At 56.6% G+C, this 120,176-nt stretch overlaps 10 protein-coding genes and 1 long non-coding RNA gene across 23 annotated transcripts in view; 4 read left to right on the plus strand and 7 right to left on the minus strand.

Annotated features, from left to right (window-relative positions):
• Mark4 (microtubule affinity regulating kinase 4) overlaps positions 1-7,604 on the minus strand; it is a 21,483-nt gene extending 13,879 nt beyond the window's left edge. For both annotated transcript variants that reach the window (XM_090322690.1, XM_090322691.1), the window contains exons 1-4: positions 7,301-7,604; positions 3,012-3,212; positions 1,045-1,098; positions 165-213 (exon numbers count right to left, since the gene is read on the minus strand). In XM_090322690.1, the coding sequence (XP_090178816.1) occupies positions 165-213; positions 1,045-1,098; positions 3,012-3,212; positions 7,301-7,351 (355 nt within the window). In that variant the 5' untranslated portion in view covers positions 7,352-7,604. The remainder of the gene's footprint in view (positions 1-164; positions 214-1,044; positions 1,099-3,011; positions 3,213-7,300) is intronic.
• A 5,257-nt stretch (positions 7,605-12,861) lies between these two features.
• Positions 12,862-30,444, plus strand: Exoc3l2 (exocyst complex component 3 like 2). The gene is made up of 12 exons (XM_090322281.1): positions 12,862-12,915; positions 17,042-17,577; positions 18,849-19,485; positions 20,978-21,089; positions 22,826-22,927; positions 23,025-23,125; positions 23,220-23,330; positions 24,144-24,279; positions 26,265-26,387; positions 26,639-26,794; positions 28,510-28,631; positions 29,926-30,444. The coding sequence occupies exons 2-12, from the start codon at positions 17,058-17,060 to the stop codon at positions 30,209-30,211; spliced, it is 2,406 nt and encodes an 801-aa protein (XP_090178407.1). The 5' UTR covers positions 12,862-12,915; positions 17,042-17,057; the 3' UTR covers positions 30,212-30,444.
• On the minus strand, positions 19,769-20,793 carry LOC150043717 (uncharacterized). Its single transcript, XR_016533394.1, has 3 exons — positions 20,694-20,793; positions 20,300-20,377; positions 19,769-19,860 (listed from the first exon to the last, which is right to left on the minus strand). It is a non-coding gene; the product is annotated as an uncharacterized LOC150043717 (long non-coding RNA).
• An 8,568-nt stretch (positions 30,445-39,012) lies between the features above and the next one.
• On the minus strand, positions 39,013-40,494 carry Bloc1s3 (biogenesis of lysosomal organelles complex 1 subunit 3). The gene has a single exon (XM_090321874.1). The coding sequence runs from the start codon at positions 40,292-40,294 to the stop codon at positions 39,701-39,703; it is 594 nt and encodes a 197-aa protein (XP_090178000.1). The 5' UTR covers positions 40,295-40,494; the 3' UTR covers positions 39,013-39,700.
• Positions 40,495-41,260: 766 nt separating this feature from the next.
• Trappc6a (trafficking protein particle complex subunit 6A) lies at positions 41,261-45,424 on the plus strand. 3 transcript variants are annotated; one of them, XM_090323061.1, is made up of 7 exons: positions 41,261-41,347; positions 43,857-43,924; positions 44,012-44,129; positions 44,369-44,452; positions 44,575-44,668; positions 44,918-45,048; positions 45,226-45,424. In XM_090323061.1, the coding sequence occupies exons 1-7, from the start codon at positions 41,264-41,266 to the stop codon at positions 45,241-45,243; spliced, it is 597 nt and encodes a 198-aa protein (XP_090179187.1). In that variant the 5' UTR covers positions 41,261-41,263; the 3' UTR covers positions 45,244-45,424. The 3 variants fall into 3 exon arrangements, with proteins under 3 accessions (XP_090179187.1, XP_090179188.1, XP_090179190.1); XM_090323062.1 differs by having other exon boundaries at positions 44,387-44,452; XM_090323064.1 differs by lacking the exon at positions 44,918-45,048.
• Positions 45,425-47,110: 1,686 nt separating this feature from the next.
• Nkpd1 (NTPase KAP family P-loop domain containing 1) lies at positions 47,111-54,108 on the plus strand. The gene is made up of 4 exons (XM_090322516.1): positions 47,111-47,201; positions 48,351-48,788; positions 50,390-50,521; positions 52,358-54,108. The coding sequence occupies exons 1-4, from the start codon at positions 47,111-47,113 to the stop codon at positions 54,106-54,108; spliced, it is 2,412 nt and encodes an 803-aa protein (XP_090178642.1).
• Positions 54,109-56,872: 2,764 nt separating this feature from the next.
• On the minus strand, positions 56,873-75,703 carry Ppp1r37 (protein phosphatase 1 regulatory subunit 37). Of its 6 annotated transcripts, none has more exons than XM_090322739.1 (13): positions 75,121-75,703; positions 62,103-62,200; positions 61,131-61,176; positions 60,877-60,977; positions 60,593-60,712; positions 60,359-60,509; positions 60,117-60,272; positions 59,368-59,480; positions 58,824-58,965; positions 58,559-58,725; positions 57,720-58,467; positions 57,503-57,576; positions 56,873-57,383 (listed from the first exon to the last, which is right to left on the minus strand). In XM_090322739.1, exons 1-12 carry the CDS (start codon positions 75,344-75,346, stop codon positions 57,503-57,505), a joined length of 2,142 nt encoding a protein of 713 aa, XP_090178865.1. In that variant the 5' UTR covers positions 75,347-75,703; the 3' UTR covers positions 56,873-57,383. The 6 variants fall into 6 exon arrangements, with proteins under 6 accessions (XP_090178865.1, XP_090178863.1, XP_090178861.1 ...); XM_090322737.1 differs by having other exon boundaries at positions 56,873-57,420; XM_090322735.1 differs by having other exon boundaries at positions 57,503-57,593; positions 75,121-75,701.
• A 1,170-nt stretch (positions 75,704-76,873) lies between these two features.
• On the minus strand, positions 76,874-80,925 carry Gemin7 (gem nuclear organelle associated protein 7). 2 transcript variants are annotated; one of them, XM_090322740.1, is made up of 2 exons: positions 80,834-80,925; positions 76,874-77,892 (listed from the first exon to the last, which is right to left on the minus strand). In XM_090322740.1, exon 2 carries the CDS (start codon positions 77,879-77,881, stop codon positions 77,480-77,482), a length of 402 nt encoding a protein of 133 aa, XP_090178866.1. In that variant the 5' UTR covers positions 77,882-77,892; positions 80,834-80,925; the 3' UTR covers positions 76,874-77,479. The 2 variants fall into 2 exon arrangements, with proteins under 2 accessions (XP_090178866.1, XP_090178867.1); XM_090322741.1 differs by having other exon boundaries at positions 76,874-77,889; positions 80,834-80,915.
• A 2,486-nt stretch (positions 80,926-83,411) lies between these two features.
• Positions 83,412-86,107, plus strand: Znf296 (zinc finger protein 296). The gene is made up of 3 exons (XM_090322250.1): positions 83,412-83,736; positions 83,971-84,117; positions 85,100-86,107. Exons 1-3 carry the CDS (start codon positions 83,436-83,438, stop codon positions 86,062-86,064), a joined length of 1,413 nt encoding a protein of 470 aa, XP_090178376.1. The 5' UTR covers positions 83,412-83,435; the 3' UTR covers positions 86,065-86,107.
• Positions 86,108-86,467: 360 nt separating this feature from the next.
• Positions 86,468-100,217, minus strand: Clasrp (CLK4 associating serine/arginine rich protein). 4 transcript variants are annotated; one of them, XM_090322912.1, is made up of 21 exons: positions 100,137-100,217; positions 99,200-99,337; positions 95,656-95,753; positions 95,184-95,285; positions 94,991-95,070; positions 94,518-94,602; positions 93,730-93,878; positions 92,952-93,048; positions 92,235-92,313; positions 92,083-92,156; positions 91,299-91,340; positions 90,700-90,909; positions 90,302-90,586; positions 89,857-90,114; positions 89,666-89,705; positions 89,293-89,353; positions 89,111-89,169; positions 88,988-89,036; positions 88,346-88,450; positions 86,755-86,779; positions 86,468-86,584 (listed from the first exon to the last, which is right to left on the minus strand). In XM_090322912.1, the coding sequence occupies exons 2-21, from the start codon at positions 99,296-99,298 to the stop codon at positions 86,542-86,544; spliced, it is 2,040 nt and encodes a 679-aa protein (XP_090179038.1). In that variant the 5' UTR covers positions 99,299-99,337; positions 100,137-100,217; the 3' UTR covers positions 86,468-86,541. The 4 variants fall into 4 exon arrangements, with proteins under 4 accessions (XP_090179038.1, XP_090179037.1, XP_090179039.1 ...); XM_090322911.1 differs by lacking the exon at positions 100,137-100,217 and adding an exon at positions 99,930-100,121; XM_090322913.1 differs by lacking the exon at positions 100,137-100,217 and adding an exon at positions 99,930-100,120 and having other exon boundaries at positions 88,346-88,428; positions 88,990-89,036.
• Positions 100,218-100,456: 239 nt separating this feature from the next.
• Relb (RELB proto-oncogene, NF-kB subunit) lies at positions 100,457-118,115 on the minus strand. Its single transcript, XM_090322004.1, has 12 exons — positions 117,981-118,115; positions 117,129-117,179; positions 114,535-114,543; positions 113,153-113,472; positions 109,569-109,726; positions 107,452-107,543; positions 107,217-107,348; positions 106,120-106,224; positions 104,823-105,038; positions 104,293-104,361; positions 104,086-104,163; positions 100,457-101,156 (listed from the first exon to the last, which is right to left on the minus strand). Exons 1-12 carry the CDS (start codon positions 118,033-118,035, stop codon positions 100,774-100,776), a joined length of 1,668 nt encoding a protein of 555 aa, XP_090178130.1. The 5' UTR covers positions 118,036-118,115; the 3' UTR covers positions 100,457-100,773.
• Between the last annotated feature and the right edge of the window lie 2,061 nt (positions 118,116-120,176).

Genomic DNA, 120,176 nt, shown 5'->3' on the forward strand with positions numbered 1-120,176 from the left:
GCAGACAGGGCCTCTGGCTTAGCCCCGAGCCCGGTGCTCTGGGTTCAGAGCAGGAAGCAAGGGCTCAGAGGTCACGGTGGCCGCCTTCAGGTCATCAGCAGTGGAGAGGCCAGTCTCAGGGTCCCCTACCTGACCCCCCACGCACCCCTCCCGCCCCTGCTCACCGATGTTGGGGTGGTTCAGGCCCTTCATGATTCGGACTTCTCGGAACAGCTAAGCGAGGACAGAAAGCAAGGCAGGAGCGAGGGTGAGCGCTGCATTTTAAAAGCAGAGCTCTGGGCAGCTGCTCACACCTGTAATCCCAGGTGCTCAGGAGATCAACATGGGAGGCCATCCACAGTTTGAGGCCAGCCCAGTCAGAATGTCAGGGAGACCCTATCTCAACCAATGAGCAAGGTATGGTGGCATGCACCTGCCACCCCCCCCCCTCCATGCAGGAAACACGAGCAGAAGGCTCCAGATCCCGCCAGACCTACGCAATCGTTTGCAATCCCATTCAAAAAGTCAAGCAAGTACAAAGGGGCAGGGGGTGGTGGGAGGGAAAGGGAGACAAAAACATAAGAAGGGGTATCATGGGGCTGGGAGTTTGGCCTAGTGGTAGAATGCTTGTCTAGCATGCATGAAGACCCCGGTTCGATTCCTGGGTACCACATACATAGAAAAAACAACAAAAAAAAAAGCCAGAAATGGTGCTGAGGCTCAAGTGGTAGAGCTCTAGCCTTGAGAAAGTCCAAGGACAGTGCTCAGGCTCTGAGCTCAAGCCCAGGACTGGCAAAAAAAAAAAAGGGGGGGGGGCATCAATGTCGAGAAGTAAGGTACCCACTACCTGACGAATGTAACTGTAACCCCTCTATACATCACCCCGACAATAAAAGAAAATAAAACAAAAAAGAGTACAAAGGGACAATATCTGTCTAGCAAGCACAAGGCCCTGAATTTAACCTCAGAACTGCCACAGAGAAAGGGGAGGGGTGAATGGTTTGGGGGATCCCCTTCCCAAGCAGTGGCACCTTCTCCCACCCTATCCTCTTCCTTAGGTCTCACCTTCTGCAGGCTGCTGGGGTTCAGCTGGGTTTTATCAATGATCTTGATAGCCACCTAGAGGGGAGAAAGGAGAAGAAAGAGATCAAGACTCTCCCTGAACAGGGGGAGATTCCCAACTCAGACCACCAGGAACATCCTTGCTTTGTCTCTGCTCTTGGGAGAGCCTTTCCACTGCACCACTGCTACTTGTTGGCCTCAGGACCTTTGCACAGGCTTTTCATCTCCGCTGCTGCCTTTCTTTCTTCAGGGAAGTATCTGCAGGGCCTGGACAAAGCTGTTCCTGGGGCTGTGGGTGCGTGAGCGCCCCTGAGATCTGGAGGGATCTCAGCATGAGGGCAGCACAGGGCATCTGTCCCTCTGGCTTTCACCCACCACTCCCTAAATGCCAGCTATGGCTCTGGGTTTGCGGAGGGGACAGCAGCCTATGGCATGAGGGCATACGTTCCCCCAGTTTACAGGAGAGGAAATGGGAGCTGGCTGACACCTGTCATCCCAGCTACTCAGGAGGCTGAGGGTCGCGGTTCAAAGCCAGCCTGGGCAGAAAAGTTTCTATGAGACTCTTATCTCCAGTGAACCACTCAAAAACCAGAAGTGGCGCTGTGGCTCAAACAGGAAGAGCCCTAGCCCTTAGCAAAAGAGCTCAGGGACAGTGCCCAGGCCACAAGTTCAAGTCCCATGACAGGCGTGAGGCCCAGACTGCTGCCATGCACTGGGTGAAAGACTCCGGCTGGGACCCCTGTTTCCTTCTGCTCAGGGCTCGTGGGTACCTCTGGAACGGTGTACGATCTGCAGACGGCGAACCCCACACTCGCTCTGTGGGGAGGGCCCCTCGCTCCCCACATCTCACCAATGGATTTCTTCCATTTTGGCAAACACTGTGTGTGCCAGCATGGAGGATCATATGGTTCCTCTCCCGGAATCTGTGAACGTGGCATGGTGCAGGGATACATCTACTGTCAGAGGGAAGAAGGTGGCAAGCCACGCCTGGGAGAAGCCAGCTCTGGCGCCTGCCCCCCACGGAAACGTGACATTTGAATGTCCGGGTGAATCCATCGGGCCTGGGGTCTCTGCTCAGAGGACGGCTGGTGTACAGGGTACAGGAGGGTCCTCAAGCTATGGGGGCGCCCTCCATGTGTCTGCTCCCCATCAGTATGAATGAGGGGCCCTGCCATTCAGGCTCCACAAAGGATGCTGGGAGAGCACGAACACACTGGCCTCCCCACAACCAACAAAGCTACCATGTCCACAGGTCCAGGAGCGGGGACCTGGAGCAACCAAAGTTCATCGTTATGATGGAGAGGGGGAAGCCAGGCGCTGGCGGCTACTCAAGAGGCTGAAATCTGAAGATCAGGGTTCGAAGCCAGTGGAGGCAGAAAAGTCACTGTGAGACTCTTATCTCCAGTGCACCACAAAAACAGGAAATGGTGCTGAGGCTCAAGTGGTAGAGCTCTAGCCTTGAGAAAGCCCAAGGACAGTGCTCAAGCCCTGAGCTCAAGCCCAGGACTGGCAACATAAAAATGGGGAAGGGAGAGCTGAGGGCATGGCTCAGACGTAAAGCACCAGCCCAGCGTGAACAAAGCCCTGGGCTCCTCCTCTAGCGCCAAAGGAAACATGGGAGCAAGGAGGTGTGGGAGCAGGCAGGAGGCACACTGCACACACCGGCCGGGGTGAGCAGCCTGCCATCCAGGCACTCAGGAGGCAGAGGCAGGAGATCAGGCATTCGAGGCCTGCGCTGCATAATAAGCCTTTGTCTCATCATCAACAACGAACAGTCGCGCTGATCAGCCACTCAGAAGGCAGGGGAGGCATGATACCTATCTGAAAAATAACCAACGCAAGGACAGGGCAGGGGACGTGGCTCAAGTGGTAAAACACCTGGAGACCTGGGTTGGTTTCTCCCCAGGCTGGACTTGCTGGAAGAATCCAAAGACCCCCCCCACCCCCCGACCCACCCTGAACCCCCTTACCTCTCGGCCAGTGAGGATGTGCCGGGCCAGCTTGACCTTGGCAAAGTTGCCTTTCCCGATGGTTCTCAGCAGGCGGTAGTTGCCCACGTGGGGTTGCTCATCGGGACAGGAGGCGATGGAGTTCCGGCAGCGGGCGCCCAGGGAGCGGCTGGACCACGATGGCCCCTTGTCTGAAGACCGTCCACTGCCCAGGGTGCCATGCTGGATGGGGATATAAGCATCAGCTGCCTTGGTCCCACCTCCGCGGGCACCGGGAGGCCAAGACGGCACCTCGATCTAACCCTGGCCACCCCAAAAGTCCGCCCTTTCTGGCCCTTTTCAAACTAGAACTGCAAGAGAACCACACCATTTTCCAGTACCTATCATCCCGAAGTTCAAGGCCAACCTGGGCCAAAAAAAAAAAAAAAAAAAGTGATCAAGACCTCATCCCAAAACGTAAGTCTGGTGCAGCAGGACACGCCTGCGGTCCCAGTTACTCGGGAGGTAGAAATAGGGAGGATCATAATCCAAGGTTGGTGCTGAGCAGAAGGATAAAAAATAACTCAAGCAAACAAGTCTTGGGGGTAAGGTTTACGTGGTAGAGTAAGAAGAAAGTCCCAGGATCCCCAAGGAAAAATAGATAAAGTCCAGCCTCAATTCTACTCGGAACCCAGACACCATGGCTACCACTTCTGGGCTTTAACTGGTCTAGAGACAGCAGCTGGAGCTGGGAGCCAGTGGCTCACGCCTGTCTTAGCTACCAGGAAGCTGAGACCTGAGGATCAAGGTTCAAAGCTAGCTGGGGCAAGAAAGTCCGTGACACTCTTATGTCCAACCAACCACCAGAAAACTGGTCACTGTGGTAGAGCACTGGCCTTGAATGAAAAAAACTCAGGGCCAGCACCCACACCCTGAGTTCAAGCCCTACATCCAACCACAACGAAGACAGCATCTGGAAAATTCCAGCCAGAAACTTGGAAGTTTCACAGGGTCCCCTGATCACAGCATCTCGTTGGGAGATTTCTACTTTACAATGGTTGCCAACCTCTGCCGGAACCCAGTGTATAATTAAGCTTTATCACAAGCATACAACTAAGAGAACACGCCGAGTCTGGCACACACAGGGCTCCAGGTAGTGTGTGTGGGGGGGCTGTGACTCCCACATCTACTACATGGGCCAGAACAAAGTCTCAGGTCCTTGGCTTGGATAACAGTTACCATCTTCCACAAGAAACATTGTCTCACCCCTGGCCACCCTCGCCCCAGTCTCCCCCTGTGCTATCCCAGCGCTCTGTCCTGTCCTGTCCCTCCGGGCCTTCTCCCCCGCAGGTCACCGCCTGCTCCTCGCTGCCCTGTCCTCAATTGTACGCCCGGGGGACTGAGTGTCCCTTTCAAGGCTGGGGCCCAGGGCACCAGGGAGCAGCCAAAGCGGCTCAGCTCCGAGGGCGCCTCCCATGCCCTCCTCAGGGCTGAAGATGAGGGATGGAGGAGGATGAAGGACCCAGAGGAGAGGTGGCCAGGGAGGGGGGAGCGGGGCTGCTTCAGAGCCATGATAACCAAATCAGTGCGCATGCATGCCAGGTCAGCTACCCCACAGGCCGACGGGGAGACTGAGGCCCAGAGCTGGGGGATGGGAGCATGGCCAGTGCAGCAAGCTGGCCTTTCCCATGGCCACCAGCTCAGACCTGACCCCCGTCTCAAGCCTAATCCTGTGGGGATGGGAGAAGCGCCTCCCCTGAACTTAGTTCTCACCGGGCCCCATGAGGGAGCCCCCCCCATCCAGAGTGCAGAGGGGAAACTGAGGCTTGGAGGAGGAGGGTTCCTGGCCAGGGCCAGCTGATTCATGCACTGGAAGCAAGGCATGGCACTGCTCCCATCAAGGCTGGCCTCACTGGGTGTCCCCATCGCACTTAGGTCACTGAATCCCAAAAGTTCCTCAAAGCTCAGCCAGGCTGAGTACCTCGCCCAGGGCCAGAGGCAGATGATGGGTTCCAGGGACTCGAACCTGGCACCGGCTCTCAAGTGCGAATCCCTTCCCCAACCCCCAACCCCAGCCAGCACCCAGGGCAGCCATGGTCCCCAAGAGAAAAGGGCTGGGAGAATCTGCATCAGATGTCACTGGCAGACTCCCTGCTGGAGGTAGGATGGTACCCACCGCAGCCAGCCTGCCTGCGTCCCCCACGAAGGGCAACGGGGGGGGGGACACTGGGGAGACAAAATCCCCAAGGAGCTGAGGATGAGAGCTAAAATTGGTCAGGACCATCAATTGGCCTGGATCCCTCTGCCAGGCTGGCACCCCAACCCCAAACCCGTTACTAGGGAACCTCAGAGATGGGGGGTCTAGATCCTGAGGCGGGAGGGCATTCCATGGCTGTTACCAGGGGAACCAGGGCTTCCAGCATCAGATTCCGGGGGAGACAGGTGACTCCCAGCCAGGAAAGACAAGCAGGCCATCGGAGGGAGGGCCGCTCCCCCACCACCCTCCCAACAGGAGTTCCAGGATCATCACCCCATTTCACAGACACACAAACACTGGGGCTCAGAGAGGTGCACTGACTGGCCTGTGGTCACACAGCACGGGAACTGAACACTGACTTGAACTCAACGGTATGGAAATAATTTACAGTCACCCTAGGAAAGAAGCTTTGGCGGGGAGGGGCCTCCACCCACTGATCTAGAGAAACTGAGGCCAGCTCCACCAAACTCCTGCCATACTTATGACAGCACTGGTTGGGCAAGCTCAGCCTTCTCAGTCCTACCCACAGCTCTGCCACCACTCAGGAGCGCTGCCCAGGTGCCAGGCTGCACCCACAGGGTCTTGAGTAATGCTCAGGAACCCATCATCATCACCCCATTTTCCAGGGCAGGAAACTGAGGCACAGAGAGGGGAAACCCACGCGGCCTGGGACAGGATGTGAGCTAACACAGGAGCAGTGATGGAGTCCAGGGCCTCGGGCTGGGCACCTCCTTGTCCTGACTGGGGAAGGGAGGCCAGGGGCAGGGACAGGGCACCTTGTGAGAGAGGGTCCTGGAAGATGGGGTGGGGGCTGAGATGAAGGAGGGTGAGGAAAAAAGCCAGCTGAAGGGGATTCTGGGACTTTGGGGCCTCTGAAAGTGATCAGACCCCTGGGGGACCCTTGAAGGGTGGGGTGTCTCTGGGCTGCATGTAGGAATCTGGGGAGGGGGTGTCTAGCTGGGTGAACCCCCACTCCCCCCAGAAGACAGTTTAGAGCCAGGGTTGGTTGAAGCCAGATCTGCAAGCTGATGTCGAGTTCTTGGAAAGCTAGATCCCCCCAAGCAGGGAAAAGAGGAGGCCCTGGGCCAGGAGGAAAGATGGGCCTGGAAATGGAGGGGAAAGGGGAATGAGGCCAGGAGGACAGAGCCCTAAGCTGGCCCCGGGGGAGGGAGGGGAGGTGAGAAGGCTGGGGAGCTTGGGAAGGGGGCTGAGTAGCAGACACAGGAAGGCTCAGGCCTGGACTAACACTGGCTCAGGGCCTTGACACCCCAGCCTGGATGGGAGGGGGTTGGGGGGAGGCCTGAAGGTCGGAGGCCAAGGTTTCCTGCGAGAGGAAGAGCGGGCAGGAGGTCTGGGTGTATCAGTGGAAGACCAGGGGGGCCGAGGATCCAAGGACAGGACGGCTTGGCAGAGGACCAGGCCTGGGAGTGGAGAGACCTTGAAGAAGCCAGGCAGGGCCCTGGGCCCAGGAAAGGTGGCACCTGGCTTCCCGGTGACACCGGCTTCCTGTCGGGGTGGGGTGGGGGCTTGCAGGGGCAAAGGGCTGGGGGCAGCGGGAGGGGATGGGAAGGAAGCAGATCCAGAGATCCAGGGAGGGAGCCTGGACCCCGAGGCAGAGCTGGGCCAGGCCTTGCGGGGAGAGGGCCAGGGCTGGGGCTCGGTGGTGGGGGAGGGGGTCCGGGGCCCCCCAATCCTGCCGGGGTGAGTGGTGGCCGGGGACAGCCAGGAGGGGCGGCAGTGCTGGCTCTAAGACCCGGAGAGGGAGGGAGGGAGGGAGGGAGGGAGGGGCGGCTGGCCGGCCGCGGCTTCCTGGAGGAAGAGACCCGGGCGGAAGCGACGGGCTGGGGGACGAGTGAGGGGTCCCGGAGCGGGGCGCCCCGAGGGTCGGGCGGGGAGGGGGGCAGGGCCAGAGGCCTGGGAATCCGGGGGGGCTCAGGGACGGGCCAGCCGGATCAGAGCCAGGAAATGGGGGCGAGGGGCTCCGGGGCGGGGTGGCGGGGTGGCGGGGTGGCGGGGGGCAGCGGGGGCTCGGCGGCTGCCCCCGCCCGGCTCCCCACGGGGACCCCCCACTCACCGTGTCCGAGTTCCGATCGTTGCCCGGGGCCAGCGCCGTCCGCGAAGACATCTTCTCCGGGGGTGCCGGGGGTCCGGGGCGGCCGGGTGGGGGGGGCGGGGGTCTCGGGGTCCCCGCTCGTCCCCTCCCCCCCCGCCGGCCTGGGGGCGCGCGCTCGAGGGCCGGGGCGCCGCGGACGCCCGAGTCCCCGCCGCCCGCGGGGAAGGGGGGCCGGCGGGGCGGGGCGGGCCGCGGGGCTCCTCAGTGACCCCGCGCCCAGGCGGGCCGGGGGTCCATGGGGGCAGCCGCGCGGGCGGGGGCCGGGGCTGGGGGCGCGGAGCCGGCCGGGGCGGCGGCGGAGGGCGGCGGCGGCGGGGCCCGGGAGGAAGGGACGTCAGGGGGCGGGGCCGCGGGGCGGGGCCGAGCCCGGCCACGCCCCCGACGCCGGCTCTTAAAGGCGCAGCCCCCCCTTCCTCCCCCAGCTGGGGGTGGGGTGAGGGGGGTCCGGGGGCGGAGGCAGGTCAGGACGCGCCGCCGCCCCACCAGTTCTCACGGGAGCTCGGAGACTCCTCGGGAAAGGACGGGGCCGGGCTGGGGCGGGGGGAGGAGGGAGGGGGGGGGAGGGAGGGGAGAGGGAGGGGAGGGGGAGGGGGATCCGGCAGAGCGCCAGAGACGCGGAGAAAGATGTCCAAGAGATGGACAGATAGACCTAGAGAAGGAGAGAGACACAAAGAAACCCGGGGGGGGGGGGGGACAGAAAACACAAAGAGACAGAACGACCGAGACAGACAGACAGACAGACAGACCCCGAGATGATAGGACGAAAGTAACAGAAGGACAAAGAGAGTCAGAGACGAGGAGAGAAGAAAGGGGGGGGAGCCCCACGCAGAGACAGCACAGACACAAACGGGGGGGGGGAGACAGACAGACAGACAGATCCCTGGGGACAATGGAGACAAAGGAATCAGAGAGACCCCAGCCCCTGCCCCATACTCCTCACCCCCAAGCTGATCTTGGGGCCCAGGCTTCTGTCCCCACCTCCAGATCGCTAAGAAATGACCCGGACGATGGAAGCGGAGCGCAGGGTGCAGCCTCAGCAAAGCACTGACTTCTCCACGGGAAGAGTTCCAGGCACCGAAAGTTGGGGGCACAGTGGCTGGGGCGTCCTCCCTAGAAGTCACCTGCCCTTTCCTTCCTTCCTTCCTTCCTTCCTTCCTTCCTTCCTTCCTTCCTTCCTTCCTTCCTCACTCGCTGTCTGTCTGTCTGTCTGTCTGTCTGTCTGTCTCTGTCTCTCTCCCTTCCTCTCTCTTCAGTCATGGGGCTTGAACTCATGGCTTGAGCTCTGTCCTTGGACTTTTTTTTTTCTCTCAAGGCTTGTGCTCTACGGATGGAGCCACAGCTTGACTTACCAGTTCTTGGTGGTTGGTTGATGATGAGTTTCTGACTTTCCTGCCAGGGTTAGCTTTGAACCACAGTCTTCAGATCCCAGCCTCTTGAGTAGCTAGGATTGCAGGTGTGAGCCACTGGCACCTGGCTCACTGGAAATGTCTAAGCCTCACTCTGCCACGATCTCCCTGACAGGGCAGAAGCAGGCACAGAGATACAGGTGGGGGACTGCACAGCAAGCCAGTTAAACCAGAGAAGAAAGGGCTTTGCAGAAGCCACACAGCCAGGGGATACGGAACTGTCCCATGGAACGAGAACTCCATCACCCTCGGTCTAAAGCTTTACCCTGCCTGTCTGACAGTCTGCTGCTTGTTTTCTTGAGCCTCAGTTTCCCTTTCTGAAAAAATGGATATGGACCATAGAAGTGCATTGAGTTAGTGCATGGGGAGTCAGTTGTAATAGTTCCAGGAAATTTAGAGCTCCTTGTTAACCATTGCCATGATTAAAAAATTAAATTATGCAGAAAAAAATAAATTATGCCAACATGCAATTAAGTCAATTGTATGAAAAACAAAGGTAATAGACGCTCGTCTCCTCCTAATTATTTTGCTTCATTTCTCTGTTAGAGAACTTCCAGCTAGGATCTACTCGGTGGAAGTGCTGGGTACACCGGGCTACTCTGTTCTCAAAACTGTGTGCAGGTCAGCCGGGCGCCATGGCTCACACCTGTAATCCCAGCTACTCAGAAGGCTGAGCCTGAGGAACACAGTTTGAAACCAGTCTGGGCAGGAAAGTCCATGAGACCCCCCCATCTCCAATGAAGCAGCAAAAAAGGCAGAAGTGGAGCTGTGGCTCAAATGGTGGAATGCCAACTTTTGGCAAAAAGGCTTGGGAAAAGCACCCAGATCCTGAGTTCAAGCCTCAGTACTGGCTCACGCACACACACACATGCACGCACATGCTGTCTGTGATGTTACTTTGATGGCTTGAAGTTAGCCCAGGTGAGTATGTTTGCATCATACATACATATTGAGAAATGCTACCCACACACGTTCTCACCCCCCATCCCCCAGACAGGCTGGTTGTTAAAAATTTATGGGCTGCTAGGATGGTTCAAGCCTGTAATCCTAGCTACTTGGGAGGCAAAGATCGGAGGACACTGGTTGGAGGCCAGCTTGGGCATCAAATTTCACTGGATCCCCAGTAGCTGAGTGGCTGAGTGTAGTGGTGGATACCTGTCATCCTGGCAACAGGGGGAGCAGAAACAGGAGGATCACAGTCCAGGCTAGCCTGGGCAGAAAAGGGAGACCCCACCCATAAAATGCCATGAAATGGGACTGGCCAAATGACTTAAGTTGTAGAGGGTCTTGTTTACCAAACATGAGGCCCTGGGCCAGGAACATGGCCTAGTGGTAGCATGTTTACCTAGCATGCAGAAAGCCCTGGGTTTGATTCTGAAACTACATACACAGAAAAAGCTGGAAGTGACACTGTGGCTCAAGGGCACAGTGCTAGCCTTGAGCAAAAAGTGTCCAAGGATAGTGCTCAGGCCCTGAGTTCAAGCCCCAGGATTGGCCAAAAAAAAAAAAAAAGAGATCCTGAGTTCCAAACCCAAGCTAAACCAAGATAAACATTGTTTGTAGACATACCTGACACAGATATACTGAACCCACTGTCGTCCTACTTGAGCTCTTAACACATGTTTTCCTGCCGTGTGTGTGTGTGTGTGTGTGTGTGTGTGTGTGTGTGTGTGCTTGCACGTTCATGTCAGTACTGGGGATTGAATTCACGGCTTGGACACTGTCCCTGAGCTTTTCTACTTAAGGCTGGCATTCTACCACTTGGGCCCCAGCTCCACTTTCAGCATTATTGTGGTAAACAGAGTCTCCCAGATCCTCAGATCTCAGCCTCCTGACTAGCCGGGATTACAGGCGTGAGCCACCACACCCGCTCATTTTCCTGCTTTTGAATCATTACTAGCATACTTAATAGAGAACAAATTATCCCGAATAGATCAATGCAGCCCTTCGCTGGGGTCAGTTTGATCCTCTGGAGGGCTTAGCAGGTGAGGCCTGATGATATTAAGGCCCGAAAGGGCAAGGAAGGAGTTCAGGATGGGATTCCAGGAGCTCTGTGATACAAAGGCTCTGCAGGGCTCGTGGGAGCTTCTGGGAGTGGGATGGAAGCCAGGCCTTCCCGCCCCCTCCCCAGCAGTCACCTTCCCAGCTCCTGCAGCTGCCGTTCTCCATCCCACCACGAGGAGGCAGCACACGGCCTCCATGCACGCTAAGGAGAGTCATCAGGGAGCCCTGCCAGGCTCTCTATTTCTCCACACCATCCCCGCCCCATTTCCCAGATGAGGGAGACAGAGGCTCAGAGAGGAGGAGACTCACATTGCGGGTGAGCCTGAAACACAGTGGGTCTTCCTCTGTGTTTGTGTATGACAGTACAGGGAGCCTGCACTCAAGGCCTGGAGCTCTCCCTTGGCATTTTCCCTCTCAACGCTGGTGCTTTACCATTTGAGTCACAGTTCTACTTCTGAGTTTTTGGCGCATCACTGGAAATCAGAAAGTCTCATAGGCTTTCCTGCCCAGGCTGGCCTTGAGCCACAATCCTTAGATGTCAGCCTCAGATCTCAGTAGCCAGGTAGACAGGGGTGAGCCACCAACACCCAGCCAAGGTCTGACTTCTCTCAGTCAGGGGTTTGGTAGGGCAATGCCAATTTTCTGGCATCAGATCCCCAGTGATGCTTGCTGTGGCCTTGGGAATATCCCTAAACCCTCTGAACCATGGGCTTTCAAAGGGTACATTTCATAGTATGAAGATGATATCTCAACTAAACAAAATTCCCTTAGCCACATGCGGCTAAACATGTGCCATCTCAAAGCACTCCAGGGGAAGGTGAGGTAGGAGACTTACAGTTCAAAACCAGCCTTGCCCAGGTAGGAAAGTCAGTTGCGATATCCTCTCCAATTAGCTTAGCAAAATGCTGGGCTGAAGGCGTGGCTCAAGTGGTAGAGCACCAGTGGGGAGCAAGAAAGCCCTGGAGCTTTCAGGAGCAATGGGCCCTGAGTGCAAGCCCCAGTACTAGTTAAATAAATAAAGGGGACGAGCTCACAGTGGTCACAGCCTATGACAGACTGCTAGTGACCATGGCTCTGCCTGAAAATGCTGACCCAGGAGCCAGGCTGGCTCCTTCCCCTTCCTGGTGACCCAGAAGACCCTTCCCCACAGACTACTGTCCTGAAGACTTAACCCAAAAGTGTCACTGTCCAGCTTTCAAAGTGCTCCAGGCCTGGAAATGAGGCTCATTGTGGAAGCTCAGGCTTAGTGAGTTCAAGACCCTGGTTCCATTCTCAACACTGGGAAGAAAAACAAAAACTGCACTAAGTCTGTGACGGTGCAGTTTGAGTCAGCGGATCTGAAAAGGAGACAGACGATCTGATTATTTCAGACCCTGGCAGGCACTGGGAAATCTAAGCACATTCCTGGGGAACGGGGGGTGGAAGGGGCTGCAGAGGGGGCTGTGGAGCTTGAGAACAGGATGAGGAAGGCAGGGGTGAGCTGGGCAGAGTAGCACCCGCCTGTAATCTCAGCGCTCAGGAATATCACTGTTCAAGGTCAGCCTGTTTTACAAAAGTGAAGAAGGCGGGCGAGGGTCCTGCAGGGTCCCAGACTGGGTCTCTTTGGCACAGAAAACTACAATTCCAAAGCCAGGCCTAGTGCCACCCCCCAGAGGGTCCCCAAACCCAGCCCCTGTGGCCTACAGGGTTTCCTTCTAAGTCCTCCATAGCTGGGCATGGAAGTAAGCAAAGGACCCGGCTCAGCAGACCCCACCCTGTTCTCCCTCCAAGGCCTGGGCTGTGCCCCGGCTGGAAAGCAGCTCTGGGCTCCCGTCCAGGGAAGGGCGTCTCCCTGGGGTGCCCAGGATGGAATTGTCACCTTGGAAGGCGTGAAGAGCAGGCAGGGGGGTGTGGAGGGAGTTCCGGGCCGGGGCGCAGAGGGTGGGGGGTGAGAGTGGGGACTGGGCTGGGGCCCTGGTCCTGCCCACGACAACCGCAGGCTCTCCTAAAAGGACAGACAGATAATGAGTCCTTCCCGCCCCTGGCCCCAGAGAGGGAGGGGCTTCCTGGCAGGAAATTGTCCTCCTCTGAGTCCCCCCCTCCCCAGATCAAGCCCTTAGCAGTCCTGGCTGCAGCAGCCTGGGGGACAGGACAGAAGGGACAGAGGGACTGGCACGGAGGACCGAGGTGAGTGGACTGAGACGGGGACAGGACAGCCCCCCCATCCCTTCCACAAAGTTGGCTGGACCAGGACTCACATGAACCTGTTGCATGAACCCCAAAGGGGCAGGAAGCCAAAGGAGGCAGGAGGGGCCCTGGCAAGGGAGCAGATAGAAACAGGATTGGGAAGACGGGTGCATAAGACTTTGGGGACCCTGGGGAGCCAGAGAGGTGAAGAGAGAATCTTGAGGACTTTGACACCATCAGACGTCCCAGGGGAGTGACATTGGTGCAATGCACGCCAAGCACAGGGGAAAGATGGAGTTCCGGCGGTGGGGAACGGGGTGCTTGCTTCCTTCTAAAGGTGGGGTTCTCCCAGATACCAGAGGACAAGGCTGGGATTGGACAGGAGCTGGAGTTTGGAGCAATCTGGGAAGCTCCTTCTCCAACCACAGTGGTAGCGCACGCCTGTAATCCCAGCACCCGGGAGGCAGGGGAGGGAGGACTGAGAGGCGGAGGCCCGCAGGACGACCTGCTTCCAAGCAAAACCCCCGAACAAGCCTTCGTGAAGGGCAACCCTGGGTCTGGGAGGGGCTGAAGGGTGCCCACGGGCCTGGCTGGTGCGGAGGGTCCGGGGCTTGCGGGGGGGAAAGGCTGGCAGTGAGGAAGAGGGGCCGGAGGGGGAAGCTCTGGGGCTGAGACATCCTGCAAGAACCGGGGGCTGGGGGCTTCGCAGGCGTGGGAAGTGAGTCAGGGCACAGGAGGCTGACGGGGTGTCGGGAGCGGGGCAGGATGTCGGAGCCAGCCTGCCAGGGGGTGTCCGATCCAGGAAGGGGAGTGAGGCCTGGGTCAGGTCTGGGTAACAGTGATTGCCAAGAGTGGGGGGGCCATTGAGAGTACTTGGCGGGGTACTGGGAGGGAGGAGGGAGGATCAGCGTCAGACCACGTCAGCCTGGTTCTTGGGTGGGATGTGGAGACTTTGCGGGGAGGGGGATCCTGGAACCCGTGGAGGGGTCACGATGGAGACACTTGGGGGTGAACGAGACATGAGAGGAGGACGCCATGTTGTCATGGTGGCGGGGACCATGGAGGCGGGGGGGGGGGGGGGGGGGCTGCTGTGGTCTGGAAACAAGGAGATTGAGAAACAAGGGCTGAAATCTAGAAGCCGACAGGAGCTGGGCACCAGTGACTCCTACCCGTGAGGCTGAGCTCTGAGGATGGCAGTTCAAAGTCAGCCTGGCCAGGAAAGTACGTGAGAGTCTGATCTCCAGTGAACCACCAGAAACCCAGAAATGGGGCTGTGGCTCAAGTGACAGAGCACTAGCCTTGAGGGACAGTGCCCAGGCCCAGAGTTCAAGCCTCAGGACTGACAAAAGAAAAGATAAATCAATCAATCAAGGCTGAAAGGTCGATGCGAGGAGGGACACTTCACCCCAGAAAGAGGGAACCCCAGCTCCTGCCAGGCTTCTTACTGACCTACAAACACCTCAGGATCCTAACCTGCCCTCCATCCAACTCGGGACAAATAAACTATGGGTTCAGCCATAGGAGAAAGCCTGAGACATTTTGTGAAATCCCTTGTGAGAAGGCGAGTGGAATATTATGCAGCCGTTAATATAACCTAGCAGGAACACAGGCCCCAGCTAAATCTCCCAAGAGGAGAAAGGTGACATCGGGTCAGGATACAGACTCGCATGACCCAATTTTATCAAGAGAGCTTGAAACATGGGTACAACACTATACAAGCACAGTGTTCAAATGTGCTTGGGGCTGGGTGCTGATAGCTCATCCTAGCTACTCAGGGAGCTGAAATCTAAGGATTGTGGTTCAAAGCCAGTCCAGGGAGGAAAGTTTGTGAGACCTTTAGTGCCAATTAACTACCAAAAAGCCAGAAGTGGAGGAATGACAGGCGTGGTAGAGTGCTAGATTTGAGTGAAAAAGCCAAATGAGATCACAAAGTCCTGAGTTCAAGTCCCAGTATCAGCATTAAAAAAAAATAGTGCTTGGACAGAGAGACATGCTCCATGCAAGTGTCTTTGGAGACTCTGAAGCAGCAGGAGCTGTCCTGCATGAAACTACGATTCTCCTGAATGCTGGGATCACACGTGCGTCTCTGTGCCTGGCTTTCTGACGCTGCCGAAACCTCTTGGGAAGAGGAGGAAAGGAAGGTCAGATACACATGGCATTAGCTGCTGATAGGATTCAGGCATAGGAGTGGTTAACAACTTTGCTTTCTATCTTTTCTGGGAAATATTTGAAGTATTTCATTGTTATTTGGTTTGGGGTTTGGGTTTTGGTTTGCTTGCTTGCTTATTTTTGTTTGGTTTTGTTAGTGGTGGGTCACACATAAGGTGTTTATTGTTCCTGAGCTTTTGCATTCAGGTCTAGCACTTTACCATGTTGAACCGACAGCACCACGCCTGGTTTTCTGGTAGTTCATTGAAGATGAGTCTCAAAGATTTTCCTGCCCCAGCTGGCTTCCAACTTCGATTCTCAGGTCTCAGCCTCCTGAGTAGCTAGAATTGCAGGCATAAGCCACTGCCAGCTGACTTGTTTTGTGTTTCTTATTATTTTTCAGTGCGGGGAGTAGAATCTAGGTCCTTGTGCTTGACAGGCAAGCATTCTTCCACTGAGCCACATTCCTAACTCTGGAAAAGTGCTTTTAATTTAAGTTTGTTTTTGTTTTTATGCTTTTGGTAGGACTGGTATTGGAACTCAGGGCCTTGAGCTCTAACTCTGACCCTACTCTGTGTGTGTGTGTGTGTGTGTGTGTGTATTGTGGGGACTCAAATTTAGGGTCTGGGTGATACCCCTGAACTTTTGTGCTCAAGGCTGGTACTCTACCACATTGAGCCACAGCTCTACTTCTGAGTTTCTGGTGGTTCACTGGAGATAAAAGTCTCACAGATTTTTTTTCCTGCTCAGGCTGGCTTTGAACTACAATCCTTAGATTTTCCCTTCCTGAGTTGCTAGGATTCCAGATGTGACCTACTTGTACCAAGCATTATTTGTGTTTTGGTGATTTGGTTTTATTTATGTATGTTTGAAACAACATCTCCTTATGTAGCTCAGACTCAAACTCAAGATCTTCCTGCCTCAATCTCCCTAGTGCTGGTATTACAGGGGTGGGCCATCATACTCATTGCACCCCAAAAGGTTAACTGCAAGGAGAGGGAGAGAAGAGGAGAAAAATTACACTGGGGTGGCTTGAGGTGTGGCTTAATGGTAGAATGCCTGTCTAGAATGCAGGAAGCCCTCGGATTCCTCAGTGCCACAGAAACAGAGAAGGCTAGAAGTAACGCTGTGACTTAAGTAGTAGAGTGTCAACCTTGAGCAAAAGAAGCTCAGGGACAGTGCCCAGTTCCTGAGTTCAAGACCTGGGACTGGCAAAAAAGAAAGAAAAAAAAAAAAAGAAATTGTGAATATTCCAATTACCTTGAGGGGGGTTTTCATTTTTTGTCAGTGCTGGGATTTGAACTCAGGGGCCTTGTGTGTTTGTCAAGCAAAGGCTGTATTACTGACCTTCAAGCTTTGAGCCCCCAGAGCCACACCCCCTTAAGTCACAGACCAATCAGAGTCCTTCCCCAGCATCTTAGACCACACCCACACCTTCTTAAACCACACTCAGTCCCTTTAGCCAGGACCTCACCACCCCTTGAGCCTCTCCCCTCGGCCAGGCTAGAATCTTTTTGTTGTTGCTGTTGGTTGTGGGTCTTGAACGCTGCCCCTGAGCGTCTCTGTGCTCAAGGGTAGCATCTACCACTTGAGCCATAGCTCCACTTCTGGGTTCTGACCAGGCTGGCTTCGGCCGTGATCCTCGATCTCCTCCATCTCAGCCTCCTCATGGCTAGGATGGCAGGCCTGAGCCACCTGCGCCCAGGGACTTAAACCTTCAAGGCCAGGCCGCAGAAGCCTGTGTGGACCGATGGTCAGTTGGGAGCCTCCAGGCCCTGAAATCAGACACGGTGGCTTCATCCCCTGGCTTTGCTCCTCAAGCCCTCTGGGACTTAAGCCAGTGCCTCTGCCCCTCTGAGCCTCAGTTTCCCCATCTGCTAGAGAAGCGGACAGTAACCTCCCTCCCTCGAGAAGCTCTCAGGGCTGGGCGGGCGGGGTCCCTGCCCCTGCACCCCGCTGACCTGCCGTCCTTCCCCAGGTGTCCGCCTGTCAAGATGCCCATTCTGAAGAATCTGGGGGTGGCAGACCCCAAGATGCCCCGGGCGGGGACTCTGCCCCTCAGATCCTCCCGCAACCCCTTCGAGGAAGTTCCAGGGCTGGAGGCAGAGGCCGGGGACCTGGGGCCGCTGCCCAACGGGACCTCGTGTCGCCGGAGAGCCACCCTGGAAAAGCTGGCGGGCCTGGCCCCCTTCCGCCTGGGTTGGTCGCCGGGCCGCCGGGCGGGCAGCCCCGGGGACGGGCAGCCACGCTCTTTCTTGGGCCGGGTGCTGGGCCCGGGGATCCGGAGGAGCTCGGCAGATTTTGGCCTCCTGGCTCGGCTTCAGGGGAGCCGAGGCCACGGCGAGGAGGAGGCCACGGGGGAGGCCGCGCGGAGGCTGGCGTTCCTGCGCCTGGGGCGCGGGCCCAAACCCCGGAGGGCCTCCCTGGCCGAGAGGGTGGTGCCTGCTGGGGAGGCCGCCCCGGAGCCCCCGCCCAAGATCCGCGAGCCCCCCAAGATGAAGGAGCCCTTGTCAGGTAAGCTCTCTCCTCCTCCACCTCCCAGTCCATCTTTCCCACCATCTCCACCATCATGCTATGGTCAAATTAGAAGCATGGCCTAGCATGCACCAAGACGTGGGTTCGATTCTTCCCTACCACATACACAGAAAAAAGCCAGAAGGGGTGCTGTGGCTCAAGAGGTGGAGCTCCAACCTTGAGCACAAAGGGTCCAAGGACAGTGCTCAGGCCCTGGGTTCAAGCATCAGGACTGGCAAAAAATAAATAAAATAAAAGGAGCCAGGGGCCTGTGGCTCAGCCGGTCAACTCCAGAGGCTGAGGTCTGGAGGACTGAAATTCCAGGCCCTGTGCCCCCTCGCCCCGTCCTCCGGTGCCCTCTACATCCTGGCTATTTCAGCCCTGGCTCCCTGGGGATTGGGAGGGCACGACAGGGAGGTGAGGAGGGGGTGACTGGAGCCCCCGCCTTCTGGAAACGGATGGGCAGAAATAGCCCTGGCCAGGAAATAGTTTCTCTGCCAGGGAGGAAGCAGAGGGGGAGGGGGGGAGGGTAACTCCAGGCTCCCCTCTGCCGATGCTCCAGGCTTCCAAGCCCAGCTTCTCCTGGCTGGAGCCAGGAGGGCCTTCCAGAGAGTGGGCTCTGACCAACAGCCATCCCTGCTCCAAGCCTCCAGATCCCCCTGCCTGTCACCTGCCTGCCCCGGGCTCCGTCCCCACCTGGCTCTGACCCCCAGTGCCCCTATCATGTATACACACATAAACACGTACACGTATATGTGTATGTATATACATATGGACGCGTATTTTGTTTTGTGCCAGTCCTGGGGATTGAACCCAGGCCCCAGGCGCTGGCTCTAAGCGTTTTCCATTCAAGGCTGGTGCTCTACCGCTCCAGCCACCCCTCCACTTCTGCCGCTTTTGATGGTTAATTGAAGATAAGAGTCTCAGAGACTTTCCTTCTCCCGCTGACTTCAGCCACAATCTTCAGAGCTCAGCCTCCTGAGTAGCTAGGATGCCAGGCCTGATCAAGGGGCGCTGTATTTTGTCTTCAAGACAGGGTTGCCCCAGACTTCGTTGAGACTGGCTTTGAACTCGGGATCCTCGGAGTAGCTTGGGGATTACAGTGCGGTCACCACCACGCCAGGCGCATGAGCCTTGGCTTTTTCTCTTCTCCACCCCCCCCCCAGCCTTCTCTCCTCATCTCCCCCCCTCCCCACTCACCCACGCGTCCCCTTCTCCACAGCGCTGGGGATGCTGAGCCGGGACCCCACCCTGCGCCTTTGTCCCCACAGTGCTAGAGATCCTCAGCCTGATCCAGCGGCGCGAGCTGGCGCGCGCGGACGAGCACATCTTGGAGCTGGAAGCGGAGGAGCTGGCGTCGTCGGGGGGCGGCGCGCCGGGCCCACCCCCGGCCCCGGGCGCGGGCGGAGGCCGCCGGGCGCGGGACGTGGCGCTGCTCTACGAGGCCCTGCAGCGCGAGCTCTGGGCGCTGGTGCGGGAGACGCTGGCGGGGCCCGGGCTGGGCGCGGGCGTCGGGGCGGGCGCCGTGGCCCAGCTGGGCCAGGTGCTGGTGCAGGAGGAGGCGGCCGATGGGCGTCGGGGCCCCGGCGCCGCCCGCAGGCTGCGCGCCCGCTGGGCCGAGGCGGTGGCTAGAGCGGCCCGCGAGCGCCTGGAGGCGGCGGCCCCCGGGGCCACGAGCGGAGGCCTGGCCGGGCAGCTGGAGGCGCTGCGGGCGCGGCTGCTGGAGGACTTGGCCGTGGTGCGGGGCCGCCTGGCGCCCGCCTACCCCGCCGGCCTGGGCGCCTTCGGGGTCTACCTGCGCGGCTACCACGGCGCGCTGGCCGAGTGGCTGGGCGGCGCCGCGCGCAGGAGGCTCCCGCTGGCCGACCGCTACGCGCTCCTCCACTGGCACAACCACGTGTACCCCAGGTGAGCTGGGGAAGGGCACCCCAAGCCGGCCGGGACCCCCAGCCCAGTCCCCGTCCAGCCCCTGAGACAGAGCGGTCCACCTTCCCGCCCGCCATCCATCCCACATCCATCCCCACACCCTAACCCTTCCTCACCTGGAACTGAGGGCTCCCCCCACCCCCCAGAAAAAGTCTCAGGCTCCCGGAACCTTCCAGACTTTGGTTTCCCATCGACCTAACTTGTTCAGCCCCCTGCCCCTCCCCCCCCCAAAACAACCCTCAGTCCTGGGGCTTGAACTCATGTCCTGGGCACTGTCCCGGAGCTGCTTTTGCTCAAGGCTGGCGCTCTACCACTTGAGCCATCGCACCATTTCCGGCTTCTTCTGTTAAGGTGGTGCTGAAGAATCGAACCCAGGGCTTCATGCATGTAGGCAAACCCTCTACCACTAGGCCATGATCTCTTAAGATGCCCAACTCCGGTTCTCAACCCTCGGCCCCAGACCCACACAAGTTCTCCCAGCTCAGTCAGTAAAGCTCATGCCTGTTTGAAGCTAAGCCTGGGCTAAAGTAATCGGCACCTTCCCTCCACCCCATCAATGAACAAGTCTGGGTTGGTGGACAAGCATGATGTCCCGGCGCTCGGGAGACTGAGGAAGGATTGTGAGTTCTAGGTCAGCTTGGGCCACAGAATAAGATGCTGTCTTACGAACGAAAAAAGAGCCAGAAATTCCGGGTGCTTGGTAGCTCATTCCTGTCATCCCAGCTACTCAGGAAGCTGAGATCTGAGGATCCCAGTTCAAAGCTAACCCAGGCAGGCAAGTGTGTAAGACTCTTACCTCCAGTGAACCACCAGAAAACAGGAAGTGGCACTGTGGCTCAAACTGGTACCAAGGTCCCAAGTTCAATCCCTACCACTGACGAAGAGAAAGAAAAAGAACATGGGTCAGGAAAGTCTGTGAGACTCTCATCTCTAATTAACTAGTAAAAAGCTGGAATGGAGGCATGGCTCAAGTGGTAGAGTGCTAGCCTTGAGTGAAAAAGCCAAGGGCTGGGATTACAGCTGTGGGCTCTTCCATGCCTGGCTTGGGAGATGAATGGAGGCCCTGAGCAAAAGGCTGATGGGAGGGTGGATGGTGGGGATTGTTGGGGGGCACTGATGCCCTGGCTCAACCTAGCCACGCCCAGTGGGTGTGGGGGGCCCGGATGGGGTCAGGGTGGCACGGGGCCTACCTAGGAATGGAAGTGGAAAGCAGCTGATGATGGGCGAGGGCTTGCGTGTCAGATCCTCAGGTCTCCACTTGACCTCTGTGTCTTGTGCAGACACCATCCATCAGGGAGCTGACTCAGAGCTGGAGACAGGCGAGACACAATCGCAGCGATGTCCCTAGACAGATGAGCAAAGCCAGGCCCCAAGGGAGGAAGGGAGAGGCCGGGGTCACACAGGCGGCCCTGGTGTGGGGTGGCTCGGCCTCACCCCTCACAGGCCTCCCGCTTTCTGTTCCCCTCTCCCCCAGGGAGGTCCTGGGGCTGGTGGACATGGTCGCCCTGGAGAATGGAGAGCTGGGGCCCCTTCTGTCCCCTGGCACCCTGCTGGGCTTGGAGGATGAATGTGTCACGGACGTCAAGGTATCTAAACCCCACATTGGTCTTGATGGGGTCACGGTGGGCTTGGGGGGAGCTCACCGCGTCTATCTCCCTTTTGTTTGAGGATTTCTGAGCTCTGGCATCTCTGCTGTCAGTGTTCCCCATCTGTCCCTCATCTGCTGCCCTGTAGCTCCCTAGCACGCATGCGGGGAGTGGGGACAGAGATGCTCAGAGAAGGTTGCTTCAAGCCAGGCACAGTGGCTCACATCTGTCATCCTGCTGCTCGGGAGGCTGAGATCTGAAGATCGCAGTTCAAAGCCAGCCTGGGCAATAAAGTCTGTGAGACTGTGGCACTATGGCTCCAGGGGTAGAAGGGTTGCCTTGAGCTGAAGAGCTCGGGAACAGCACCCAGGCCCAGAGCCATGACCAAGAAAGAGAAAAAAAAAATACGTGTGTCAAATCAAATCCTTGGAATCCTAGAGCAGGAGAATGCCAGCCAATGCCCTTTGGCATGCAGGTGGCCCTGAGCAGAGTGGCTCCAAACACCTCCAGAGGGGTGTTCTGGGGTCTCTTGTGTAGACCCTCACTCAGCCTCAGGACCTCGAACCTTGAGATTCTGGAGCCCTGTCGACTCCCACTTGGCTAGCTCCTGCAGCTGGCGTGGTTGAGAACAAACCTGATAGGCCAGGAATCCGGAGCTGAGCCACCTTTTGGAATTCTTGAATCACAGAATCTTCCTCCTCCTCCTCCTCCTCCTCCTGCTCCTCCTCCTCTTCCTCCTCCTCCTCCTCCTCTTCTTCCTCTTCTTCTTCTTCTTCTTCTTCTTCTTCTTCTTCTTCTTCTTCTTCTTCTTCTTCCTCTTCTTCTTCTTCTTCTTCTCCTTCTCCTTCTTCTCCTTCTCCTCCTTCTTCTTTTCCTCTGGGCCAGTCCTGGGACTTGAACTCAAGACCTGGGCTCTGTCCCTGAGCCTCTCTGTGCTCAAGGCTAGAGCTCTACTACTTGAGACACAGCACAACTTCTGGCCTTTTCCGTGTGTGTGATACCAGGGAATCAAACTCAGGACTTCATGTATGCTAGGCAAGCACTCCAGCACTGGGTCACACCCTTAGCTTGGCTTTTCTTTGGGGGGAGGGGTTCATTTGAGGTGAGGCTCATAGACTTTCCTGACCAGGTTGGCTTTGAACTGTAACCTTCAGCTCTCAGCTTCCTGAGTAGCTAGAAAGACAGGCATGAGCCAGAAGGGTCCAAACAGAACCTGAGAATTTTAAACTGTTTGGTGGGATAAGAGCCAGTAAAATAAAGATCCTTAACACTCTTTTGGCTTTGAGCTCAAAGCCACAGGCGGCTTTCATGGCCTCCCTTATTCAGAATGGAGGCAAGGCCAGGGTGGGCACATCTCCAGCTCAGCCCCTGACCCAGTAGACTTGCACTTGGAGATCTCTCCAGTGGGATCTAAAAGGACTTGCCTGGCTCATGCCTGGCATCCTAGCTACTCAGGAGGCTGAGATCTAAGGGGCAGCAGTTCAAAGTCAGCCCAAGGCAGGAAAGTCTGGGAGATTCATATCTCCAGTGAACCAGCAGAAACACCGGAAGTGGTGCTGTGGCTCTGAGGGGTAGAGCACTAACTAGTCTTGAGCAAAAGAGCTCAGGCCTAGAGTTCAAGCCCCATGATCGACAATAAATAAATGAAAGGACTTGAAGCTATGGCATGGGGGAGGATGATGGTTGGAGGGAAAAGAAAGACCCTCACCCCAGACAGCCCCCGACTCCTCCGGCAGGCTCAGACGCGGGCAGCCCTTCTTCGAGTGCTGCAGGAGGAAGAGGAGCGCTGGGGGTGCCTGGAGGACCAGCCAAGCAGCCTGGCACAGGACGTGTGTGAGGTAGGGTGCCCCTGGAGGCTGGGAATCAGCTGGACCCGCAGGAGGGGCGGGAGGACGGCCGCCCGCCCCAACTCTTCTCTTCCCCATGCTGGCGCAGCTGCTGGAAGAGCACACGGAGAGAGCACCCCGCATCAGCAAGGAATTTGGGGAGCGCATGGCACACTGCTGCCTGGGGGGGCTGGCAGAGTTCCTGCAAAGGTGAGGAGGGCAGGGAGCAGGGCTGGGGATGGGATCTCACAGAGAGACGAAAGATGGGGCCCGGACCCCAGCCTGGTACCCTCCTTCCCTCTAGTTTCCAGCAGCGCGTGGAACGCTTCCACGAAAACCCAGGGATCCAGGAGCTGCCCACGGATGTCTACATCAGCAGGACCATCGCCCTGGTCAACTGCGGGCCCCCCCTGAGGTGAGACCCCCCACTGCATGGGGAATCCCAGCCCAGACCCCGAGGGACATCCACATCGGAGCTGAAAGTTCTAGAAATATATATGCTTACCACTCCCATCCCCTCAGGACTGGGATTTGAACTCAGGGCTTCGTGTTCTATGGGCTTGCTTGCTGAGCTGGCGCTCTAGTATCTGAGCCAGGTCTCCAATTTGGCATTTTGCTGGTTAATTGGAGATAAAAAATATTCTACAGATCTGTCTTCCTCCAGCTGGCTTTAAACTAACCTCAGGGCCTGAGCACTGTCCTTGGGCTTTCTCAAGGCTAGAGCTCTACCACTTGAGCCACAGCACCACTTCTAGCTTTTCTATGTATGTGGTACTGAAGAATTGAACCCAGGACTTTGTACATGCTAGGCAAGCACTCTACCAATAGGCAAAACTCCCAGCCCGATTTTTTTTTAAACCATCATGGGGCTTGAACTCAGGGGTTTGAATTCTACAACTCTGAGCCACAGTTCTACATCTAGCTTTTCAGTGGTTAAATGGAGATAAGACTCTCATGGGGACTTTTCTGCCCAGGTTGGCTTTCAACCAGGATCCTCAGATCTCAGCCTCCTGAGTAGCTAGGAAGACAGGAGTGAGCCACCAGTGCCTGGATGAATTACTTGTTTTAAAATGCATTTTACCTTCTCTTCCTCTCTGTTAGAGGAAGGGATGGAAGCCTGCCTGCTGGCTATGCTAAACATACATTGTCTCACTTAGTTACAGTCCCTTCCCTCCCAGCCTTCAATCATATCTTAAAAATCGACTTCTGGTTCCCTTGGTCCCTGCAGGGCGCTGGCTGAGCATCTGGCTAGGGTGGGGCCCCCTGAAAGTGAGCCAGCCCGGGAAGCCTCGGCCGGGGCCCTGGACCGCGTGACCCGGCTCTGCCACCGAGTCCTCATCGACCTGCTGTTCCAGGAGCTGCAGGTGAGTGGGGTGGGGGCCAGGACAAGAGACCTCGGCAAGCAAGGTTGGGGGGGGGGGGATGGCCCTGCTTGGCGGGGAGGGGGAACCAGGAATGGGGAGGTGAGGGCAGAACGATCAGGATGAGGAGTGGAGCCTGGGTGGGTTCCCTATATCCACGCCCAGCTCTGCTTGTAGCCTCGAGGCTGGACAGCGTGTCTCTGCTCAGAACAACCCCAGGGTTCGAGCTCTGGCTCACCAGATCCTAGTCCCCAGGCCCCTCCCTTCTCAGACCTCATCTCCATCTCCCCACTGAGTCACTCATTCGCTTTACTCAGCACCCCTTTGCTGCCCTGAAACACAGGCAGGGCTGTCCTGCCTTAGTACCTTGGTACCTGCCATTTCTCTCTGCCTAGAATGCTCCCCCGAAGGCCCCATAGCCCCCTCTCCCTCTGTTCCACCAGGCTTTTCTCCTGTGGTTCTGCAACCTGGTGACCCAACACAGTGCACGTTCCTGTAGTCTCAGCCCAGCCTCCTGGGTGGCGTCAGCCACCAGTAGTTAGCTGCTTATTTTTGGTGGATATTAATTGTGACAAAAGGCTTCACTACAGTGTTTTGCATGCTTATATCTGACTTTTTTTTGGGGGGGTGGATCAATTGTGGGGTTTGAACTTGAGGTTTGGGCACTGTCTCTGAGCTCTTCTGCTCAAGGTTAGTGCTCTACCACTTAAACCACAGTGCCATTTCTGGTTTCCTATTTTGTTTTTGTTTGTTTTTTTGTCATTCATGGGACTTGAACTCTGGGCCTGGGCGCTGTCTCTGAGCTCTTCAGCTCAAGGCTATCACCTTACCCCTTGAGCCACAGCCCCACTTAGGTTTTCTAATAGTTAATTGGAGATAAGAGCCTCCCAGTCTTTAGTGCCCAGGCTGGCTTTGAACCAAGATCCTCAGATCTCAGCCTCCTGAGTAGCTAGGATGACGGGCGTGAGCACCCAGCTTGTTCATATATATATATATATATATATATATATATATATATATATATGAATCAGTCCTAGGGACTGAACTCAGGGACTAGTACCACTGTGGGCTTTCAAGGCTAGAGCTCTACTACTTGAGCCACAGCACCATTTCTGCCTTTTTTTCTACATATGTGGGACCAAGGAATCCAACCCAGGTCCTTATGCATGCTAGGCAAGCACTCTACCACTAAGCCAAACTCCCAGCCCTCCCCCTCTTCCTCCTCCTCTTCCTCTTCTTGCTCTTCTTCTTGTAACCCAAGACTGGCACTCTACCACGTAAGCCACAGCTCCACTTCCAGCTTTTTTTTTGGTGGTTAACTAGAGATAAGAGTCTCACAGACTTCCATGCCAGGTTGGCTTCAAACCACAATTCTCAGACCTCAGCCCCCTGAGTAGCTGGGAGGACAGACCTGAGCCTCCCGCTCCAGCTGCAGTTTGTTCTGTGCCAGGGCCTAGACTGGCCCTGAATCTCCATCCCTCCACCTCCATCTTCCAGTGTAGCTGGGAGGACAGGTGTGGCTCAGCATATCTGGCTGAAGTTCCCAGTGTCTGAATGAGGTTCCTCTTGTGTATTGTGTGCAACTCTGGAGAATTTTGTAGATGGCTCTGCCAAAGCCACTGGGCTCTGTTCCTGCCCATGCGATCTCTGCCCCTGCCCTAGCTCTTTCCTCTAGTGGAGCCTTCAGGACTCACCTGGCTAAGGAGAATCGCCCTCAGTGCCTCCACCCTTCCTCCAGGAAGCCCTCCTTGATTCTCCTCGCCACTTAGGCATCCTTTCTGGGCTTCCTGCGTTCCTGGGTCTCTGGGCATTGGGTTCGGGGCCCCATCTGTCTTCTCCTCTGGACTGGAGGCCCGCGGAGGACATGCAGGACAGGATGGACGGTGGGGCCGGCCGTTTCCCTGATGCCGCAGGCCTGGCTCAGTCCCCAGGCAGGGGGAGGGGAGGGGAGGGGAGCTGACTCCCCCACACCCCGTCCCCCCCTCCAGCCGCACTTCAGCAAGCTGATGCGCAGAAAGTGGCTGAGCAGCTCCGAGGCTCTGGATGGCATCGTGGGCACGCTGGGCGCCCAGGCGCTGGCCCTGCGCCGCATGCAGGACGAGCCTTACCAGGTGCGCGCTTGGGGCCTTGTGGGGGGGGCGCAGGGGGCTGGGGCGAGGCGGAAAACAGGGCACACAGGGTGGGAGCGCACCTGCTAAGTCTGAAGGGAGAAACGTTGCTGTGGGTTGGGGCGCCCCCGGGGGCCCACTGGGGGTTCAGGAGGGGAAGGAGCCCGTTTGGAGCCAGGCGGAGTTCGGGGGTCCAGGGCGCAGGGGTCCGGGGCGCTGGGGTGACGCTCTCCCCCCCCCCCCCCCGTCCCCAGGCGCTCGTGGCGGAGCTGCACCGGCGGGCGCTGGTGGAGTACGTGCGGCTCCTGCTGCGGGGCCGCCTGCGCTGCCGCTCGGCCCGAACCCGCAGCCGCGTGGCCGGGAGGCTGCGCGAGGACGCGGCGCAGCTCCAGCGTCTCTTCCGGCGGCTGGTGAGTGCGGCCTGGGGGCGCCCCGAAAGGTGGGCTGGAAAGCGGGGCGGCGGTGGAGGGCGGGGTGGACAGGGGCAGGACTGGGACCCCTCAACTCAACCAGGCCTGTCCGCCCAGGTGTATGGGAGGCTTCAATAAGGACGTGGACCCCAAGCTGCCTGGGCAAAAAGGGAACCATTCCTACCAGATAATACACATGCAATACATTTAAATACTGTAATAGTTCAAATACAGAGGTAAACGAAAGCTAGGCTCCAGAAGAGCCCAGAGTCTCCAGACCACCCAATCTTCCCCGCCCCTCCTTGTCATGGGGCTCCGCCCCACCCCCCACTTTCCCAGCTTCTAGCCGGGGAGTCCTTGAAACTTTGTACACACTTTTTCTAAGATTAGTTCCTGGATTCACTGAGTGCTGAGAAAACAAACACACAGGGCTTCTGTGTCCACTATCTTGATTTCCCCTCAAGTAACATTTTGCAAACTTGCAAAAGGGTTCCCTGCCCCCTCCACCACCACTACCATCCCTCCCCTCCTCCCTCCAGGAGCCCTTGGCAGCCCTTTGGAATGTTCTCTTTCTGTGCCAGAACTAGGACTTGAACTCAGGGTCTGAGCACTGTCCTTGGACTTTCTCAAGGCTAGAGCTCTACCACTTGAGCCATAGCACCACTTCTGGCTTTTTCTTTTTTCTATGTATGTGGTACTGAGGAATCGAACCCAGGTCTTCATGCATGCTAGGCAAGCACGCTACCACTTAGTCAAACTCCCAGCCCCCTTTTTTTTTTGCCAGTCCTGGACTTGAGCTTAGGGCCTAAGCACTGTCCTTGGACTTTCTCAAGGCTAGGGCTCTACCACTTGAGCCTCAGCACCACTTCGGCTTTTTGCTATGTATGTGGGGTACCGGGGAATGGAACCCGGGTCTTCCTGCATGCTAGGCAAGCACTCTACCACTAGGCCAAACTGCCGGCCCCTATTTTTACTTTTTTCTGTTGGTTGTGGGACTTGAACTCTGGGCTTGGGCGTTATCCCTGAGCTCTTCAGCTCAAGGCTGCCGCCCTTCCCCTTGAGCTCCAGTGCCATGAGCTGTTTTCTCTTTATATTTCATTTTGTGCTCAAAGCATTCCTGGGGCATTAACTCAGGGCTTAAGCACTGTCCTTGAGTTTTCTCAAGGCTAGCACTCTACCACTTGAGCCATAACACCACTGCCGGCTTTTTCTGGTTATGTGGTACTGAGCACTCGAACCCAGGTCTTTGTTCAGCCTAGGCAAGCACTCTACCACTAGGCCAAACTCCGGGCCCCCCACTTCTGCTTTTTGAGTGGTTACTGGAGATGAGTCTCACAGGTAGTTTTCTGCCAAGGCTGGCTCTGAACCATGATCCTCAGACCTCAGCCCTGCTGAGTAGCTAGGATGACAGGAGCGAGCCACCTGTGTCTGGCTTCTCTGTCTCTCTTTTGAGAGAGGGTTTCACTGTGGAGCTCAGGCTGGCCTGTAACTCTGGTCCTCTTAGCTCCGTTTTCAGGCGCGGGGATTACAGGCACGCCCCACAACACGCTGCCTGGGTTAGGTTTGAAAGACTGTTGCCTAGTGGAGAGAGATCGGATGGATTTTCCTTCAACAAGCCCCTGCCCGCAGCCTGCTTGCTGTCTCCTTCCACAGATGGGGGGAAGGGATGGGTCTGCTGGGCAAGGGTGACCCCTGGGCTCCCCCTGCCCCTCCAGGAGTCGCAGGCCTCTTGGCTGGACGCGGTGGTACCCCACCTGGCGGAGGTGCTGCAGCTGGAAGACACGCCCAGCATCCAGGTGGAGGTGGGGGTGCTGGTGCGGGACTACCCAGACATCAGGTGAGCCCCCTCCCCCCAAGACTTGGCATCCGTCCCCCCATTTCCTGCCCCCCCCAGGCACGGAGGGAGGTGGCGAGCGTGTCTGTGCCTGTTTCCTGCTGGAACCGGGCAATATTAAAACGATTTCCCTCCTCCTGCCGCCACCAATGCCGCCGCCACCACCGGCTCGCAAACAAACAGGCGGCCACAGGAAGTCCCTGCAGGGGGGTGAGGGGCAGGGGCCAGAGCAGAGGAAGGGCTGGCCCTGCGGGGGGCGCCGGGCAGCAAGGCGGGCACGGGGCGCCCCAGTCCCGAGGGCCACTTGCTTCTGGCCTCCAGAAGTACGGGAAGGCCGGACACGGGTGGCGGCTCACGCCTGTCATCCCAGCTACTCAGGAGGCTGGGACCCGAGGATCCCGGTTCGAAGGCAGCCTGGGCAGGAAAGTCCGTGAGACTCCAATCTCCCAATTAGTCAGCAAAAAGTAGGAAGTAAAGCTGTGGTCCAAGTAGTAAAGCTTCAGCCTTGAGTGAAAACAACACTCAGGGACAGCGCCTAGATGCTGAGGTCAAACCCTACTTTTGGCATCAAAATAAAACACAACCCAAAGCTGGGCTGGAGGTGTGGTTCACGTGGTAAAATGCTAGCCACACAAGCCATCCACAAGCTTGAGGATCAAACTTTGGTACAGTCAAAAGAAGAGAGAGGGGCTGGGAGTTTGGCCTAGTGGTTAAAGTGCTTGCCTAGCATGCATGAAGACCTGGGTTTGAATCCTTGGTACCACATACATAGAATAAAGTCAGCAGTGGTGCTGAGGCTCAAGTGGTAGAGCTCTAGCCTTGAGAAAGCCCAAGGACAGTGCTCAGGTCCTGAGCTCAAGCCCAGGACTGGCAAAAAAAAAAAAAGGAGAAGAAAAAGAAAAGGAAAAAAGAGAGCGAGAGAGCATGCAAACGTGCATTTCTCCAGGACCGCTGGGAGGAAGGGGTGAGAAGGGGTGACCCGGGGACTCGAACCCAGGGAGCATCCGGCTGACTCCAGCCCTCTGTGCCACCCTGCTGTGGTGCTGGGCGTGTGTGGGGTCGGGAGCTGCGCTGAGCTGGGCGCGGAAGGAAGCGTCCCGCGTGGGGAGGGGTGGGGGTGCCGGGCAGGGCAGGGCGCGTGGCGGTGGTGGATCTGGGATTTGAACTCGGAGCCTCACCGCCAGTCCCCTGGGGTCATCTCGGGGGGGGGGGGCCTGGGGTGGGGGCTCCAGGGGGCGGGTCCGTCTGAAGCCGCCCCCCCACCCCGGGACTGGACGGCCCTTCCTCCCCCCCGCAGGCGCAAGCACGTGGCGGCCCTGCTGGACATCCGCGGGCTCCCCCACGCCGCCGGCCGCCAGGAGATCCTGGCGGTGGCCCGGGACCTGGAGCTGTCGGAGGGCGTCGCCGCGCCGCCCGCCCGCGCCCGCGCCTTCTTCTCCGACATCCCCGTGCCCCGCCCGTCCTTCTGCCTCAGTTTCCCTCTGCTCCTCGGTCGCCTCCCGGTGTCCAGGCTGGCGCGGCCCCGTCTGGCCGGCCTGTCCGTGCGGCCTCGGCCTCGGACCCCGGCCCGCGCCCAGCGCTGAGGCCCCGCGCGCCCCGCGCCGCGCCGCCGCGCCCCCCGCGCCCCGGGACGCCCTGCCGGGGACCCAGCCGCGGAGTCCGTGAGCCCTCCCCGCTCCCCCCGCCCGGCCTGGCCGTTCTACCCGCAGCCACCTCCCGGGGCTCCCCCCCTTCCCCTCCCCTCAAGGTCGGGCCCCGATCCAACGTCCGAAGGAATGTTGGATGCTTAGAATAAAGAGGTTTCTATTTAACGCGAGGAAGGGCTGAGTCCCGAGTGCTGGGGGGGAGGAAGAGGGGGGGCCGGGGTGCAGGGCCCCGGGCCAAGGGCCGGTCCCCCGCCCAGGACCGGGCGAGCCGCTCGCTGTCATCGGGTGGGACAGAGGCGCCCGTCCTCCTCCTCCTCCTCCTCGGGTCTCACCCTGGCACGGCTGCCCCGTCCATCCTTGGCGGGAAGCAGTGTCCCCGCCGAGTCCGGAGAGGAAGGAGGTTGGGGGCAGGGCGGCGGCATCCAGGGCGCCCTCCTGGGTTGACACAGGAAGATCTCGGGGTGGGAAAGTTTCCAGCCTCTCACCCCCAGCCCCAGGACCACGAGGGCATCGGGCTGCTGACCCCCTGCGCCTCCGGCCGGCCAGGACAGCCTTGTGATGGATGCTTCCTGGCCTGGCCTGGCCTGGCCTGACAACTGTCAAGTGGAGGCGGGAGCCTGGGGTCAGCCCGGGGCTGGGGTTGGGACCTCACGTAGATCGGAGCTGGGCAGGAAGGGGCCAGCCTTCTGGCCGTGGTCCTTGGTCTTCTCTTCCTCCTGCCTTGACCGTCTCTGGGGGGAAAAAAACCCAAAAAATAACAATAAATGACAATTTTAAGCTGGGCATCAAAATGGCTCAGGCTTGCAGTCCTAAGTGGTTCAAAGCCAGCCCAGGCAAGGAATGCTCGTGAGACTCATGTCCAATTAACCAGCAAAAGCCAGAAGAGGAGGAGTGGTTCAAGTGGTAGAGCAGCAGCCATGAGTGAAAAAGCCGGCCTAGCAAGCTCAGGTCTGAACTCAGACTCCAAACAATGTGGCAAAGACGGATCAGGGAACTGAGTCCGCTGGCTCGGAACCCCCTGCCCCATGTCTGCAGGCTAGCAGGTGTCCGTGGGAGTAGATAAGTTTGTAGGCCAGGAGCCCAGAGTGTGACCTAGTGGTAGAGTGCTGGCGGGGTTTGGTTCCTTGGTACCACATACATAGAAAAAGCTGGAAGTGGTGCTGTGGCTCTAACCTGGAGAAAGCCCAAGGACAGTGCTCAGGCCCTGAGTTCAAGGTCAGGACTGGGAAAAAAAACCCAAAACAAACAAACAAAAATCAGTTTGTAGGCCAGCTCTTGGCCTTCTGATGTTCCAGGCTCTACATTGCCCAGTGAAAAGCGGGGATCCCTACAGACATCTTCAGTTCCATTAGCCCTACAGGGACACCCCTTGACTTGGGGCCAGAGGGAGATGGGAAGTTCCCCCTTCAAACCCAGAAATTACGTTGTTAATAACAACAGTAACGGGTGCGGGGGGAGGCAGTGGTGGCTCACACCTGAAACCCCAGCTACCCAGGAGGCTGAGATCTGAGGATTGTGGTTCAAAGCCAGCCCAGTTAAGAAGGGCTGTAAGACTCTTATCTTCAATTAAACACCTGAAAAGTGGGAGTGGTGCTGTGGATCAAGTGGTAGAGTGCTAGCTTGGAGACAGTGCCCAGGCCCAGAGTTCAAGCCCCACGGAGGGAGTAGGGGGGGCTCCTACAGTCAGGATACACAGAAAGGCCCATGAGTCACAAGCACAAAACTTCTGGTATTCTGTCAGAGTGTGTGGGCCACTACTTCAGCCAGGCGTGGTGGTCAACATCGGTCATTTCAGCACTCAAGGAGACCACGACAGAAGGATCTCAAGTTCAAGGCCAGTCGGGCTACACAGTGACTTTGAGGCTAATCTGGCCTACAGTGAAAGGTACTCAGGAGGCTGAGATCTGGAGGACCGCGGTTCAAAGCCATCATGGGAAGGAAAGTTCTTTGCACTATTTCCATTTAACTAGCAAAAGGCTGGCCTGGAGGTGTGGCTCAAGTGGCAGATAGCTAGCTGAACAAGCCATCCCAGCACATACAGTGTCCTGAGTTCAAACCCCAGTACATCCAAGACAGTGTTTTATTTGCCAGAACTGGGGCTTGGACTCAGGGCCTGGGCACTGTTCTTGGACACATTTTGCTCAAGGCTAGAGCTCTACCACTTGAGCCACAGCACCACTTCCCGCTTTTTCTATGTATGTGATACTGAGGAATCGAACCCAAGGCTTCATGTGTGCTAGATGAGTACTCTACTGCTAGGCCATGTACCTGGTCCCCCCATGCCAATTTTTTTTCCAGCTGTGAGGCTTGAACTCTGGGCCTGGGTGCTGTCCCTGAGCTCTTCAGTTCAAGGCTACCACCCTATCTCACCTCGCCCGGCTCAAGACAATTTTTTTTTGTCCAGTCCTGGACTTGAACTCAGGTCCTGAGCACTGTCCTTGGGCTTTCTCAAGGCTTAGCGCTCTACCATTTGAGCCCCAGCACCACTTCTGGCTTTTTTCTATGTATGTGGTACCGAGGAATCAAACCCGGGTTTTCCTGCATGCATTCTACCAATAGGCCAAACTCCAGGCCCTCATGACAATTTTTTTTTTTGCCAGTCCTGGGCTTGAGCTCAGGGCCTGAACACTGTCCTTGGACTTTCTCAAGGCTAAAACTCTACCACTTGAGCCTCAGCACCACTTCCAGCTTCTTTTTTTCTATGTATGTGGCACTGAGGAATCGAACCTGGGTCTTTGTGCATGGTAGGCAAGCACTCTGCCAACTAGGCCAAACTCCCAGCCCCCTCATGACAATTTTTAACAGCACTAAAATCTAAGTAAAATCTACCCCATCAACAAGAATTAAGGGAGAAATGCTCTGATTACCATAAAAGATGCAGACAGAGCATTTGACAAAATTGTCAGGCTCAGCTGCAAGCAAGATTTTGCCTATTTTCTGACGTTTTCGGTGATCACACATGCCTTGGATGCTTCGTAAACATGATATATAAATAAAAACACAGTAAGTTCCTGAAAGGATGTCAGCATTCTTCAGCGTGGAAAAATTCAAAGGGAACCATACGATGATTCAACAGGCAGACAAGATCAAGTATTTGGACAGCCAAGAACATTATCTGCAGGATCCAAACCTCTGAGAAATGGAGAGAGACAGCATTGGGGGCGTGGCTTGGCTGGGCCACTCCCCCCAGCCTGCAGGAAGCCCCCAATTCAATACTCAGTATCTGAACAAGGACAACTAATAATAACCCAAATGTCCACACGCCTGTCCCCGAGAGAATTGGTAAATAACTGCTGGCATGTTAACAAATTCCTGACTTGCACGAGACCCGGGCTGAGGCCGACTTTTTTTGTTGTTGTTGTCGACTTTGTTTTAAATTGGCAGGACTATAGGGATGAGACCCACCATTACCCAGCTTGTTTCTTTTTTCATTTAGTTTTATACCATTTCTACTTTCTCTTTTATTGCTTTTTTGACCTCTGGGTTATTTACTTTGCAAATACTTGTGGGTTTTTGAGCCATCTTCCTGTTATTGATTTCCGTCAGGACAGAGAAAATATTTTGTAATATCTCATTTTTGTAAACAGCATGGAGCTGGGTCTTTTTTTTTTTTTTTTTTTGGTGGGTGATGGGGCTTGAACTAGGCCTGCGTGCTGTCCCTGAGCTCTTCAGCTCTAGGCTACCACCATACCCTTGAGCCAAGCCCCACTTCCCATTTTCTTCTAGAGGTTAATTGGAGATGAGAGTCTCAGTTTCTTTTGTGCCCGGGCTGCTTTAAACCTTGATCCTCAGATCTCAGCCTCCTGAGTAGCTAGGATTCCATTTTTTCCCCAGTCCTGGGGCTTGAACTCAGGGTCTGGGCACTACCCCTGACCTTCTTTTGCTCAAGGCTAGCACTCTACCACTTGAGCCACAGCACCACGTCTGGCTTTTTCTGTGTCTATGGTACTGAGGAATCAAACCCAAGGATTCATCATGCATGTTAGGCTCTCTACCACAAAACACATTCCCAGCCCTTCTGTCCTATTTTTAAAGTTTGCCTCCCCCCACACACACCAGATAGGATCTCAGAACCGCTTGTTCCATATTGGTAGCTCATCTTCTGCTCTATCATTTGGGCCACACCTCCAGCCCAGCTTTTTGGCTAATTGGAAAGAGTCCCAAAGAATTTTCTATCCAGGCTACCCTTGATCTTGGATCCTTCAGATCTCAGACTGCTGAGTAGCTAGAATTACAGATGTGAGTCTCCATATCCAACAAAAATTTTTCTTTCTTTCTTTCCTTCCTTCTTTCTTTCCTGTCGGTCATAGGGCTTGAACTCAGAGCTTCGGTACTGTCCCTGAGATTTGGCGCTCAAAACTACCACTTTGGGCCACAGTGATACTTCCCAACTGAAACTTTTCTATTTAAACAAAAGTAATTCTAATGCACTATGGGTTTGAGGCAGATGAAAGGCCAGCTATAGGAAAGGAACCGGCATAGAGCCATTCAGGGAAGAAGGGAAGAGGGGCATTGTGAGATTTGCATGCCAGTGTGATCGGGTGCCTCCCTCCCGAAGGGCATCTGTGACCAGTCACAGATGTTCTCTCACCAGCCAAAAAAGCTTCTAGAATAACAAAGCCAAGAGTCAGAACTAATAAATCCACAAAGAAAATAAAATGGGATCATGAAAAATATCATGAATCCAAAAGAATGTGAAAACAGTACAACAAAGTGGACAAAATAAATTTAAAATATATAAGACCAGATGGGAGGAGCTGGGAGTTTGGCCTACTGGTAAGAGTGCTTGCTTAGCATGCCTGAAGAGCCAGGTTCAGTTCTTCCATACCACATACATAGGGGGGAAAAAAAAAAGGCCAGATGGGAGAGAGACATAGGGGAAAAAAAGTAAAGACAAAGAAATTTACACTGATTTGTACAGATTACCACACTGGACCCAAACTATGTAAATACCTAATTAAGAGACAAAGATTGTCAGTCTGCATAAAGTCCAAACACATGCAGCCCCCCAACAACTGCGTGTTAGCCAGACATGGTGGTATACACCTGTAATTCCCAGCACTAGGGAGATGGACAGAAAAGGATCAACAAACAGTAAAAAAAATAAATTTCTTTAAACACAGCTACCTATACATTTTAAGGTAACTCAAATGGATTATAGCTCTAAACATAAAATCAAAAAATCTAAAAACTCCTAAAAGAGTCAGGTGTCACTGGTTCATGTATGTCATCCTAGCTACGCAGAAGGTTGAGACCTAAGGATCAAGGTTCAAAGCCAGTGAGGATAAGAAAGTGGTAGTGTGCTAGCCTTGAGCAGGAAAAAAAAAGGAGCAGAAACAGCTTCCAGCTCCTGAGTTCAAGTCCTAGGGACGGGCACAAAATAAAATTTTTCAAGCGCAGCTCCCTGAAGTTACACACACCAACCACACGGTGGCGGCTTTGGGCTCTCAGGCACCAACCCTAGGAAACCGGAAACGCCCGCACATCTATGCGGCTTACCTGTAATAAACACCTCGGAAAGACAAACAACCCAAATGTCCACTCACGTGCGAGTGGACAACTGAGTCATGAGACGCCCATAAAACACCTGGATCTGCCGTGAAAAAGGACCAATTTTTCTTTTTGTACTGGGAATTAAACCCAAGTCTTCCATCTCCCTCTACGGGCACTAGGGCCACGCCCCCAGTCAAGCAGGACCAATCAGAAAAGGGGGCGTGGTCGCAGGGGGCGTGGCTCAACTCGCAGATCTCTAGCCTTAACAGGATCACAAGCCCTGAGTTCAAACCTCAGTACAGCTAAAAGAAAACGAGTTTTTCGGGAGTCTGGTCTAGTGGTAGAGTGTTTGTCTAGCATGCACGAATGAATACCTGGGTTCGATTCCTTGGTACCACATACATAGAAAAAGCCGGAAGTGGTGCTGTAGCTCCACTGGTGCTAGAGCTCTAGCTCTTAACCAAGGGTAAGTGTTCAGATCCTGATCTGAGGCCCAGGATTGGCAAAAAAAAAAAGTTTTTCAGGTCGGGATTTTGGCCTAGTAGTAGAGTGCTTGCCTAGCATGCATGAAAACCCAGGTTCAATTCCTTGGTACTACATACATATAAAAAGCCAGAAGTGGTGCTGAGGCTCAACTGGTAGAGCTCTAGCCTTGAGAAAGTCCAAGGACAGTGCTCAGACCCTGAGCTCAAGGACCCCCCCCCAAAAAAGTGTTTCTTTTTGGTTGGTTGTGGGGCTTGAACCCTGGGCCTAAGCACTGTCCCTAAGCTCTTTAGCTCAAAGCTAGTGCTCTACCACTTTCAGCCACAGCTCCACTTCCAGTTCTCTGGTGGTTAACTGGAGATAGTCTCAGTATTTTCGTGCCTGACACCCGGTGAAAATCCTATTTTTGAAGGGTTCTGTTTGTTTTTTCAGATGGTCTCACAGTGTTGCACAAACTATCCTAGAACTCTGAATCCTCCAACCTCTTCCTCCTGAGTGCTCAAAATATAGGCATATGCTGCCACGCCTGGCACTATTTCAGAATTCTAAATAATGTGTGGTGGAGTGGTGGCTTCCTGCTGTAATCTGTGTTGTTTTTGAATCTGACATTACAAGGTCAACATTTTTTTTTCCCCTCTAAGGAGTCTCATGTTTGCGTGCCAGGCAGAACTCTTTTAACATGTGGGCCACACCTCTTGCCCGGCTTTTTCTGGTTAACTGGAGATGGAATCTCAAGGACTTTTCTGCCCACCCTGGTCAAAAACACTGTGTTTTCACATGTTATTCTAGCACTAAGAAAGCAGGAAAAAAAAGAAGAGTCCATTTTTAAACTTTTGTTCATGGAGTTTTATTTCTTTAATACTGGAAAAGCTTTAGGAAAATATGACCCTGTGTTTTTTCCCTGTGGAATGGTTACATTTCCTAGGAGGACTAATTCTGAGTTAGCACAACAGTTAGGAAAAGAAAACTATATGAAGCCAGGTCCTGGTGGTTTGTACGTGTAATGCCAGCTATTCAGGAGGCTAGATCTAGAGAATCGAGGTCCAAAGCCAGCTTGGGCAGAAAAGTCCATATGGCTCTTATCTCCAGTTGAACCATATGAGGCTCCATTGGCAGAGCACCAGCTAAGAAAGCTTAGTGAGAGCATGAGTTCAAATTCTGGTATCATAATACCAAATAGGCCAGAAAATGTGGCTCAGTTAGGACATTTGCCTACCATGCCCCAAACCCTGGGTTCAATGCACAGAAAAAGAAAATAACGGGGCCAGGAGTTTGGCCTAGTGGTAAAGTGCTTGACTAGCATGCAGGAAGACCCGGGTTGGATTCCTCGGTACCCCACATACATAGCAAAAAGCTAGAAGTGGTGCTGAGGCTCAAGTGGTAGAGCTCTAGCCTTGAGAAAGTCCAAGGACAGTGCTCAAGCCCTGAGCCCAAGCCCAGGACTGGCAAAAAAAAAAAAAAAGAAAAAGAAAACGATGACAACAAAATGTAAACAATCCACAGTGCTACTATGTCCTTAAAGTTAGTATGAAGGGAAAAATGGAAGGTCAGAACCAGGCTCAACTTTAACTTTTGTGGGGTTGTGCACTGCAAAAGACGCCTCATGGGTGCTGATGCCCAGACAATGAAGTTGTTGTTTTCCCACAGGGCAGCTGTGCTAAGGAGGCTGTTGTGTTCTGTGGGATTTCCAACAGAGGGCAGTAGAGAGTCAGAGAAAAGAGTTGCAGGGTAGTAGGCTAGCTAGTGTGATTGGGCTATCAAGGCTTTTCCCTGGGCCTTGAAGGTCCCTGCAGGGAGCTGGGTGTACAGGTGTCAGCTCATCAGCTCAGAGGGCAGCACGGACCCCAGCAGACTTCTGATCCAAGTGGCCAGTGGTGTAGGAACCAGGTGATGCCTCAGTAGAGCCTTACTTCTCTTCCCAGAAAATTCATCATGTGATTCTGCCATTCATTCTTTCAAAATTTGTCCGCTGAGCCCTTGTTCCTTCTGCTCAATGCATTGAAGACCTGCTGTTGCTTTTCATTCTCTTCTCTCCTACCTCAGCCTCTGGAGTGCTGGGAATATAGGGATGAGCTTCTGGGTCCCACAGCACTGGGCTGAGGCCATGCTAGGCCCTCAGCTGAGTCTCCAAGTGGGACTTCTTCCAGTGTGGACCAGGGGCTGGGCTTTGAGCAGAAGGAACTAGGGATCCATGAGTTCCAGGCTGGGTCCCCAACCTGTGGCACAATTGGGATGCACTGGCACCTTTAGAGAAGGGGCCTAATCCCTTCTTTTCATCACCATGAGGAGCTGCCTGGCTAAAGACCCAAAGACAACACAGCCACGTGACCATGGACTGAGCCCTCTGAAACCACTGGCCAAATAAATCTTTCTGTGCTGTAGACTGATTACCTCAGGCATTATGTCACAGTACATGAGGAACTAACATGTTAGCATTACAGCCTGGCTGACCCAGGGCCTTCCAAGTACTATTGAGGTTAGTTTCCTCCAGCCACTTCCCCTCACCTGTTGAGCAGGGCTCAGGGAAGTCACGTGATCACCCCCTCCCCAGGCCAAGTCAGAGTCTATCCCATTTCTTCCTTTGGGACTCTAATCATAGTGCCAGAGGAAATACATCTATGCCATACATTATAAATCCTCAAGCTATTTATAGAATGTTCCATTGAGGTCTATTCCTCTCTCACTGGACCGTGAGTTCTGTGAGGGCAGAGAATGACAGCAGGATCCTCTGCCACCAAGCATAGGCCAGGGGACCTCAGAAATGCGTGTTGAATTAATTTAATACAAACAAATGCACAACCAGGGCATACAACCAGGAGCTTCACCTTCAACAAGTCAGGACTAGAGATCTGAGGGAAAATCACCAGCTCACACGACTCCTGGGTCCAGTGGGAAGCAAGAGGCACTGACCAGGAGGAGGAGAGGTTTGAGGTTTCATGTGTCTGTCCGCTGGCCTCTTCCTCACCTTCTATCCTGAGGCTGAGATGAAGACCTTGGCGAGCCAGGAGGATGCTGGTGGCTCACATTTGTAATTGCAGCTACACAGGAGGCTAAGCTCCAAGGATTGAAGTTTGAAGCTAACTGAGGCAGGAAAATTAGTGAGACTCATATATCCATGTAACAACCAAAACAAACAAACAAACAAAACTGGAAGTGGAGCTGTGGCTCAAGTGGTAGAGCACCAGCCTTGAGCAAAAAAAAAAGCTCAGGGATAGCACCCAGGCCCTGAGTTCAAGCCCCAGCACTGGTACAAAATAAAACTAAAGGGAAAGAGGGCAGGGGTGGTGAGGCCCAAGGACAGAAACCAGGGCACTATCCACAGGATCCAGGTCGGCCCTCGAATCCCAGCATGACCGGGGAGGGGTCGTGACGGTGGCACAGGGACAGAGCCAGGCTCTAGAGGCAGCAATTAGGTGTTCAGGGGACACACACACACACGCACGCACAGGGCTAGGCCCGCGGCCCCGGGTCTGGTTCGGGTTCGGTGCCCGGCACACCGCGGATGTCCGGCAGCAGACGACAACCAGCCACGATGTCCAGGCGCTCGGCCAGTGCGCTGAGGTCCCCGCGCACCAGGCGCACGCTGTGGGCGGCCGCCAGCCCCGCCGCCTGGGCGGCCGCCAGCCTCCCCGCCAGGGCGGCCACGTCGCGGCCCGCTCGACGGTACACGCCGCTCACGGCGGCCGCCACGTCGTGGTCCAGCCGCGCCTGGCTCTCGGCCAGCCGGAGCTGCAGCAACGAGCGCGCGGGCGCGGCGGCCGGGCTCTCCTCCGCCGCCCAGGCCTCGCCCGCCGCGCCGCGCTGCACCACGAGCGGAGGCAGGTCGTCGGGCAACGCCGCCGGCTCCGGCTCCGCCTCGGCCTCCGAGTCGGTCTCCGCCGCCTCCCCCGCTACTCGCAGCCCCGTGGGGCGGCCACGCGTAGGCCCTGCGGGGCCCAGGTACAGCTCCTCCTCCGAGGACGACGCCGACTGTTCCGAGTCCGTCTCGGCCGCCTCCCCCTGCACCACCGTGCCCGGCCTCCGCCGACGGCCCCGGGACGCCATGGCGCGCGGCTGCGGGGAGACCAGAGGAGCGAGGAGTCGGCGGGAAACCCGGACGCCGGGCTCCCAGGCTGGGCTTTGCTTCCCTATGTGAACACAGTGACAACAGGGCGGGAAGGGGGAGGGCCCTACGGCTGGGGAAACTGAGGCGCGCGGACCCAGCCCAGACTCCCGGGCCCGGCTCCCAGGCTCTCCCACCCGAGTTCGTTCCACATTTGCCTGCCGCCACAGGCCACGCCCTCCGCACCGCAGACCCGGAAGCCCGCGAGGGACCGAGCGCAGCCCCGGGGACAAGGGCTGGTCTCGGGAAGGGCGGCCGCGTCCGGAGGGAGGACGCACTGCCTTGGGGTCGCGGGGGTCCACCGCACCCACCCCCCGCGCCCAGGCCGTACCGGGCTCCGCAGCTCAGACCACCGGAGAAAGGCACAGCTTGGCGGAAGTGAGGCGGCTTCGCTGTGGGAGATGGGCGGGCTGCAATACTAGCCAGTAGGAGACCGGCAGGCTGGGTAGGCGGGGACGACCAGGGCATGACGGACAGCTCGGTTACCAATCACAGTGGCAAGCTCTCAGTAATTGGCTACGGGCTGAGTCACGTGGTCGCAACCGTGACCAATCGAGACAGGGTCGGGCGGATGTTTCCGTGTAGTGCTTCCAGGAAGGTGCTGAAGCGGACGAATGGGATTCGGGTAAACCCGCGAACCTCACGCGTCAGTCCGGGTGCAGCCAATGGGAATGCTCGAGGACTCGGAAACAGCGAGGCAATCCTTTTACGGGCGGAAGGAGTTACGACGTTTGGCCCATGAAAGAACAGATTCAGTCTGAGTGCTGGCTCCCACGCTCACGCGTCCGCCGCGTGAGCCCACGGAGGAGGGCGGGGCTGCTTAAAATCACCAATAGGAGCTGGAGGGGAGGTTCGAAGAGGCGGGGCGTTCGTAACCAGACCAATAGGAGCAGGCGCATGGCGTCTGGCGCATGGCGGACACGGTTTTGTTTGAGTTTCTGCACACCGAGATGGTAGCGGAGCTATGGGCTCCGGACCTCAACCCTGGCCCGGGGGTGAGCGCCGGGTCCTGGGTGGGTAGGGTGAGGAGGCGCTTAGGAGGACGACGTGACGCCCGGGGTGTGCGGGCTCGATCCCTCGGCCCCGGCGCCGCTCGCGGGGTTGGGGTCCTCGGCGGGCACGGTCTCCGGTAGTTCCCCGGGTCGCGTGACGTGACTCAGGGTGAAGCCCCGACTGTGGGTGATTACGGTACTTGTTAATTCCGGGGCGCGAGGAGGGCTCGCCTCCGCCACGCACCCGACGACTTCGCCTTCGTGTTTTAATTTCCTCGGAAAGCTTGGCCGCCAGGGCAGCCCCGAACTCTGAGTGGGAGCCCCTGCCACCCTCTCCGGGGTGTTTCTCTTCCCTTCATGAATTCATTGGACGAACTTTTGCAAAGACCTACATGCAGGGCCGGTACTAGAGTGAAGGAGGAGCATGAAGGACCGAGGCCAGACGGGGCAAAATTGCCCGGATCGGAAAACAAGCAGTTTCTCAGTGTCGTCTGTCAGGGACACCTATGAGGTTGTCAGTCACTTTTGAGGGGGGTCAATAGTAGGGCTTGAACTCAAGGCCTGGTTGCTCTCTCTGAGCTTTTTTTCCACCCGAGGCTAGTGCTCTTATCACTTTGCCATAGCACCACTTCCAGTTTTCTGGTGATTAATTAGAGATAAATCTCATCCACTTTTCTGCCTGGGCTGGCTTTGACTCACAATCTTCAGATCTCAGCCTTCTGAATGGCTGGGATTACAAGTGTGAGCCACCAGCACCCAACGTTAAAAAAAAATAAAAAATGAACTTTACTCTTTACTTGTTTAGGCAGGTGTTCTATCATTTGAGCCATAAATCCTAGTCATTTTGCTCATAGTTGGGTTTTCAGATAGGGTCTCATACTTTTGCCCTGGCTAGCCTTCAACCAAGATCTTCTGCCTCTTGGTAGCTGAGACCACAGGTTGTGACAATATTCTTGACTTGCTGTAGAGATAGGATCTCACTAACTTTTTTTTTTTTTTTTGGCCTTAGCTGGCCTCTAGTGATGATCTGGATCTCTGCCTGACAAGTCATTGGAATTACAGGCATGAATGAGCAACCCAGCCGTTTCCTAAACAATACAGTATAACAACTGTATACATATAATTTGCCTTGTAAATGTCTTAGTACTTGATGCTATGCAAATGCTATGCAATATGCAATCTCACCAGGTATTTGCATTATAATCATGTAGATCTGATTTACAGTCTTTGGAAGATTGGATGTTGGCTCTGTGTTAGAGAGTTTGCCTAGTAGGTGCTAAAGTCCTGCATTCCAACCCCAGCACTGCAAAAATTAAAATGTCCACTCTATGGGAAGTCCTGTAGTTTCTGGGCACACATTACTTCCTATAAAGGGCCTGAGCCTCTTGGATTTTTATCCTCGGGGTCCTCAAGGCGAAAGGTTTTATCTGAGTCCTTAAAACACGCCTCCAAGATGGGTATCATCGTTCTGGGCTTTGTTTTGTAACAGGCTTGCCTGAAACTCAATAATCCTACCTCTACCTCCCAGGTGTTGGGATTACAGGCACCATCATGCCTGGGTTTTATGGAGGTAGACTGGAGCTAGGAAGAGGAAGGGTCTTTTCTGAGGCCACACACAATTGATAGTCAAGCAAAATGAGAATCTCAGTTGCCTGGGTGACTGGAGACCTGTCACCCCTTACTGGGTGCCTTAAGTTTAGATGGCTACCACTGGTCCCCAACTGCATCCTGTCCTTGAGGCGGTCCCCTCTCCACCATTATGTCCTTTTCTTTCCCTTGGGAAGCAGGTGTGGCGGGCCCCAGAAAAGCCTTTGGCTCTGAGCTGAGCTCTAGCCTATTCATGGGAATAAGAGAGTCTTTACCTTGTACTTTCTCCAGTCCCTAAGAGCTCTGCAAAGACTTGTCAGGAAGTGCTAGTTTCCTTTCTGTGAGCTTCCAGGGGTAGGGAGGTGACTGGGGTGGAGGCAGGGAGGAGGCCCTCCCCCCTTCCTTCTGTCTCTGCCCTTGCCCATCATTCCCCTACCTCTCATGCCCCCATAGCAGTGATGATGGCACACCATCACCACAGGTAGTGAGCCCCATTGCATGTGGGGAAACTGAGGCATGGGACTACAAGATAAGCCATCACACAAGCCAAGATCCAAACCAAGGCAGTGTGAAGTTCACCTGTCTGGACAGCTTTGCCCTGTATCCTTAGCCACATTGTGGGCATTTCTGGGGGGCGCCTGGCACCCTATTAAGACCTAACAACCAAGCCCCTGGAGGATATAGAAATGTGCTGGGTGAGGGATGGAATGCTGAATTGTCTGTGGCACGCTGGGACAAAGATGTATGAGAGCCTCTCTTCAGGGGGTGGCACGGGGAGACACAGCCTGTGGCTAGCACATCTGGATTGTGCTAGGTGGTGGGATACAGGGTCCCAAAACTCAACCTCCTCCCCAGGGGTGCCCCTACTGGCTGCCTATGGAGGGGTGGCCAGGGGTCCTTGAGTCTCTCCCCACTGGCCTTATAGGAACAAAAGACCAGCCTGTCGGTCTTGGAGGGCATTGGCTTCCCCACGGGCCAGGCTTTGGGTGAGAGGTGAGTGCTCGCTGCCCCCCCCACCGCCTCTGCCCTTCACCCACACCCCAGCATCAGTGAGGCCCACCTGCCCTGCCCCTCTGCCAGGCTGCCCCGGGAGACCCTGGCCTTCCGGGAGGAGCTGGATGTCCTCAAGTTCCTGTGCAAGGACCTGTGGGTGGCTGTGTTCCAAAAGCAGATGGACGGGCTCCGCACCAACCACCAGGTGGGGGGGCACCGGGAGGAGTGGGGTGTGGGACCCCTCCTTTCCTGGGATAGCTCCCTTTCTTCCCTGTGGGCAGCAGCCCCGGGCCTGGGGGCGTGGCCTCAGGGGCGTGGCCCAGGCCCCCCTTGGCCAGCCAATCCCAGGGCACAGCCTTGGGACCTCTTAAGAGCCCAACACAGGGGTGACATGCTGGCGGGAGGTGGGGGGAGGGACTCCCAGGGCCACTTCTCTGCCTCCAGGGGACCTATGTCCTGCAGGACAACAACTTCCTCCTCCTGGTGCCCATGGCTTCGGGCCTTCAGTACCTGGAGGAAGCACCCAAGGTATGGGATGGGAGTGTGCCCTTCCTGTCCCCCACCTGCGCACCCCCCCTGTTAAGCCTCTCCCGGGCCTGGGACCTGGGTGCTGGCCTCTCCTCTTCCCCAGTGTCCTCCTCTCCCCGCAGTTCCTAGCGTTTACCTGCGGCCTTCTGTGCGGCACGCTCCATACCCTGGGCGTCCGAAGCCTGGTCACCGCCTCTGTGACCACCCTGCCTGCGTGTGAGTTGTGGGGGGCTCCTTGAGAGGGTGATGGGGACTGGGAGAACTCAGCTGCCAAGCCCCAAGGGAAAGACCTGAAGTTGAAGCTCAGAGACCTTTTTTCGCCAGCTCAGGCTGGGAACAAGTTGTGTGGCGATTTCTAACATTTCCTCCAGCACAGAACCCAGAGGCCGGAACACCTGCTGGTATGGCTGGTTTCAGAGGAGATGGGTGGGAACCTGCGGCAGCCACCTGGTGAATGTCCTGCAGGCCCCGGAATTGCCAAAGGCAGCCTGAGGAGCCCCCACTTCCAGTCCCCTGGTGGGCGGGGCAGAGCAGTGCAAGCCGCAGAGGCCTCGCCAGGCTCCTTCCTCCTCCTCCTGGCCTCCCACACAGTCCAGGTGCAGGCCAGGTGGGCGGGGGGGCCGCACCCCCCCTTTGATCCACTCACCCATCCTCTTGAGGTGCAGCCTGGGCCACCCAGACTGCCAGGGCAGGGGCAGGGGTGAAGTCTGAGCTGGGTGGTACCCTCTGCCCCTTCCCCCACCTCCAGGTGAAGCAGTCTTTCTCCCTTCCAGGTATGTTCCAGGTGGTGATCCTCAAGTCCTGATACCCCAAGGCTGCCAGCTCCCTGCCCCCCTAGGAGATGGCCATGTCTTGGCCCCATCCCCAGCCCTGGGTTGCTGGGGCGCTGGGGGGGCAGTCTTACCGGCCCACGCAGGCGGAACCCGGGAGCATGACGCTCAATAAAGGTTCTTTGTGTGGAGTTAAAGTGGAGCAGGCTGTCCCAGCCCCCCTATGGTTCTCCCCGCTCCCCACGGTCCCAGCGTCTTCCAGGGTCTCTGCTGGTCACTCAGTGTGGCACTCCCCTTGTGTGATGAGGGGCACTGGACAGAGCCCTCCCTGGGGACCATGCCAGGTACCCATGGGAAAGGGTGGTGACATGACACCCGCATGCCCTGGTCCACCCCCCAAACCTGCTCCCCATCTGCCAAGAGCCCCCTCACCACCTCTGCCCACCCATCACTGCCTGGACCTAAGTGAGGGGCCAACTTCTTCCTCCCCGGGGGCCCAGTGGGAGGGGCCCAGCCTTGGCTGAGCTGGCAGGCACTACCAGCTCCCTTCACCCAGCAGACCATGCCACTCGGGAAGGGGCAGCTTAGCCTGACACGCTAGCCACTATGGGATGACAGGACCCCGGGTATCAACGCCTCCCCCTACTGAGGCAAAAGAACTCTTGCCTTCAAGTCCCCCCTCTGAGGCTCCGGGCAAGGGGTCCCCTGCCTCAGTTTCCTCAGGGGTACAGTGGGCAGGGCTGCAGCCTGGGGGTGGGGACAGGTCACTGGGTGACCAGGCCCCGGAGCTGCTCCACGCATGTGCTGTCGCCGGGGTGATATCCCAAGCATCCCAGATAGCACCTGGTAAATGGGTCAGCGGCTGCCATTGATAAAGGCTGGCCCCTCCTGACAGCCTGGAGAGGCAGGTGCCAAGCTGGCCCATTCAGCAATGAGGAAGCCGAGGCCCAGAGGGGTGAAGTCACTTGTCTGAGGTCACCCAGCCTTAGAGGTGCATCCTCCCCACCAGTGCTGCCTCCCCTGTCTGGCCCCTTGGTCTTTAGCAAGAGTGTTCATATGCTGGCTCTTGCGCAAGTGCAAGGGACCCAGCTCGCTCTGTCTCCATCCCTCTTCTGGGGCACAGCGTGCCCTGTTGGGGTGCCTGGTCCTAGAGAGCGCCAGGCCAGGCGGCTGCCAAGGGGGCGGGGACAGGCTGGCAAACCGGTCGGGCGGGCGGGCGGGCGGCGCGGGCACCTGTTGGGCCTGCGCTGACAGTTGTGGGGCTGGCCCGGCAGCTCAGGGCCACGGGCAGGGAGCTGGGGCCGTGAGGCCGCCACCAGGTATGTAGCACGATGTGGGGCCAGGGGAGGCAGTGGGCAGGGCCCCCCCCCACCTATTCCCCACACCTCTGGCCTCATCTGTCGCTGGAGACCCTCACTACCCCCCCCCCCGCCCCAGCAATGCTTTCCATCTTCTTCTCTTCCACCTTGTCTCCTTGGGTCTGTCGGCTCCCTACAAACGAATCTGCCAGTGTTTCAGGACTCCCATGGATTTGCCTTTGTGCAGCCTTCCACGTGTATGGGGCTCACCCTTAGCTGTTCGCAGGGTTACCCAGCCCCTGCCCCCCCCATTTCCCCAGCTCATGTCTGCTCCATACCCTTCAGTCCCAAAGTTGCTCTGATACCCCAGTTCTTGCCTGCTCTCCTCTGGTGCCAATTCTGTGCCCATCCTGGTGACCGAGAGACTCGGGCCTGGCTCCTCACCTGTTCAGGGTCACACGGGGCCATCCTTGGGCAAGGCAGGGACTCAGACCTCAGCCCTCTGACCCTCACCCCACCACCCCGGGTGGGGCACTCAGCCTGGCCTGTGTGTCCTGGCCTAGGCACAGGCCCCGACGTCAGGGCCCGCCATGCAGAAACACTACACGGCCCAGTTCACGAAGGGCTCCCGGACCCCCAGTGAACGCTGCTTCTTGGATCCTGAGTTGGGGCATCAAAGAGGTAAGAGTTCAGGTTTTGGAGGGGGGAAGCTGGCAAAGAGAGAGGGGCCTACGGGTGCTTAATAGGTGATGGAGAGGCAAAACCTCTGGCTCAGGGATCAAAAGTCAATCTGTAGGGATTGGGAGTGTGGCTTAGTGGTAGAGTGCTCGCCTAGCATGCAGGAAGCCCTGGGTTCCATTCCTCAGTACCACATACACAGAAAAGGCTGGAAGTGGCATGGTGGCTCAAGTGGCAGAGCACTAGTCTTGAGCAAAAGAAACTCAGGGACAGTGCCCAGGCTCTGAATTCAAGCCCCAGGATTGGCCAGAAAAAGTTACCTGTAGAGGCTGTGTGTGTGTGTTTATGTTTGTGTTTGAGAGACAAGGTCTTGCTATGTAGGGCAAGCTGGCTTTGAACTCATGGTCATCCTGCCCCAGTTCCCTGAGTGCTGGATTACAGGCAGGAACCACCATACCAGATTCATTTGTTTGTTTGCCAGTCCTGGGGCTTGAACTCAGGATCTGGGCATTGTCTCTTGAGTTTTTTGCTCAGGGCTAGCACTCTACCATTTGAGCCACAGTGCCAGTTTCGACCTTTTCTGTGTATGTGGTACTGAGGAATTGAACCCAGGGCTTCATGAATGGTAGGTAGGCACGCACTCTACCACTGGGACACATTCCCAGTCGTCGTCGTTGACCTCCCCCCACCAACCGTGTGCTGTGTGTGTGTGCGTGTGTTTTAGATACAGAATCTATGTTTCCCAAGCTGGGCCCAAACTCCCAAGAAACTGGGAAGTGCCTGCCTGCCTCTGTGCTGGGTGCCATGGCAGGGACTAAGATAAGGGGGCAGAGATGGGAGCCTGCTCTGGGAAAGGAAAGCCCCTTCCCACTCCCTGGTCTCCAAGAAGCAGGGCAGGATGTAGGGAGGGCAAGAAGCACATATTTAGGGTGGGGCCTGATGCCCTTTCCCACCCTGACCCCATGCCTGGCGGGATATCCCGCCCCCCTCCCTCCCCAGCCCCCATGGTGGTGTCCCTGACTTCTCAGAGCCTCAGGGACCCCCCACAAATGTACCAACACAATCTCCTTCTGCAGACTCGGCCTGATTGGTGCCAGTGCCCCTCTGGGCTCGGGGGCCCAGGCCCAGTCACCCCCACTTCCTTCCTTCCAGGATGCTGTCACCAGTTACGTCAGGACCGTGTGGCACCTCGAGCCCATGGGCCCTGCCGGGCGTCCCCCCAGTCACACTGGCAACAGGCCTACCACAGCCACCGGGGGGGCAGCAGCTGGCGCCGGGGTCCCCAGCCCCCCATTCTGCAGCAGCAGCGGCAGCAACAGACCCCACCCCCCAGCCCCCTACGACAGCGGTTCTGCCCAGTGCATGGGGTCCAGAAGGGGATGCCCACACTCACCAGCGCTCCCCTGAGATCTGCCAGCGCCCCCCAGCTGCCCCCCAAACCCGCCACCTCACCCAGTGCAGCACTCAGCATGGCCAGCAGCGGCCCAGCAGAGCCCTTGGCAACCGGCGCCCTCCTGGAGCCCCGCGAGCCCACAGAAGCCCGGCCCCTGCCGGCACCCGCAGCCTGCGGCTCCTTCACCTACGGCGCCGGTGCTCAGTCAGGCTTTTGGGGGGCTCCTGCCTCGCTTTGCCTGGGCCTCCTGCTCCCTGGCTAGCGCCTGGGTAGGGCCTGTCCGCATTCCCGCACTCTGGTCCCTTTCAAGGGGGGGGCAGCGCTCCTCGTGGCCCCGGGTCCTAGTGGTCGCCTCTGCCTCCGCTGTCGGGCTCATGGCTCCTGGGCCAGGCCCGGGCCTGTGTCCTGGCTGGACAGCAGGGTCCCCTTCCTGGCCCTCTGCTCTGCTTTCTCTTTTCCCTCCCCTGGCCAGGAGGCCCGGGAGGACACGGGGCAGGGGGTGACCGGACCAGGGGCAGCTTATTGGCCTGCTCAGGTGTGGAGTTCTATTGGGTGCGGGGGTGGGAACAAGTGAAACGACAGTGGGGACACAGGTGACATTCACAGGGAGAGGACAGGACCAGAGAGCTGCAGATGAGAGTGGTCCTTGGGCGGCTGGGGCAGCCAAGGCCCTGAGGTAGCTTCTTCCAGGGCAGCAGTTTGTCCTTTTGCCCCATCTGAGGTAGGGACTCTAGATGGCCCCCAAGCCAAGGAGAGACGTATGCTGACTTGGGTGTCCCAAAAGAGGGGACCCAAGTAGGTGCCTGGCAAGCTGGCAGCCGCTGGGTAGAGCACAGGTGGTGCTGGCAGCCTGGGCAGGGTGGCAGCACGGAGGTGGGGACAGAGTTGTTTTAAGGTCTGGTTTGACAGTATAGCAACATGATGGACGACACAGGTCTAGGTTGGGCATGATTGTTCACGGAGCCCTGAGGCCAGGATGTCCATTTCACGCAGGAGAATAGAAGCTGAGCAAAACCAGGTCACCCATTGATTAGGCCCAACCCTTGTCACCTCAGCTGGCCTCAGTCTCCCTAGCAGCTTTCCAGGTCCCTCACAAAGTGGGTCTTACACCCTCACTCACCATGAGGCTGGCCTGGCCTCCCGGGACTGAGCCCTAACTTTCCCACACCTCCATTCCACACCCAAGGACTAATGCTCAGGGTTTCTGTGGAGGGGATATGGGTGGGTTTGACCCTCTGTCTGGCCTCTTGTCTTCTCCTGGTCTCTCAGAGGTCACTTCCCATATCTCCACAGAGAAAGTGTCGGGGAGAAACTCAAGTCTGCACCTGCTCCTGGCGGGGCAAAGGCCGGGGCCAGGGTTGGGGAGACAGGAAGGTGCACAGGAGGCAGAGAAGAATCTGGATTTTAGGGGCCATGTTAGCAGGGTGGCAGCTGGGAAGAGAGTACCAGTGGGAGCTGGGGGACGGGGGGTGGGACAAGGGGAAAAAGCAATGGCTTAGCATCTGAGGCCTCCAGGGAAGGCCTCCAAGGCCATCTGAATCTCACCACCTCTAAGGCTGGTCTGGCCAGCCTGCCTGCTTCGCTCAGCCCGGGGGATCCAGCGTCAGCATCTCAGGCCACACATGGAGCATGTGTGAGATAAAAATCCTCCATGGTGACCTGAGTCACCTCTGCCTGTCAGGGAGAGGATGCTGCAGCCAGGCGGGGCTGGAGGTGGGGCCAGGGGAGGGCAGATGGGAGGAGGGAGGGTGGCACCCAGCCAGCCTCATTGACTCAGTTTCCCTACCCCGCCCTTCAGACATCCTGACTGAGGATGATGTCTACTGCAGCTGCCTGGCTAAGACTCTGTGCCACGTGCCAGTGCCTGTGACCGTGGGTTTCTATGCCCCCTTCGGCTGCCGCCTGCACATGATGTTAGACAAGATAACCAGTGAGCGTTTCGGGTGCTGAGGGAGGGTGGGGGGCATGAAAGAGAGACCCTGCCCAGCTCCAGGCTGTCTCACGCCCTGCTCTCCCAACCCAAGCAACTGTGACTCAGCAGCCATCAGGTCCTTCCCAGCCACACAGCCTCTGCCTGGTCCCCGGCTTGCTCAACATCCTGGCTTCTTGGCCGCCTCCGAGTGCCAACCTTTCCTTGCTACCTCCATCCTCACTACGTCTACTACTATACTTCAAGGGATCTTCCTAAAATATTGACTGCCCTGTCCCTCTTCTGCTAGCATTCCACAATCCCATGATCCCCAGAGCCCTGGGGACAAAGCCCTCATGCCTGTACTGGCACAGCTCTGCACCTGCATGGTTACAGGAACACACAGGGGCCTGGGAGAAGGAAATGTCTGAAAGGTCCCTCATGGGCTTAGTGACATGAGAGATGACAGACCCGCTCTCTTATTCCCTGGTCTCCTAGATCCGGTCCTGGACTTTTAATTTTGGGGCTTCAACTCTGCCTAAGTGCTGGCCCTGATCTCTTCAGCTCAAGGCTATACCACCCTAGCCTTGAACCAAGCTCCACTTCCCATTTTCTAGAGGTTAATTGGAAATAAGAGGCTCAGGTCAGGCCGGGAGTTTGGCCTGGCGGTAGAGTGCTTATCTAGCATGCACGAAGCCCTGGGTTGGATTCCTTGGTACCATGTACATAGAAAAAAGCCGGAAGTGGTGCTGAGGCTCAAGTGGTAGAGCTCTAGCCTTGAGAAAGTCCAAGGACAGTACTAAGACCTGAGCTCAAGCCCAGGACTGGAGAAAAAAAAGAAAGAAAAGAGTCTCAGGTTCTTTTGTGCCAGGCTGGCTTTGAACTTTGATCCTCAGATCTCAGCCTCCTGAGTAGCTAGGATTACAGGCATGAATCACCATACCCGGCTTATGATCCAAATTTTAAAGGTTTGTTTTAAGCAGGACTTGAACTCAGGGCCTGGTGTTTTTGCTCACAGAATGTTGTTCTACCACTTGAGTCATACCCAGTCCTTGATCCAACTTTTAGACATTCCAAACATCTCCTTGGTGCAGAGGACTCAGTGGTGAGCAAGATTACCAGGGCCTGCCTTATCCTCATCTTATGGTCTAGGTGGGGAGTCAGGCAGTGATGACCTGAAGTGGGAAGGCCTAGGCAATCAGCAGTGGGACTCCAAGGAGGAAGAGAGGGTGGAGCAATCCAGGCTGTGTCTCTGCTGCCTCATTCATTCGTTCGTTCATTCCTTGTGGCCCCACAGCACACACTCTCCCCCCTCCACCCGCCAGCTTACAGCCTTGAGTCCTCTCGAGGAAGAGGGGACACCGGTCCTGACTCTTCCTCCAGCTCCTCTTTCCTCCTTCCATCTACTCTGCTTCTGCTCTTCCTCTCAGCTCTGCCTTCTGACACTTCAGGTGTAAACGGGGTACCACAGACTTCCCACATCCCCCCTGCACCTGCTCTCAGCTCTTCAGGGTGGGTGAAACCTGCTTAGCTTTCAGGTCCTGGCCTTGGCTCTGCCTAACCTGTCTCCTCAGAAGCGCCCCGCCTCTGTCGAGCAAACCAGGGCCCATCTGTCCAATCACGCCTTTCCTCTAGCCACGCCTCCTGTCAGACGAGGCACCTTCAAGTACTGCCCGCCTGCCAGCCACGCCCCTTGACGGCCACGCCCCCACACGCAGGCCACGCCTCCGCACGCAGGCCACGCCCCCGCAGGCCACCTCTTTCCCGAGGATGCCCTTCCTCTGGCCACGCCCCCAGTGCGTCCGCCAATCACGAGGCTTCCCGCGCCCTCAGCCCCTCCCTCCTCTCTCCCCACAGTGCTGATGCAGCAGGAGGCCACACAGCGCGAAACGGAGGAGCTGCAGCGCGTGCAGTGGCGACCGAGACCCGTGCGGGGCTGGGGCGTGCCCCAGCTGCTGTGGTACCTGGTGTTTCTGCAGCCCATCATCACCGAGGTCCACCTTCGACGAAAGAACGTGCAGTTCCTCTTCATTCGCTTCAGCGCCTGGCAGTACGCGGGCACCGACAAGCTGTGGGCCGGGCTGGTGACCACGCTGTGCGAGGGCATCCGCCACCACTACGGCGCGCTGCCCTTCAGCGTGTACTCGGTGCTGGGGAACAAACCCACCACGACGGCCAAGAGCTTCTGCCAGCGCGAGTGGCACTGCCGGATCCGCGTGTGCCTGGCGCTGCTGGCGCTGCTGGCGGCGCTGGGCCTGGGCGTGGGGCTGCTCTACCTGTCCCTGAGCAGCAGCCACGCGGGGGGCCACGCGGCGGGCGGCAGCCTGCTCAAGGTGTTCGGCGGGGCGGCCACCACGCTGTCGGGCTCGGGGCTGCTCATGGCCGTGTACTCGGTGGGCAAGCACCTGTTCGTGAGCCAGCGCAAGAAGATCGAGCGGCTGGTGTCTCGCGAGAAGTTCGGCAGCCAGCTGGGCTTTATGTGCGAGGTGAAGAAGGAGGTGGAGCTGCTGACGGACTTCCTGTGCTTCCTGGAGATCTACCAGCGGCGCCGGCTGCGCGTGGTGCTCGAGGTCACCGGGCTGGACACGTGCTACCCGGAGCGCGTGGTGGGCGTGCTCAACGCCATCAACACGCTGCTGTCCGACAGCCACGCGCCCTTCATCTTCATCCTGGTGGTGGACCCCAGCATCCTGGCCGCCTGCCTGGAGAGCGCGGGGAACATGAAAGGCACGGCGGATAACGGCTACCTCTTCCTCAACCGTACCGTCACGCTGCCCTTCTCGGTGCCCATCATGGGCCGCCGCACCAAGCTGCAGTTCCTGCACGACGCGGTGCAGAGTCGCGACGACCTGCTGTATCGCGAGATTACGCGCAAGCTGCGGCTGCCCGTGGGCGAGCCCGCGGGCGAGGGCGCGCAGCTGCTGGCGGTGGAGACGCAGGCCGCGGGCGCGCGCACGCAGGGCCACATCGACCAGGAGGCCGCGCGCCGTATCCAAGAAGCGCTCCTCTGCCTGCACGACGAGCAGGACTGTCTCTACGAGTACGTGCCCGACAACGTGGTGTCCATGCGGCGCATCGTCAACACGGTGCCCATCACCGTGCGCCTGCTGCAGCAGCAGCAGCAGCAAGCCGACTGCGTGGGGCCCACGCCTCGCCAGGCCGTGGCCTGGGTGGTCCTGGCCAACCAGTGGCCTTGTCGCCTCAGCTGGGTGTTACAATGCCTGGAGGACCGGCAGCAGGCCGGGGGCGCGCCTGATGGCGGCGCGCGCCTCTGGGACGTGTTCTGTGACAATAGTTGCGAGCTGCACACCATGACCAAGGCGCTGCAGAACGTGCTCGACCTGGATGGGGACCCCGAGCTCTTTGAGAGTTTCCTGGGGACCGATTTTCCCTTCACTGTGGCCGAGGCGCAGACACTGCTCCGATGCACGGTCAACCTGGACCACTCCATCCGTCGTCGCATGGGTCTCATCCGGGCGGTCAAGGCCCTCAAGCCACCCACCCCGCCCAGGTCCCCCGCCACCCCAGGTGCCCCCCGTGCAGCCAACAGAGCCAACAATGGGACAGGGGCAGCCCCAGCTGGCCGGATATCAAAGCAGGCTAATTAAGTACACGCATGGGATGGGGCCCATGGGGCCAAGTCCAGGCCAGTGTATGAATTCCCCAAACTCCAGGGGTACTGTCAGGGCTGGCCTGGAAAGGGGGCCCTGCCCCCTGCCTCCTGCCTTGATGACAGTGGCAAATGCGGGATTGGGCCTCAGGCCTCACACGGAAGAGGCCATTGGTGGCCACATACCACTAGGTGGCTCTGAGAGCCCAACTGGGAGGCAGGCTGTGGCCTCCGGGATTGGACCTGCATCCCTGAGAGCCAAGGGAAGGGCCAGTGAAGAACATGGAGTTCAAGTGCAATAAAAGATGAAGAAAGCTGGGTTGGGTCTCTCATGGCCTGGATTTCCTAGCTCCATGAGGCCCAGAGCCAGACCTACCTCGCCCTGCCCAGCCCACTTCCTCCTCAGGGAGCCAGTCCCTGAGCTGCCCACGCTGGGTGGCAAGAGGGTTGCAGAGGCGATGGGCGAGGCTGTGGGGGCAGAGGAAATGAAGGTGGACGCCAGGTTGACTCAGGCAAAAGGAGCGCCCAGGCCTCGAGGGCTCTCAGTCTTCATCCCTGCGCCCCAGCCTGGCCTCTGTGGACCAGGCTGGGCAGGAGCTGGCATTACCCAAGGAGATGCCCCAAGGGGCTAGAAGGCTGCTGCACCACACCATGCAGGTGGAGGCCTCTACCAGCATGGGTGGGTGGCATTGTCTCTCAGGCGTGGAACTATCTGCAGGCTGGTCACCTGTACAAGCCCCCCACCCCTAGTCAGGATTCCAGGGAAGTTGAGGAATAGGGGTGGACGTGTACACCCAGGCAGACTGGGTTCTTCTGGTGTGGTCACCACCTGCTTCTGCCAGTAGTGGGACAGAGATTTGGGGTAGACTGAGTCCTGGAGGAACGCCTGAGCAACTTGAGGGCACTTTCATGTCACATGGCCCAGGACTAGGAAACTGAGCTCATGCTCCTCAGCTCCCAGGCCAGCAGCTGCTGCCCAGATGGGCCCAGGTCAGTCTTAGGGACCTTCAAGGGGCGGTGGGGTTGTGCTGGTGCCACCAGCTAGGGTAAGCCAGGCTGCCCAAGGCCTCATGACCCTGTCGACTCAGCGTCTCCCTTTGCCTCCCCTAGTCCAGTTGGGGCTGGGCCGGTTTCTGACCCGAGGCTGGACAAGCGGGTCCCAGTGCTGTGAAGTCAGGCAGGGCCTGGCCAAGTGCAGCTAAGCTGTCAAAGCTGCAGTGCTGTCCTGTGGCCATCTTAGTGCTCTGCCCCTGTAGCTGCCAAAGAGGCAGCTTTGTGTGACTTAGTAACAAAACCAAAGCAGGACATCAGAGACTGTGTGGGTGGTAGCTCCGCCACAACTCACGCTGCCCCATACACTTCCAGCTCTGCTGCAACCAGCCATGGTGAGCCCGAACCCAGAACCCTCAGAGAAGTCAGTCCTTCCCCAGGAGCTCAACACAACAAAGTATCACAGACAAGGTGACTTAGAACTGCAGACATTTATTGCTTCGCAGGGGGCTGCAGGCTCCAAGTTCAAGGTAAAGGGGGTGATCTTTCTCCTTGTCCTCCTGGCTTCTCCTAGCTGGCCACCTTGACCTTCCCAGTCTCGTGGCCCCAATCCTGCCCTCACAGACCAGGGTTGTGTCTAGGTTGGCCTTGAACTCAGCCTTGTGCACCTAGGGTCTCTGTTGGCTTAGGGGCTTGAACTTAGGGCCTGGGCTTTGTCCCTGAGCTCTTCTCTTCAAGTTTAGAGCTCTACCACTTTAAGCCACACAGCTCCACTTCCAGTTTTCTAGTGGTTAATCAGAGATAGGAATCATGTGGACTTTCCTGTCTAGGCTGGCTTCCAACCGCAATCCTCAGATCTCAGCCTCCTGAGTAGCTAGGATGAAGGGGTGAATCACTGGTGCCTGGCTTGGGTTGTCTTGTATGGCTAGGAATGGAACCCAGGGCTGGGGCATGCTCTACCACCGGGCTAGGCCCCAGCCGCAGCTTCAAAGCCTGGAACTTGCTGGACAGGCACCCTGACAGCTCCGCCCTGACCCCTCCATGTTAGGGTCTTGCATTGTGCCCAGAATGGCTCCAGACCACGATCCTTCAGCATGGTGGAATGACCAACACAAGGCCTCACTCTGGATGGCCTCACATGGGGGTGCTCCCTAGTTCCGCATGAAGGCAAGCCTATCTTCAGCTCCATCTGGAAGGGGATGGAACCAGGGTGGCCTGAGGGGGCTCCTCCTAGCCCCAATTCGACATGGCCATGGTAGTGAGGGTGACGGAGCCAGGGCTCAGAACGGGTGCTGGCGTGAGGTTGGAGTGGCAAGTGGGGTGGACAGGTGACGTGGGTTGTAGTGGCTGCCACAACACCACCTGGCTACCTGTGTCCTGCACACAGGCCTGCAGTGCATTTGGTGGACAGGGCACTGTCACAGACACCCATGGGAGGCCAGCTCAGAGACCAAGTCCCATGCCAGGCCCTTGCTCCCCACATGACAGCAGCAGTGGGGGCCAAGGCCTTTCCTACCAGTGACCCCAAGTCCTATGGGGAAAATACTTCCAGCACTGCCGAGCCATGGCAAGGCACTTGTGACAGACCAGTGGTCTGTGGGCTCCTGGGGAGACAAATGGGCGGGGCAATGCTTGACCCCCATAACGGAGGTGGGGGGGAGGGCAGAAGTGGAGAGCCATGGCTGGGACCACGCAGGTGTCAGGGACTGCGGTGGCTCTGCCTGGCCCCCGGCAGAAGCACCAGGGTGAGGAGAAAGCAGAGGGGCAAGTGATGAACCCAGCCCCGATTTATTAGAAAAGGTGTGGACAGAGCTGTATGGACAGGAGTGACCCCCCCCAGCCTTGGCCCTGCCCGCCCCCACTTGCACCCCGCCACCCTCAACCCCGCTGTAGTGCCTTCCGGGGCGCAGCCTCAGAACCCCACGGCTGCAAGCCCCGGCTCCCTGATAGATTTTATTGCACGTAAGAAAAGGAAAGCTCTGGCCCATGGCGGAGCCAGCCACCAGCTACCAGGGCTGTGCCAGCCCCGCCACGGGCCTGCACAGGGCAGGCCTGGCGCAGCAGGTGCCCCGGAACTGGGGCAGCCTGTGTCCTGGGTCCATGGAGCCTCTCATTGTTCCCCAGTAGCCCGAGTCCGTGTCAGCACCGACACAAACACAAGGGCGGAGTCCGTGGGAGCTGTCCTGGCCCACGGCTCGAGGGGGCCCTGCCCTGGCATCCTGGGCCCCAGGGGGCTGGGGAGACCAGTGGGTTCTCATAGCTCTAGCCTCAGCTCGTCCAAGACTGACCGGAAAGGAAAAAAAAAAAAAAAAAAGAGGAACTGGGGGCAGAGACAAAGAGGGTGTCAGCGCAGGGGCTCCCGCGCTCCCGCGCCCTCCCTGCCCCCTGGGGTCTGCACCCACCTAAAGTGTCACAGTGTGTCCTGTGCCGCCTCCTGGCTGGCATCCCTCAGCAGCTCCTCCAGCTCCCGCTCGTCCTGGGGGCAGCGCAGCTCTGTGCAGGCGGCTCCAATAGTAAGGGGCCGGCTCGGGTGGATGGTAGCCCCCCACCCCGGGGAGAGCTCTGCGAGGCACCCCTCCCGTCCCCAGCTGGGCTTGCCGAGGTCCCCAAGTGCCTCACCGTGCTCCAGGCTGCAGCTGCCCCCCTTGGCCTCTGGCCCCGGAGGTGGCTCTGGAGGCAGCGCCAGGGCAAATTCGGGCTTCAGGCCATTGGGCAGCGCTGGTCCTGACTGAGGTGGCTCCAGCCGGGGCTCGGGCACCCCGGAGTCCTGGGCACTGAAGGGCTGCACTGGTGGCAGGACAGGGGGGGAGGACGGGGACAAGGGAGGCAGGGAGGCAGAGGAGGGGGGCGAAGGGGGCTCTGCTCTCTCTGGTGGACTCTCCACCCGGGTCACCACAAACACCTTGTGGCCACGGCCCGGGCTGGACACAGAAATACGCTGTTCAGTGGGTGAGGTGGGGCTACCCAGGGGCTTCGTCTCCTCAGGGCTCAGAGAGTCCGTGGGGGGAACCAGGGCAGGGCATGGGGCCGAAGGGCTTTGGTCACAGCTGGCCTCTTTCCTCTGCCCATCATCATCTTCCTCCTCCTCCTCTTCCTCCTCCTCCTCCTCTTCCACTTCCGAGTCTGAGTCTGAGTCTGAGTCTGGGAGGGGCCCAGGGCTCGTGTCCCCGTTGTGGGCTCCGGTGGAGGCCGGGTCCCCGGACTCCTCGAGGGGCTGGGGCTGGGTGATGGTGATCTCGGGCATGGAGGCAGACAGCTGCAGCTGCTGCTCCTTCTCCTCCCGCTCACGCGCCAGCACAAAGTTGCGCTTGCAGCCATTCTGGATCTCGGTGAGCAGCGCCTTCTGCGTCTCGATGAAGCTCTTGACCTGTGGGTGGCGTGACCTGGCTAGGGCACTCGGCCACGGGGCCCCTGCCACCCACCCGGGCCCCCTCCAGGCTGGGAAGAGCCCCGCTCACCGCCTCCTTCTTGGGCTCGCGGTCCAGGTCCAGACGCAGCAGGGAGTGGTTCACCTTGAGAGCCAACGATAGGGCCATGAGCCCGCCCGTCTTGATCTCATTCTCCCGCAGGTCCAGTCTCAGGAGGCGGGGGCACTCGGCGATGAACTCGGCCACCGCCACCGCGCCTGGGAGGGGGACCGCAGGGCTGGCCATGGGCCCCAACACTGGCTGGCCACCCCACCTTGCCCCCGCCCCATCTGGCCAGCCCCGGCCCGCACCCTACCCTCGCAGGTGAGCTTGGTGGAGGCCAGGCCCAGGCGCACCACGCTGCGGTTGCCGATGAGCCCGTTCTTGAGGTTGCGCACGCCCTCATTCCCGATGGGGTTGTGGCCCAGGTTCAGCGTCTCCAGACTCTGTGTGTGTGGCTGGAGGGGCGGGGCCCATGGGGGGGATGCAGGGCCCCCCAAAAGACACATCAGGAAAGAGGTGGAGCAGAGGCAGCACGGAGTGCTCATGGTGTCAGTGCAGGCCCTGTCCACACGGTCTCCAGGTGCCCAGGGGCCCCACTGGACGGCCAGCCTGTCCTGGGGACTCAGCTGGGGTTCTGCCAGTCCTGCACCTACGGGTCTTGCTTTACATAAGATACGGTGGGAAAACCAAGCCCTTGCCAAAGTCCAGAACTGTCTTTAGGCAAACATGGGCAGGGCAGGGCCCACCATGGCAATCAAAGAAATGGCACAGAGAAAGCTCAGAGCCAGGTGGGCGTGGTGGGCAGTGCTGCAGCTCAGGAGGGGGGGAACCCGCTGCCGGCGGCCGTGGGGACTCACCAGCGTCATGCCCAGAAAGGCCATGCCTGTGTGCGTGAGCTGGTTGTTCCACAGCACCAGTGTCGCCAGCCCCTTCCTCTGTTCCTTGAGACCCTCGCAGATGTAGGCCAGACCTGGGGGAGACAGGGCCCTGCCTGTGGCTCTGGCATGTTTGTCCCCAGGGGACATTTCTGCTTGTCTGCTGACTCTGGCCCAGACAGTCCCCCAAACCCCGGGCTTGAACTGCTCCTGACCCTGGGGCCCGGTGATGCCACCACTGTCTAGGGCCCATCTGGCCTCACTCATCCCCGACTCCTCCAGGCTGAGCCCAAGGTGGGTGCTCAGCAGCGCCCTCTCTGCCCCACACCCCTTACCCTAGCCAGGGATTCTGCTCAACAGAGACGCAGGGTGGAACCAGAACCCTCCCCTTCTTCTCCCCCATGTTCCCTCAAGCGTCCAGGCTGGTTTCCACCCAGGACCTTTGCATCTGTCCCTGATGCCTCCTTCCCCGCCTCTGCCCCTCCTTCACAGCGGATGGCCGCTCTGCCAACACTCCTCCCCTTCAGGCTTTGCAGGGCCGAATCCCTCCAACTCTTCATCCAACAGTCCCTTTCCACTCCAGAGAATCCGTGACCCGAGCCCAGCCAGGCACCGCTTGATTCACTCTTCCCCATGTGGAACTGGCTGTGAGCCCCAGGAGGACAGCCTGGGGCTGTGGGGGGGGGGCCCACAGCTGGGTGCGCAGTGCCAGCACGCAGGGCTGGGCTCACCTGAGTCCAGCACGTGGTTGTTGCGGAGGTCCAGGATCTGCAGGGAGCAGTTGAACTTGAGCAGGTTGCCCAGGTGGGCCGAGTCCTGCAGGCCGTTGAGCTTGTTGTCAGCCAGGTAGAGCTCCCGCAGGTTCAGGTTCATCTTCAGGGCTGTGGCTGCAGGACGGGGGTGGGTGTGTGGCTGGCAACCCAGCGGCCGCTTGCAGGGGCCCAGGGGTGCCAGGGTGGGAGGTGAGGCTCACCAAGCAGCACGAGGGGCCGCCCCGACAGGCTGGCATTCTCCAGGTGCAGCACTGCCAGGCTGCTGCGGATGCGCAGCGCTCGTGCCACGAAGGGCGCCGAGTGGTCCAGCAGGGGCGTGCTGCGGGCGTCCAGGTACTGCAGGCAGCTTGTCTGATGAGGACGGGGCGGGGGTTAGGTTCGGCTGCAGCCCTCTCTAGCCTCTCCTAAGGGCCGGGGGCACAGGAGGGCCGTACCTTGCGCATCATGTGGGCAGCGGCCTGCCAGCCCCGGGTGCCGATGTGCTTGTTGAAAGAGATGTTGAGGTGCGTGGCGGACTCATAATACTCGATCATGTCAAAGAGGGCCGAGGCACCCTGGGACAGAGACAGCAGCGCAGGCTCAGCCTCTGCCCAGGTGGCCGGGCCAGTCTGTGCCCTGTCCATGGTCCTGGCTGCGGTGCCAGGGGAGGGGGGACTTCCACACGACTTCTGGTTGCCCCACCGGTCTCGATCACCCTCCCTCCCTCTTTCCTGCTCACATCTTCATCCAGGCTGGTCTGCTCCAGGTCCACCACCTTGAACTGCAGCCGCTTGAAGACCTCTTCCAGGGCCTCGCAGGCCTTATAGTCCAGCTTCTCCCCTGAGAAGAGGAGGCAGGGGTGGCTGATATGTCCTAGGTGGCCTGTGAGTGCTGGGGAGAGGGGAGCCCCCTACAGCCGTGCCCCTGCCCAGCCCCCAGCCCTGCACCGCCCCAGCTCTGCCCTGCTCCCCTCTGGGGCTCCACTCATCCCACCTTTCAGGTCCAGGCAGTCAATGCGATGCTCGAGGTCTGTGAACTCCTAGAAAAGCAGGGGGTCTGGGCTCAGGGTGGGAAGTCACCCCAGATGCTAGGCTGCCCAACAACAGGGAAGCAGTGCTCAGAACCCAGGATGGGCCCATCGAGAGCCAGGCAGGCCTGCTGGCGCGGGTGAGGGTGTAGGCTACTGGCGGGCACCTCTGAAGGATATCTAGGCCAAGGACACAGTCCGTGTCAGGGGTGAGGGGAGGCAGGGCCCTGTGGTGAGCCTTATCCTGGACCAGCTCTGCCTGGAGCGCCCCCTTCCGGGGCCCCATGGAACTCCAAGTCTCAAGGCAGTGAGGAAGACAGAAAGGGCAGAGCAACTAACTGGCTAGAGCAGTGAAGCAGGCACAGTGAGTGAGCCAACACTGAGCCCTGGGAACTGTACCTCCCCCCAGCGGCTTCCCTTCCTAGGGAGGGACTCCAAAATTTAAAGTAGATTTGCTTTCATGTCTGTACTATAACAACTTCTTTTTCTATTCTCTTCTCCTTCTTTTTGGAGTACTAAGGTTTAAACTCCAGGACTTAGGCTTGCCAGGCAGGTGGCTCTACCACGTAGGTGTTTTTGTTTTATCTTCTGGAAAGGGTCCCATGACTCTTGCCTGGACCCCAGACTTTAGGAGACTGTAGAAATGGCTTTCCACTGCAGAACAGCTTCTGTTTTGTGTGTGTATGTGCCAGTCACGGTGCTTGAACTCGGGGTATGGGCACTGTTGAGAGCTTCTTTTGCTTAAGGCCATCACTCTACCACTTGAGCCACGGCCCTACTTCTGGCGTTTTGGTTGTTCACTGAAGATAATCTCAAGGACACTCCTACTGAGGTTGGCTTCAATCCATGATCTTCAAATCTCAGTCTCGCGTGTAGCCAGGATTACAGACATGAGCCTAAAACTGTGGTACTCCAGTACCCTCACCCCTACCCCTTACCTGCAGCTGCCGGAGGAGCTTGGGAATCTGCCGGCAGTTCAGCTTCTGACAGGCTTGCCTATACGCACTGATTACCTCGTCCACAGTCACGTTCTGGGCTGTGGACAGAGGAGCAGAGGCACAGACTATGAGGTTTTCTATGAGGTACTGGGGTTCAACTCAGGGCCCTGTACTCACTCCACAAGTGCCTACGCCGTGGCCTGGTCTTAATTAACCAGTTTCATCAAACTGAGAGGGAAAAATGAGCTCTTTGTTTTCCTAAAGTGAAACCTAGCATTTTCTTCTAATTAACATAGGCCAGATAAGAAAGAAAGAAAAAAAACAACTACATAGCAGATTGTCCAGTGATGTTGTAATCACAAAAATAAGACAGGTGCTGTCATCCCAGCACCTGAGAGGAAGAGGCAAGAGAATGGACAGTTCAAGGCCAGCCTTGGCCATGTAGTAAAACCCTGCTTCAAAACATGGCTGATTTGAGGATTGTGATTTGAAATCAACCTGCTCAGAAAAGGACCTATGAGACTTTTTTGTGTGTGTGTGGATCATGGCGTTGAGCTCTTCAGCTCAAGGCTACCACCCTACCCTTGAGCCAAGCCCCACTTCTTGTTTTCTAGGGGTTAGTTGGAGATTAAGAGTCTCAGGTCCTTTTGTGCCCAGCTGGCTTTGAACCCTGATCCTCATAGCCTCCTGAACAGCTAGGATTACAGGTGTGAGCCACCACACCTGGCAGCCCCAGGAGACGCTTATCAGCTCAGGGACAGAGCCCAGGCCCTGAGTTCAAGCCCCCAAACAGACAAAACAAAAACAAAAACAATGGTTCAGAGTAGAGTGCTTGTCTAGTATATGCAAGGTCTAGGGCTTGGTTTTGCACCCTTGCAGATGTGACCACTCCCAGGCACTGACAAAAGTGCTCAGAGTTAGTTCACGTGGCTTTCAGGCAGCTATACATTAGTTCCACGTCTAAAAGGTGGATTGTGTGCGTGTGTGCGTGCGCGCACACCAGTATTGGGGATTGAATTCAGTGGCGGCTCAAGCTCTTTGCTTGGCTGTTTTGCTCAAAGCTGGCCACGCTGGAGAGAGAATGTCTTGGATTTGTCTGTCCCTGCTGGCTTCAAGCCAGAATCCTCAGCTCTCAGCCTCCTGGGCAGTCAGGACTACAGGCATCACCAGCCACCTCTGGCTGTGCGCCTTCCAAAGCAAGCTTCAAGTAAGATCCACATTCCCACTCCTTATCCTGCCACAGCCACGACAACTGTCACAGAGATCCCTCTTTCCTCTGAATGCGACATCCATAGTCTCAGGGGAGAGGGACATGAGGATACTGAAGTAGCTGGCCCAGTGCTGGTGCTCAGTCGGCAGGAGACAGCGGAGAAGAGGAAGCTGATGGCAGTGGTGCCCACTCTGCAAGGCTCCAGGCCCACGGATCCCACAGTGTAAGGCAGGACACAGAGTGCTTTCCTCGAATGATTTCATTCAGCCAGCTCTGTGAGCCCACGAGACTGGCCCAATTCCATCTCCATTTCATAAAGGGAAGCAATCCAGAGAGCAAGACATGGCCTAAGCCACTGGGCTAGGAAGAGGCAAGCTGGCCTGCTCTGAACCCAGAGCCCGGCTCCATGCTCCCCGGGTGGAGGGGCTGCAGGGCAGCTGAACCAAGAGAGGCAGAGGAAGGCCTGAGTGCTGAGATAAACACCATCTCAGCCTCTACTCCAGGCCAGGCCCCAAGAGCCTGACCCTCACAAAGGGACTGGGAGCGCCCCCCTCCCCCCCCCCCCCGCATCCCACACTCCCCATCAGGTGACAGAGTGCTGTGGACCTTGCGCACAGTTGCAAGGCTGGGACAGGCACCAGAGGGCAGCTTTGCCAGCTGGGAGCTGGCAGGGAGAGGCCAGTCAACCCAGGAAAAACACTGCCAAAAGCTACCCTGTGGCCAGGTGAGGAGGGGACCACGGGGGCCAAGCAGCCCTTGTCCTCCAAGGGAGGGAACCCCGAGGTACAGGTGTTAGTGGGCTCCCTAACTCAGAACACCCATGGCATGCATCAGGCACATCTCACCCCAAAACTGGGACTCCCAATCCAAGACAAGAAAGAGGTGGCGTCCCTGAGTGACCACACTCTTCAACGTCCTCCTCTGTCTCTACTGGGCCACCAAGCCTTTCAGGGTTGACCTCCTAATTCTCCTAATTGGGACTTGAAAACTAATTTGTGGTTCTTGGTTAGCCAGGTGCCCTCTGACCCCTGGCCTGGCTACGGGAGACAATAACACACTCTGAAAGACTCTCCACAGTGCCTGGATTTCCTGACGCTTCCCCAGAATGGCCTGGCCACTGAGTGCAAGGCTATGTGACTCAATGTCAATGCCACTGGCAAGCGATGGCTTTTCCAGAGCCTCACCCCTGCTGCTGCTGCTTTGCAGGAGTGCAGGGCCTGGGCAGGCAGGGAGACCCCAGGCGGGCACCCCATGCAGCCAGCCCCTCTTCTCTGCCACCTCTGCGTTCACACATTGGCAAGCCAGGTTCTGCCATCTGTCCTCATCAAGGCTGGCTCTGGGAAACAAATGCCTGCTGCCCTGGCCTTCTGGGTGCCAAGAGCTTCTCCCCGCTGGCCCTCCAGGAAGGGAAACACATCATCAGGGTGCCACTATCCACAGGACCCCAAGTGGTTTCTGATCCTGGCCGCTTGGGAGCTCTCACTGCCTCAGGCACTGGCTTTCATGGCTACTGACCTGGAAAGCGGATCCAGTGACACACACAAGACTTCTAAAGCAGCCAGTGAGATCACTCAGGCACACAACAGGCTGCTGCTTTGTCAACAAGGCCCGACAGCCAGGTGACAAGGTGCCACAAGGTCCTGGATTCGCAAACAAAACTAGGCTCAGCATCTGTTCCCAAACCAGGGCGGCCTGCCAGGGAGGCTGTGCTCTTGCACCTACCCCCAGTGCCCCCCCTTAGGCAAATATTTACCCAAGGCTGGGGTCCCCCTTGGCGGCTGAGTAGAGGAGGAGGCAAGAGAAAAGAAAAGGGCTGCAAAGGCCCTGGTCCTGGGCAGCTCTGCTGCTACCAGGCAGGGCAGGGCTCAGCTCCACTGTCTCCTGAGGAGAAGCACCGACACACACAGTGGGGGGGCACACAGTGGGGGCTCTGCTGCTAGTGCCCTGCCAGCCCACCAAAGCCCTCATGCAGCCCCTCCAGGACTCTATGCAATACCACCCTAGCCCCAGCACTAGGGAAGCAGAGGTGGGAACACTGTGACATGGAGGCCAGCTCAAAAGCCCCAACAAAACTCGAGACCACTCACACCAGCCTGTAGTTCCCAGAGGGTACGAGGTCTAAGGACAGGCAAAGGCATCTCAGGGCCCAGATCCATCTTAAGAGAAAACCCTGTGTGACGCCTCAGTGTATAGGTCCCCGAGGGGCGATGATTGGGATAGAATCCAAGATAAACGGTCCCTGTCCCCAGGGGGTCCCGGGAATTGGACCTCTCCCCAACAGTGATGGGCCAGGTTGGGCTGGGGTGGGCACCGGGCATGAGGACACAGTTGATACCTATAACCCGGGGACTTCCCTGAGGTGGGGTCTTCAAAGGCCACTCGAAGGTGTGTGGTTGGCAAGTACCTGCCCAAGGAAAGATAGGTAGAAGGGAGGTGTCAGCCAGGTAAAAGGTCAGCTCAGCATGGCCACCACCTGCAGAAGTTTTACTGCTCTGTCTGGGCACCCCACAGACTCCTGCCCGCTGGCCATGCAAGGCAGATTTTAAATAGCCACACTGGCAACAGAGTGGGGGGGGGAATACGAGACCCCCGAGTCTGCTCACACCACTTTCTTTCTCTTTTTGCCAGTCCTGGCAGCTTGGATGCTGTCTCTGAGCTTCTTTTGCTCAAGGCTAGCTCTCTACCACTTGAGCCACAGCATCACTTCTGACTTTGTTTATATGGTACAGAGGAATCAAACCCAGGGCTTCATGCATGCTAGGCAAGAACTCTAGCACTCAGTACAGCACTTTCTTAAGCCAAGAAAACAGCACCTCAGGCTTCAGCACACAGGGGTGGGAGACATGATTCTGCATGCAGGACTGCTGCCCTGGAGCAGACGCCGAGGTGAGTGGGGGACCTCGTCAAAGTGGACCCCAGGCCTGCACATAGGTCTGAAGGATGAAGGTGGCCGCAGGAGAGGGGCAGCAGTGATTTTAGCACAAGGAGGGGGCTGCATCCAAGGACCAAGGATTATGCATTGTGATATGGAGCAGTGCGGTGTATGCCGGGTAGAAAGATACAGCTGTCCCTTGGGGAACTTAAGGTCACACAGCGTCGGGGTGAGCATTCTGCATAACCTGGAAGCACACAGGTGCTTGGAGGCTGGCAAGTTGCTCGTGGCTCGATGCTCCACGCTCCCCAGCACTGGTGCCCATGTCCACCTTGGAGAAGGGGTTCTCTGGGCAACTTTCCACTGAGGATGCCGCCAGCCCTGCCGCAACGGGCCCATGGCCAGCTGCACTGCCAGGATATGGGAGCTATAGTTTGCAACCTAAGAATCAAGGAACGTGACTGCTAGTGGCCCAGGGTTTCTCTGCATTTAGAAGAGGCCCTGGGCCAGGTGCCGGTGGCTCATGCCTCTAATTCTAGCTACTCAGGAGGCTGAGACCTGAGGATCACAGTTCAGAGCCAGCCTGGGCACCAAAGTCTGTGAGACTCTTATCTCCAGTTAGCCACCAGAAAACCAGAAGTGGCATTGTGTCTCAAGCGGTATAGCAGTAGCCTTGAGCTGAAGAGCCCGGGCCCAGAGTTCAAGCCCCATGACAGAAAGAAAGAAAGAAGAGGGAGGGAGGGGGGGGAGAGACGGGGAGGGGGGGAGAAGGGGAGGGAGAAAGAGAAAAAAAGAGATGGGGAGTGAGGAGGGGGGAGGGAAAGGGGGGAGAAGGCTCTGGGCCTGGAGTATGATCTAGTGGTAGAGTGTTCACCCAGATGCACACCAAGCCCTGGGTTCGATTCCTTGGTACTACATACATAGAAAAGCCAAAAGTGGTGCTGTGGCTCAAGTGGTAGAGTGCTAGCCTTGGGAAAACCCAAGGACAGTGCCCAGGCCCTGAGTTCAAGCCCCAGGGCTGGCAAAAAAAAAGAAGAAAAAGAAAAAAGAAAAAGGAAAGGTCCTGTCTGTTTGGGATCTAATGGGCCTGTGCATTTCTTCACTCATTCATTCATTCATATACCATCTCCAGCTCCCCATAGCACTCCAGCCCTCAAGCCCCACAGGTCAGAAGCACTTGCCAAGCTGGGGCTTCAAAGCTCTTCTTTGACCTGGCAAAGTCCCTAGCAGAGAAAGCTAAGTGTGATTAGCAGAAAGCCTGTGGGACAAGGATGGTGATACTGTGCTGTTCATGTGACTGCACCCAGGAAGGACCTAAGTGCCAGCCATGCAGACACGCCCAGGACTGATCACAGCTAAGTGACGCTGTTTCAGGGGGGAGATGAGGAGAGGACACATAGCTCACCCCCATCAGGGCCCTGCTGGTAGTGGTGGTGCCCAGCCAGAGAGGAGATGCGAAGGCACCCAGCTATGCCTTCAGAGTGAAAACATCCCGGGGGTACAGACCTCCAGGGCAGCAAGGCCACGCCTCTGGGATGGATCAGGAACTCAGGACTCAGTGAGACAAAGACAACACAGTTTTTAAATGTGCAAAAGATCTGAAGAGGACCGGGAGTTTGGGTTAGTGGTAGAGTGCTTACTAGCATGCATAAAGCTCTGGGTTTGATTGCTCAGTACCATATACACTGAAAAAGCTGGAAGTGGTGCTGAGGCTCAAGTGATAGAGCTCTAGCCTTGAGAAAGCCCAAGGACACTGCTCAGGCCCTGAGTTCAAGCCCCAGGGCTGGCACACATAAAAAAAAAAAAGAAAGAAAAAGAAAAAAGACGTGATAATATCTTTTCAAAGATATTGAGATGCTCAATAAGCACACAAAACACAAGCCACACTCGCCTTATGCACCCCTGCCAGTTCTGGGGGGAGCCACAAGTAAAAAACAATTATTGCCAGGAGCTGGTGGCTCACACATCCTAGCTACTCAGGAGGCTCAGATATGAGAATTGAGGCTCAAAGCCAGCCTGGACACAAAAGCCCATAAGACTCTTATCTCCAATTAACCACCAGAAAATGGGAAGTGGCACGGTGGTTCAAGGGGTAGGACAACACCCAGGCCCAGAGTTCAAGTCCCATGACCAACCAAAAAAAAAAACAAAACCAATTACAAGGGGACATGAAACATCTACTCCCCCCCCCCTCCATTTTCTAGAGGTTAACTGGAGATAAGAGTCTCAGGTCCTTTTGTGCCCGGCTGACTTTGAACCTTGATCTTCAGATCTCTGCCTCCTGAGTAGCTAGGATTATAGGTGTGAGCTACAGTGCTCAGCTGAAACCCATCTATTCTTGCAAGCAACATCACATGGGCACTTGCTGTGGAAAGCAGCTGGCATTTTCTCGGTTACACGCCGCCCATTTGCCCAGCAATGGGAGAGGGAGAGAAAAGCATCCCGCTGGAAAAATGTGTACATCAGTGCGACAGTGTGTGAGCTGGCAAGTACATGGGTGAGCCTGAACCGAAAGGCACCATCTGGCAATGAGAAAGAGTGAAGTTCTGGCCTCTGCTATCTGGTGAGCCTTAAGAACATTCCACCAATTGCAAGTAGAGTCTCTTGAAGGACCCAGGACCTAACCATCCATATGGAAATGTCTGGGAGTAACACAGGGTGTCTTTCCAGGTTGATTAAAATGCTCTCAACTTAGCCAAGGACTACCGGTTCATTCCTGTAATCCTTGCTATTATTATTATTATTTTATTTATTTATTTTTTTGCCAGTCCTGGGCTTGAGCTCAGGGCCTGAGCACTGTTCTTGGATTTTCTCAAGGCTAGAGCTCTACCACTTGAGCCTCAGCACCACTTCCGGCTTTTTTCTATGTATGTGGTACCGAGGAATTGAACCTGGGTTTTCATGCATGCTAGGCAAGCACTTTAACCACTAGGCTAAACTCCCAGCCCCGTATTATTATTATTATTATTATTATTATTATTATTATTATTATTATTTTGTGGGTGATGGGGCTTGAACTCTGGGCCTGGGTGCTGTCCCTGAGCTCCTCAGTTCAAGGCTACCCACCCAACCCCCTGAGTCATGGCCTCACTTTCCTTTTCATAGTGATTAATTGTAGGTAAGAGTCTTCCAGTCTTTAATGGTCTTTAGTGCTTAGGCTGGCTTTGAACTGCAATCCTCAGATCTCAGCTTCCAAAGTAGCTAGAATTATAGGCGTGAGCCACCACGCCTGGCTAATCCTAGCTATTCAAGAGGCTGAGATCTGAGTAGAATTCAAAGCCAGTCTGAGCAAGCAAAACTGAGAGACTCATGTCCAATTAACTAGCCAAAAGGCAGAACTGAGTTCGTGGTTCTAGTGACAGAATGCTAACCTTCAACAAAAAACTCAGGGACAGGGTCCAAGGCCCTGAGTTCAAGCCCCATGACTGGCAGAAAGAAAAAAAAAAAAACCTGCTCAGTATTTGATCATCATGATGGATGCACCACTGTAAAATACTGAAAATCGCCGTGCTTTAAATGGGTGCATTTTATGGTATGTGAAACACATCTCAATAAAGCTATTTTTAAAAATTCCCAGATGGCAAGAGGAACAAGTGATTTTTTTTCCCCCTGGACTTTCCAGATTTTTCATTTTTGGGGGGGATGAGACCAGAACTAATGCATCCTGTACCAACAAAGCAAGATCCCCACAGCCTTCCTCAGTGCTGAGTGTGCACCCTCCCTTCCCAGGCTCCATCTACCAGATCTGGAGGTGAAGCAGGGATGAGGACAGGGTGCTTTCGGACAGGGTAGGGATGGTGCCCACACCTGCACCCCCAAACCATACCCATGGACACAGGAAGACAATGGCTACATGAAGAGCACTGATTTAAAAACAGACAGACAGACAGATAACATGGAGGATCTCTACAGCTCTCACCCTGGTCTCCAGGGCTCCAAGAGGCACCCCCATGCAAAGGCACTTCTGAGCAGAGTGGGGGAGGGGAATGCCTTAGGGCCCGGATGCCATCCCTGAGCTTCTGAGCCAGGGAGGGGAAATGAACCCCAAACAAATAACAACTAAGTACAGAGATGCCTAGGGAACTCAGCAGGAACTCACAGAGATGGGGGGCAGGCGGCACAGTTCTCTGGGGATTAAGGGAGATAGGAGGAGGAGAAGGAACTGGAGGAGGAGAGTAGGAGGAGGAGGAGCAAGAGAAGGAGAAAGAGAAAGAGGAGGAAGAGGAAGAAGAATAGTAGTAGTAGTTTAGGCCAGCCAGTCAGACTGAGCTAAGCACAGGGTGCTGGGGGCCCACCAGGTAGGGCGGGTGCTGCGCGGCCATATGGGAGGTCTCACCAAACTGGGGTGTGGACCGGCTTGGGTCTTTTGATAAACTTCATCCCGGGGAGCCTGCACCTCCCTCCCTAGGCAATGGGGGGCCTGTTTTCCCTTTCCCACCAGATGACAGAGTAATGTTACACAGCTGCAGAAAGGAAGTCCTGGTGAGCTGGCCCCGTGGCCACCTGGCCACCGGGAAACATGAACCTGCATGAGGTCACTACCCGCTCAGCTTTCACTGCTTTCGCTGCTGCCAGCCAGGTCCCAAGGTGCTCAGAACAGGCACAGGCCCACCCCCATCCCGCCAGAGGCCATCTCCAGCTGGACTCTGCAGCTCCAGCTCCAGCAGGGAAGGGAAGCACTGGGCGAGTCACATGAGCACTGCAGGCAGACATGGCAAACCTCCACCCACTACCCCCACGCAGCTCCTCGGCTGTCTGGAGGAGAAAGAAGGGAAGGGGGCCAACCCGTGACCACCTTTAGGGCTCCCCACCCCTAAAGAGAGGCCTAGCCTTCAGGAATCCCACCCTCTTGCAGTGAGGGGCATCTTTCACCCATGCTGAACTTGAACACTAGCTCCCCGCCTCCTGCCAGCGTAGCCCGCAGAGAGGGTGCCAAATCCTGTCCCACAGAATCAGCAGCCCAGGAAGTGGGGGGCAGCCCCCCCCTCCAGGCTCTCTGCTAGCCTTTGACAAACTCCTCATCTACGAAAGCCACTGGCGACAGTGCAGAGGGCTGAGGTTCCCCAAGGCCAGCAGACTTCTCCCACAGGAAAAGGGAGGCTGACAGGCCAGGATCTCCACCATCCCCCCACCTCCACACAAATGGGCCAGATCTGAGACTCACACTCGGGGTTCAGTGTTGCCTCTGTGGTTATTTTCTGGACCCAGGCCTGTTCTAGAACTGGGATGTCCTGGATTAGCTTCGTGATAGGGTACTGATATGAGGCTGGACCCCAGGGCCTCATCTGGTGACCTGTGGGGGTGAAGCCCCCTTGGGCAGGGTGCCCTGGACAACAATATCTCAGAGCTGTGCAGAGGCCACTGCTTTGGCCACCAGGTGGGCGTGTCTGCAGCCTGTTTCAGCCCCACCTGTGCCTACCTGCCTCCGCTGCAGGAAGCCTGGCTTCTTCCTGTTCCTTGAATATGCTACTTCGCCCTCTGCCACCTAGCTCCCCACACTGCTCAGCACCTGGCTGACTCCTGTGAGTTTTTATCAGATGTCCCTGCCCTGGCTCGGAGTCCCACTGGCCTGGTTCCGGCGGGAGGAGTGTTTGGCACTGGCTCCCGCACTCCATGGTGACAGGGATGGGCCTACCTTCTTCTCCCCAGCCTCCCCAGCCTAACCACGGCCTGGCCAGGCAGAATGGGTAACCGGTCACAGGTCACAAGTCACTCAGGAGGTAAAGATTGGTAGCAAGCACACATATCACTGCCTATGGCCAGGAGAGCACATTCCAGAGAGCAAGTCCCAGGGACCAAGGGTCATAAAGGTTGGGTGGGGGGAAGAAGTATGGGGGGGGGACAGGAGGGCAGCCCAGTTGTCCTGGGACCCCTGCAGAGTGCCCTTGCCTTACCCTAAAAGGCAGTGCTGTCACCTACACAATGCAGGCCCCTGCAGCCAATCATCTCCAGGGGTCCAGTGCCCTGCTTCTCACTGGGTGCCTCACTTCCTCCACCAGACCAGGCTCCCTGCGCCTCCTCCCCCCTCCCCCAAGTTTCTAAGGCTCCCTGGGTTGGACAGTTCAGGGCCTGCCTGACCTAAGTCTCTAAAGTGAGGCTGAGGTCAGCTCTAGGTAGTCAGGCCTTCAGGGAAGCTCAGGGATGGGGACACACCCACACCCACGCAGGGGCTCCCTAGCACCCCTCTTCTGAGGCCTTTGGAGCGGACAGTCTGGGCTCCCAGGAACACACTACTATTGCTGTGATTTACTATGCAGCAGCTCTGTGTGTTCTCGCTGGGGCTCAGGCGGGCATCCAGCCTGTCCCTAGAGGAAGAACCATCCTGTCACACCTGCTTAACCGCCCCCAAGCTCTCCTCAAAAAGGCCCTACTCACTCTTGGAAACCAGGGGATCTGCCCACAGCTTCTGTCCCTGAAGGCAGAAACACACATCAAGAGCCTGGGGTGCCAGAGGGCGGGTGTCCACGGGCAGTGTGGGCCCCATTCATGTCGCAGTCAAGGGCTCACGTGGGATCGCAGGGGCTTCTGGAGGGGCTGGGATGCTCATGGTAAAGAGTGGGGCAGAGCAGGAGCGGGGAGCTGCTAGACACGGTACGGGGGCAGGCTCCGGGCAGAGGGGACAGGAGGGAGGCGCAGTGCTCTGATGGCTCTCCCCACTCCTCACTGCACTTCACAGATAGAAAACACGGCCCAGAGAAGCCTGGCCGGACCCCCTATGCCCTCTCACCCACCCCCTCCCACCTTGGCAGGTGGCTTCTACCTGCCAAACCAGTTTCTAGAAGGAAAGTGTAGCTGGTGCCAGAGACAACCACAAGCCTTACGTCCTCCCGGAAGCCAGTCACCACCCTTACCACCCCAAAACTCAGGTGGATGGAAACTGCACTGGGATGCCCTTCACAGCCCCGAGTGCCCCCTCCAGGTGGGCAACCCCTGCAAGCTCTCCAGGACTCTGGGCAGAGCCAGCTATGAGTCACTGCAGGAGGAGGGAGGGGGGGAGGAGAGAGGGAGAGGGAGAGGGAGGGGGCTGTGCTGCTGTCATGTGCTTGGATCACAAGTTCCCAAGTTCCTCTTGCAAACCCCACAGAGCTCAGCTGTGCTGTGGAGAATAGCAGCTTCGGCTGAGACCACAGACCCACCCCAAGCTGCCGGCAGCCCCCACCCTCGCACCTACAGGCCCAGCCTGGAAGCACCGAAGCCCCCCTTTGCTCTCCACTTTCACCCAGGTCCCCCTAAAGCCTACTTCCCTACTATTTACCCACCTCCTCTGGCTACCCGACCCCCACAGGCAATACATCCCCAGCCTCCAGCCCCGCCAGGCAGCTGGTGTAGGACTCTGCCTCTCCACACACACCCCTCTGTCACCCAACCCAGGACCGTGGCTGGGGCTTTGCCTGGCAAGTCCCAAGTAGACTCTTCCATCCCCTGTTCTTCTGGGCTGACAGCTCAGAAGCCACTCCTGTGCCATCAGGGGCTCACAGAGCTACCTCCAAGTCTCCTATTCTCCCTGCAGCCCCCCCCCCCCCAACCCTCCTAGCCTCTCAGCTGGGTCCTGACCGGAATGCAGTGAATGCAAGCATTCCTCACCCTAGGCTGACCTGCTCTGGAGTCTGAAGTCTAGGACTTGGCTAGCTCCCAATACATAACCAGAGACTACATTCACCCTGGGGCCAGTGGAAACCATAGACTTGCTCCAGCACTGAGGAAGGCCACTGCACACAGTGTGGATCGCCCTTCCCTGAGTCTCTTGTACCCCCTGTGGGTCCCACACACACTGCAGTGGCCTTCCCCTCCCACTTGGCCCAACCTCTCCTGACCTCAAACCCTCAGACTGCTTCCCTCCCAAGTCCCAGACACCACCAAGCTCTAATACACCTCCCCACCTTCTACTGACCAGCAATTCCAATGCCAGGCTTTACAAGAACCCCTGCCCTTCCCAGGGAAGAAAAACGATCTTTGCACAGCCACCCACCTGCCAAAGACCCTCTGTTTGCGGACAGTAAATGGTCACTGCATGCTTTTGTTTGTTTCTTTCTTTCATTTTTTTTTTTGAGGGGGGAGGAGGAGGCACTACTTCCAGTGGCATTTTGGTTTGTTTGGTACTGGGTATGAAATCCAGAGCCCCTACCTTCAAGGTTCTACCACCTGAGCCACGCCCCCAGTCCCTTTGTTGTTTTCGGGACAGAATGTCCTTAATTGTGCCTGGCCTGGCCTCTACACAGTAATCCTGTCTGTGGCCTGGGATTACAGGGGGCACTACCATCCCTGGCCACAATGCCTTTTCTTCTTATTTCCAAACCCTGACACTGCCAGAGACCATTTCTGCTTCTTTCCCTGGGAGTAGACTTTGACTTCCTTTCCCTCCCTCCCCTCCCTCCCCCGGCCCCCGGGAGGTTTTCTAATTTCTTTACGGGAACGGGCAAGGCTTTACTCCTTTTTTCCATCCTTTCTGGCCGTGGAAGCGATCGCACCATAGGAATGGCCGCCCGAGCCCCCAGCTTCGCACCGCAGCCACTTTATCTCGGGCCCTCCCCATGGGCGGCCCTTTCCGGCAGGTGCTAACCCATCCCTACCCGCTGGGCCGCTCTCCCCTCGGCGTCTTTACTGGGGAGCGTGGCGGGGAAGAGGGGGACGGAGGTGGGGGGGATTCCAAGGCTGACTGCCGTTCTATCAACCTCACCAGACGGCTAACTTCAGTTTCCCAGCGTTTTGCGGTGGAGGGGCGCTGGCGGCCGGCGTCATGGGGTCGGGAGGGGAGGGAGGGAGGCAGAAACCCGACACTTTTTCCACCTTCCCCGACGCCAGAGCCCCGTGAGCCCCAGCTCTGAGCCCTCCGCCGGCTCCGCCGGGCAGCGTCAGGTGATTCCTAGTGACGGGCGCGCCATGCCCGGGGTCCCACCCTCCCCGGACCCCGCCAGGCCGCCCCCCGGCGCAGCTACCGTGTCTCCAGGGGTCTTTGGGCTCCACCGCTCCGGACACAATATCCTCGTCCGATGGGAACGTGACGCGTTTGGCCGCAGCCTTGAGGCGGCCGTCGGCGGGAGGCGATGCCGGGCTGGAGGACCCGGCCTCGGCGGTGGCCTCCTCGGTGTCGGCGTCGGCGTCGCCATCGGCGTCCGCGTCGGCGCCCGGCCCGGGCGGCGCCTCCTGCGGCGGGATCTCCATGGCCGCCGCCGCCTCCTCACGGGGGCCCCGGGGACATGCCCCGGGCCCCGGACTCGTTTCTCCGGGCCCGCCCGCCGTCCCGGGGCATGGGCTCCGCAGCTGCCTCAGGCGCCGCCTCCGTCCGTTCTCCTCCTCGTCGTCGCCGGGAGCCCCAGCGCGCCTCCGCCGAGGCCCGTGCGGCCCTGCTCATCCGCAGCCGCACTTTCGCGACGAGGCCCAAGCGCCCGCCGCGTGGGAAGAAAGGTAGGGAGTGGATAGCGGTTCTTTTCAGAGAGGATGGTCTGGCGGGCGATGCGGAGAAGCGGACGGCAGACAAGAAGACAAAGCCACGACCTCACGAAACGTGAGTGACGAATCTGCGAAGCCGGAACCGCAGGTAGCGAGGGGGGCGGGGGACGCCGTCTCCCAGGACAGCGCGCACGCGCGGACCCGAGCCGCTCCGCCCGCGTCGGGGCCGCTGCGTGGACTCCCGCACTTTCGTCCCGGCGGTGGATCGCGATCGAAAGACCTGGGATGATTTGGCGGAGCCAGAACCACCGATGAGAAGGGGGTGAAGGGTTCCAGGATGAGGGAAGGAACGGTGGGCAGCGCTGCTGGGGCGGGGGGTGATTGCGCACAGCCGACGGGGATTTCCTGTCTGGAAACCGAGCCTCTGCCCCCTTGCTTCTTCTCTAGCTCCCATTGGCAGATGGAAGTCTCGTCATGAGCTCTCAGGCAAGGGGCAGCGTGGCTTGAGATACAGAATCACGATGTGCAGACAAAGAGGAGCCTGACGTCGGGGTGCACGTTTGCAACGCCAGCTACTGGAGAGGTGGAGGCAGGAGGATGGCGAGTTCCAGGCAGGCCTGGTCCAGGCGGCCTCTGCCCCCCAGGGAGACGCCGCCTCGGGAAGGAAGCGCTGAGGAGGCAGCTCCGGGGCAGAGCGCTTGCCTGGGACGCGCAAGAAACGCAGCGAGGAAAAAAAAATGAACTCGATGGGCCGTGCCCTCTATCTGATTAGAAAAATACCAAAACAACACACCCAAAACCCGGGAGAAGCGAAGTCCTGGAGGAGAGGCGAGCAAGTGAAATGAAGGAGCCGAACGCCAGGGGGCGGAGGGAGATCACCAAGCCCAGCCGGGTTGGCCTGGGCACCCAGCGCGCCTGCGCTTGAGCTTGGGTAGGGCCAGCCCGACCGCTGCCATGACAACGCGGAAACGGGGGGGGGGGGGCGGAGGGAGAGGGAGGAGAACCCGTGCCGTGAACCGGGCAGCCGGCGGGGCCTCGCCGGGCTGAAGATCCCATTCCCCCCAGTGATGAAGGGGACAGGACCCAGCTGGATTTCTTGTGGCCCGAAGGCTAAGTGAAGCGGGTGACACAGACGTGGGTCATCCAGGCACGCATGGAAGCAGCAGCTTCACTGATGGCCACCTCATCCTGTAGGTCACTTGGAGACGGGGCAGGACACGTATGGGTGATCTGAAGCCCAGCAGGGGCCATACCTCTGGCCTTGCAACCCCTGCCAACCCCCCCAAATAGAATCTCCTATTTAGGGAGGTGTTAGAGATTCCTTTACCCCAGTCCCTTTCTAAATGGACAACTTCTCCATCCCCCAAGGGGCACGCGTAAACATGAGAGCCACGTACAGTGGTTCACTCCTGTAATCCTGGAGGATGACGATTCCAAGGCCGGCCTGGGTTACACGGTGGAGCCCTGTACCCAGTAAATACACACACATAAATATATAAAAAACAGAAGTCGGATTTTCCGTGGCACATAGCTTCTTTGGCATGGGAGCACTGGGTGAGAAAGTTCAGGGTGAGGGACCTTCTCAACCTATTCAATAAACAACTCCCCTAGGCAGCTTGCTTCCTTCAGTGTCTCCTATCCCTAGGCCCCCCAGCCCCAGTCTTGGGGAAATGGTACCAGGCACACTTCTGCAGGGCCCAGTTCTGAGATAGAAGAATTTTCAGGTCCCATCCCTTGGGACCTAAAACTCATTAACCCCTGGCCATGAGGAGAGCTCTGGAGCTTGGCTCAGAACTAAAGGAAGCAGACTTCTTCGGGCTAAGGTCCTGGCCAGGGTCCTTTGGAGGCCTTGAATGATGAGCTAGGCCACGCAGGAGAAGGGCAGGGTGGGGGGAAGGTCCTTCTTCAGAGCCGGAAGGTGTAAGAAATAATGTCACTGCAGCGAAGTAATGCCTCTGCCTGCACGCCTATGGGAGTCTGCAGCTTTGACACATAGAAATTGGCCACGTCCAGATCAGTGGCTCCAAAATGGGCAGCCACCAGCACTCCCTGGTGCAGGGTGAAGGTCACTGGACGGCCCACCATGGCCAGCAGGCTGCGAAGGTAGCGCTCCCGGAGGGTGGCCCGTGCCCGCTGTTCCTGGGTTTCTGGAGAGTCTTCACTCATGGGGCCCTCTTGGATCTCAGGAACATCAGGCTTCAGGGGGACCCTGCGTCCCTCAGGGGCAAATCCACGGCTGAAGCCATCTGGACCCCGGGGAAGGCGGAGCACAGGCACAGGCACAGGGATGGCAGGAGGTGACTGCATGATCCCAGCTGCTGAGTGAAGAACAGGGAAGGCATTAAGGAGGTGGCTTGTTGGGGCTGGGACCCATGGCCTAGTGGTAGAGTGTTTGCCTATCATTCATGAAGCCCTAGGTTCGATTCCTTAGTACCACATAAACAGAAAAAGCCAGAAGTGGCACTGTGGCTCAGGTGGTAGAGTGCTAGCCTTGAGCACTGAGAGGCTCAGGGACAGTACCCAGGCCCTGAGTTCAAGCCCCAGGACTGACAAAAAGAAGAACCTGTCCCAGGCCTTCCTAAGAGCCTCTGCCTGCTGCCCCTAGTGGAGGGTGGGAGCCTCTGCAGAGGCACAGGTGAGACCAGGGGTGAGATTAGGAGGTTGTAGGTTAAGAAAAACTAATATTGCTGGGCGTGGTGGCTCATGCCTATAATCCTAGCTACTCAGGAGGCTGAGATATGAGGATCAAGGACCAAAGCCAGCAAGGGGCACTAAAGACTGTGAGACTCTTATCTCCAATTAATCACTAGAAAATGGGAGGTGGGGCTGTGGCTCTAGGGGTAGCGTGGTAGCCTTGAGCTGAAGAGCTCAGGGACAGCGCCCAGGCCAAGTTCAAACCTCATGACCCACACACACAAAAAGAAAAAACCAATACTGACTTCAAAAGTTTTTCTTTTGGGTGACCTAGACCACAAGACCAGAGATTAGGAATTGTTTACATTTTTAGAAAACCTCTCCCATCTTTCTGGTGCTGGTGGCTAATGTCTGTAATCATAGCTACTCAGGAGGCTGAGATCTGAGGATCACAATTCAAAGCCAGCCCAGGTACTAAGATCCATGAGACCATTATGTCCAATTAATCACCAGAAAACCAGAAGTGGTGCTATGGCTCAAGTGGTAGAGCCATAGCCTTGAGCTGAAGAGCTCAGGGACAGCGCCCAGGCCTAGAGTTCAAGTCCACAACTGACCCAAATTAAAACAAAACAAAAAAAACCTCTTCATCTTAGTCAAGGGTCATGTGTCTTCAGGTCCTGCCTCCCAGTCTAGATTCACTCTGGAACACTAGAAGCACAATGCCCAGGTCTCTAGGATTAGTACTTAGTGCTTGATGACAAGCCAGTGGTCAAAAATTGCTGTGGGGCTCTGACTCAAAATGAGAAGCAGGGGCTGGGAGTTTGGCCCAGTGGTAGAGTGCTTGCCTAGCATGCATGAAGAAGACCCAGGTTTGATTCCTCGGTTACCATATACATAGAAAAAAAACCCAAAGTGGTGCTGAGGCTCAAGTGGTAGAGCTCTAGCCTTAAGAAAGTCCAAGGACAGTGCTCAGGCCCTGAGTCCAAGCCCAGGACTGGCAAAAACAAACAAACAAAAAAACACCAGTTTTGGGCTGGGAGTTTGGCCCAGTGGTGAGAGTGCTTGCCTAGCACTCAAGAAAACCCGAGTTCCATTCCTTGGCACCACATATATAGAAAAAGGCTGGAAATAGTGCTGTGACTCCAGTGGTAGAGCACTAGCTTTGAAAAAGGGCAAAGACAGTGCTTAGGCCCTTAGGCCCTGAGTTCAAGGCCCAGGACTGGCAAAAAAAAAAAAAAAAAGAAGAAAGAGAGAGAGAAGCCAATGGAGATCCTTTCTCCAATTGGGAAAAAAAGGGGAGCTGGGTGCAGTGGCTCACACCTGTAATCCTAGCTACTCAGGAGGCTGAAATCTGAGGATTGTGGTTCATAGCAGCCCTGGCAGTGAAAAGTCCATGAGACTCTTATCTCCAGTTAATCACCAGAAAACCTGAAGTGACACTGTGGTTCCAGGGGTAGGGCAATTTTGTTTTATTTTTTATTTATTTATTTTGTTGTGAATCATCTTCACTTTCCCAAAGTGCAAATGAAGCGGGGAGATGACTAATCTATCTACTGAGCGCTGGTCCTAGGAAGGAGAGCAGACATTTTCTAGCACAAGTGAGCACTGGAAGGGCTTAGAGTGAAGGTATGATCTAATACCAGGCACTGGAGGTCTTAATCCTTTCAGGCTCCCAACCAGGGATCCAAACCCATTGTCCACTAGTGGGAAAGGAATCAGTTACGTAAGACACCCCCCCCCACATACACACACATACACCTTAGGCCAATGTTAAAGGAACAAAGTTTCAGGCACTGATGGCAGGAGTGTGGCCTAGGGGTTACGTGCTTGCCTAGCATGCAGGAAGCCCTGGGTTCAATTCTTCAATACCACATATGCAGAAAAAAAAAAAAAAAAACAGAGCAAAAAAGCTCAGAGACAGTGTGCCTAGGTCCTGAATTCAAGCCCCAGGAGCGATCCCTGCCCCGCTCCCCCCAAAAGCAAAAAGGCTTGGGGATGTAACTCAAGTGCTAGCACTGCCGACCTTTAAAAAGAAGCTGGGTGAGGAAGAAAAGCGCAGGGATTGGGGGGTCGGGGTGGCAACAGAACCTGCAGCTCCTACCCCGGAGGCTGAGATGTGAAGACCATCATTCAAAGTCAGGGCGATACATCACATTAAATAACAGCTCAGCCCAGCGCCCAGGCCCTACATTCACAGAAAAGGTGAAGGGGTGGGGGAGATGCATGGAAATTCACCCCTTTGTAGAAAATGAGACTAGAGGTGGGGCTCAGCGGTGGACGGGCTCCCAGCAGCCCAAGGCTAAAAGAGCGGGAGACCCCCCTGGAGGAAGAGGGGCGGCGCCCCCCGCCCCGGAACTGCTCCCCATCCTGGCGGGGCCCCGGTCCCCCGTCGCCCTCCTTTTCTCATTCAAATTGGTGCCCACCGGGCTCCCGCCCCCAGCCCTCGGGTCGCGATCGGCCATTCCGCCCGGGCCCACGACCGCCCCGGTGACCTCGGCCACCGTGCGAGCCACGGCCCGGGGGCCGAGCGTCCGCCACCCCCACCGGCTGCGCTCCGCGGCCCGCCCCGGCCCCCGGGCCCGGCGCGAGCCCGCGCCCCGCCACGCACGCCCCGCCGGCACTCACCCCGCTCCCGCGGCGGCCCCCGCGCTGCGCCCACTTCCGGCGGCGCCGCGGCGATCGGGGCCCGGCCCGGCCGCGAGGCCCCGAACCCGGGTTCCGCCGCCCCACGTGCTCGCGGGCCGCCCTCGAGGCTGCGCGCTCGGCACCCGCCGCTCAGCCTCCGGGGCGGGGGACGGGGCGGGGCTTGGGCGGCCCGGACGCCCATTGTAGGGAGCGCGAAACTGAGGCTCAGGGAGGGTCAGCCTTTCTCCTCCTGGATGCGGGCCGAGCACAACCTTGGGACCCCCACCCGGGACCCCCACCCACGTCTTTTACACTCCGCCCCACCTCCCGACCACTTTCCTGATTCCAAAAATCACGAATAAAAGCTTCAAGTCGGGCAGCTCACGATGGGCCACGGGCGATCGGTTTTGTTCTCTAGGCCTCCCTACACCTTTTTTTTTTTTTTTTACAAAGGGGGAAACTGAGGCCCTCCCCAGGGAATAGTTTCACTGTTCTAAGGCCCAGACCCAACTCGTTTTCTCCTCCACGGACACGGAGACCCTGTAGATACTCTCCCTTTCTACCTCACGACTGGTGCAAATACGTTCTGCAAGAAAGAATACCCAGGGCTGGGAGTTTGGCCTAGTAGTAGAGTGCTTGCCTAGCATGCACGAAGCCTGGAAATGGTGCTATGGCTCCAGTGGTAGAACTCTAGCCCTGAGTTCAAGCCCCATGACTGGCAAAAAGAAAAAAAAAAAAAAAGAATTTCCAGCATATAGTAGGAGTTCAATAAATGTTGACTGAATCAGGAAAGTCTTAGGAGCCTAGGTGGCCAGCTGGACCCAGCTATTTGAGCAGATGAAGCAGGAGGATTGCTGGAAGCCAGCAGTGCCAGGCTGGCCTGAGTGGAACAGTGAGATCCCACAGAAAGAGAAAAGAAGAAAATAAAGAATGAACTACATTCTAGCAGGGCTAGAAGGAAGAACAGGCTGAGTCTAGAAACACCAATATATGAACAAGATCTTTCAGGGCTTCATAAAATTAATGTAAAACAAAATTAAGGACGATGGGATTGTAAATTGCAGGGCTGGGGAGGGAAGTTGCAGTACCCCTGATTCTTCAGGAGAACTGAGGAAAGTGAGGCTGGAGACAGAAAAAGAAAATGGAGACAGATGGAGGTCATTTAGTTTAATTTACAAGACCTTCAGCAGGGTGGGGCTACTTTAGATAGGCTGGCCAGGGAGGCCTTGGGCTGTGAGGAGGACAATGGGGCTAAGACTTGAATAACAATATACAGAACTCCAGGAGATTGGCCTTGGAATTCTCTGGCTGGGCTGGGGACACCTGGAGGAGGACAGGTCCAGGCCCTCACCTCAGGGAGCATGCATTGAGTGGGGTGGGGGTGGGGGACAGGATAGTCAACAAACAGTTGGGGTGGTCCATGCCAGGAAGTCCGAAAAGATTTAGGGTGGGGCAAACAGTGAGCAGACCAGACCAGACCAAATTGCCAAAGGGAGGAAGCTGAGTTGAGGCAGTTAAGACCTCTGGCTATTGAGCTTTAGTGGGCAGTCCTGGCCTAGGGGAAGAGGCAGGCGGGGAGAGCAGTTTGTGTTTTTTTTTTTAAATGATTTGCAAATAGCCCAGAGACAAGGCTTTAGTCTCCAAATGACCTTCCAGTGGCCAAAAGAGTCCTCAGGATGTCTTCCTATCCCCGCACCTGATCCTGACTCCTGATCTTATTTACTTATTTATTTATTTAATTTTTCGGTCTTGGGCCTTAAACTCTGGGTCTGGGCACTGTCCCTGAGCTCTTCAGATCGAAGCTACCTCCCTACCCTTTGAGCTACAGCGCCACTTGATCTTTTATTTATTTATTTTTTTAAAACTCTTTAATGCACTCCCCCTGATGCCACCCCCCTCCCCCAACCTGACTGCTCTCAGCTCCTGCTCACCCAGCTTTTTGAGGAAACTGAGACCCCATGAAAAAATTCACTCTGTCCCCTTTTCCCTCACTTGATTTCCTCCAGACTACTTGTCAGCACAACAGGGCTTCCCCATGCTGGCTTACCCCATCATCTTGCCTACAGGGTCTGTTAGGGCCGCGCTCAGGACATGAACTAGACCCTAGGTTGAGATGCTCAACAAACAGGTGCCAATTGCTTTTTTTTGGGGGGGGGTCTTCGCACACAATGAATGGAGGGGGCCAGATTACCAGGCCTTGGGACTAAGAACCGACCGTTGGCCGTTCCTTTTCTTGACAAGATGAGGATTGTAGGAAAGGGTTTTCGATCTGGTCCCTGAAGCCCCAAAGGCAAGTGAGCTAGGAGCCCGGGCGTCCCGCTGGGGCCTCTGCCGGACCCGCCCCGTCCACTCCCTACGGCCACGCCCACTCCCAGCGGCCACGCCCCCACCGGGCGTGGCCAAGGCCTGGCCAGCACGTGTAATAAAAGTTCGCCGCGGGTCTCCGCAGCCACTCACCTGAGCTGCGGGCTCCCAGCACGCACGTTCTCCGCGTCCTGCCTGGCCTCGGCCCCCGCCGCCTTCGCTCCAGCCTCCGCCACTCCAGCCTCCTTCCTCCCCCGCCCCGCCATCCCGCCTCGCCGGGCCAGCCGGCGCGCAACCCATGTCCCGCCGCAAGGCCGGCCGCGCGCCCCGCCGAGTCGACCTCGCGCCCGCCTCCTCCTCCGCCGCCGCCCGCCTGGACGACCAGATGGAGACTTCCGACCTCATCATCGACGTGAAGCCCGAGCCTGACCCGCAGCCCTTCCTGCGGGCTCTCGGGCTCGGGCCCTATGTCTACAAGGGGTTGTCCACGCCGAAGAGGAGGCTGGGCGGTGAACCCCAGCCACAGTCCCCGGAATTCAGGCCGTCCTGCGAAGCCCTGGGCGCCAGGAACTCCTGGGCCGTGTGGATGCCGGTGACCGGTGAGTCCCACTCGCCCCTGCCTCCCCTCCCAGATCCGACTCGGCAGACCCGAGCCAGGGATGGGTCTCGGTCCAGGTCTTCTCTGCCTCCGGTTCGCTCTTGCCCCGTGTTGGCCCCCCAGCAGCCTTCTTCCCCCCCCCCAGTTCTGACTTTCGGGTCTCCCCTCTCTCACAACCCCCCCCACCAAGTCCGGCCCCACCCACGCTCACCACCCGCTTCCTCCCTCCCCGCAGACAACCACTGGACCGACAACCGCTCGGATCTGTTGACCTGCGGCCGCTGCCTGCAGACCTTCCCCCTGGACGCCATCACAGCCTTCATGGACCACAAGAAGCTGGGGTGTCAGCCGCTGGGCGTTCCCGACCCCGGGCAGGTGTCAGGTGAGTGACCCTTTGCACAGTCCCCCCACTTCCTGCGGGAGAGGGGCTGGGGTGGACCGGCCAGCCAGGCACTGGCGGTGAGCTGTGCTCCACTTCCCCTTTCTCATTCCTCCCGGGTGCAGCCTAGGCGGGGCCAAGGATTACTTGTTGGCCCCCCCTCCCCCAGGGCTGGGACTAGAGGTTAGGCAGAGGCTGGACAGGGGGGGGCACCCACAGGGTGTGGCTGGCCTTGGATAGTTAAGTGGCCCGGGGATTTGTGGACACCCCCACACACACCTTCCCCATGTAGTTTCACTTCTCCTTCTCTTTGGACAGAAATAACTAACTGGCCAGGTGGCTGGACCTGTGGGGTGGGGGTGGAGGCCAGCTGGAACTAGGGTGGCCGCCTCCTGGCTCCTCGGGGCTGGGTCAGGCCTTTGGGACTAGAGCTGGGGCTTCTGGCTCCTTACCCTAGGGGAACTCTCCCAGCCAAGTGCCCTGAAAAGCCCCAGCTCTGAGCTGCGACTCATGTCCTGGGCTCTGAGGGGCCTTATTTTCTCCTGGGAAAGAATTAAGATGTGTCTGGCCCTAGGTGAGCTTGCTGGACCTATCTGAACCGGGTGGGTTCTCAGCCCTAGGGCGTGGTCCGCTGAGCCCTGGGAAATTAGATTCTATGAAGGGCTGGGCCAGGGAAGATCTGAATGGGAGGGGGAAGGGCTGGGATGGAATCACGGTGGGAGGCTGGTGGGCACTTTGGTGTGCTGACTTTGTATTAGACCCAGGCTCTGTCGTTTCTTGCTCAGGGTCACAGTGGAGTAGTGGAGGCCACTGAACACTCAGCAGCCCTGCAGACAGAAATCTGTCTTTTCTAGAAGGCTCCTGTGTTTCGTCATACACCTCGGCCTCTGCACCCCAGCACTAGAGCTTTTCCCAGGTGGCCAGCTGGCCGTGACCTGTGTCTGTTCTGCATTAGTGCTGACCTATGTCTCTTGTTTCCCTCCAGAACGCTTGGATCTGAAGGCCCTGAGCTGTCTCCACTGTGGCCGGCAGTTCACAGAGGCCTGGAAGCTGCTGCGCCACGCACAGTGGGACCACGGGCTGTCCATCTACCAGACGGAACCGGAGTCCGCCGAGGCCCCTCTGTTGGGCCTGGCAGAAGTGGCTGCAGCCATGTCAGTGAGGGTGGAGCCCCGGGAGGAGATCAATTCCTCCGTCCCCAGTGGCCCTACCCGGAGAACCCCCACCTGCTCAGTGTGCCAGAAGACCCTCAGCTCCTTCAGCAACCTCAAGGTGCACATGCGCTCACACACTGGTGAGCGGCCCTATGCCTGCGACCAGTGTTCCTACGCCTGCGCACAGAGCAGCAAACTCAACCGCCACAAGAAGATACACCGGCTCCTGCCCACCCCATGCCCGGAGCAGGCATCCATTGCCCCACCCGAGCCCGAGGCCCACGCTGCTGCCCCGGCCAGCGCCCTCCCAAGTCCTGGTGCCCAAGGCACAGGGGCTGCGGCCACAGCGGGCCTGCAAGAACCCGGGGCACCCAGTGGTGGGGCCCAGGCGGGCCCCAGAGGGGACACATGGGAGCCTCTCCCCCCCCAAGGACAGAGCGCAGTCCCCTGCAAGATCGAGGGTGACAGCCAGAGCATACTGCCCAAGAAGATGCCTAAGGCAGCAAGCAAGAGCAAGAGGCCTCGGCCAGGAGGCAGCTGTGAGTTCTGTGGGCGCTACTTCAGCAGCAGCAGCAACCTGACCGTGCACCGGCGATCGCACACCGGGGAGCGGCCGTATGCCTGCAGCCAGTGCCCCTACACCTGCGCGCAGAGCAGCAAGCTCAACCGCCACCGCCGCACGCACGGCCTGGGGCCCAACTGCACCCGCTACGAGTGCCCGTTCTGTGCCGTGCCCTTTGGCCTGCGTGCCACTCTGGACAGGCACCTGAGGCAGAAGCACTCCAGGGTGGCCTGAGCCCATGGCACTGTCACTGTCCACGCTTGTCCCTGTCTTGCCCTCCTGCCAATAAAAGTCTTCTTTCTCCCACGTGCTTGGCCTCTGGCTCTCTTGGGGTGGAAGGCGTCCCCTTTGCAGGGTGGACGGCTGGACAGACCGGTTTGGAGGAGGGGGTGAGGGGGAGGCCGGTCCCCAGTGCCTGGGGCACAGCAAGACTGGCACAGAAAGCCGTGCTCCCAGTTCTCAGGGTGGGTGAGGCCAGGCAGGGGCCGGGCGAGGGTGGGGAGCGGCCCGGACCTGTCCCCAGAGGCCCTGGGCAGCAGGTCTGCGCCCTCCCCACATCAGACAGTAGACACCAGGGCCAGTGCCCAGCCACAATGGTTCCCAGGCTGTGAAGCCCCCAACATGACAGGAGGTACAGGAGGGCATTAAATACACTTTTATTTCACAAAGGAAGGGGCAGCACGGACGGCCCTGTGCCCCCAGCTCTTCTGCCTAGTGGCGGTAGTGAGGGCTTCGGGAGCGGGAGCGGGAGCGCCTGCAGAGGAGAGGGCAGGCCTGTGAGGATGCACGCGCCCCAGCATGCCTGGGCCACACTGTGGCAGCAGGGGAGACCAGCCCTGCCAACTGCAGGGGTGCGGAGTGAGTGGGGCTGGGATCTCTAGCAGGGACAAAGTGGGAGTAGGGATGGGGGTGGGGGGTCCTCACCTCCTAGAAGAGCTGTATTCTCGACCTGAAAAGCAAAGGGAGAAAGAGGTTGAAAAACAAGACCGCTACCAGGGTGGGTCCTGTGTGCTGGAAAGCAGCACCCCCACACCTGCCCCAGTCACAACCTGCTCTGGGCCCCAAGCACTGCTAGGGCCCAGAGAGCCCCAACCCCTGGGTTCAGATGATGACTGGGTGCGCGGTGGCTCATGCCTGTAATCCTAGCTACTCAGGGCAAGCTGAGATCTGAGGATCTCAGTTCAAAGCCAGCCCAGGCACTTAAGTCTCTATTTAACCACCAGAAAGCCAGAGTGGTGCTGTGGCTCCAGGGATAGGGCAGTAGCCTTGAGCTGAAGAGCTCAGGGGAAACACCGAGGCCAGGGTCTATGGAGGTATTCTTGAGTTGAGCTCAGGGACAGTGCCCAGGCCCAAAATTTAAGCCTCACAATCAACTAAAAAAAAAAAAGTTGAGGGGCTGGGAGTTTGACCTAGTAATAAGAGTGCTTGCTTAGCATGCACAAAGACCTAGGTTCGATTCCTCAGTACCTCATACATAGAAAAGGCCAGAAGTGGTGCTGCGGCTCAAGTGGTAGAGCGCTAGCCTTGAGAAAGCCCAAGGACAGTGGCTTAGGACCTGAGTACAAGCCACAGGACCAGCAAAAAAAAAAAAAAAAAAAAAAAAAAAAAAGGCCGGGAGTTTGTCCTAGTGGTTAAGGTGCTTGCCTAGCATGCGCAAAGACCCGGGTTCGATTCCTTGGTACCACATACATACAAAAAAGCTGGAAGTGGTGCTGAGGTTCAAGTAGTAGAGCTCTAGCCTTGAGAAAGTCCAAGGACAGTGCTCAGGCCCTGAGCTGAAGCCCAGGACTGGCAAAAAAAACCCAACAACAACAACAAAAGTTGAATGACAAGTAATATGGCATCCCCAGATCCCCCCCCCTTTTTTTGGTCTGCTGTGGGATTTGAACTCTGGGCCTGGGCACTGTTCTAGCTCAAGGCTAGTGTGTTCTACTCTTAAAAAAATTGTGTGTGTGTGGGGGGGGGGGTTCATTTGTCATGGGACTTGAACTCTGGGCTTGGGCACTGCCCCTAAGCTCTTCAGCTCAAGGCTACCTCTTACCCCTTGGCCTGGGTGTTGTCCTTGATCTTTTCAGCTCAAGGCTACCGCCCTTCCCCTTGAGCCACAGCACTACTTCCAGTTTTCTGGTGATTAACTGGAGCTAAGTCTGGGAGACTTTAGTGCTAGGGCTGGCTTTGAACTGGGATCCTCAGATCTCAGCATCTTGAGTAGCTAGGATTACAGGCATGAGCCACGGCACCTGGCAACTTCGGCAGTTCTGAGAGTACCTTATTACTTACACATAGTTGAGGCAGGCCTCAAACTGGATCTTTTTGAAGCACTGCGATTAGAGCCTCAAGTTTCCTTGGCTTGCTTACTCAACGGGAGCTCAGGACTAAAGCCATATTGCCAGCCTGGCTAGCAGCGATTCTGAAGTCCGACAGTCCTTTATGCTCAGGCTGGCCTCGAACGTGACAGTCCTGCCTCAGCCTTCCTTATTTTTTTCAACACGCTCGTGGTTATGGGGACACTCACTATAGCGGGGCGAGGGTGAGCGGCTCTGGCGGCTGTACTGGCGTTCCCACTCTTCCCTCTCCTTCTCTCGACGCTCCCGTTCCCTGTGTGGGGAAAGGGGAGGCAACCAGGGGGCAGGGTGAGCACCTGTGGAGTTTGGGGAACATAAGGACCCCCCACCAAGGCTGGCACAGGGAAGGTAAGCTAGTGCAGTGTCTCCTACTGCACCCCAACGGATGCAAACTGGGTGGGGTGGCTTGTCTGCTGCTTCTGACCACGACGAACCTCCCAAGTCTGGGAACGAGAAGGCCAGCAATGAGACGGCCTTGAACTAACTGCCTTGCCTCCACCTGCAGAGTGCTGGGGTTACAGCTGTGTTCCACACTGCTTAGCTGTTCCCTATGGCCTGAGACTGACACACAGCACAGCTGCCGCACCCCCAGAACGGGCATAAGAGAGGCCGTCATGACTACAGAAAGGACTCGACAATGGGCAGCAGGCCTCCCTGTCCCAGGTGGCACTCTGGACCCCACAAGTGGGACCAGTGGGGGTGGGAGCAGTTACCCCTGCTCCTCAGCAGGCTTATGGGGGGCTGTCCCAGGTGAGGTGAGGGCTAGGCCAAGGAGTCTGGAGGAGGAGGGAGAGAGCCGGGGAGGGAGCCTTACTTCATGCGGATCTTGCGGGCCATGGCGCGCAGCTCGTCCTCCCGCTCCTGCAGCAATTCAGACCATGGTCAGGCCAGGCCAGGCCAGGGCCTAGCAGCACCCGCCTGTCCCCGTGACTGACCTGGCGCTCATGCTCCTGCTGAATCATCTTCTCCTGGGCTGCCTTCTTATCCGCCTTGACTGTGGAAGACATGGGGCTGAGGGGCCTCCAGGACATGGATGACCCTCCACCCTGGACACAGCCCTGCTCCCTGAGCCACCATCCCTTGGGCTCGGGACTCCCCAGGTGCAGGGGGGACCTACACTGCCGGTTCAGTGCCTTCTGCATCCTTAGCTTCAGCTTCTCCTGTGGTGTCAGTTTGGGCTGGGGAGGGGGAGGGAAAGAGGCAGAGAGGGGTAAGTCCAGAAGCCCCCACAAAGCCACCTCACCAAGAGCCTGGGACTTTGGGGAAGCGGGGGAGGGGCAGATGGGACCTCGGCCACCAGGCTCCAGGACAGCTGCGGCCATGTGCAGAGGCAGGGATGGGACACGGATGGGGGCAGACCTCCCTCTCCTCCCTTCCCCATCCCAGGGCGGCTCTCCCAGCTCCCCAGGCCCCCCCACAGGCCCATCGGGCCCAGCTCAGGCACTGCTGCTGGCGGGACTTAGACGGGCGAGTTCCAAATTCTTACTGACTTTGGCAGCTCCTGTCTCTTTACCAGCGGCAGGTTCGGTCCTGGGAGGAGAAGGAAACATGTGCCACCTGACCCCAGCCCCGGCTACTGCCAAGGCAACAAGGTATTCCAGGACCTCTGTGTCTCCACCGGCCTCGGCCTTCCCATAGGAGCCCTGGTCCCTCCACAGGAGGCTGACGCCCCTCTACTCACTTTTTCAGCTTCTCGCCCACAGCAGGGGACGCTGCTGGCCGGGTCAGCTTCTCCCTCGGGGGCGATGGTGAGTGACTGCGGCTGGGGCTGTGGCTGTGGCTCTGGCTGCGGGTGGGGCTGGGGCTGCGGCTGCGGCTGCCGGTCAGGCTGCGGCTTCGGGATGGGCTGAGGGACCAGCTGCTGCGGCTGCGGCTGCTGCTATGATGCCGGGGACCTCGGGTCCCCCGCCGGTAGCGGTCTCCGGAGCGGGAGCGACTTCTGGGGTGCACAGGGATAAGGTAAGGAGACTCCAGGGCAGAGGAGCCCAGAGTCTCTGCTTCCTCCTACTGGGAGGCGTTTTCCCACCTAGTGCAGGGTGGGCAGGACAGTGCTGCTCCCCTCCTCCCCAGACCACTCTGGGCCTTATTGGATATGGAACCCCACAGCACCGCACCGCACCACCCACCTGCTTCTGCGCCGGGGTGGGTAGCCGCCCCGCCGGGCGGGTGAGCGGGAGTAGCGGTGTCCATCGCGGGAGCCCCCACCCGAGTGGCGCCGGCCTCGGCTGCGGGAGCGTGAGTAGCGGCGGGAGCGCGAGCGCGAGCGGGACCAGGAGCGTGAGCGGGACCGCCCATGGCGCCCAGAGCGGTAATGGGCCCCGCCTCGGCGGGAGCGGGAGCTGGAACGGGAGCTGGAGCGGGAGCTGGAGGTCCTTGAGACTGAGGAGGATGAGGAGGAGGAGGAGCGGCGGCTGCGGGCACGGAGGGCACGGAGGGGGGGCCGTCAGCCGTCGCCCCCGCCCCCCGCCGCCCGTGCCCCCTCCCCGGGCGGCCGGCCTAGGGGTGGCGGGCGCAAGTTACCGACCGGGCGCCCGCATTGCGTCCCGGCGCGCCGGGCTGGGGGGGTACAGGGGGCTTTCCGGGGGCGGCCCCTGATGCGGCGGCTGCGGCTGCGGCCGCGGCGGCCTCCTCGTCACTGCCCCCAAAGCTGGTGATGAAGGTGATCTTCTCTTCACGACCTGGGCTCGGGGAGCGCGAGCGAGAGCGGGACTCGGAGCTGGATTCCGAGGGCGACCTGCAGGAGGCGGCTGTCACCACGGGCAGGGCGGGGTGCCAGGGCAGGCAGAGGGCCGGGCCCACCAGAGGGAAGGAGAAAGGAAGCTTCCATGCCCGGGCACCAGCCCTCCACTGCAGGCTGAACCATAGTTCGCCAAAAGCAGTGTGGGAAGGTAGGGGAGCAGGCCTGTGCTGCCCCAAACTCCCACATGGGGGGCTACCCCCCACCACACCCAGGACATGTGCTGCTCACAAACGAAAAACACTTGTTTCTAAGTGACCCTTGCTGCCACACTTGACCGGTGACACCAAAAGGCACATGATACTCAAGTTGGGATAAGAAAACAGCAAGTACCTCCAAGCTCACAGACCCCCTCAAGTCATCTGTGCCCTGGGGTCCCCACTCACCGCTTATAGGGGTCGTAGGTGGGGCTGTCTCGGCGGGCATAGCTAGAGAGGAAGCAGGGAGGACAGGTGAGGGCCCACAGCAGCACACCTGCGGGCTTGGCCCAGCCCCATCTCTCTCCCACCCGTCTACCCCACACCTGCCTGCCCAGCTCACTGAGGACCCGCAGGACTGCACCAGGTGTGGCCACCTGCTTTCTAGTGCTCTCCACCACTCTGATATCAGAGAGCCAGGCCCAAAGAGACAAATTCACTCACGAGCCATTATCTAAACCCAGACCATGTGGCATGGCTTTGGTCTGGGCTCTTCCACACCCAACCCGGGCCCCGAGCCCACAGCACAACCTTCCTTTAGCACAGGCGGCTAAAGATGCATGGATTTTCCCTGGAGGACAGACAACCAAACCCAGTTGCTCAGCCCAGATCCCGATGGACACCTCTGGGGGAAGTGGGGGCAGGGGACTGACTGGCCTAGTCTCCGTCCTTGGCAGGTAACAGTGTCCAGTCTGAGAGTGACCTCTCCAAGTGCTGCCAGGTGGCCCAGAGGAACAGAGCAGGAACAGAGCAGAACCAGAGCCAGCACTGGGCAGCCTGTCTCTTCTCTCCTGCTCCACCTCAAGGCCAGCAGGACAAGAGCAGCAGACTAAACCATCACCTCGGGCCACTCAATGCCCACAAGGACTCTCCTCAATACAAACACTTCTGCACAAGCAACCCCCACGTCCAGCCCCACACCTGCTCCCCAGAGCCTCAGCGGCACTGGGGGAGGCCCCAGGCAGAGGCCTACCTGGGTGGACTGATCTTCCGTCCCCTCAGCCGCTTCTCCCGGAATTCTCTCCGCTGGCGCCGGGAGCGACGGCCCTGGGCAGGGAGGCCAAGCTCATTAGGGGGATGACCTCCATACGCCCCAGCTGTTCCCCTCACCTTCCTAGATCTCACCGAATACATGGCTTTCTCTTCCTCCAGAGCCTTGGCATGTTTGATAGCCTCTGCCTCCTCTTTGTCTTTTCGAAGCATCCTGCCAGAGTTAACAGAGGGGACCCAGGCCACGTTCCATACAACTTGCGGACACCATATGCATATAGGTGCTACACCTATGGTCTTAGCTACTCAAGAGGCTGAGATCCAGGGGATCACTGTTTGAAGCCAGCCCTGGCAGTAAAGTCCCCAAGACTCCATCTCTAAAATAAATGAGGCAGCCATTGCCAAAGGAAGGACCCAGTGGCTCCACCAGAGGGTGCTAGAGCCGAGGGAGTCCCTCCACCAGAGGCAAGCTGAACAGGGTGGGGTGGGTAATTTACAGTACAGCCTTGACTTCCTCACAGAGTGGGGTCACAAATACTCAGGTCCAGCCTAAGACAGTATTACTAGCAGGGTTGTGGCCAGAAAGAAGCCTGGCACAGTGGCTCACATCTGTAATCCTAGCTACTTAGGAGGCTAAGATCTGAGAATTGAGGTTCAAAGCTAGCCCGGCACTAAAGAGACCCTTATCTCCAATTAATCACTAGAAAAAAGGAAGTAGGGCTGTGGCTCCAGCGGTAGGGTGGCAGCCTTGAGCTGACGAGCTCCAAGACAGCGCCTAGGCCCAGAGATTAAGCCCCATGACCCCCACAAAAAAAAAAAAAAGCCACAGTAAGTTCACAGGGCAGATCTCACCTGACAAAGTCGCCATCGGCCATGCCGTAAGTGGTGGCCTGTTTGTTGAGATCTGCTACCTGCTCCTGGTTCAGCTCATCCACATCCACCTCCACATCTGCACCAAGAGAAAAGCCATCAGGGGCCAAGGCCACGGGGAGCGGGCAAGGGGCAGTGCCCCTGAAGTGGGTGGACAGCTGCCAGCCTGAGCAGTGTTCAGGGAGGGTCTGGGGCGGCTCTGGCTCAGCTCTGGGGCTCAGGCAGTAGATAGCACCACAGTGGGCATGTGGGGTGGAGGGGAAGAGGAGAAGGGCAGACAGTTGGGTGAATGGAGGAGGACCATGAACGTGTGGGTGGGAAAAACAGATGGAAATGCGTGGTTCTATTTCGTGGGTGCACACAGACGCCTTGGGCAGGGTGCGTGCTGGGAGGAATATGGAGATGGGAGGCATCTGTACAGCAGGTGGGAGGGGAATGCAGTAGTCCCTGGGTCAACAGATGTATATATATATATATATATAAGGGGCAGGGGGCCCCCCAAAAGGGGCTTGTTTCCCAGGAGACAGAGAAGAGCAGGAAGGAGAAGCAGAGGCCAAGAACCAGACAGCACCCTGGAAATGGGGGAGAAGGTGATAGAGACAGGGTGAAATGGAAGAAGGAGGTGAGACAGGAGGACAAGGCCTGGGGAAGGGGGCGGGACAGGGCTCCTAAGTGTGGGGTGCCCCACAGAGGGTGAGGGTTGAGACACAAGAACGATGCCCAGGGACTGTGGGTGGGAAGGGCAGAGAGGGGACCCCACCGATGTCGGGGATGACCTCATCTTCATCCGAGTTGCTCTCCTCCTCAGCCGGTGACTCCTCCTCTTCCGGCTTCTCAGCGGCCTTCTCCACTTCAGCCACTGTGCTGTCCTCATAAGTGTAGCCGATGGAAGCCTTCTTCTCTGCCAGCCTGGGATGGAAGTGGGCCAGCTGGAGTAGGCACGCCTGCTGCGGGGAGCGACCCTCCTGACCACCCACCAGTGCCACTCTGTGCTGTCTAGGCAAAATGGTCACTGCTGCCAGGAGTCAGGTCTGTCTGCTTCAGCACGAGTCCCACACCGGGTGTCCCAATTTACAGTGGGCAAAGGTATGGCATAGCTCTGCTCCCAGGAGCTTCGTGGGGGCCTTTGCTGAATTCATCTGTCAGCCACTGCTGCCCAGCCTCTGGGAAGTGTGACCCAGTGCCCAGCAGAGCAGGAAGGAGTGCAGGAAGCTGATACCCAAGTCACTCACAGCTTCTCGAGTGCCTTGGCCACAGTGCACTGCAGGTCCGCTGGGCACAGGCCCTGGCAGTGTGCTCTGAGGTCAGCTTCTAGTTCTGACGGCCGTCTTCCCCAAGGGCCTCCTGCAGGCTGAGACTACTCCACCCCAGCTGCTCAGCCCGGGCCAGGGCCTCCTGCCCCACAGCCACAAGGTGAAATGCAGGGTGCTGAACCCACCTTCCACTGCTATGTCTGGGGGCAGGGGAGCCCCTGCCACTACCCCCATCCAGACTGGGCCTGCAGGCCTCTCCTGCTCCCCTAGGCTGCCACAACCAGCCCAAACTTACTTCTTCTTCTCATCTTCGCTTGGCCTCTGTAGGCCACCATACAGCTCGTCAATGTAGATCTGGTACAGACACTGCTCCTCCGAGACTACAGCAAGGGGGGCAAGGGGCAAGTGGGTGAGGGGAGGCTAGGACACAGGGAATTTGGAGACAGGAAAACAATGGAGTTGGGGGCTGGGGCAGAGTCACCACTTCCTGGTACTCAACCAGTCTGCCGGGGCACAAGTAACTACAGCACAGTGTCAGCTCCATCTCTCATTTGCCCTGTGACCCTGGCTTCAGTCATAAGCCTTGTCCCTCAGCTTCCTCTTCTGTAAGATGGGATCGCTGGCACAGTGAGTGCGTGGGGGCATGGGCACTGTCACAGGACCACAATCTCAAGAGAGCTCCTGTTTTTCTAGCTCTTCAAGTCTCTGGGACCCCCCTCCCCTGCTGATGAGGCCTCAGTAGTTTCAGGGTCCCCTCCCCCCACTCACTGCCCGCGAAGTCATTCTGCACCAGGCCTCGGTATCTCTCGTAGTTGCACTTCCGCTCATCCGACTCCTGCTCTGGGGAGCTTGGGGAATCAGAGATCTCCAGGTCAGAGCTGGCAGGCAAGGGGGGAGAGGGGCTGCTTGGACTTGGGGCCGGGAAGGGAGAGGCCAGGTGGGCCTCTGGGAAGGTACGTACATGGTGGTAAGCAGCGGGGGGGTGTAGTCAGGAATGTGGTCCAGGTGGGCACGGACATCAAAGCGGTCGATCATGTTGTTGGTGTCACCCTGCCAGGGCATCCTGGAGGGAAGGGTGGAGCAGGGGCTCTGGGTGTTTCTCCTAGCACACCAGCACCTGTTCTCCAGCTGTGATACTCTCACCCTGGCCTGGCTCACAGACCCTCCTGCTGCCCTGCCTCAGGAAAAGGAGTCCGTTTCCTAGGTTAAATGATGGCAGGGTACTTTAACCAGTTAGGAAGAGCTCATCTCCTGGGCCTTTGCCTCTGTGCCTCAGCGCCACCCTGCACCATCCCTGCTAAATTGGTCTGTCCACTCCACAAAGCCTCTTCAACTGTCACCTTCACCTCTTTCTGCCAGAATGTCCAAAGGTATCTGTCCCACCCTGGTTCCTCTGCTACACTTACCACCCATCCCTTCTGAACCCCTCTTACATGTTCACAGGGCTTTCGGCAGCCAGGGCCACAGCAGAGTCCAGGTGCACCTTGCAGGCTCGGCCATGCACCTGCAGGAACTGAGCTGGGTCCTTCTTCTGTGGGCGTGGACAAGACAGAGGCCACCACTCAGCTGAGCTCCACCTCCTCCAGGCCCTATAAGCAGGCCCAGCGGCCAGCTAACCTATGTGGCGCACTTCTACCTCACAGGTTAGTCAACCTGGGCAGCCAGGACAGCTCAACTAGCTCAAGACAAGGACCACACTGGGACTAGAAATGTGGTTTAGTGGTAGAGTGCTTGCTTAGCATGCATGAAGCCCTGGGATTGATTCCTCAGTACCACATACACAGAGGGCCAGAAGTGGGGCTGCGGCTCGCATGGTAGAGTGCTAGCCTTGGGCAAGAGAAGCTCAGGGACAGTGCCCAGGCCTAGGCCCTGAGCTCGAGCCCCAAGACTGAGGGAAAAGAAAAGGGGCGGGGGTGGCATTTATTTTTTTTTCTGGAGATAGCCAGTGGCTCTGAGCTCTGCCACCATCTTCTGCCTAAAATATCACCCCCATTCCTCATTTATTCCATCCACAGAAAATAAACAAAAGCTTTAAAGTTCATAAAGTGGGCCGGGTGCCGGTGGCTCACACCTATAATCTTAGTTACGCAGGAGGCTGAGATCTGAGGATGGTGGTTCAAAACCAGTCTGGGAAGTAAAGTCAGTAAGGCTCTTATTTCCAGTTAACCACCAGAAAACCAGAAGTGGCACTGTGGCTCAAGTGGAAGAGCACTAGCCTTGAGCTAAAGAGCTTAGGGACAGCACCCAGGCCCAACCAAAAAAATAAGTTGGCTGGCATATGTTTTGTTTAGGTGTCAGTACAGGGCACCAGTGGCTCAGCCTTGTAATCCTAGCAACACAGGAGGCTGAGATTTGAACTGAGGGTTTCAGGAGAGGGCCATCACATTCACCACCCAAGTTCCTACAGTGAATATGATGATGATGTACAACCTATCAGAGTATACTACTCCTTCACTCTTACGTTTGTTTCCCTATTCATTTTACTCAATGCTACTAGGATTTGATCTCAAGATCTCATGCTATGAGGCAGGCACCAGAAGTGCACACTTTAAACGTGTGAATGATGGGAGATGGGAAGTATCTCAGTAAAGCTCTGGCTTACGGATCCCAAGTCTATGTCTTCACATCACCTGCAGGACACAATCTGGAGGTGACAGCTCCCACTGCCAGGCAGGCTGCTCAAGGGCCAGGCCCTGGCTGAAGCCACATTAGAAGAAGCCACAAGAGCCACAGAAAGAGCTCTGTACCAACCAGTTCCCAGTGACACAGACACAGCCCATCTTGGCCAGCACGTGCCCTCACCAGGTCATAGCCAATGGAGACTGGTTCCTTTTTTCAGATTGCTGACTTTGAGCCGCAATCCTCAGACTTTAGCCTCCTTAGTTAGGATTATAACAGGGAGCTAGTGGCACCTGGCAACTATTTCTTTATCTGAACAATGCATTACCCAAAGTAGCTGACAAGCACAGAAGTAAAGACAGACCAGGGTCAGCTAACAACCAAAGGTGGGGGGAAAGAGGTACCTACAGGCACCAAGGCCCAGGCAGGAAGAGGAAAAATGGCTGCTCCCGGATGTCACACTTGCCCAACCTGTCCATATCCACCAAGACTAGCACCATAGCCTCTCCACTCAGCCCCAGAGCAAGATGACAGCCACCACCCGGCTGTCAGCTCCCACAGCTTGGCACAGCACATCTGAATGCCCTTCCAGTTCCCAACCAGACACTGGCTGCTTGTTCCAGCAGTGCCACAAAGCACCCATAGACACTCGTGTAGCCCTTCCCATCCTGTCACCAGTGAGGCACTGGCACCACCACTGCCTAAGGAGGAGCAAGCTCAGGAGGCTCCCTGCTACTAAGTGGGGGAGAGCCTAGAATCCTAGGTCTTCCCAGAACCCCAACTCCAATTTTCTTTTCTCTTGGCTCCCTCCATACACACACACACACACACACACACACACACACACACACACACACACACACACACACACACACACACACACACACACACACACACACACACACACACACACTACAGCCAAGAGCCAGACTGCATACAATTAAACAGTAATGAGTGCAGTAACAAGATCTAACAGCACCTGGACAATTTCAGGCAGAGGCACTCAACCATGTGCATAACCAATTCTCTACCAAGCCTTCCCAGAGCTGGTCTTTCCCCAACTGGCCACCAACCACTTATGGATTCACTGATGGGCTTGGCACTTGGCTTGGGCAATTCCTTACCACCTGAACCATGCCAATATACAAGGCCCACTGGGCTGGGACTGGAAGCACCAAGGAGGAAGACAAGTAAGGGGTTGCAAGGGCCTCGTGTGTAGACCAGGCATGGGGTACACTCTTTTCTCCAAAAGCAACTAAAGCACCAACAAGATTGGTCAAATGACACAATGAATCTGGCTGCTGTGAGCCACGCCTTAGGGGTGGACATGGTCTTCTGAGCACTAGGCACCCAGCAGCAGGCAATACAATGTTCTAGAAGCAGTCTTTCTTACATGTGCACAGTTACAAGTCTTTCCTTCCATTAACTCCAGACCTGCTTTCTTGGGCCTTGTCAAACACAGATAGAGAAACCAGCAATCAACAGAGTCCCTTAGGCCTTGTTCGTCACAGGGTTCCACACAGTGAATGATCATTGTCCCAAGGAAAGAATGCCTGGTGCACATTCAACTACCCAACTGTTTTTCTTTTTTCTTTTTTTTTTGTGTGTGTGTGTGTGTGTGCGCACGTGTGCACGCACAGGCGCCACTCCTGGGGCTTAAACTCTAGGCCTGGGTCTACTTCTGGCTTTTTGGTGGTTGATTGGAGGTATAAGCCTCAAGGAATTTCCTGTCCCTGATGACTTTCAACTGCAACTTTCACTTAGACTACAACCTCTTGAGTAGCTAGGATTACAAGTATTGACCATTTAGCTCAATTTTTTTTTTTTGGGGGGGGGGTTGGCCATGGGACTTGAACTCTGGTCCTGGGCACTGTCCCTGAGCTAGTCAGTTCAAGGCTAGTGCTCTACCACTTGAGCCACAGGATCACTTCCAGTTTTCTGTTGATTAATTGGAGATAAGAATCTCATGAACTTTTGTGCTGGGAAGGCTTTGAACTGCCATCCTGAGATCTCAGCCTCCTGAGCAGCTAGGATTACAGGTGTAAGCCACCAGCTCAGTATTTTGTAATACTGGGGAATGGACCCCAGAACCTTGAACTCGGTTGGCAAATGTTCTAGTCTTTGAGCCACTTCCCTTTTGCTTTTAGTTTGTTTTGCAGATAGGGCCTTGGACTTAACTTTGTCTGGGCTGGCCTCTACCCTGAGCCTATGGTTTCAACATCCTTGTCTTCACCTCTCTACTAGAGATTATAGGTTTATGCCAAGTGGCTTCCAAACCTATGCTATCTGATGACCACTTTCTGGAGGACAGTCTCCCCCACCCTGTCCCCAACCCAAACAAAAAGCTTGGTCACTCACAATTTTCTCATAGTACTCCCGACGCCGCTCAGCTCTTTTCTTGTAATCCACCATCATACCTCGAAGCTTGCGCTCATGCTTCCGAGCCTCGTGCCACATGGTGGTGGTGGTGGTGAGGCCCAAGCGTGGCGCCTGAACCTGAAGGAGAGGGGAGGGAGCAGCAGTGTCAGGTGAGCTCTAAAAGCCATTAAGGGAAGGCCTGGGTCAACTAACAAGCTTGCTGACTCCAGTGAGGGAGGAGGTCCTTTGCAGGAGCAAGAAATAAAATTCCTGGGTAACTCTGACAACTAACTGTACTCTTCACAGGAAGCTCGGGCAGTCCGGGGTGCATCCCTGGGAAAGGAACGCCCCAGATTGCAGGCGCTGGAGTCCCAATCAATCCCTTCTGGGAAGGGAGGTGGGAGGCACACCCGAGGTGGCTCAGGCTTGAAGCTCATCCAAAGGGAAAAGCAGAAAAGGATTCCTCACACAGGGTCGCCCGTGAGGGTGAAGGGATCAATTATGGGTATTGGGTGGCAAAGGGCGAGAGTCCTGGGACCCAGTGACCATATGGAGGTGGGAGTCGAGGGCAGGTGAAGGGCGTGGATGGCACAGGAGGGGGGATTTGAGGAGCCCTTGAAGTCTACATGGCTCTGAAGCAAGGATGGCATCCAGAGAACGGCGGGGAGCGGGGAGGGGTGAGTGCTGGGGGCAGGAGGGGAAGCTGAGGGTCTAGACAGGGCTGGAGCACCTGGTCAGGGCCGAGGCCGGCGGCGCGAAGCGGGCCCTCAGCGGGGCAGAGGCGCGGCCCGAGGCCCGTCGGGACGAAGCGGGTGCAGGCCGGCCGGCTTCGGGCAGGCCCCAGCGGACAGCACCGCGAGAGAACCCGAGACGAGGGTCCAGCGGCTGTGACGCAGCCTAACAACCGGGAGGTCCGAGACTCGACGCCTGCACTCACCGGCTGGCTGGCCGCCGCCGCCGCCTCCCACTGCTGCGCTCGCTCGCTCCCTCGCGCTCACGCGCACGCGCGCGCTCTCCCCTTAGCCCACACCGGAAGCGGAAGTTGGAGGCGCGCGAAAGGGGGAGGGAGCGTCGCGGCTTAGGCTTCCGCGGGCGCGAGGGCGTGGCCTTGAAGGGCCGCGATGACGTGGGCGTGCGTGCGCCGTGAGTGGGCGTGGCTGTGCCGGAAGGGGGCGGGGCGGGGCGGCTCCGCTGACCCCCAGGCCTTGTTTTTCCACACCCCTCGTAAAGAGCGGAGGCCCCCCCAGGGTTCAAATACTCCTCTTTATTGGGAAGGCTCTCCCCAAACAACCTCCTCTCACCTACAGGGGTGCCGAGGATTTTCCCTCTCCTCCCCTAGGAGCAGTCTCACAATCCGCCCCCCCCACCCCGCAAGGTGGCCACGTGTGTGGGGGTCGCCGGAGGAGCCATGCCTCCCCCATCCTCTCCCCCAACTCGATTTCTCTAATGTGAAATGGGGGCCCGAGGGGAGCCCGTGTTCCCGAGGCTGTTGCCAGCGCTGCAGATGTCCGTCCGGAAGACTGACCCGAGCTGGGCCCGGGTCCGACTCCCCAGCTCTCCCGGCGCCGCCGGGGCTACGTGGCCTCGGGCCCCGGGGACAGGAGGCCGCCCCCGAAGGCCGCCTCGCGGTACTGGTTGGGAAACATGTTGCTGCCCACAAGGCTGGCGGTGCCTCCGTCCCCGAGGCCCGGGGCGGAGTACGAGTCCAGGGTCAGTGGCTCGGGGTCTGGGGACTCGGCCACCGTGGGCCCGGCAAGCGTGGTGCTCGACACGGCGCTGGCCAGGGGCGGCGCCGGGGGCAGCAGGTCCAGCATGGTGAAGAGCGTGGGGGCTGTGGGGTCATAGGTGAAGTCTTCCAGAAGGTCAGGACCCCCGGGGGGTTCCAGGCCCGGCAAGGACACAGCGCTGGTGAAGAAGTCGCTGTCAGGCTGCAGGGCGGATGGAGGGAGGAACAGGCCTGCAGGGAGGAAGGGAGAGAGCTCGCCATGGTGGTTGGTGCAACTTCCAGCCAGGCACTAACTCATCCAGTGATCTCCCTCAGTTCCAGCTGAAGAGAAGGGACTGTCCTGTCACCCTCCCCATTCGGTAAGTGCAAGGAGACAGTGGAGAAAATAATCATCCCCAGCTGTCCTGATGTGGAACCAGGATTGAAGTGTGTGCGTGTGTGTGCGCGCGCACACGCGCGTGTGTGCGCGTGTACTGGGGCCTGAACTCAAAAGACTTTTCTGAAGCCAGGCCTGGCACTAAAGACCATGAGGACAGGACCATCAGATTCTTATCTCCAATTAACCACTAGAAAACCAGGACTGGTGCTGTGGCTCAGGGGTAGGGCCGTAGCCTTGAGCTGAACTGCTTAGGGACAATACCCAGGTCCAGAGTTCAAGCCCCATGACCGACAAAAAAAAAAAAACAACTTTTCTGCCCCTATCTGTTTTTTAGCTTCAGACTTCGAGATCTCAAGACTCCTAAGTAGCTTGGGATTACAGGTATGAGCCACCAGGAACCGGCAAAAAAGACACTTTTTGATGGCTTATATTAGTTACATAGAGGGGACGATTTCATTTATTTAAAAATGTTGTTGGAGGGGCTGGAGCATGGCCTACTGGTAGATCAATTGCCTAGCATGCATGAAGCCCTTGGTTCAATTCCCTGGTAACCACATAAACAGAAAAAGCTGGAAGTGGTCTGTGGCTCAAGTGGAAGAGCTCTAGCCTTAAGAAAGCTCAAAGACAGTGCCCAGGCCCTGAGTTCAAGCCCCAGGACTGGCAAAAAAAGAAAAGAAATGTGGTTGGAGGCTGGCACTGGTGGCCCACGGTTGTAATCCTGCCTATCAGGAAAATGAGATCTGAGGATCGCAGTTCACATCCAGCCCAGGCCAGAAAGTCCATGAGACTTCAGTTAACAGAAAAAGCCAGAAGTGGCAGAGTGGTAGACCACTAACTTTGAATACAAAGAGGCAGGGTGGGGGGTGAGTATTTGAAACCCTGCATCAATGGCTTGGGCATATAATCCCAGCTATTTAGGAGGCTGAGATCTGAGGATTGCAGTTTGGAGTCAGCCAGGGCAAGAAAATTCATAAGGAGAGGCCGGGAGTTTGGCCTAGTGGTAGAGTGCTTGCCTAGCATGCACAAAGACCTGGGTTCGATTCCTCGGTACCACATACATAGAAAAAAGCTGGAAGTGGTGCTGAGGCTCAAGTGGTAGAGCTCTAGCCTTGAGAAAGTCCAAGGACAGTGCTCGGGCCCTGAGCTCAAGCCCAGGACTGGCAAGAAAAAAAAAAAAAAGAAAATTCATAAGGATCTTATCTCTGATTAACCTACCCTCCCCCCCCAAAAAAAAAGGTAGAGCTGTTGCTCAAGTGGTAGAGCACTAGCCTTGAACAAAAACACTATGGGGACAGTGCCTACCTAGGCCCTGCACTCTAGCAAGCAAAAAAATAAATAAAAATAAAAAATTTAAGCCAAGTACAGTGGTGTTGGGGGCCGAGTAATGCCATTCTAATAACTTTCTGCTGAGACCTGTAGTAGGGGTAAACAAATGGACCTCTTTATCCTGCCCACCTGTTGTGTTGATAGGCTCCCGCACCCAATATAAAGAGGGGAGTTTTAGAGAGAGGGAGATTCCTGCCTTGATGAGGCTGCGTGGCGTTTCTGTTCGTGCTCCGGAGAAGCAAGGCTGAGTGCGGGAGGACAGCGGGCCCTCTCCTCTCGCGGCTTGGACTGGTTGGGGTGTGTTTTTCCCATCCCTCCTCAGGAGGGACTGGGGATGAGGGACCCCGACACAGTGGTACGTGTACTCAGTGAAGTAGAGGCAAGGAGGGTCATGAGTTCTAGGTTAGCTCAAGCAAAGTTAGTTCAGTCCTGACACAAAAACAAAAATTATCCATGCCTGCCTGCCAAGCTCAAGGACTTGAGTTCAATGCCCCAGTATGTAAGAGAAAGAAAGTAAAAAAGAAAAATCTGAAGTATGGCTCAAGTTGTATAACATCCAGTAGTTTTGTTTCTTTTGTTTGTTTTTGTCAGTTGTGAGGCTTGAAATCCAGGCCTGGGTGCTGTCCCTGAGCTCTTCAGCTCAAGGCTAGTGCTCTACCACTTGAACCATAGTGCTACTTCCAGTTTTCTGATGGTTAATTGGAAATAAGAGTCTCCCAGACTTTTGTGCCCAGGTTGGCTTTGAACTTCAGATGTCAGCCTCCTGAGTAGCTAGGATTACAGGTGAGAGCCACCGGCACTGGGCTAGCACCCAGTATTTCGGAGTAGTCTCCCATTCATTTACTAGCCAGGTGTAGCCCTGCTTAGTTCCTGAAATCAAGTAAAATAAGATCAGGGAGGTCCCTATGGGGTGGTATGGACATTAACTACATTCAACTATAAAAGCACAGGACCTCCATGGCTCATGCCTGTAATCCTAGCTACTCAGAAGGCTGAGATCTGATGATTGCAGTTCAAAGCCAACCCAGGCACTAAAGACTGTGAGACTCTTATCTCCAATTAATCACTAGAAAATGGGAAGTAGGGCTGTAGATCTAGGGGTAGGGCAATAGCCTTGATCTGAAGAGCTCAGGGACAGCGCCCAGGTCCAGAGTTCAAGCCCCAGGACCCCCCCCAAAAATATATATAAAAACAAAAGTCCAGGACACAGATATACAGGGATTTCCTCCGAAGTGTCCCTCGTGCTCAGAGGACCAAGTTGACAAAGGTCACACTACAGTGGACAGCCCAGCAGAGATCACAGACATGACCTTTCTACTCCCCAAGGCTGGCGTTTCAAGTACTGTGCTCATCTTTGGGCAAACCTTCCACCTCGGGAAGAGGCCAACAAAGCAGGGCTGTCACTTAGTCTCAGCCCATGGCAGGAGATTGAGACTTCCAGGAATTGGGACCTACCTGAGCTATGGCCAGGCAGGAAGTGGTCCAGGAAGGCTGGTTTCTTCTTCCTCCGTTTGCTCTCAATCCCATGGGGGTCTGAGGGAGGCAGAGAAGATGATCCCTTAACTTCCAGAGCGCTCCCTCCCCAGGCTGGGATTAAGTGGGGGGGGGTCTCCACACACACTCCCAGGGACCTGAGTGTGGAAAGGGGTGGAGGGGACAGACCAGAACTACTCAGCTCCCCGAGGACATCTGGCATCCCCCGTTTCCGCTTCTTGTCCACGCCATAGCTGTCTGTTTGGAAGAAACCGAAGGGTACAAAAATGTAAATCATGAGCTGGGAGTTTAGCCTAGTGGTAGAGTGCTTGCCTAGCATGCACAAAGACCCAGGTTCGATTCCTTGGTACCACATACATAGACAAAAGGCTAGCACTCTACTACTTGAGCCTCAGCACCACTTCCAGCTTTTTTCTATGTATGTGGTACTGAGGAATTGAACCCGGGTCTTCCTGCATACTAGGCAAGCACTCTACCACTAGGCCAAACTCCCGGCCCTGCACTTGCTTTTGCAAGCTACTTAAAGCACTCTCCTTCAACTCTCTGACTTAGTCATACTCTTATCTTCAGCCTAGCGATCCCCTCCACCAGTAGCCTCCCTGATTTGAACCCAGGACCAGATGACTCGAGTTGAATTTCGTCAGTAAGCCTGAAGCCCTGGTCCAGGGCTGGTGGGCTGCCCTGGTTGTCATGGTTACCGTGATCCCGGGGCAGGTAGGTGAAGGGCAGGGGCTCGCTGCAGACGCCATCCGTGAGCCGCTGTAGGAAGACATTGACGGTGACTGGCTCTGAGATCTCCAGGTCCTCATAGGGGGGAGTCTTGAACACAATGGCGATCTGCCGGTGCACGTCGGCCTGCGAGAAGTCGGCTCGGCCTTCCCAGGATGGCGTGCTGAACACCACAGAGATGTCCTCTATGGGAGGACAGAGTGTGACAGCTGAGGGAGGGCTGCGGCTGGACTGAACCCCACTCCCTGGGCACCACTGTTTCTGAGGATAAAACTACACTCTGGCCAGGAGCTGGGGGCTCACGCCTGTCATCCTAAATTCTTGGGAGACAGATCTGAGGAGCATGGTTCAAAACCAGCCTAAGCAGGCTGGGAGACTCTTATCTCCCATTAACCACCAGCAAACTGGAAGTGGCAGGCGCCTGGCTGGAGGTTTTCCTATTTGTTTAGAAGAGAGTTGTTTTTCCATTTTGATTTTGAAACCTACGTGAGGCCATGTAGGCAGAGGCACATGAGCTGAAGACATTTGTCCCCTGCCCTTTGTACTCCCCTACTGTCAGAATGTTGTTTTTTCCCACCTCGATCATGGGGCTTCAACTCTGGGCTTGGGGCCCTGAGATCTTCAGCTCAAGGCTAGCGCTCTACCACTTTGAGCCACAGTGCCATATGCTGTTTTCTCACAGTCTTTCATGCCCAGGCTGACTTTGAACTGAGATCCTCAAATCTCAGCCTCCTGAGCAGCTAGGGTTATAGGCGTGAGCCACTAGTACCCGGCTCAGAATCTTTTTTCTTTTGAATTATTTTGTGTCCTGTCCTGGGACTTGAACTAAGGGCATAGGCACTGTCCCTGAGATTTTTTAAGCTGGTGCTCTACCACTTGAGCCACAGCTTCACTTCTGGCTTTTCGGTGGCTAATTGGAGATAAAGAATCTCATAAAATTTCCTGCCCAGGCTGGCTTCAAACCCTGATCCTCAGATCTCCTGAGTGGCTAGGATTATAGGCATGAGCCACCAACGCCAAGCTTATTTTTTTATTTTTTCCAGTAATGAGGACAGAACCAAAGGCGAAAGCTGCACCCCATCCCCTCATCAACATCTGTGCACTTGCACCTCTGGCATGAAAGAGCATAGAAGGAGAAATGCATGCACATTCCCTATCACCTTCGTGCAGATACAGGCATGTGTGTGACCCAGTCTGCTGTGTCTGTCTGACCAAAGTCAGGGTTCTGGGTTCTCCTGCGCCCTGCCAGCTGGTAGCACCCCTCACCTTTCTGCACCTTGTCACATAGCAGGTAGAGCTCCTCCCCACCCGTGCACGGCCCACTCTCCTTGTTAATCCTACAGATTCGCAGCTCTGACGTGTTTGTAGACTCTAGGAAGGAAAACAAGAATTCAGTCATGAAACTTTGCCCGGCGGGCTATAAACTTAGGGGAGATGGAGAAAGACCTAGCCTGGACCCAGCAAGGCCTCCCTATTCAGGTCTGCTGTGAGTCCAAAAGATAAGCCACAGACTTGGGAAGAGGTGGTGGGACCAGGGGTCAGAGGAGGCCCGCAGTGGGAGGTCTGACTAAACACTAGTAGACCCTTGTTTTACTAGCCCTGACCACTCTTCTGTGAACAGTCCCCATTTTGCTTTTCTTTTTTTTTTTTTGTCAGTCCTGGGGCTTGAACTCAGGGCCTGAGCACTGTCCTTGGGCTTTCTCAAGGCTAGAGCTCTACCACTTGAGCCATAGCACCACTTCCAGCTTTTTCTATATATGTGGTAACCAAGGAATCGAACCTGGGTCTTTGTGCATGCTAGGAAAGCACTCTTACCACTAGGCCAAACTCCCACGTCCCCCCCACCTCCGCTTTTCTTTTAAGGGGCCAACACTCACATCAATCATGGGTAGTGGGCAGGACTGAAACCATTCTCTAACTCAGAGATGATCAGAACATCACCACCCTGCTGTCAATGTTGATTGGTCAGGGAGATGCAAATGACCCAAATTGGGTCAATGAGAGAGAGCTTTGAGACTCAGGGCAAAAAGGGTGAGTGAGAGGTTGGAACTAGAGCTTGGTGGTAAGAAAAGATGCTTGCAAAAAAAAAAAATATCTCCTAACAGGAGGCACCAGCAGAAAAATCTGTGAGACTTTTATCTCCAGTGAACTACCAAAAAGCCAAAAGTAGAACTGTGGCTCTAGTCACAGCACCAGCCTTGAGTAAGAAAAGCCCAGAGACAGCACCCAGGCCCTGAGTTCAAGCCCATGGACTGGCACAAAAAGTAAATGACTTCCTGTTTGTAAGTGAGAAGCCCAGGAGGATCTTAATGAACCCTGACCCCCCCCCCACACACACACACACTCACAATGCACACACTCACTCTTGTCATAGACAGGCTCAGAGAGCACAGGGTCCAGGCGGCGCATCTGTCCTTGCTGGTCCCGGTAGGACGCCTGAAAACAGATCCTCACGACATTCATGTCCACCTCCTGATGGTTCTTCAGGGAGCCAGCTGTTGGGGAGACAGGACAGCTGAGGGAGGGGGGGAAGGAGAGGGGACGGTGGGGCAACCAGAGATGTGGGAAGTGGACGAATCACACTGGCAAAGTGCTCACCATTGTAGGGGTCGATGCCCAGCTGAATCTTGCGCTCAATGGCGGCTTCAATCTCCTTCTTCCTGACGCACTGGATGCCCAGGTTATTAAAGCTGAGTGGGGACAGCAGTACCAGCAAGATGGCTCAGACACCCCAGGCTCCCAGCAAAGGGCCCATGAAAGTCTTCACCGGAAATCTTTTTTTTTTTTTCTTTTGTCAGTTGTGGGGCTTGAACTCAAGGTCTAGACACTGTCCCTGAGCTCTTTTGTTAAAGGCTAGCACTCTATCGCTTTTATTTTTTGCTAGTCCTGGGCTTGAGCTCAGGGCCTGAGCACTGTCCTTGGGCTTTCTCAAGGCTAGAGCTCTACCACTTGAACCACAGCATCACTTCCGGCTTTTTTCCTATGTGTGTGGTACCGAGGAATCGAACCCTGGTCTTCATGCATGCTAGGCAAGCACTCTACCACTAGGCCAAACTCCCGGCCCCACACTCTACCACTTTGAGGCATATTGCCACTTCTGGCTTTCTGGTGGTTAACTGGAGATAAACGTCTCATGGACTTTACTTCCTGGGCTGGCTTCAAATGCCAATCTTCTTATCTCAGCCTGAGTAGCCAGGAGGATGACAGGCATGAGCCACTAGCACCAGCCCAAAACATAGGCTTTCTTTTCTTTTCTCTTCTTTCTTTCTTTTCTGCCAGTCCTAGGGTTTAAACTAAGAGCCTGGGCACTGTCCTTGAGCACATCGCTCAGGCTAGCACTCTGCCACTTGAGCCACAGCACCACTTCTGGCTTTTTTGTGTGTATGTGGTAACAAGGGATGGAACCCAGGACTTCATGCATGCTAGGCAGGCATTTTTTTTATCATCCTTTTTTCTTTTTGCCAGTCCTGGGGCTTGAACTCCAGGCCTTGGCACTGCCCTTGAGCTTCTTTTTGCTCAAGGGGAGCACTCTACCACTTTGAGCCACTAGGCAGGCATTCTACCACTAGGCAACTCTCCTGGACCCAAGCATAAACTTTTTTTTTTTTTTTTGGTGGGTCCTGGGGCTTGAACTCTGGGCCTGGGCACTGGCCCTGCGCTCTTCAGCTGAAGGTTACCGTCCTAGTCCTGGGCCTGGGCATTGTGCCTGAGCACTTAGCTCAAAGCTACCATCTTACCCCTGAGCCACAGCTCTAATTCCTGTTTTCTAGCTATTAACTGGAGCTAAGAGTCTCACGGTCTTTAGTGTCTGGGATGGCTTTGAACTGCAATCCTCAGATCCAGCCTCCTCCTCCTCCGTGTGTGTGTGTGTGTGTGTGTGTGTGTGTGTGTGTGTGTATATGTGTCCTGGGGCTTGAACTCAGGGTGGGTTGTATCTGAAGGCTAGTACTCTACCATTTTGAGCCACAGCGCCATTTCTGGCTTTTTGATAGTTCAGTGGAGAGAAGAATCCCACAGACCTTCCTGTCCGGGTTGGCTTCAAACTGTGATCCTCAAATCTCAACTCTGTGAGTAGTTAGGTTTACAGCGTGAGCCACCAGGGCAGGACAAGACCTGGTCTTTAGCTCACTTTGCCCTTTATGAATTTATCTTGAGTAAAAAGGAAAGATTTAAGCCATGTGCTGGTGGCTCACGCCTGTAATCCTAAGTACCCAGGAGACTGAGATCTGAGGATCATGGTTTAAAGCCAGCCTGGGCAGAAAAGTCTGTGAGACTCTTATCTCCAATAAACTAATCAGAAGAATCACAAAGTGGCCATGGCTCAAGTGATAGAGTGCTAGCTTTGAGAAAGCCCAAGGACAGGGCCCAGGCCCTGAGTTCAAGCCTCAGGACTAAACAAAAAAGTCTGGTCTGGAGTCAAAGCCCAGTTCTGATGTGAATCATCTGTACCTAGCTTCTCTCCATGCCTCAGTCTCCCCACAGAAACACAATGGGTATACGAAGACCCAGGTTCAATTCCTCAGTACCACCTAGATAGAAAAAGCCAGAAGTGGTGCTGTGGCTCAAGTGGCGGTAGAGCTCTAGCTTGAGAAAGCCCCAGGTCAGTGCTCAGGCCCTGAGTTCAAGCCCCAGGACCGGCCACAAAACAAAACCAAAAACAGTCTCCATGACTAGAGGAGGGTGAAAGGTCGGGGTCAGAGGTTGAGGTCAAATACCTGTGTCGGGGACTGACTTGAGGTCTTAGTCGCACCCTGCACACGCCGTCTGTACAGTCCTTTCCCACAAGGCTGTGTGGGTGAACCCGATGTGGCCAATCTTTCCATACCAGGCACGCGGTCACTTCCACCTCCCGCAGCCCGCCACAGTCCCGGAGCTGCGCCAAGATAAACATTTGGGCAGGGGTAACCTATCACAGACCCTCTAACTCCACCACACACTCAGGGACTGCCTCGTAGCACCCAGACCTTCTCCATTCAGGTGATGGAAAGGTATCTCCTAGCCAGGTATGGTTGTATATGCTTAGAATCTGAGCACTCAGATGGCTAAGCCAGGAGAATGGAGAGTTCAAGACCAGTCTGTACTGTACAGTGAGATCCTGTCAGAAAAAATAAAAAACCCTAGGCCAAGAGAGTAGCCTAGTGGTATAGTGCTTGCCTAGCAAGAACAAAGACCTGGGTCCGATTCCTTGGTACCACATACACAGAAAAGGCAGGAAGTGGCGCTGTAGCTCAAGTGGCAGAGCGCTGGTTTTTAGCAAAAAGTGTCCAGGGACAGTGCTCAGGCCTTGAGTTCAAGCCCCAGGACTGGCAAAAAAAAAAAAGAAAAAAGAAAGAAGGGACTGGGAGTTTGGCCTAGCGGTAGAGGGCTTGCCTAGCGTGCACAAAGACTGGGTTCATTTCTTTGGTACCACAAACATAGAAAAAAAGCCGGAAGTGGTGCTGAGGCTCAAGTGGTAGAGCTCTAGCCTTGAGAAAAACCCAAGGACAGTGGTGGTCCCTTGAGCCCAAACCCAGGACTGGCAAAAAAAAAAAAGAAAAGTGCTGTTGGCTCACACCTGTAATCCTAGCTACTCAAGAGAATCGTGATTCAAAGCCAGCTGGGACATCAAAGTCCATGAGACTCTTTATCTCCAATTAACCACCAGAAAAGTGTTTCTGTGGCTCAAAGTAGAATGCTAGCCTTGAGCTGAAGAGCTCAGGGACAGCACTGAGAGCCAAAGTTCAAGCCCCATGACTGACAATAACAACAACAAAAATGTAACCAAATATAACAAATTACCCTGGAAGTAGAAGTATGTGGCTTCTGTGGTAGATTGCTAGCCTTGAGTAGAAAAAAGTCAAGCATAGCTAGGAGCGATGGCTTATGCCTATAATCCCAGCTACTCAGGAGGTTGAAATCTGAGGATCAAGTTTTAAAAACAGCCCAGGCACCAAAGTACCTGAGACTCTTATCTCACTAGATAACGGGAAGTGGGGCGAAATCCTTGAGCTGAAGAGCTCAGGGACAGAGCCCAGGTCCAGAGTTCAAGCCCCATGACTGGCAAAAAAAAGAAAAAAGTCAAGCGACAGTGAGTTTAAGTGCCAGTTTATGAGTTTAAGTGCCAGTACTGGTACATACCATATGAAGGAGAAGGGAAAAGAAATTTGTGACGACTGACCGTAGCAAGAGGCCCTGGGTTCTATCCCCAGCACTGCTAAAAATACATATATACAGGGCCAGGAGTTTGGCCTCTTAGTAGAGTGCTTGCTTAGCATGCACAAAGACCTGGGTTTGATTCCTCTGTACCACACACACACACATTCAAAAGCCAGACATGGTGCTGTGAGTCAAGTGGTAGAGCTCTAGCCTTGAGAAAACACAAAGATAGTGCTCATGCCCTGAGTTCAAGCCCCAGGACTGTAAAAAATAATAATAAAGTAAAATAAAATAAAATACATACCTACATACATACAATCTTTTTCTCAATAAGAAGTTTGGAAAACGTGAAGCCTACAACTTAAAACTATTCAGCAATATATTATTCTAGATTTCCAGATGGTCAGCTTAAGCATTCAAGGCCAGCCTGGGCAGCGCTGAACTAAATAATTCAGTGGTGCAGTGCTTCCCTCTAGAGGCTGGAGAGGGTATGGAGGTTGATTGATGTTGGGTGATAAGGAGCCTGGGGGGGATCTGTCATTTCCCACACAACCAACCAGTGTCATCCAAAACTTCTAAGTGTGCTGTTAAAAATGGTCAGATTTGGGTTGGGAATGTGGCTTTAATAGTAGAATGCTTGTTTAGCATGCATGAAGCCCTTAGAATAGAATCCTCAGTATCACATACATAAAAAAAACAATAGCGGCGCTGTGGCTCAAGCAGTAAAATGCTAGCCTAGAGCAAAAGAAGCTCAGGGACAACACCCAGACCCAGAGTTCAAGTCCCACTGTTAGAGGGGAAAAAAAATCAAAGTTCTAATTGCTTTGGAGGCTGAAATTTGAGGATCACAGTTCAAAGCCAGCCTGGGCAGGAAGTCCCTGAGACTCTTCAGTTAATTACTAGAAAATTGGAAGTGGTGCTGTATTTGAGTATTTGAGTGCTAGCCTTGAGAAGAAAAACTCAGGGACAGTGCTCAGGCCCTGAATTCAAGCTTTTATTTTATTTTATTTTGGTTGGAAGCCGGATGCTTGGTGGTTCATATGTATAATCCTAACTACTCAGGAGACTCAGAATCAGGGTTCAAAACCAGCCTGGGGAAAGAAGCTGTGAATCTCTTATCAGTTAACCGCCAAAAAGCTGGAAATGAACCTGTGGCTCAAGTGGTAGAGGAAAAGCCAAGTGAAAGCCAAGTTCTGTGTTCAACCCCTAATACTAGCACGTACATATGCCAGCACAGCTGTTAAATAACAGAAGTTGGATTTGAATCCAGGCTCTGATCTTTAGGCCTGGCCTATGGACCAGGTGGAACTGATATAGTCTGTGTGTGTGTGTGTGTGTGTGTGTGTGGTGTGTGGATCGTGGAGCTTGAACTCGGCCTGGGTGCTGTCCCTGAGCTCTTCTGCTCAAGGCTATGTCCCTACCCCTGGGCCTAGGTGTTGTCCCTGAGCTCTTCAGCTCAAGGATACCATCCTACCCTTGAGCCAAGCCCCACTTCCCATTTTCTAGAGGTTAATTGGAGGTAAGAGTCTCAGGTTTTTTTTTTGCCTGAGCTGGCTTTGAACCTTGCTCCTCAAATCTCAGCCTCCTGAGTAGCTAGGATGACAGGCGTGAGTCACTGTGCCCAGCTGATACCGTCTTTACTAGCAAGTATAATTTCACGAAGACCAGGAAGGAGGCCCTTCCTTGGAATGAACTTTTGTGCCATTTGTGTGTGTGTGTGTGTGTGTGTGTGTGTGTGTGTGTGTGTGTGTGTGTTTGAGACTGGGCAACAATGAACTTATGCAGCTCAGGTTCACCTTGTACCTCAGGCTAGCCTTGAACTTGCTTAGTAGCCCAGGTTGGCCTTGAACTCTAGTCCTTCGGCCTCCTCCTCCTCCTCCTCCTCCTATATTGCTAAGATTACAGTTGCACCACCACGCCCAGCCCTTTACTACTTTTTGGGTTTGGCCATAGGTGGTACTACATGTCCTGGCTCAAGGACAGCAAGAATGAGAAAGCCAGGTACAGTGAAGTCCTGGCTCAAAACCCCGCCCACCTCAAGCCACGCCCACCACATCTAAGGCCCGCCCACCGCCCCCAAGTCCCGCCTCCACCCACACTCTCACCTATCATCACCCGTAGTCCGGCCCCCGGCCCCGCCCACCCTCCACCCCGCCCCGCCCACCTCGATGGCGGGCAGCGTCTTGCTGGCCTCCGTGCTGCTCTCGCCCAGGATGCTGCCGGCCGAGCGGCCCTCGCACTCGTAGCGGAAGCGCATCCCGCGCTGCTTCGGCTGCTCGGTGATGACCAGGTGCGGCCGCGGGCCGGGCCCCGGCGCGGGCGGGACCAGACGGCTGTGGGCGCAGCCCCAGGGCGGCGGCGTGGCCGGGCTGGGCGGTGCGGCGGGGCTCACGGTCACGGTGCTCAGCGCCGCCGCCCCGCGGGGCACCAGCTGGGCCCCCTCCAGGCCGAAGCCGTTCTCCTTGATGTACTCGTCGATGATCTCTGCGGGGCGGCGGGGACAGCGGGCTGAAACCCGGGCCTCGCCAGCCTGCTGTGCTTCCTGAGGGCGGGCCGCAGCCCCCCACCCCCCTCCCCATAGACTGACACCCGGGGTCTCCGCCCCCCCATTCCTCTCCTCCCCCACCCCCTTCATCGCTGCCCTTCCCGCCCTAAGGCTCCCGAATCCACCAGGCCAGCCCCACCTGGACGCAGGAAGGGCCCTGACCCTAAGGCTGTGAGGGTGGCTGCTCTGCTTGGCCTGAACCCCTATGGGGTACTGGGGGCCCCTCTGCAAAGGCTGACTTCATTGCTGCATGATCCTTTCATTCGGTTCCGTCTAGGATGTCATCATTTCTGGTTTGGGGTGTTGTTTCGTTGTTGTTGCTCTTGTAAGACTTGAGATTTCAGTGTAGAGCCCCTTGCTAGCTAGGCAAGTGCTTATTAACTTGGCTCTTCAGACGGAGTGTGGTGTGTGGTTTTTGCTTTTCTCTTTTTCTTCTTTCAGTAGCCTACCTCCACCTCCCACTTAGCTGGGATTCCAGGACTGGAAACATCACGGCTGGCTTGTTTTTGTGACAAGGTCTGTGATCTGGGCTGGCCTTGAACCTTGCTTCTCCTATCTCTGTTTCTGTTAGTCCCCTGTAGCTACAATCAGATCACAGCCCTGCCCCACCCTCAGCCTACTTTGCTTTGAAGGCATTTCTTTTGTCCTGATGGTCTTGAATGCAAAGAGCAGGCCTCCTTTATTCAGCCTCTCTGGGGTAACTTTACCCTGTTCACTCATTCCTTGGCCTTTCAGTGTTCACAGTCCTGAGGCCTCCTGCACCTGGAGGGCTGGATTCCTAGTATTCTAAAAACAGTGCCTGGCACTCAGTGAGCTCAGTGACCTCTACCAATGGTGGCAGGGTGACCCACTGTCCCAGTGACCCTGATAGCCTGATGCCCACTGAATGGACAAGCCCTGAAGATCCTACTATGACCTCACCCTCACCAACCCAAGAAGCCCTGGACTCCCCTCTAGCAGCGTCCTGTTAGCTTCCCAGCCACCTCCGTCTAGATACTCACCCAATTCATCTGTGGAAGGAAGGGGGGGGGGAGAGAAAGAAAGAGAGATGAATTCAGAGTGGCCATCACCGGTCTTCTTCCAAGGAAGTTCCCCTCTCTGTCTGATCCGTAACCCTTCCCCCTTCCTCCATCCTGGGGAAACCTTTGGGCCACTCACTGGGGTGCCTTCCAGGGCCCTTTCCCCTTCTGGGCCAAACTCCCTTACATCCACAAGGCTGCGTGCACTGCACCCCAATCTGTTTTCACATCCTGGATTCGCTCTTGTTTCCAGGAAGGCAGAGCGTCAGAGCAATATTGGAGGGGGTGAGGAAGCCCCAGCCCTGAAAGGGGCTGTAGGAAATCAAAACCAACCTCCCATCATTCCATAGTCAGGACCTCGAGCCCAGAGGGAGCCAGCAGGTACTGGAGTCACACAGCACAGCAGGCAGCCTGGGTGTATGCCCCACCCAGGCTAGCTTTGAAGGCCACTGGCTGGCACCTGATCTGGAAGGACCTGCCTGCTGAACTTGGCCGGATCTGTTCTTCTCCTGCCTTGGGGAGTGGCTTCAAACAGCCAGAACTTTGCCCCCTGGAAGGCAGCTTTCCTTACACCCCTTTTATCTGGATCTGGGAAGTGAGTGGGTACCAAGGTTCTCATCTGGCAGAGGAGATACTGAGGCAGGGGGAGAATGCCTGGAGGGTGCTGTCAGGGACATCAGATCACTTGAACTTGGAAAAACTTTTTTTTTTTTTTTTAAAGACAGGAACTATTGGCTGAGAGTTTGGCCTAGTGGTAGAGTGCTTGCTTAGCATGCATGAAGACCCAGGTTCAATTCCTCAGTACCACATACATAGCAAAAAGCCAGAAATGGTGCTGTGGCTCACGTGGTAGATTCTAGCCTTGAGAAAACCCAAGGACAGTGCTCAGACCATGAGTTCTATCCCCACGACTGGCAAAAAAAGGAGGGGGGGTCTGGGAGTTTGGCCTAGTGGTAGAGTGAGTGCTTGCCTAGCATGCACAAACTCCTAGGTTTGATTCCTCAGTACCACATACTTAGAAGAAAGCCAGAAGTGGTGCTTTGGCTCAAGTGGTAGAGCTGAAGCCTTGAGAAAACCCAAGGATAGAGCTCAGGCCCTGAACCCAAGCCCAGGACTGGCAAAAAAAAAAAAAAAAAAGACAGGAACTATTGGTCAAGGCTATCTATGTTGTTCAGGCTGGCCTGGATCCTCTGACTTCAGACTCCTGAGTGAAGGGACTACATACAGCTGTGCACAACCACACCTGGATGGAATACTGTCCTTATAAACATCTGTACTAGACAAAACAAGGGACTCAAAGACAGATTTTTTTTTTTTTTGCGGGGGGGAGGGGTGCTCAAGAGGCTCCCAGACAGCAGAGGAAACTACATCAGGGGCAGCAGTGCAGTCTTGTCTTTGCTTACTTGCTAGTTGTGTGGCTTTAGCCATTACCTTTTGTTTCTGTATTTTTTAAAAATTGGGGTAAGGTGGCAGACAGTACTGAAGACTGAACTTAGGGCCTTGTACTTGCTAGGCAAATGACCTACGACTTGAGGCCCACCACATTCTGTTAACTTTTTGTTTCAGACAGGATTCCAGCTTGCCTGGGACTATAATTCTTACTTTTGTTCCTGAGTAGCTGGGATTACAGGCATGGATTAACATGTATGACCTACATTATCAGTATTATTTTTCCTTCTTTTGGTGCCAGTACTAAGACTTGACCTCATTCCAAATCTTGTTAGGCTTGGTTCACTCACAGCTGGTGTTCTACCACTTGAGCCATATCTCAGTCCAGCATTTTGCTGGCTAATTGCTATCCACAGATAACAGTTCTGTGGATTTGCCTGCACAGATTGATTTTGAATCTCAATTCTCAGATCCAGCCTACAGAGTAGCTAAGAGTAGAGAGTGTAATTCTTGGGAACTTCCTCAAAATGCAAGCTCTCAGAGCCCATTGCAAACCTACAGAGCCAGAAACTCTAGATACAGGGCCTCTTGATCTGTCTTAATGAGCCCTTTGGGTGATTCCAATGCATATGGTTTAATTAATGAATGAAGCTGATGCAAATGTTATATTCACTGTAATACTTATTACCATAATCATTTTTTTCGATAGTGCTTGGGTTTGAAAGAGCCTTCATGCTTACTAGACAAGTGTTTTTACTACTTAAGCCACACCCCCAGTCAATCTTTTTTTTTTAGTTTGGTTTTCAGGTAGGTTCCCAGTCATCCTCCTATTTCTTCCTCCTATGTTTGCCTATATCAATGTATTGAAAATCCCATTCCCCTCGCCCCCAAAAAGAAAGAACTGATATTTTGGCCATTGTAGAGACAGGAAAGCTGAGGGATGGGAAAGCAACTTATAGACATTGTTGGATGAGGCATGGTTGCATGGGCACCAAATTATCCTCTTGGAGTATAAGTAGTTGAAGCTCCTCACCTCCAGAAAGTAGGGATAACCAGGCTAGCTTAACAGAGCATAGCAGGTCACAGCCTATCAAGGTGAATCCCTCAGCCAGAGATGTGCCCAACCCATCTCCACAGGGACTCCCCCAACCCCATGTCCCACAAACAGGTGGGCAGGGAATGCTCACCTGTGGTCCTGGAAATGCCCAGGGAGATCGAGGGGAGGTCACCACTGGATCCTGCAAGAAGGAGGTAGTTCTCAGGGAAGGAGGGTCACCAGAGAATCTGCAAGGCCCCACCTCCTTCTTCCCTTCGCCCCGCCCCCTGGGAGGATCAGGTTCCTCCTGCTGACCATACATTTCAGACTTAATTGTTTCGGCCATTCGTCCCCACCTTCCTCGCTCCGGATCTGCTCTGTCCCCCTTTTAGGCTTGGACCTGAGGGGCTCCTTAACAAAACTTGGTCACGGCAGACCCGCTCCTTCCCAGCATCAGGCCCCGGCCTCCGTTTTTCAGAGCCCTCCATTCATCATCACCTCTAGCCCGTTAGCCACGCCCCTCGTACCTCAGGGCCAGGCCCCGCCCCTCCGACCCGCTAGTTTCTCTGCGTTAGGCCCCGCCTCTTCTCAGGGCCAGGCCCCGCCCCTCCGACCCGCTAGTTTCTCTGCGTTAGGCCCCGCCTCTTCCCAGGGCAGGTCCCGCCCCTTCTCCCTCTCCGAGCCTGGCCACGCCCCACCCCCCCAGGAGCAGCTCTCGCTCCTCCCCACCGGCACCGGGCCCCGCCCCCTCCGCGGCCTCAGGGGCAGGCCCCGCCCCCTCCCCACTCCCCCGCGGGACGTCTCGGCGGTACCTCGGCCGGACACTTCGCCCGCACGGCCCGCCGGCTTCCTTCTCGCACGGTGTCCCCGCCGCCCTCACACGCCCCGCGCCAAATCCCTTGGGCGCCGCTAGAAACCCCCGCCTTGCCTCTGGACACCCCCGGAACTCCCGCACCTCCGGCCCCGCCCAAGACTTCTTCGGGGGAACCTCAGCTCCGCTTACCAAAGGCCCCCAGCTCCGGCGCAGCGGGCGTTCTGACGACGCGGCGACTCGGCATGGCCCGACCGGAGGGGACCGACTGCTCGGAGACCGGCCCAAAGCGAAGCTCACACGAGGGCGGGCCGGGCGGCCGGGCGGCACAGCCCGCGGGGGAATGGCGGGTCGCACGAGCCGTGCAGGGACTGGGAACCGCGGGCCGGGCTGGACGCGCGGCGCCCCGGGCTGCGGGGGGCGCCGGGCCGGCGGGCGGGCGACGGGCGGGGGCGGGGCGGCGGAATTCCCCGGCGCCGCCAGCCCGCGCGCTCATTGGCTCACACCCCGCCGTGACATCACGGCAGGGAAACGGGAAAACCCCCGCGTGTCACGTGACGGAGGGGGCGGGGCCGGCCGGGAAGGGAAGGTTGGGCCCTGTTGGAGGGGCTGGGCATCTGCTACCCCCTGCGCTGGCCAAGACCACTGAAGTCCAGGGCCACTGACGCCGTCGACTTAGGGCCTAGTCTAGGGCCTAGACGCCCTAGATATCCATTGCCTAAGTTGCTAGCCACGCCTCTGCCGCTGAGCTGCACTCCTTTATTATTGTCTAGGTAAACAGCAGTCCTCTTACTCGGCATACAAGCGGGGGACTCTACTAGGGAACTCAGGGACAAAAGCTTTGGCCATCAAATAGAATGCCAAGTGAAACAGGGAAATTATTTAACAAATACATGTCTGGAGATGGGTAAAGCAGGTGGTGTATCCCAAGTTTGCAGTGCAGGTTGTTTGGGGAAGGCTATGTTAGGGGTGACATTTGACCTGAAGAGAGGGGTCATCTGGGGAAGAGATCACACTCAGGTATAGGAAATGCAAAGGTCCTGAGGTAGAAATCAGAACTATGTATCACATGCATCTCCTCCATTGCTTATCTGTAGTTTTAGTCTATGTAGCCCAGACTAAGGCCTGGAACTCAAGATCCTCCTGTCTCAGCCTTCTGACTGGCTTACAGGCATACACTGCCACAGCCACTTCAACCATCACATATCAGAGGAACAGAGAGCAAGCTGGGACAGATTGACAGGGGAGAGGTAGAGATTAAAGCCATAGTTCCAGGCCTGGGACATGTGTGGGGACATCTTATCACATGAAGTTTAACAGATTGAACAAACCACATGTAGTGCTTTCCCATCTGGGGAGTACTTTTTGACTGCATGTCAGTTTGCCTGCAGGTACCCAAGTGCAGGCTCCATGGAGGCCACACCACAGATGTCCAAACATGACCCGGAATGGGCAGGGTTACCAAGAGCATGCGCACAGAGGACGTGGAGAGGGCATCATGGAGGGAACCCAGGTGGGAGGAGCCGAGCATCTGCATGGTCCAGCCGGGATCAGCACAGCCTGGCGCAGAGGTGACACGGCAGGTCCAGGAGTTAAGAAACCACCAGCTTCTTGTCCCTTAACCTGGGTCCTGGGTACTTCTTGCTTCCTTTTTTTTTTTTTTTTTTGCCAGTCCTGGGCTTGAGCTCAGGGCCTGAGCACTGTCCTTGGACTTTCTCAAGGCTAGAGCTCTACCACTTGAGCCTCAGAACCACTTCCGGCTTTTTTGTATGTACGTGGTACCAAGGAATCGAACCCGGGTCTTTGTGCATGCTAGGCAAGCACTTTAACCACTAGGCCAAACTCCCAGCCCTAACCTGGGTACTTCTAAGGTACCCCGAGTTCAATGGAATTAAACGTGTGTGGAGTACAGGGAGGCAGAAGGGGAAACAGGTCATGGAGGAAGTTGGGCTGGGTTCCCAGAAAGGGAGAAGCCTGCGCAATGGAAGACTTGAGTGACTGTGGGGGCAGCAAGGGTTTGGGAAAGGCTGGCTCAAGGCGGGGCTGTGGATGGCACCAGCCTTCAAGGGTCACCTGCTGCACACAGCCCCTTTCCTCCCAGCCTCGCAGAGGGCAGCAGGAATGGCGCAGGGCAGGGCTGGAGTGGAGGGAGGGTGAGCGCACCCATGGACACCTCCAGTCTGCCTGGCTGTGCACGGTGGATGGCAGAGGAGCCTGGAAGGCCCTGGCATGGTCTTAGCACAGGGTCTGTTCTTGTGGGCGTCCCCTGTCCCCTCTGCCAAGTGGAGGAAGTCCCCTGGCTCGGGGGATTTGCTTGGGAAGGCAGCGGGACCCACCAGGTCTTGGGTGACCTAGGCCTAGGAGGGGCCCGCACAGCAGGGCACACAG

This window comes from Megascapheus bottae, chromosome 31 (genome assembly GCF_031878675.1).
Source record: "Megascapheus bottae isolate mThoBot1 chromosome 31, mThoBot2.hap1, whole genome shotgun sequence".
NCBI classification, from domain to species: domain Eukaryota; kingdom Metazoa; phylum Chordata; class Mammalia; order Rodentia; family Geomyidae; genus Megascapheus; species Megascapheus bottae.

What these genes read in the sequence shown, in the direction of transcription:
- Clasrp (XM_090322912.1), bottom strand. Translation starts at nt 99,298, where the DNA reads ATGTGGCACGAGGCTCGGAAGCATGAGCGCAAGCTTCGAGGTATGATG. An exon ending in ACCTACGACCCCTATAAGCG is followed by an intron (nt 90,910 to 91,298) that starts GTGAGTGGGGAC and finishes CGCCTCCTGCAG; the next exon opens with GTCGCCCTCGGAATCCAGCT. An exon ending in CTCACCCTCGCCCCGCTATA is followed by an intron (nt 86,780 to 88,345) that starts GTGAGTGTCCCC and finishes TTTGCTTTTCAG; the next exon opens with GTCGAGAATACAGCTCTTCT.
- Relb (XM_090322004.1), bottom strand. Translation starts at nt 118,035, where the DNA reads ATGCCGAGTCGCCGCGTCGTCAGAACGCCCGCTGCGCCGGAGCTGGGG. An exon ending in TGAGCCTGTCTATGACAAGA is followed by an intron (nt 106,225 to 107,216) that starts GTGAGTGTGTGC and finishes TTTCCTTCCTAG; the next exon opens with AGTCTACAAACACGTCAGAG. An exon ending in CCTGCCTGGCCATAGCTCAG is followed by an intron (nt 101,157 to 104,085) that starts GTAGGTCCCAAT and finishes TCCTCCCTGCAG; the next exon opens with GCCTGTTCCTCCCTCCATCC.
- Exoc3l2 (XM_090322281.1), top strand. Translation starts at nt 17,058, where the DNA reads ATGCCCATTCTGAAGAATCTGGGGGTGGCAGACCCCAAGATGCCCCGG. An exon ending in CACAACCACGTGTACCCCAG is followed by an intron (nt 19,486 to 20,977) that starts GTGAGCTGGGGA and finishes CCTCTCCCCCAG; the next exon opens with GGAGGTCCTGGGGCTGGTGG. An exon ending in CTGGCAGAGTTCCTGCAAAG is followed by an intron (nt 23,126 to 23,219) that starts GTGAGGAGGGCA and finishes CCTTCCCTCTAG; the next exon opens with TTTCCAGCAGCGCGTGGAAC.
- Ppp1r37 (XM_090322735.1), bottom strand. Translation starts at nt 75,346, where the DNA reads ATGGAGATCCCGCCGCAGGAGGCGCCGCCCGGGCCGGGCGCCGACGCG. An exon ending in CTGCCCACATGATGCGCAAG is followed by an intron (nt 60,510 to 60,592) that starts GTACGGCCCTCC and finishes CGTCCTCATCAG; the next exon opens with ACAAGCTGCCTGCAGTACCT. An exon ending in CAACCACGTGCTGGACTCAG is followed by an intron (nt 59,481 to 60,116) that starts GTGAGCCCAGCC and finishes TGTCTCCCCCAG; the next exon opens with GTCTGGCCTACATCTGCGAG.
- Bloc1s3 (XM_090321874.1), bottom strand. Translation starts at nt 40,294, where the DNA reads ATGGCGTCCCGGGGCCGTCGGCGGAGGCCGGGCACGGTGGTGCAGGGG.
- Gemin7 (XM_090322740.1), bottom strand. Translation starts at nt 77,881, where the DNA reads ATGCAGTCACCTCCTGCCATCCCTGTGCCTGTGCCTGTGCTCCGCCTT.
- Nkpd1 (XM_090322516.1), top strand. Translation starts at nt 47,111, where the DNA reads ATGCAGAAACACTACACGGCCCAGTTCACGAAGGGCTCCCGGACCCCC. An exon ending in TGAGTTGGGGCATCAAAGAG is followed by an intron (nt 47,202 to 48,350) that starts GTAAGAGTTCAG and finishes CCTTCCTTCCAG; the next exon opens with GATGCTGTCACCAGTTACGT. An exon ending in CTCCTTCACCTACGGCGCCG is followed by an intron (nt 48,789 to 50,389) that starts GTGCTCAGTCAG and finishes CCCGCCCTTCAG; the next exon opens with ACATCCTGACTGAGGATGAT.
- Znf296 (XM_090322250.1), top strand. Translation starts at nt 83,436, where the DNA reads ATGTCCCGCCGCAAGGCCGGCCGCGCGCCCCGCCGAGTCGACCTCGCG. An exon ending in CGTGTGGATGCCGGTGACCG is followed by an intron (nt 83,737 to 83,970) that starts GTGAGTCCCACT and finishes CCCTCCCCGCAG; the next exon opens with ACAACCACTGGACCGACAAC. An exon ending in CGACCCCGGGCAGGTGTCAG is followed by an intron (nt 84,118 to 85,099) that starts GTGAGTGACCCT and finishes GTTTCCCTCCAG; the next exon opens with AACGCTTGGATCTGAAGGCC.
- Trappc6a (XM_090323061.1), top strand. Translation starts at nt 41,264, where the DNA reads ATGGCGGACACGGTTTTGTTTGAGTTTCTGCACACCGAGATGGTAGCG. An exon ending in ACCTCAACCCTGGCCCGGGG is followed by an intron (nt 41,348 to 43,856) that starts GTGAGCGCCGGG and finishes CTGGCCTTATAG; the next exon opens with GAACAAAAGACCAGCCTGTC. An exon ending in TGTGACCACCCTGCCTGCGT is followed by an intron (nt 44,669 to 44,917) that starts GTGAGTTGTGGG and finishes AATGTCCTGCAG; the next exon opens with GCCCCGGAATTGCCAAAGGC.